The sequence below is a fragment of the Nyctibius grandis genome, chromosome 2 (genome assembly GCF_013368605.1).
Source record: "Nyctibius grandis isolate bNycGra1 chromosome 2, bNycGra1.pri, whole genome shotgun sequence".
NCBI classification, from domain to species: Eukaryota; Metazoa; Chordata; class Aves; order Nyctibiiformes; family Nyctibiidae; genus Nyctibius; species Nyctibius grandis.
This window is the reverse complement of record NC_090659.1, coordinates 90,897,987-91,042,165: the sequence shown is the minus strand read 5'-3', so window position 1 is coordinate 91,042,165 and position 144,179 is coordinate 90,897,987.

The window sequence follows — 144,179 nt, the reverse complement described above, 5'->3', positions numbered from 1 at the left end:
CACCAATAACATGTGAGCTAAATTTTATGCCGCTTTAGTAATGCAGAGGAAATTTGGGAGCAAAGTACTGAATTCACAAGGGAAATTCATTCCAAAAAAGTGCATATATCATGCTGTGTTCTTCTATTTACCTCTTTTTTCTTGCCATTTGAATCCTAATATTTACAGCAACTTTTGGGGAAGTGGGAGATGGAGGTTCAAATCCCCCCTCTCTCTGATTTTAAATATAGATTTTCTATCTCTGTAGCATGCCTATTGGTGCATTTCAGTCTCACTTGCTGAAGCTGTTCCCCTTTTTGTAAATAATTGAGTATTCATTTTGACAGACAGGGAAATAAATGTGAAAGCCTGGTTTTTAGCTTGCTGGTTATGATATTTTAGCTTAGAGGTATGAAAGTCTGTTGAAGTCCTTGCTTCAGTGATAGTTTAACCACTTCTGCTGGCTACAGGGGCTTTGAAAAGAGAGCTCATTACTAGAAATACTGGAATGCCTAATAGTAAGAGTACTTTTTGCTAATAAGGGAGACTCTGAGTTCAAGTTCTGATGCACACAGGGTAGAGGAGAAGTAGCAAGCAGCCTCCTGCCCTCCAGCTACAAGTGCCTTCATGAGGGGTGGTACCACTCTGCACTACGTAGTTCTCGTGGGGCTGCTGTAGTGTTTCTGTAAAGTTTATGAAATGTTATGTTGCTTTCTCTGACCAACAGTGTTTGTCTAAGCTGAGCTGAATCCACAGGTAGTTTCAGCTGCTACAAAATTAATCTATTGGTGAAAAGAGACATCAAAGCAATGTCTACCAGGGCTAATTCAGAGCTCTTCTTAGATTTAACTCGATAGAATTTTTTTGAGGTACTAGTGAGGTGAAGGAGAGACTATGTAAGGAAATTATCAGTGTGTGCAACTTGATGACGTTTTTTATATAAGTGAATAACTATGTGTAAATTAAAAATATTCCAGTTTCAGTCTTGTTAAACTTCGAGACAGTCGTATTTTATAAATAGAAATAATAAAAGTGATCAGAAAATGCTTATAAGCACTTTGAAGATATAAAGTGCTAAAAAACAAAGAAAAAAAATAGAAGTTCTAAGTTTGTTCAAAGGAAAAGTCTCCCAAATTTTGACAGTTTGACAGGCATTTTCCATTCTGGATGCTCCTGAAAGTGATATCCCAGACTTTCTTTGAAAGGTACACCAAGCAAATGCTGAGTATGTATACCAGTGAATTTATCTAAAATAAGGAAAGGATTTTAAAGATGACAGATAACAACCTCCTGAACAATTACTTTGCAGTAAATAACTGAATGCAAAATATTTTTAAGATAACACATGTTTAATGTCCAGAGGACTAAAAAAGATGATGTGGGTCACTGAGTCCACTCACTAGCCGTCATATCAAACCATGAAATTATGCTATTGAGAACAGGTGCAGAGAACACCTGCTTCACACACCCTCAACCTGTTATTCAAAAATGCCTCCCAACACCTCTATATTAATTAAAGGACCAGATTATAGGTATAACATTCCACAGGCCTTTACCACTGTTTTGCTTTTTAGGGACATCAGGACAACTATAGCTTGGCATTATGGCCCTTGCTTCAGAGGAAGGCAGAAGCACCAGTGGTCCTTATCAGTTTAAAAGGAGAAGAAAAAGCTATCTGAAATTTGATGGTTATTTTTTGCCTGAGAATATGATCTACAGATCTAGAAAGCACTATAAGCCACTTACCTACCTGAACCTGCTTTTATCGTACTTTATTTTAGACATCTACCATGTAAAAGCCTACATTTGAGCTAGTCATAAAGACTACTTTAAGAGAAAAATGTACAAAAATAAACATTTCTGTAAGACTTCTGGTGTTTTAATATTTAACATAGGTTGACATGGATTGTGCAGTGGAAGAGACTGTAAAGGAAATATTTTCTCTCAGCTCAAATGTAGGCAGCAGTACCACAGGTGTCCAGGTTTGGAGTGATGCACTGCACCTATTTTAATTTAGCTTAGTTATTACGTAAGAATGGCAGGACGCCCATCTAAGATGTTTCCCTGGCACAACTGAGTCATCGTTCTTAAAGTCTCTTTGTATCGTGTGTCCTCTCTTCACCAATTTTGTCTCCTTTATTTTTGCCAGGTCAAGGCATAGCAGGCTAGCAAGGCAATGGAAGAGTTTATTTTACAGGGTGTTGATTCTAAGAAAATCTAAGGTAATGTAAAAAGAAAAAATTAAGAGAAAGTGAAGAAAATAGAAAGGGCAATAAACAGTCAGCTCTGTAAAATATCCTATTATGTGATTTAAGATTATAAAGAAATAATAATCTTGAAGCACAAAATGTACCATTTTGCTTTATTGCTGAGAAACCCCAGATTTATCTGCTCCAGAGTTTAAAAAGTCAATTCTTTAATGAACAAGAAGCCCTGCTGGTGTTATATTCTCTCCCTTGTTTCCGTAGAGTTATATGCCAAGCTATTTTATTAAACTGAGTATGTAATACAACACTATTTAAAATTTTGGAACCTTATTTTATTAAAGCTAATATTCAGAGGTTATTGGGAGAATGAGAAGGCAATTGTTTCAATTGCATTAACATAATGGTAATGTTCATTTCAACTTCCTTTTTAATTCTTGCTTTACCAGAATCCTATGTCAATGAAGGAAAACTCATTAATCCAGTTAACAAGCATAACAACAGTTTTTCGTGTGGAATCAAGTAGGCAGAACTCCGCTGCATATTGTCCATTAGCCCAAAGTCTTCTGCCTTTTCTTGTGCAGAGCTTATAGGTCTGCTTGGTATAACATTTTGTTCAATTAATTTCATAAGCATTTTCTCAGGATCTGATCCTGTCCCATTGTACAACAGTGAAGAAAAGGGCCTTTGGAGTATTTCACATGGTGGCTCTGCATTCTGTGGGCACAGAGGGTATTCCTTCAATGTGACTTTCAAGAAGAGAAAAAACAACAAAACCTGTCAAAGGAACAAAGGATACAGAGAAGAGAAGCAATTATTCTGTCTCCTCAAATATCAGACAGCTATTCTGGCCAGCAGGGTGTGTTTGGGGATGGTGTATTTATTGGAGGGGTGACATTTTTTACACACCTTACAGGTACATGAGAGATGGGCCTCCACTACTGTGGACTCCTCATCATCCAGGTAAGGAGTTTCACCTTGAAAACATAACTGAAAAATAAGAACGAAGATTTTAAAGTACCTAAAGTTATATGACTTCAAGTCCCATTAGCTTTAAGACAGGTATAGGTTGCTTTATATAGAAGTCCCCTCTTAAAATTTTTCCTATGTGATTATTTCTGGCAAAATTGTATCCAGTCTTTCCAATTTATGCAGAAAATCTTCACAGATGTACTATCCATCATCTGCAAAATTTCTTTTATGGTGACAAGCAAGGACTTCTCAGACACACAAAATAAGTGTTCTCTAATATCCATCGTGACATGAAAACACTCTGCATTTTAACTAGAGAGGTCAGAAAATATGGCTGCAGAGGTTGGTACTAGTGATTTCCTCCTTCAATAACATAATAGTTGCTTAAAACTGTGTGCAAACTGTAAGTAAATTGTTGAAAATATTGGCTTAGCTTTTGATAGATTCACATATTCACATTTCCTTTAGTGGGTTTTTCCCCCAAAGACATTTGAATAATTGAGTTCTGCTGGCAGGAAAACAAATTCTGAAGTTGCAAAAACTATATTGAAATTCACATACACATGTACTCATGCCCAGAGCATATAAACATTCACCAAATTGGGAAAATTAAATAAAGTCACATGCTTTACCAGACCAATTGCAATGTACTGACACAGATCATATAGCAAGCACTGTATACCAAAGGCTCATAGGGAACTGTTCAGGCTCAATCCATAGTTAAAAATATTCACCAAAAGTGGTCAGATGATTTTGATTAATAAATAAGCTGGAAAGTAGATTTGCTAGAAGACATATCAGCAAGCAGAAAATGAGGTTACATTCAGCAGATGAATTATTCATTGTGAATTATTTGCTCAGTTATTATAATTGCAGCAGGGAAAAATTAATTAATGTTACAGCAAATACTTTAATTTTTATAATAAAAACATTGATCACTGAAATGAGTCTCAAAAAGAGATTTCTAAATGGAAGAAAGAATGAGACATGATCCAGAATAATATGAAGCTTCAATCTAAATAAAATTTACACCAGTGAGTAATTTTGCACAGACAGAATCTCATACAGATATAGTTTCAGTTAAGTGCTTGGACATTTAAATAGTTTCTTACTTACTTTCCTTTGCATTATGTTTATGAGAAAAGTCCTTTTCTTAACCATGTTTTACAGATGTATTCACAGGATAATATCTTAATTGTATTAAGTACAGGTTTAGTTCTGATTATTTTACTGATAAATTTATTACCATTTCTTTGCTTCTTGCAAAGTCCTGGAAGCTTTACTGAATGGAGGCGTTCTCAGCAATGAAGCAACCATGAAATTAGAGTTGAAACCACTAAAATGACAGCACGGATCTCAGTGGAGACTATCAAGAACCTAATGACAGGAAATCTTTGCACTGGCGTGGAAGGAACATGCTTATTCAATCTTAAAGGGAAATAATGGAAAACAACAACAGCAAAAGGTTCTTTATCTTAGCCACCCTCTTTACTGTTAAATCTTTTAAAAAAATAAATGGATTGCACTAGAGAAAGGAATGTCCATGTGGGAACAGTTTATAATAGGAGAAACAATATTTAAGGGAAAGACATTTTAATTATTATATCAACAGCCTTAGGGAAGGGTTATTCAGTTATAGAGACTAATTTATCATAAAACTAATGTGTTGAGGCATTCAGAATATTTATTGAACAAAAATCTGCCTTTTTATGAATGAAAATTTCCACAGGAAATTGTACCAATGAAATTTTTCATGTTTTCAGAAAAATAAAAGATTTTTTTTCAATGTTGACATCAAAAGGGGTTAAAAAACATTACACATTTTAGAAAAAGAGGTGAAACAATAATAAAATCTGTTTAGTTTGGGTTTTTTTGACTTTTTTATCAAGTGAAAAGCTTTTCCTGACAAAGTCTAATAGAATCCCCTGATAATTTCTGTAGGTTATTTTTTAAAACTTGAATATAAAATGCTTTTTATCTGTATAGGGCTGACTGAAAGGGATACATTTAATTCCTCTACTGTGTTGTTTAACTAACAGAAGTTCTGTGCCACAGTATGTTATTAAACTCATAATTTAAACTGGTGCTTCAAAAATGCTTTGCGAAAACATGGGTTACCATCAGCATCCAACTGCTTTAGAGCTGAGTATCTATTTTGTGGTTATGACTCAAAACAGTGAAAGGCAAGAGCAGCATCCATAAACATATGTGTGCTGAAAGGTGTCCCAACAACACAGTGGTAACAGTGGGATTAGAGATCCACTGTGCTGAGAAGCCCAACAATATATAGCAAGGGTGTCCCCGCCCCAAAGATTTTTCCACTATGATATAGCCCCAAACCACAGCATCATCACGAAATGGAGAGGCTCTGCAATGGAAGGCAGGGATAATAAGACCTTACAGGTGTAGTCACACATAATAATCACACGCGTAGTTTCATCAGCACATGTTTAAAAAGTGAAAATTGCATAAGAAACAAGGGACATTAAATACGTCAGTATCCTTACTGGCTACCTGCCTAAATGTTAGTCGAAGTGCTTATTAATGCAGCCTGAATTCAAAGAGAGGCAAAAAGCTTCTTGAAATCATAATTCAAACAAAGGCAAGGGAAAAGGCCTTTCTGCAGACTCCCTTTCCTTCTTCCCAGGGAAGATCTGGGCCTTGGGTCTGTTAAAATTTAGAATATGAGGAAGTAATAAAATTATTTTTTTCTTTTTTTTTTTTCTGTGTGTGTGTGTGTATTTCCTGGTTTCTGTCCCTTGTGAAGCAATTAGCCTCATCTGAGCCCTGATACGGTTTCCCATGGCAGGTCTCCACGGCAATCTCTGCAGTAGGTCAGGCATCTGCTGAAGTCACTCGCTTCTATGGTTTTCATTTAACCCTTTTCTTTGCTACATGAGGCAGTCATACAGCAGGGCACCAAGAGGAATCAGAAGCACGTGTGTTAATTCCACCCATCACAGTTCTTTGCAGAGCCTTAGATGTGGTATTTTAAACCTCTGCACCTCATTTACTGGGTTTGCCACATGGCAGTTCATGTTTTCAGCTTGAAGGCAGCGTTTGGGCTCGGCAGCTCTTTGAGCCCTTTGCCTTCCCCCATCTGCCAGCCTCCCCTGTCAGCAGCGTGTGCCCTGCTGGATTCCCTCTGTGCTCTTGTGAAGCATGTTGAAAGTATCTTTGCCTGTCTACTACATTTTTTCCTTTTCACATTTTCTTTTTTTTTAGTGTAATTTTACCTAGCCAGTGGCAGCTGTTATTAAATCTCTAATTGGCAGTGGAATACTTCTCAAATTATGAGAATATACCACATATAAAATAGCAGTGTCTCTGTAATACTGTGGCATGGTAACCAATACATTAACTCAGGAGGCTTTATGACATCAGGTACTATAATTCATCCTTCTAATTTTCCTTAAAAAATACATCTTGTGAGGGGAGAGTTTTCAATCACAAAGCTACACATTTCATTAGTATTCTCATTACAGTTCACACTATTTATTTATGGAGTGCTCAGAAGCGTGATAGATGCTATGTGGCTGTGCAGACCTTAGGAACAAGCTTTACATACGACAAGGCAAGCGAGACCTGAACAACAGGTGAATCAGTCAATTTCTTTTTATATTAATTGCATCTGGGAGGAAAACTGAAGGGGGGAAAAAACCCTCTGCTATTCAAGTACCTCTAGAACTTCCACCGACTTTAATGAAATTAGTATGGAAGCCTTAACTACAGCCTCTTTCTCTTTGAGGAGTGATGACAATAATTTCTCACTAAGACTCTGTAAAACTTCCTGCTTATTTTTCTTTTCTGCATCTTTTCCAGTAAGATTTCTATGTCAGCTTCCCAAGCGTGCCCAGTGGGGAAAGCCTGATTTTCACTTTCCTTGGATTGCTGATGCCTAACTAACAATAATAAAAGCATTTTGTGTACCCGAACCCTCCCAGGAACATTGCAGCCTGAACTGGGTGTTATGCATTGCAGCTCAGCCTTTCAGAAGCGCCTATGGAAACAGCACACTGACTTGTCAGCCGCTGCTCAATTCTTCAATTAAAATGTGAGCTGTCTCTTTTATAGTTCTGTGTTTTGTCTCCATTTCTTATTGCAGCACTTCTACCTGATGCAGGTTATTTTAACACTTGCTTTCTGGCAGTCAGTTATATATTGAGGATTTTTTGTCCTCTGGGAGGTGTGCTCTGTTGTTGTGATTGATTTTCACTCTTTTTATTACCTGCAAAATACTAGATTCTGAAAGTAATAGCAACCATCGTTAAACAGTATAGGAAATAAAAGATACTTTGGTTGTCTTAAGGCTGTTTCGATCTCCTTTTCCCTTTCTACAGAGGCACATAAGTTTGTCTTTGGCTTAGCAAAGAAAAAAGCCTTTTTTCAATGTAGAGATTTTTTTGTCCTTTAAAGGCAAGCTTGAAAGTCTATATATTTTTTGAAGAGAACAAGAAAAATAAGTTAAGCTCCAAGAGTCTGCTTTATTCTGCCCACTACATTTATTCCTGCTGTTAGCAGGATTAAAATTTACTACTAGAGAGAGGCATAAATAAAGACATGTTCTTGGAAAATATATGCAAATGCGAACACACCTTTCAAAACCTCATTTGGCAGTTCAGATGCCTAAGTGCCTGAGCTAGAAGCTACTGTAAAATTGACTGCAGGGTGGAGAAAATGCATACAGAGTAAGCCAGAGGCAGAACAAGGCTGCAATCCAGGTCTACAGAGTACCAGGACAGGACACCATCGTCTAGGCTACATGGCCATATATTTGCCTCGGTTATGTTTGTGAGAAGGGACTTGTCTTTTTGAGATGGTCAAAATATGCTGGTTGGGGAGCTGGATTTTAGGATATAGTCCCCCTCTTAGGATTTGCTCCCTGATGTCCTTCCAGTAGTGGTAAATAACCTTGCAGGATGTGCTATGAAAAAGTCAGATTGCTGCTGGGAGAGGAGGGAGACAAAGGGCTAAAGCTGCTTCTGGGAGGGGTGGGCAGCAGGTTGACAGAATCATTTTCCATGTCTGGTCCCAGGGGAGGAGGCTAACTGAGGGCGGGCTGTAGACTTTGAGTTTGGAGTCCTCCAAAATCAATAATGTACATCTGTATTCAGCACCAGGATTTTCACGGAAGGTGATTTAATATGGTTCTGAAATCTTCCTGTACAAATATCCCAGCTGTGATCGTTTGAAAACTGCCTGACCTGTCAGGCCTTTACACACAGCATTGTTGGGAGCCGATTCTCCAGGGACCACTTCAAATCACAACCAGATAATTAGCCCTTGGAGGGCTGGGTGTGCCTTTATCACACAGAAATGATGCTGGCACTCCACGCTACTCCAGAGTCCTGCTGCTGGCCTCACTGGTAAACAGAGATATGACTGAGGAAATGGTGTGGTGGCTGAGGTGCCCTGTTAAATGGGTGCTTGATCTCTTTTCTGGACACCCTGCGATATTAAAGACTAGTGTAATTTAAAATAGCCTGCGGACTGCTCAAACACAGGCCAAGGGAATGCCTTTCACAGAGTGACAGACCTTTTGCACAACAACCTCAACCAAGGCAATTTGATTGCACCTGAGGAACTGACGCTTTGAATGACAAGGGAAATGACCTGTACCTGACTTAAGATAGTCTGAAAGCTGGTTTTAATCCTTCCATTATTTCCTCTCAGAATGATTTCTAATCAGAGGGGCCAACCCGTGAAATGTGTAGCTAGCTAGTTAGCATATATTTCATTCTTCTTTATGTGTTTATTTGCATTGTTTTCCAGGCATGTGAATGAATGATGTGAATAATATGGTTTGAATGCTTCAGTGACTGGGTCTTTTAAATAAAACCAAGAGGGGATTGATCAGTGTCACAGAAGAGCCAAAGAATCCCTTAAGCAGCAGCTCACATAACTGCGGATTACATAATTCAAAGCTGTCCTGGGGCATCTTTAAATGATGCATAGATTTTGTTTTCTTACTTTACATTTTTGAGAGGAGAAAGTTAGATGAAAGTTTCACATTGGCCACAGTGTCACTGACAGATGTGCAGTGTTTTCCTTGAAGGAGAAGATGCCTTGCCTGCCTGCTTACTTAGAGTGAGGGGGGAAATTAGCTCAGCTGCCTTCAATGAGAGACACTGTGAGCAATGCTTTCTCCCTGGTTAATTAAGATACATGTTGAAAAGGTAATACAGCAAGACAAGTTCAAGCCTTTTAAAATCACTATTAGATATTGTTAGCGAGGACTGTGTGAGCAGTCCTGGTTTGCTGGGGAGGGGATTTGCAAACCAAATTGTGGTCTGGTGCAGGATGGCTGCCAGAGTCTCGCTGAACTCAGTGAATGCTGCTCCGTGCAGCAAAACCCGCAGTGCTGGGCATCAGATGGTGCGAGGCAGAAGGTACGGTGAAGAAAACCAAGATAATGATTTTATTTGTTCAGGACATTTAAGTTTTTTAAATTGGCAAATTAAGATAACGTAATTAACAACAAACCGTTATTTGCTTAGCCCGTGAGCCTGAGGAACTGGCATCATTAAAATAGCACCTGTGGGTTCTGTCTAATTACCGCATTTTCGAGGCAGAGGTATACATTTTAATTTTCTGCCTTTTAAAACTGAAGTCAAAGTTTAACAAGTTGATATTTATGAAAGAGGAGATTTTTTTAATTTAGAGCGCGAGCACCCCTCGCGAGCGAGCGGCGGGTTTCTCCCCCTATCAGCCGCTAGGTGTCGCTGCCCACCCACACTTGGGCGCCGGAGCCCGGACCGGGGCTGGGGCCGGGGCTCGAGCGGGGGCTGGGGCCGCCGCGGGGGGCGGAGCGGTGTGATAAAAACACGCAGGGGAAACGGCCAGCACGACAGATGATGATGGAGGCAAGAAGATCCTTCAGGTACAGAGCCGCATTCCTGACTCCCGCTGTCAAAGCGAGGTGGAGGCCTTGATGTAGAAGGGAAATAAATGGTTGTTTTAAGTGCCGGTGTTCGGTGAGCGGGTGGAGGGAGAAGGTGTCTGCGTGGTCTCGCACCACTGTCCTAAGATATTACATCTTGTGTGTGCCTGTGTGACGGGCCATGCAGTACGCAGTCACTGACTTGCTTTCAACCTGCAGTTCCCTTTGCAATGGGCTCAGAGATACTGAAGGGGTTGATAAGTCTCTGAGTAAGAAAGGTGGGGAAAACCCCCCGAGCTATTGTGCACAAAATACGTCTTTTTATTGGCATGCGACAGGACTGCAGCAAAGTGATACTGGTCATATACTGATCGGCTCTTGAATACCCTTTCTGTAATCATTTTGGGGCAGAGATTGTCTTTGTTTATGTTCAGGGCATGGGTAAGTGCACTGGCAGTGCTTAAACAGCATGTGACATTTCACAGCAGAGCCTAGTTTAAAGTACACTTCAGTGATACGCTGCCAATAAAGTAACATGGGGATCCCACAAAATTATACCCTGTAGCTTGTAATAAAATCCATTTTCCAAAGCAACATGCATTTGAAGAGAGGAAAGGATGGCAAATACAATTGTTTGTTTACCCATTTAAACAAAAAATACCCTTTCAAAGCATGGAAAGCAACTTGGCAAGCGAGCTAATCGGAAAGGCCTGTTTCCCTGATCTCTAAAGGAATTGCTGCCCTGTGAGTGGGGCTATGGATCCTCTGTGGAGCATCTCTTAGATGCAAGGAACCTCCAGTATCTCCTCAGATACAGGGGATTTCTAGACACCTCTGCATCTCTGTGCTGCCTTATGACAGTACAGAGGGTAGTCTGGGAGAAGGGAAGAATCGAGGCAAACTCCTCGTCTCTTGTAATGGCTGCCGTGTCCCTGGTGGGAGCTCACAACAGAAGCACCATGAAGGGGCTCTCAGGCAGTAGCTCTGAGAGAGTTTCTGTATAGCAAGTTGGGAGGATGACTGAGGCACTGATGAGCTGGTTGTCTCCCTGGGGGTTTGGGGCTTACTGCCAGATTGAACAGCCTAGGGTGAGCATATCTGTCTTTCCCAAAACAAGTAGTAGAGTATCATGCACTGTTGCTTAGTTCCAGAAAATACAGGATTTAATCCTGTATTTTCTAATCCTGAAGGCTGTACTGCAGGTGGGTTAGGTCATTTAGGTACAGACAGCAAGACAGAATCCTGAAACCAAGCTTTTTCTTCTTTCCCGGATACTCGGGGAAAAGATGAGCACAGAGCTTGTGTGCATCTAAAGTGCAGCTGCTGGCACAATCCCAACATCCCACAGCTATCAAATACTGGGGTGACTGGAGCACAAAGACTGAGCCTCATACATGTGCATCTACACACTGCACAAGCCTCCCATTTCCAGAGCATGAGGTACCCTGGACTGAGTTCAGTCTTTACTCGTGAAGCTGTGTTACTGGGCAGCTGAAGATTACAAGATCCCATGGGCCAGCAAAGACAAAAAAGATCACTGTGGTATGGCCCAGAGGCTAGGGTACACATGTGGGAGAGGCTGGTTTTGGACTTCAGACCTTCTTCAGGTTTTTGATGTTGTTTCTTTTTCTTATATAGTGACTGTTTCATGTAGAGTGTGTGTTAGATTTTTCATACTGTACCATGGACACTTATGGCAACATGCCAGGAGATCATCAGGCCATCCCTGGAAGGAGTAGTGCAGCAATGTTCAGATGGGGAGTGAATGCCATCAGAAGCTGAAAACCACCCCAAACCTTCCATCAGTGTAGGAGCAGGACTATAACCCATAGCTACTGGCAGAGCAAAGATCCCCATCATAAAATGCTCTTTGTAGCCTATGGTACTTGCTTTGCACTCTCTCCTGAGTGCTGATACTTTAAATGGTAAGACCTACTTAATCAAAATGCATGCAATCATAACCTGGGTTTTAAACAACTTTTGGAATTTGCACAATAAAATCAAAATCACATAAAGATTTTTTAACAGGAAGACTGGGGGTTAAAAAAATGACTGAGACAAAACAGAAAGAAACCCAAACATCAAACTGTATTACAATCAGTCATTTTAGTATAATTGAACTGAGAAAACATGCATTCTCTCACTTGTACATTGGAATTTTGTTTATAAAGATATCACATTCACTAAAAAGTAGTTGCATTTTACTGTGTATAGCTCCCTGGTTTCACAGCACAACTTACTGCATTGTAATTAAGGCTTTTTTTCCCCCTCTTTTTTTTTTGTTTTTTAACTGCCACACTAGTATTTTGTTCCTGTGAGTATAGGATTTCAGCCTGTATTTCTTGATCCTGAAGACAAACCATCCTGGGCAGTGTGAAGGGGTTAGGCATAGATCAGTCAGGAATTAACAGGTTAGTTAATTTCAAGTGATTGAGCTTTAAACAGCATTTGGATTATCCCATGCAAATGTACCTCAGGCTTTAAATTACAGTGGTAAAACACAGTGATTCCTGAGGGTATATCAATTGCAAACCTTTCCTAATGATTTTAAAATCTCCCAAATGAATAGGTATATTGACATAGCTCTGTCCACAGTGGGGAATGTTTGTAGTTCAACAGCTATAAATCCTATAACAGTTGAATAATCTTATACTAAAACCAACACTGTAAATGTTATACACATCCACAGTATGTTCTCCAACCATATTAGCTTACTTAATAGCTCTAACTAAGAAATGCTATCTATTACTGCTGTCTCTGCCGGCAGGCTCACAACAAGAGGACGTGCATCTTGGGAAGTTGCAGCCATCCCATCTCATTTACTGACCGGGTACCAGTCAGTTGTGCAGGCACCTGGCTGCACATGCAGGATGAAGGCGCTGGGAGGTTTCAGCTCTGATGAGGAGACCAGGCATCAGTTTTATATAAACTTATTGTTGATTCCCTGCCTCCTGACAATTCACCTTTTCTGTATGTTTGAGCTATTTCGTTTTTAACCCAGAGTCCTTGCTCTAAACATAATTTCGGAGGAAAATAAAAGAAATCCACCATATATTGGCAGCTGTTAATTTATACCATCTACAACAACTTGAGTGCAAAGGCATGCATCAGAAGTACTGCCGGTAAGAGCAAGTCCTGACTGATGGAAAGAGGGCAGATTTATGCTGGAGGTTGAGGTTCTCACAGTGCTGTATTCAGCTATGCTAGTGGCAAGTGTTGATAGATTTAAAAGCGGCATCTTTCATAGTGTAAGTAAATGTAACATGCTACATATGTCTGTAAGAGAACATTTCTTCTAATGAAATTACATACATAATTAATGCTATGGACCTCATTATGCATGAACAGTGGAATAGTTCTGAAATGTTTGAGACATCTGTCTAAACAAATCAATGAAAAGTCTTGGTGATCTTTACTAAAGAAACCTCTTACTGTCTGAATGCACGTTTTTCCTGTTACAAACAATGATCCTGTTGTTGCCTTTAACTTCTATAGAGAGTGAATTAATGCAGTAATGGCATCATCAAACTTCCCTGAATTGTAATTACAAAGATCTGGTAGGGTTATATCCTTTTTCTAAACAATGTCACATCATTTTATGCTGATCCCTGATCCCACTTTCAATATATCTAGGATTACGGTACTGAACAGTACATAAAGCAAACATTCCCTGCAATCAATACTATAAAGGCCTGTCTGAGTCAGCTGCAAGTGCACTTTAGAAACGGCCTCTTTTTAAATCATGGCATTGGACATCAGACAAAGCACTGAAGATGTTAGTCCCTGAATTTACCTCTCAGGGTTTCTCAAAAGGGCATTCACAGTGGAAGACCCAGCAAAAAACGCATATACACTGCACTGTAAGACAAAGTCTGTTTATTCATCTTTGTGCTCAAATGGCCTGATCCAAATCTCACTGAAGTTAATGAAGAGACTCTGAATCAGACTACAGTGGGTTTTGGATTAGACATTTATCAAAATAAGTGTAAATATTTCTATTTTGCTAATGTAATATTTCTCTCTAAGCAATTACAACTACCAAGTCCTCAGGATGTTGAAAGTTAAGGGTATAATCGAAGTTCATTAATTGTTTGTATATTCAGAGAAGGTAGTGGCTATCTGTGATTTTTTTACCACCTATCTGTGGTCCGTTTAAATAAAAGCCACATACACAGACACTTAGACATTCTCTACTATTTGCACATTACCATTAATAAATACAGAAGATATACTCTTTCCTCTCTTTCTCCAGATTCATTCTTCAGTGTCTTTCTTTACTATACAGGTAATGGTAAGTAATAAAATAAGATCTCTTGATTGTCTTCTTGGATTAAAAGACACAAATCTCAAAAATATTGCTAAACAAAAAGTAAAAACTGGGTAAACTTATATTAAACACATGCGAACAATCTCAAATTAAGTGTGCATATCTTCACTGAGGACATATGTCCCATTACAGGAGATGGTTCCTTACACTAAAACAATGAGGAGTGCATAAATTTCTCACATTATCTAGCCCTGGTCAAAATGTGGAGCTTTCATCTCACAGGAAATGTTCTAATTTCAAACTGTGCATTACAAAGTGGAAAACTGAACATTATTTTTGTTGATGGGAGTGCCGGAAAACATTTGGTAGAGTAACATAAGCTGGTCTCCCCCATCTTTCCCCTGAGAAGGGTTAATTTGGATGCCTAATATTCAGAGTGTAATTCCCTCCCCTGGGCTAGACCTCCCAATGCACTGAGACTGTTACTTTGAGTGGTGTCTTCTCCACTCCCTCTGCTCCTGGGGGGATAAAGCTTAGTGGAGAATTCCAGACCATAAAAGAAACAGGACATTGACACTAAACTCTCATGAGGGACAGCAGGAGCTCAGATAAATGCAGCTTTGTATGTATCACTGACAGAGAAATACTCCATTTAGCAGTGATAAACTGAAATATTTTTAGCCTTCTTTCTCAAGGAAACAGATCTTTTGTGACTCTGCTTATTGTCTGTCTACCCATTCATCTTTTAGTCATTTGCCCCAAAGCAATAGCTTTTGAACTCTTTTGGCAATGTCGATCTTAGCACTAAAAGTAAAACAACAAAAAAACCAATAAAAACTAAGTCCCTACATGTTTCTTGAACATAGGCAGCTATGTAGAGAAAGGAGGCCTATGTCAGTGACCCACAGAGGGAGCATGTTGCTGTGAGGTGAACAGTTTCACCATGAGGATGGCCATCACCAAAACTCATCAGTCAGAGCATGACATAAATAGGGACAAAACTCTGCAGACAGTTAAAGGTACTGTAATGAGAAAGTGGGTAAAAGTCAAAGAGAAAGGTAGGGTTACTATGGGAAAACACTGGTGGTATGGGATGTAGTTAAGGATTTTAAAAGAACACATGGATATTATATGAAGATGACTGGGGTTGTAAGAAATTTATGGAAATATATTTCAGTAGTCTGTTCACTTCTCTGTCATTGAATATTGCACTTGTTTGTTGTATATCCAAAGTGGTATACTTAAATCTGAATCTAAGTATGTATGTATTTGTTGGTTTGCATCAGATCAACCCCAAACATGTTTTTATTAACCCAAACTGAAAATGTCACTATAGATGAGACTTGTCTGACCAAGTATAAACACCTACTGTGTAGAATTCGCTATCAGCCCTAGCCCTCTGCACTCCCTTTTTAATCAGTGAAAGCTATAGACCCTTCTAAGGAGTGATTCATGTCTCAGACATTCATTTTCCTAATGGAAAACTGGAAAGCTTCAGCACTCTTGAAACTCTCTGTCAAGCATTTAAAAAACTCTCAATAAACTCCAGTTATTTCGGTGTCCAAGGTAATGGTTCTCTATATACTTCATTCTGAACTTGGGGTTTTTTAGAAAATGCTGAATTTCTGATGGCAACCACTTTATGTTCTGAGTGACATCCTTTAAAGTTCAGAGGAGAAAGATCTCAATTTTGCATAGCAAAGGACTAGTCATAATTGATTGGTGTCAGCAGAAACAGGTAGACAGGCAGCACAAATGTGGAAAATAACTGAACAATAAGAACAACGGCCAGAATTCCAGGAGAGACAATATCTCCAAAAAATTGATACAAGATGTATGAGGAGATGCACTCATCGAGCTCAGACATGAATCTATACAGACACTGCTGCTGTGTACCACTTTTACAAGAGCTTCAGTATGTTATCACTGCTGACCTATACCTGAAGAAGAAATAACACGTACCACATAAAGAATTGTTCCATATGAGAAGAACATAAGTTATCTTGGCATTTATGTCTACGTTTGTTGCCAGACCAGCTCAATTTGTTACCGGTTACAGATCCAGACAACCTGGATTTTAGTACCAGTCCAGGCACTGCAAAAACACTGGTCCCTCCCTAAAACAGCCATGCAGAAATCCTCTTTCTAGAGCAAATGTGTTTAAATAAGCCAATACAAAAGACAAACAGAAGAAGGGCAGCATACTCAGCTACAACTTTCTTATGAATTCCCTTCTTATGAGTTTTCTTTAAAAGAGAGGACAAAGAGTAAAAGAGATGTTTGCTCAAAACATAATACATACTAATACATAAGCTTTCATTAATACTAAGACAACCTCCAGTGACATACTTGTTTTTCTCTACTTTTTTTTTTAACTTAAAGTAATTGAACATTAAGAAAAGTGGGAAATACAGTAGATACAATCAGAATGAAAGTTTTCCTTTTCTTTAAAAGAGAAATTATTTTCTATGGTTTTAAAATATTATTGTATCATGAAGAAGTATCCTTTGGATTTCTTGTATTCCTTCAGCAATTATAGTAAATTCTATTAATCTGTTATGAGCTGCTTTTCTGATTTGATTCAATAGAATTGCACCAATTTGGTAGCATTTTCAGATTTCAGTTTCTAATTCCCACTTAAACGGCTAAGATTTCAGTGCCTAGTTTCTCATTGTCTTTGGTTTTCTTATGTGGGAGTGACCTCTTGTCTATCTGCAGAGAAATATTTCTGCGCTCTGTGAGCAGAAACAGTGTGGCTAGCATATGCTTTTGTGCATCAGATGAAACAAATCTCCCCATGCAACTAACTGAAGATGCCGGCCACATTTGCATTGCTTATCATAACTAATGCCAGCACCAAAGCCTTTATTGTCACCAACCACAGGCGAAAGTCTTAATAAATAAGGGAGTCAAAGGTCTGAATCATTTGCTCTGGATCTATCTGTATGCACACTCAGTCTTCATTCCTGTTTGCAGGGTCTTAATGAAGGTATAAGCTACACTCAGTCCAAGACACCTGCTATTGTCAGAGAACGTGGAGAAAAACACTTCCCACACATGCTTTAGTAGTATTTCCAGAGACCTAACTCCCATTTAGTCTTCCTGCTGCTCCCTGCTGTAACCACCTCAGAGAAAGGACACTGCACACTTCACAGTCTTTCCTGTGTAGGACTTAAGCTTTATAAAGATGTTTCATCTACCCTTCACTGACTTTAAACTGCCATTCGATCTGGAGAGGTTAGGACTGCAGAACCAAAAACATTCTGAAGGTTTACAGTTTTGTGTGGACTTAGAAATGAGGACTGCAAAAGATATTAAGACTTCGCCATGTCTCCCATTCAGAACATGTCAATGGTTTCCAGCATTACTGTAATTTCACTGCTAGTCTAAAGCTGGAAGACCAGAGTCCAGGTTTAATACCAGTTTTCATCCTCAAATTTTCATGTTGTCTGTCACCAATCATAGAATCATAGAATGGTTTCAGTTGGAAGGGAACTTAAAGATCATCTAGTTCCAACCCCCCTGCCACAGGCAGGGACACCTTTCCACTACAGCAGGTTGCTCAAAGCCTCATCCAATCTGGCCAATCACCTCCTTGTTTTCCATGTACCTTAGCATAGTTTCCAGGAGGATCTGCTCCATGATCTTGCTGGGCACTACTGGCCTGTAGTTTCCTGGGTCTTCCTTTTGTCCCTTTTTAAAAATGGGGGTTGTGTTTCCCCTTCTCCAGTTAGTGGGGACTTCACCAGACTGCCAGGACTTTTCAAAAATGATGGATAGCGGCTTAGCAACTTCATTAGCCAGTTCCCTCAGGATCCGTGGATGCACCTCATCAGGTCCCATGCACCTTCAGGTTCCTTATATGGTCTTGAATCTGATCTCCTACAGTGGGCGGTGTGGCTAGAGCACTTGCCGGTGAAGACTGAGGCAAAAGTCATTAAGTACTTCAGACTTCTCCATATCCTGATGTCATGGTTTAAAGCTGGGCTGGCTATTAACCAGGTGGCAGATGGTCTCTGTTAACCCTCTCCCCCCCGCCCCTAAGGGAAAGGGAAAGGGAAAAGGGAGAGAGACTTATGGGTTGAAAAGTTAAAACAGTTTTAATAAACTATAATAATGAAAAAGAGTATAATAACAATAATAATAGAAATAATCAAATATATACAAATATATACAAATATATACAAAGCCAAGACTGAGAGCTTGGAAATCCTCCTCAGGCAGAGTTGCTCCCCCAGCACAGGCAGAGGGGAAAATGCAGTACCTCCCCCCAGCACGGGCAGAGGGGAAAATGAAATAGCTCCCTGCCATCACACCTGCAGGCTTTTAACTGGAAACTGGCAAAGCTGGTACCAATCAGTGGGAGACAGGAGGGCCCCTCCCTCCTGGGCCCCACCTCCAGGAGGCAGTGGGTTAGTGATAAATAGGAAAGTGAGAATGACGTGTATGGGATGGAATACCTCGTTGGTCAATCTTGGGTCACCTGCCCTGTCTGCTCCTCCCTGCAGGTGCGAGCCCCCTTCGGCTCTTCACTCATAAGCAGTGAGAAATTTAGCAGTGACCTTGGTTTCTCTAAGACTAATTGGCCTGGTTTGGGCCAAACCAGGACATTCCCCCCTTATTCCATACCATTCACGTCATACTCAGATCACCACTACCTTTTCATTTTCAAATATATATACACATATCACTAGTTTATGATTCTTCTCTATACAAAAAGTTCATTAAGTTCATTTGGTTCAGGATTGTGGGTTTCCATCTGGCTAGCAGTCTCTCAGCAGTCTCTCTGGCTAGCAGTCTCTCTTTCGTCATGGTTCGTGCCCACGGGTTGCAGGTTAAAGATGTCAGACTCGAGGAGGTTACTGGACGCCACTTGATGAAGCTAGCTCCGGTCTCATCACCATTGTCTTAACCTGAAAGACACTTATGCAGCAACAACATACAGTTCAGACTTAAGTAGTCTCACCCAGAATCAGATCACCTTCAGGGACACATCGGACTTCACCATCTTGCAACATCACCCACCAAGTACATCCAGGTCCCTGAGCAAAAGCAATCCCACGAATGGGTTTACCTTTGCCCGTTACAGGAAGAATCCAGACAGTTTTTCCCAATAGATTCCTTTCATGCACCACAGGGACTTTATCTCCTTCTACTGTATGTAGAAGGTCTGACTGAGCAGGGCCAGCTCGATTGATAGATCCCCTGGTGTTAACTAACCAGGTAGCTTGTGCCAGATGTTTATCCCAGTTTTTAAAGGTTCCACCCCCCATTGCTTTCAGGGTAGTTTTTAACAGCCCATTATACTGTTCAATTTTCCCAGAGGCTGGTGCATGATAGGGGATGTGATATACCCATTCGATGCCATGCTCTTTGGCCCAGTTGTCTATGAGACTGTTTTTGAAATGAGTCCCATTGTCCGACTCAATTCTCTCTGGCGTGCCATGTCGCCACAAGATTTGCTTTTCAAGGCCCAGAATAGTGTTCCGGGCAGTGGCATGGGGCACAGAGTATGTTTCCAACCATCCGGTGGTCGCCTCCACCATGGTAAGCACATAGCGTTTACCCTGGCAGGTTTGAGGGAGTGTGATGTAGTCAATTTGCCAGGCCTCCCCATATTTATATTTCAACCACCGCCCCCCATACCACAAAGGTTTTAACCGTTTGGCTTGCTTAAGTGCGGCGCATGTTTCACAATCATGGATAACCTGTGCAATAGAGTCCATGGTTAAGTCCACCCCTCGGTCACGAGCCCATCTGTATGTTGCATCTCTTCCTTGATGACCTGAAGTGTCATGAGCCCACCGAGCTAAAAATAGTTCACCTTTGTGTTCCTAGTCCAAATCTATTTGGAACACTTTAGCAGCTTGATCCGCTTGTTGGTTGTTTAGATGTTCCTCAGTTGCCCGACTTTTAGGTACGTGAGCATCTACATGACGTACCTTCACGACTAGTTTCTCTAGCCGAGCAGCAATATCTTGCCACAATTCAGCAGCCCAAATAGGTTTCCCTTTGCGCTGCCAGTTGCTTCACTTCCACTGCTTTAACCACCCCCACAAGGCATTTGCTACCATCCATGAGTCAGTATAAAGATACAGCCTTGGCCACTTTTCTCGTTTAGCAATGTCTAAAGCCAGCTGGATGGCTTTTACTTCTGCAAATTGACTTGATTCACCTTGTCCTTCTGTGGCTTCTGTGACTCGTCGTATGGGACTCCATACAGCAGCTTTCCACTTCCGATGCTTTCCTACAAGACGGCAGGATCCATCAGTGAACAGGGCATACTGCTTCTCATCCTCTGGTAGTTCATTATATGGTGGGGCTTCTTCAGCACGTGTCACCTCCTTTTCTGGTGGCATCCCGAAGTCTTTGCCTTCTGGCCAGTCCATGATCACTTCTAAGATTCCTGGGCGATTAGGGTTTCCTATTCGAGCCCTCTGTGTAATTAATGCAATCCATTTACTCCACGTCGCATCAGTTGCATGATGGGTAGTGGGAACCTTACCCTTGAACATCCAGCCTAGTACTGGTAATCGAGGTGCCAGGAGAAGTTGTGCTTCAGTACCAATTACCTCTGAAGCAGCTCTAACTCCTTCATATGCTGCCAGTATCTCTTTTTCAGTTGGGGTGTAATTGGCCTCGGAGCCCTTGTATCCTCGACTCCAAAATCCTAGGGGTCGACCTCGAGTCTCCCCTGGTACTTTCTGCCAGAGGCTCCAGGTAGGACCATTGTCCCCAGCTGAGGTGTAGAGCACATTTTTAACATCTTGTCCCGTACGGACTGGTCCAAGGGCTACTGCATACACAATCTCTTGTTTAATCTGTTCAAAAGCCTGTCATTGTTCAGGGCCCCACTGAAAATCATTCTTCTTTCTGGTCACTTGATAAAGAGGGCGTACAATCTGGCTGTAACCTGGAATATGCATTCTCCAGAAACCCACAACGCCTAAGAAGGCTTGTGTTTCCTTTTTGTTAGTTGGTGGGGACATAGCTGTTATTTTGTTGATCACCTCTATCGGGATCTGGCGACGCCCATCTTGCCATTTAATCCCTAAAAACTGGATCTCCCGGGCAGGTCCCTTGACCTTGGTTCTTTTTATGGCAAAACCAGCTTTCAGAAGAATTTGGATTATTTTCTCCCCTTTGTCAAAAACTTCTGCTGCTGTATCTCCCCACACAATGATGTCATCAATGTTTTGCAAATGTTCTGGAGCTCCACCCTTTTCTAGTGCAGTCTGGATCAGTCCATGGCAAATAGTAGGACTGTGTTTCCACCCCTGGGGCAGTCGATTCCAGGTGTACTGGATACCTCTCCAGGTAAAAGCAAACTGTGGCCTGCACTTTGGTGCCAAAGGAATAGAGAAAAATGCATTAGCTATGTCTATGGTGGCATACCATTTGGCTGCCTTTGACTCCAGTTCATATTGAAGTTCTAGCATGTCTGGCACAGCAGCACTCAGCGGTGGCGTAACTTCATTTAGGCCACGATAGTCCACAGTTAATCTCCATTCTCCATCAGACTTTCGCACTGGCCCAATAGGACTATTAAAGGGTGAGCGAGTCTTGCCAATCACTCCTTGATTTTCTAATTGTCTAATCAGTTTATGAATGGGGATCAGGGAGTCTCGATTGGTGCGATATTGTCGCCGGTGCACCGTGGTAGTAGCAATTGGCACCTGTTGTTCTTCAACCTTCAGCAACCCCACAACAGAAGGATCTTCTGAGAGGCCAGGCAAGGTAGACAGCTGTTTAATGTCCTCAGTCTCTACAGCTGCTATACCAAAGGCCCATCTATACCCTTTTGGGTCCTTAAAATACCCTCTCTTGAGGTAGTCTATGCCAAGGATGCACGGAGCATCTGGGCCAGTCACAATGGGGTGCTTTTTCCATTCATTTTTAGTTAGGCTCATTTCAGCCTCCAATACAGATAACACTTGAGATCCTCCTGTTACTCCTGAAATGCTGATAGGTTCTGCCCCTTTATGATCCGATGGCATTAGGGTGCACTGTGCACCAGTGTCTACCAAGGCTCGATACCTTTGTGGTTTTGATGTGCCAGGCCATCGAATCCACACAGTCCAATAAACTCAGTTGTCCCTTTCCTCCACCTGGCTGGAGGCAGGGCCCCCCTAATTAAGAAATGGATTCGTGCTGCTCACAGGGACTGGACCTTCATTTCTCCTATTCACACTTGGGAAAAAGGAATTTGAGGCCCATCTACCCTGACTGGGGTCCTGCTCACTGGTAACTGGAGCAGCCATCCTTCTAGAAAAATTCTCTCTGGTATTTCTTTTAGCTTGCAACTCATGTACTCGTGCCTGTAGGGTACTGGTAGGTTGTCCATGCCATCTGCTCATGTCCTCCCCATAACCACGCAGGGCAAACCACAGGATACCTCGTGATGTGTTCCTTTTCCTTTGAGCTGGTCCTGTAGGAGAACGTTTTCTCTTAACAGCTGCAACGCGCGCCTGTGTAGGTAGAGAGTCAAGTTTATTCTCGATCATGGACAGTTTGTCTGACAGTTGTTTAAATGAGTCCTTGTTTTCCTTAGTCAGTTTTTCCACAGCCGAGATGCGTGCCTGCAGTGGGGAAGAAATACTATCTTCATACTCTCGCATACAGTTAGCCATTTCGCCCACACTAGATCGTGCCATAGCATCTTCTCCCCATACTAATATTGACAATGTATGGGTATATGTCAGCGGAGCATTCTTCACAACCTTCCGGAACATGGATCGGTTGCATTCCGCTTCATCAGGATCTACAGGATCTACAACTTCCCGTGGGTGTCTATAAATGATCTCTTGCACAGCCAGTTCTCTAAGGTAGTTAATACCTTTTTCTATAGTGGTCCATTTGCTTAGGTGACTCATAACATCATCTTTATAGGGATACCTGCTCTTTACAGCTGACAAGAGTCGTCTCCAGAGACTGACAGTGTTCGACTTTCTTGTGAGCGCCTTATCAATACCACCATCTCTGGACAGGGATCCCAACTGTCTGGCTTCTCTGCCATCTAATTGCATGCTGTCTGCCCCATTATCCCAGCATCGGAGCAGCCAGGTAATAATAGGTTCACCGTCATAACGGCTGAAGTCTTTCCTTATATTTCTCAGGTCCTTCAGGGATAAGGAGTGGTAGGTTATCTCTATGTCCGAGTCCTCCTCTTGTGATAGTTCTGCTTTAGAAGGACCTTTCTTCTGTGATGGGTCTGCTTTAAAAGGACGATCAAGGAAACCCCCATCTGTGTTGGGCCCTAATTCTGCCTGAGAAGGGCCCTCACCTGGGTCATATGATGGCTCTGCCTTAGAAGGCTCTGAGTCATCATCCTTCTCTTCATGAGCTGATTTCTTTTGGTATTTCTTCCTGGTTACAGGAGCAATTGGTACAGATTCGATAGATGCTGGAGTCTGAGTAGATGCAGTGGCTGTCGTGGGAGTGCTGAGAGTCTGAGTAGCTGCAGTGGCCATCTTGGGGGGTGTAGCAGTTGTGGTACAGGCTGCCAAGGTTTCAGTGGGTTTAGTGGCTGTAGCGGCAGTACACACTGTAGGATCTGAGGCTGTAGCGGCAGTACACACTGTAGGATCTGAGGTGGCTGCATAACACTTACAACTGTCCCTGCACCGATATTTAATCTTATCCCACATCAGAAACACATTCAGGACAACCAAAAATAAAAACATGCCACCTAGACAGCACCATCCTAATTTCGCAAAATCTAGTGGAATCAGCTTGGCAGAAAAGGAGAAGGTACTATTTCCCAAAGTAAAACTGGAAGTGTAATCATTAAGAGAATCAGCTAAAGGGCGCCTGGAGCGTGCAGATGAAGTTGCTGCTACTGATTCGCGATTAAAGCTGCCCATCATTGTGTCATAGAGATAAGAGATCGGAATATTAACTGCCCAGTTTATCACAGCATAAATCAGTATCAAAACCCATACTAAAACAATACATTTCGACCAGCGCCCACTGCTAAACTGCATGTAAACATTCATAAGAAGCAAGCAATAACACAGTGCCCACGGCAGGTAAGGCATCATTGCAATACTCAACTGTGAAAGAAACTCCATAAAAAGATGAGATAACACAGCATTCAAAAATGACATCACCATCTTCACTATCTGTTTTAACTTTCCAACCCCTCATAAATCTCAAAGGAAGAAATCTGATATTCTCTCAGCTGAGCTCTCTGGGTCTCCTCCCACCAGAGCCAGGATTCAACTTATCAGAGCAACCTGTTGGAGCTTCTCTCGTGCCCCACATTGGGCGCCAATAAATCTGTCACAGTTTAAAGCTGGGCTGGCTATTAACCAGGTGGCAGATGCTCTCTGTTAACCCTCTCCCCCCCGCCCCTAAGGGAAAGGGAAAGGGAAAAGGGAGAGAGACTTATGGGTTGAAAAGTTAAAACAGTTTTAATAAACTATAATAATGAAAAAGAGTATAATAACAATAATAATAGAAATAATCAAATATATACAAATATATACAAATATATACAAAGCCAAGACTGAGAGCTTGAAAATCCTCCTCAGGCAGAGTTGCTCCCCCAGCACAGGCAGAGGGGAAAATGCAGTACCTCCCCCCAGCACGGGCAGAGGGGAAAATGAAATAGCTCCCTGCCATCACACCTGCAGGCTTTTAACTGGAAACTGGCAAAGCTGGTACCAATCAGTGGGAGACAGGAGGGCCCCTCCCTCCTGGGCCCCACCTCCAGGAGGCAGTGGGTTAGTGATAAATAGGAAAGTGAGAATGACGTGTATGGGATGGAATACCTCGTTGGTCAATCTTGGGTCACCTGCCCTGTCTGCTCCTCCCTGCAGGTGCGAGCCCCCTTCGGCTCTTCACTCATAAGCAGTGAGGAATTTAGCAGTGACCTATAGGCTAACTATAGACCAGTCAGCCTCACCTCCATCCCTGGAAAGGTGACGGAGCAACTTGTTCTTGGTGCTGTCTCTAGGCACATCAAGGATAGGGGGATCATTAGGGGCACTCAGCATGGCTTCACCAACGGGAAGTCTTGCTCAACCAACTTGATAGCCTTTTATGAGGATGTTACCCGGTGGATAGATGATGGTAAAGCTGTGGATGTGGTCTATCTCGATTTCAGTAAAGCGTTTGACACAGTCTCCCACAGCATCCTCGCAGCTAAACGGGGGAAGTGTGGTCTGGATGATCGGGTAGTGAGGTGGATTGTGAACTGGCTGAAGGAAAGAAGCCAGAGAGTAGTGGTCAGTGGGACAGAGTCCAGTTGGAGGTCTGTGTCTAGCGGAGTTCCGCAAGGGTCGGTTCTGGGACCAGTTCTATTCAATATATTCATTAATGACTTGGATGAGGGATTAGAGTGTGCTGTCAGCAAGTTCGCTGATGACACAAAACTGGGAGGAGTGGCTGAGATGCCGGAAGGCTGTGCAGCCATTCAGAGAGACCTGGACAGGCTGGAGAGTTGGGCGGGGAGAAATTTAATGAAATATAACAAGGGCAAGTGTAGAGTCCTGCATCTGGGCAAGAACAACCCCATGTACCAGTACAAGTTGGGGACAGACCTGTTGGAGACCAGTGTAGGGGAAAGGGACCTGGGGGTCCTAGTGGACAACAGGATGACCATGAGCCAGCAGTGTGCCCTTGTGGCCAAGAAGGCCAATGGCATCCTGGGGTGGATTAGAAGGGGTGTGGTCAGCAGGTCAAGAGAGGTTCTCCTCCCCCTCTACTCTGCCCTGGTGAGGCCGCATCTGGAGTATTGTGTCCAGTTCTGGGCCCCTCAGTTCAAGAAGGACAGGGAACTGCTAGAGAGAGTCCAGCGCAGAGCCACAAAGATGATTAAGGGAGTGGAACATCTCCCTTATGAGGAGAGGCTGAGGGAGCTGGGTCTCTTTAGCTTAGAGAAGAGGAGACTGAGGGATGACCTCATTAATGTTTATAAATATGTAAAGGGCAAGTGTCAAGAGGATGGAGCCAGGCTCTTCTCAGTGACATCCCTTGACAGGACAAGGGGCAATGGGTGCAAGCTGGAGCACAGGAGGTTCCACTTAAATTTGAGGAAAAACTTCTTTACTGTAAGGGTGACTGAACACTGGAACAGGCTGCCCAGAGAGGTTGTGGAGTCTCCTTCTCTGGAGACATTCAAAACCCGCCTGGACGTGTTCCTGTGTGATATGGTCTAGGCAATCCTGCTGCGGCAGGGGGATTGGACTAGATGATCTTTCGAGGTCCCTTCCAATCCCTAACATTCTGTGATTCTGTGATTCTGTGACCTTGGTTTCTCTAAGACTAATTGGCCTGGTTTGGGCCAAACCAGGACACCTGAGTAACCAGGTCTCCCATTTCTTTCCGGAGAGGGCCCACATTTTCTCTAGTCTTCCTTTCATCACTGAAACACATATAGAATCTTTCCTTGTTGCCCTTGATGTCCCTGGCCAGATTTAATTCTATCAGGGCTTTAGCTTCCCTAACCTGATCCCTGGCTTCTTGGACAATTTCCCTGTATTCCTCCCAGGCTACCTGTCCTTGCTTCCACCCTCTGCAGGCTTCCTTTTTGTGTCTGAGTTTGTCCAGGAGCTCCTTGTTCATCCATGCAGGCCTCCTGGTGTTTTTGCCTGACTTCCTCTTTGTTGGGATGCATCACTCCTGAGCCTGGAGGAGGTGGTCCTTGAATATTAACCAGCTTTCTTGGGCCCTTTTTCCCTCGAGAGCTTTATTCCATGGTTAGGTCAGTTGGTCCCAGGAGGAGAATGTGTAGGGAACAGAAGCATCTGGGCAAGGGTAGGAGAAAACATAGACTGGGAGGTAGTCCTTGTGCTGTAACTTTCACACTAGCATACATTTCCTTCAGGACAGGTCTTGACTGCCTGATCAATACAGATTTACTGTGGGATGGTAGACCCTCACCCCATTCAGAGCCTTCGAACACCCTACAGATCTCTTTCCTTAAAGGTTTACTGTGATCCCTGACATTGTCAAGAGTCTTTTCAGGTATCGTTATCTGTAAAGACCTGAGTAATATTGCCCATCCCTTACAATTCTTTCATAATTATCAGATTGCATATTTGGTATTACCTTGGCCCCTGGACTACTACGCTTATTATGCCAAATGTCTCCTTTGTGAAAAGTTCGCTGTGGCATTCAGCTGCACTATCTGTTGTGGTCTGAAGGAATCTGGACTGTGTTACTTATCATCAGTAATGTATCCAGGTTTTTCTAGGATTTGAGAGAGTTCGAATTTGAGAATCAAGTTTCACCCATTAGAGTGATCCCTAGGTGCCAAAGGGAAAGTCTGAGTTTAAAACTGCTGCTCTTCAAAGTTTGGCAGCATTTAAAGTGGATGTTTCAGGCCTAACTCTGCTTGTTATATTTCCCAAAGCTTTCCTGCCATTGTACATTCTGTGCTATAATAACCAATGCTCTAGCACTCGACTGCACTACTTATGATGCTCCCAGTGCTACTTGACTCTGCTACTAAAAATGCACCTGATGATAATGCCACTTGCCCACTACTTCCTAATGCACCACTGGTTGGCTCATTACTGGATGCCTGGAGGCAAAGTGAACTCTCCCAGTCTTTCCCTCCACATTGGCAAAGATAAGGGTAGCATAATAAATACCACTCAGCCATTCGATTTCCCAGTTCCACTGAGTTCATGCATTTGGAATAGGTTGTAAATTCTCTCGAACACAATCACCCATAGATTATCACTGATGCGTATACACTGAACTTTGTGCTCTTTGTTTCAAAACAAGCACTGTCTTCAGCAAAGCAGCTCAGCTCAGCTGCTTTCCAGTCTTCATGTGCAATAGATTGTATCTTTAACAAATTATTAAAGTTCCTATTACAAACTGATTTGATTTATATTTTTGCTACTAGCAATGGTCTAATTATTTTCATATTACCGTGTGGTCATAATGATAATTGTCCTCAATTTACACACTGACTAAGAATTTACTTTCACAGATTTGGAGATTGTGAGATTACTGATGAGAAAAAGCAGAGAATGTAGAAGTTTAATATAATTAGTTGTAAGGGGAGTCTCTAATAAGGAACCATAAAAACTCAATTTTCATTGAAAGGATCATTTTACATTGTATGGGTTTTGTGTTTTTTTTTTTCCCCAGGAGCAAAACAAGCTGATCTTACTGTCACAGATATTTTATTTGATCAGTCTATTTATAGGTCCTTTGCAGGTTTTTGTTTTTTAACTTCTTATGGAGGACTATGACACGAGAGATAATTTGTAGAGGTTAATGGATTATATTAAGGATTGGGACCTAACTGTTCTGTACGTTTTATGATATTTAAGGGAGGACAAGAAATACTGGCACTGCCATCTTCAACAGAGCCAGGATTTTGCCTTTTGATTGGCAAGATACACATATGTGTATAAAGCACCCACCAGGGAGAAAAAGGGGAATAAGATAACTACAAAATAAACAAATTATCACACAAGAAGTCTGAGCTCGCTAACAGCTTGTCCATTGTCTGTAAGCCCTGTAGGTTTCACAGGGGAGGCACATTGTAAATAGTGATTTGACAGTAATTACGTAGATTTGGGAAGGAATGTTTGCCATGCATATTGAAGGTGGCAAATTAAAGCCTGAGCTCATCACCCTAAGGTCTTTTTATAGTTAATAGAGAGACACAAAGAGGAATTCATCTGGTCTTTGCTAGATTTCTGTCTGAGGTTGAGCACCTGCTGGGAGGTGTCTACTGCTCTCCATTAACTCTAAGGGAAGCACAAGAGAGTTAGACTGTACTTAGACAACTAAATTTTAGACGCCTGATTTAGGCACGATCAATCTCACCCATGGACGGATTATATTACTCATCTTCACTCATAAAATAGGGTAAAAGACACTGAAAGGAAGTTCCTTTTTGAATAGTTTCCAAGCAAAATGCAGTCATACTACAGGAGCTTTGAAAGTTTCAGCTCACTGTCCTGTCCCCATAAGATGGAATTACAAAAGAAAATATTGCTTTTATGGAAATCATTACTCATTCTGTACAAGAGTAGTGTTATTTCTACTATATTGATACCTACAGAAGAACCTGAAAACGTGTATGGTTGTGTACATTGTGTAGAAAAATACTCAAAACATTTGTATAGTAAACCCAGCATTTTGTGCTTATTCTAACAGGTTTTGAACATTTTTAATATATCCTCTTATGTTCACCTGTAAATTCACAAGGGTAGATTTTCAAAATTGCATATTTTCATCATGTGACATCAGAACCACAGTATTCAGGAAAACAACACAGTCTGTGAAGGAGCAAGCGGTTGTTGTAACACAAGTAACTCCATTAATTAGAAACCTAGTTTGACAAGTTATAACCCTTCCTAATTTTAATTCTACCTGGTGGATCTGTACGAATAAGTTATTAATGCTGATATTCTGAAATGCCACTTAGGTCTTGTGTAATCAAAGAACTGTATTCTCTCAGAACACAAAGGAACCCCTAGTGTGAATTTGTAATTAACATGCTGAAGGGGATGTTTCCACCCATGTACTGAACGCAGTTGTTGGGGCTAATAAACAAGCACAATGGATTCATCCTTTCAACATGATCAAAGAATACACAAAGATACAGGCACATGTAATTTTGGGAAGTGTGGAGACATTGCTTAGCATAAGCTTATATCAGAAGGAGGATGTTAAATCTGTGTTTTTGTATATGAATAATTTCCAGAAGAGACAGACTGGCAGCAAGATGCACTGTGTATCATTAGACAAAAGATAAGGCAGCACCTTTGGTACAAGCGAAACCCAGAACCACTCTATAGCCATGCCCCTATTAGAAAGATTGGGAAGCCTCCTGAACTAACAGGACTATTTATAGCTAACGCAAAGCTTTTAGGAAGAGAGAATTACTTTTATCAATCAGACCAACAAAACAGACAGCTTTTCTGGCACAACAGTTTTTCTTCAGGTCACTTCAGGCTCGTGAGTCTATCTGTTGTTTGGTGGATTTTTTTTTTAAAGTGTATCAGTTGGTAATAAAAGATATTGCCTCCATACAAGAATTGCTTTGCTTGTGCCCTTAGGACATCATGACTACTATATATGCCACCCTAATGGCTGCCTTAAGAAAACTGACCAAAGGCATAACTTTCCACCTCTTAGTTATGTTCCTGTGAAACTTAAGTCGAGCACAAATATCACTGGAGTTTTTATCAGGAGGAGAACCATGGCCAGGGAATGGCCTCATTTAGCTATCTCACAGAATACTGTAAAGATACAAGAGACTCATATTGCCTCTTATATTTGAGAGTAGGATGGCTACACTAGTTAGCAGATATCCTGCTGACAGAAATACCCACCATTTTTCACTTAAGATACAGCCCAAAAGTGCTGACGTGAAGCAACATCTATTCATAACAGCCTGTTGCATTGCTATAATCTCTACAAGAGGAAAAGCTCTTGTATTTACAGCAAATTTACTACAGGTTAGACTACTGTATAATAATCAGTGTTTAAGATTCAGTCTAGGAAAAAAATAATATGTAGGCATATTTAGATATGTATGAGTAACTATACTGTTGAGCTCTCTGGTTATTTTTAATCTTTCTCCTGTGCATACTTACCTACTGCCAATGTTTGTAGAAAAAGAATTTCCAGACTAAGAAAGTGCAGTTTCTCCCCTTACAATAACAAGCCAAAAATATTCCAGAAGTCATATTCATCACTTTAACTCTTGACCCTTGTGCCAGGGTCTAAGGATATGACCTCCCTTTAAAGTATCTACTAGTTATCAAAATAAGAAATCTATAACATAACACATACTGGAAATAGGGAAGGCTGAAAAATTCTGCTCTTAGCTGAACAGTCAGCAAAGGCCTGAAAAGTAAAAAAGTGCTTGAACAGAAACCTTATCTATCTATCTCCCAGCAGTCTAGCTAGATAGTGTTTTAGGTTTTTTCTTCAATGTGTAGAACCTGTTATCACAGAATCTAAACACCTAACACTCTAAATAACATGCAAACTGAAGAAGCTGACAAAATACTTGCCTGGAACATTGCAATTCTTGCTATTTTGTGCTATGTTTGCACAGATCATGCATGAATGCTTTCCCCATATTTCTGAGATTTTCTTTGTTAAGATAGTGAGGATAAATGAGGAAATATATATTTTGTGACTCGAACTGAAAGTGCAGAAATATTTCCAGTGTTGCACACTGCAATTTATTTTTTATTTTTTAACATAAAGGATTATGGTAATGAAGAGGAGTTCATGAGCATTGCTTTCTCTGTTTTCCAAATCTTATTTTATTTATTAATAATTCTAAAATATCACAAAGTCTCAGTTTGCTACATGTGACGTTACTTCTTCTGAAAAGAAAATCATGTGGATTGCTAAATTAGCAATTCAATTGGTTTATCTTTGAAACTAAAGAGACCAGAAAGCAAAGAGAAGCCTTGGGGAATTCATAGTAAATCTAATAAGATAAAAAAGCATTTGTAAATCTCTGTGCATTTTCATGTTATTTTTCTTTGTAGTAACCATATTTTCAGGAAAATGGTTGTGGTACACTGTTGCAAAACAAAGAGCAGTCATTCCTTATTCTCTAATAGGGAATACTATATATGTATATATACTCCCTATATATATTGTTCTCACTTTCTGAACAATATTCATTGCTTGTTTTGGAGGATCCATAATGGTCTGTCTTAATCAGAACTCACTCTGGAAGTCATGTTCAACTCCTGAAATGAAATGCAAAAGATGGAGCACAATACTATCAAGGCAACTATTCTAACTTTGAACATCTCCACATTCTGTATGTTTTCCGTTTGGGAATCTATACCCACTGCATAAACTCTGGCTGATGGGTGCTGCTGCATGCTGCCAGAAGTGCAGTGGTGCTTGGCTCCTCCATGCTTAGACTGTGAGGCTCAAATACCCACCACCTCTTTTTTTTTTTTTTTTTTTTTTTTTTTTTTAACTGCTCTCTGGCCCTCTTTCAGGCTTCAGCAGTTACAGACCTCAGAGTCAACTTCACACCAGTGGAGAAGAGGAATTTTCTTCAAACAGTTTTGCCATCTGTGAGATCCATTTATAAGTCATTTGCCTCTGCTGTTCTAAACCTATCAACAGTTATGCACGTGGATAATTTTATGGACTGGACTAGATCCTTGCATGGGTAGAGACACACTCTGACTGTTAGACTATGTAAGTGCCAAGCAATTTGCAGCAAGAAGGCTTTAGACTTTAAGATTTTCTGGCAAGGACTACGCATTACGGATGTTTTTTACAGCTCCTAGCACATGTCCTCCATTTTATTGAACACCCTTCTTGCCCCAGTTCATAAATGTTCACCTGACACAGGGAAGGATACATGTCACTCAGGAGCCAAGCGAGTCTAGCACCAGGAGTGTTTGGTGTTTGGATTACGCATCACCTAATGAGCAGAGGTGCAATTAGAACAAATTCAGAAATTGTTGGTCAACACACAGAAAGTGAAAGAGTTGGAGAATTCTCGTTTGGCCCTGCTGTTATTCATGGCGTGAGAGTAAAGATCTGTGTCTGTGACAATTGTATTGGTGTTTATCAGCAAGGCAAGAGTTTTTAAAATGAAGATTAAAAAAATGGCATCGCCTGTTCATAATATCATATCAATTCTATCTAGTTTTTTATGGTATATGTAAATTATGTTTTGGATTTGGTGTAATCTACAAAAATATGATTAAAATTCTTTTTTTCTGTTTATTTCATTCTATCATCCATTATAAGATGACATCTCTGAATTGAAAAGCCATATTCATTAATAAATAGTCCTGTATTTTCAATAAGTGCTTTGGAAAAGATGGGTTTTATCCAAACAGCAAAGTAAAAGCTTCAGCAGAGTTTCATTTCTCTGCAAATGGGAAAGAAATCTTTGGAGTCTGCAGTGTCCACTCAGTGCACACTATTTCCACATAGCTGTGTTACCTCCTACAGAGCTGCACTCTCAGGACCTGCCTTTCATCAGTTATTCTCTGCTCTGCATTTATCTTTCTTATCTGTATTGACAGCACAGGGCTAGATCACCCCCTCCAGAGGCAAACCCCACATCTATAAGATGAATCTCTAGCTGGGTCACCCTACACAGTGCTCCCAGCATCTCTTCAGGCAGCACAGTGCACACAAGGGTCTATATTATTGTGGCTGCCTGTTTGTGCCTGATTGTAGGACTGGAGGCAGGGCAGGCTCCAGGGGAAAGATAATGCAGCTTCAGTTTGCTGTTTCCTAGGAGATTCAGTCGAGAGCAATAAGGGTGGCTTGAGCCTGTCTGGAAATCCTGTCCCTCGTTGAACCATCAAGACCTGTTCACACACAGCTTGCCCTTTGAAAGCCCTGCACTGCTTGGGCTGCTTTTGTGGGAAATCTTGCTGCTCAGACCCGCGGTCTGAGACAACTGAGCTTCGTGGGCTTGGACCAGAGGACAACTCATAAGAAAGCATGGCACACGAAGTCTGGAAGAATCTGGAAGCAGTGCCTCTAGCTTTTGGTAGGGCTACAATGCACAGCTAGAGCAAAACTGTACTTGGTGTGTGTAAGAAAGGGATTAGAAATGGTCCAATAATACCCAGTTATCTTACATTAGTTGTATACGAAGCTTAAATACAACTCTTGAATGATATTTAAATATATGGAGATGAATGAAAAAGGAGGTACAATGGCCTGTGAATTAGCAAGTGGATTGTGTCTGACTGAACTTTGGTAACTGAGCTTGTCTGAAGAGATTAATTTAGCACTTAATCTACTTGGATTCAATGCACATGGAAAATTATTACATAGTTGGAATAAAAGGTGGATTAGCACAAGATCACAGTGTAGGAACTACAAAAATTTGTGCTGAAATAAAAATGAATAGTTGGCTGTAATTCCTCAAGAATCAGTATCAGACCCAATGCTATGGAAAATATCAGCGCTATCTTGAGCACAAAAAATAGGAACGCATTAATAAATTTTTTCAAGAAGTACAATTGCTATTACAAGTAATAGCAGACATTAACAATATGGAAGACGGTCAGAATATCACATGGGAAGAAATGGATAGGCCTGAGAACTGGGACAATGTATGTGATTTAATTAGTTTGAAATGCGAGGTAATGAACACAGGGAGCGATGTGAATTTCTTCAATCAGAAATTCTGCAATCATCCTAAGGCCCACTGGTTGAAACAGGAAGACCTAAGGGTATTAGTCAGTCAAAGAATTATTATGCACCACCTAGGTGCATGTAGCAGTAAAAAATGGAAATAAAATTCTCAGATGTATCCAGTGAGGCTTTTACAAAACGAAAGCATTAAGTATTAATTATAAGTTGCACTGGTGAGACATTATCTGTCATAGAGTTTAGAATTCCAGTCATAAAAACTCAACAAGTTAAACTCCTAATGGAGCAGATGGAGAGAGGAAAAGAGTTAATAGTACTGCTATAGGAACAGAAAACTTGTTTCGTGGCCAATGCTTATCCATTTGTTTAATGTAACAAAATAAAAACCAGGAGTATTTTTGGTCTATTTGTATAAAGATATGATAAAAGTAGATGGAAATGAAAAAGAAGTCCCATTAAAGAAAGCTAAGGGATAATTTTGACATAAATACAACATAATAAATGTGGCATAGAAATGGGGAAAAAAGATGTCCAATAAAAATCTTATAATAAAAGTAGTGGTGGCAAGAAACTGAATTGATTTCAATGCATAACATTTTCAGTGAAAGGGATTTGATAATGTGATTGATTATGATGAAGGAGAGCTGGAGTCAGTGATGCAGAAGTGTCCCAAAGCAAGGGACCTTGTGTTGGAGCAGGGAAAATAAGCCAAAAAAGACCAAGACCCCGATTTTAAAAAGACCTACATTGTCCTTATGCATATAGACCTAATCTGTTGAAATCAAAGTAATATTTAACTGAATTAACCAGCAAACAATGTGCAACAAAGAAACTGAAACTAGCAAAAGACTAAGCAATAGAAAGGAAAAAATGCTAAAGAAATTATCCAATGGAAAATAGTCACTCTATTTTGCTACAGGCATATCAGTGATACGTACAAATGTATACCTTTATATAGATATCTGTCTATATTGATCTATCTACCTAAGTTAATTGTCAGGGCCCCATGGGCATCACTCCTCATCCTGAGGACTGGCTGCCTGGGCTGAGGGCACTGTCTATCCATTTCCACTTAGGGAAATGTCTATCCATTTCCCTGCTTTGCTGGCCCGGCTGGGGCACTTCACGACTGCGCCCTTGCTGGGGAGGACACTGCCCCTGCCTGCCTCACCACCATGCAATCTCCTGGATCCCCTCCATCTGCGGAGCAGCCCTGACTTAAGCAGCCCTGTTACTAAACTACTTTCATGATCTGGTATTCTTTGAGAGGAAAGATTTTTCTCCTCTGGGGACCTGGGAAGCTTTTGCTGTTTTTCCTTTCTAACCCCTAAGTCTAGGTTTGCTCACAGTGTTGAGGAGCAGCAGGAGGGTAGTTGAGCAAGGAGTCTGGATCTAGGTGGGATGTGCAGAGAAGCCTGGCAGCTGGGAAGCACTCTGGAGCTCTCTCTTTGGCAGCTGCCTGCAAACTCAATACTTGATTTCTTCTGTCAATACCAACCTGAAAAATATCTAAGCAAATGAAATCCAGACAGTTCCTTCTGAGCATGCAACTGAACAGGTTAGGAACACCGAAGACACAAGCGCTTCACAGCACAATACACTAAAGCTCTCCCTGACATCCAGAAGTGCTGAAAACCTAGTCCTAGTACTGATGAAGTGCTGATGGATATAGAAGGGCTAGCAGAGAACACTGCAATTCCTCTACAGTCCCAGGAGCTGCAATGGCATGTGTCCTGGGTGTTTTAAGTTTTGTTTTGGATATTCCACATAGCTCTGTTTGGTGTGGACTCCCTGCAGTAGCACTCTCATTTCAGCAAAAGCAGTACAAAAATGATTCACATTCCTAGGTAATTTCCCTCTGCGCTGCTGCACAGAGGAAGGAAAAGGAGTTCATTTTCCTTTGCAGTTACCAACTCTTGAGACCAATCAACTTAAAACAAAGATATTTTTTCTTCTTCTTCTCTTTCTCTCTTTTCCCTCCTGGAGTGTAAAAAAGAAATTGTATTCGTGAAAATAAACAGCATGTTGCTACAACACTTCCTCAGTCCCAAACATTTTCTCAGACTGCTTTTTTTTCCTCTGAAGATCTACAGCACTGTTCCGGTGTATTAGAGAACCCCCCCTAGGATTCTTGTATGTGGACTACATTAACGAGTTCCATGTAGACCATTGAATATTCTAAGTGTGCAGGAAACATTTTAATGCATTCTCCAAAAAGCAAAGTTTCTTCTAAATAGAAAGTGACTGAGTTCTCAGTAAAGTAACTTTTACAGCTCAACATTTTTCATTTTTCTAAATTCACAGTTGTTAGCATCTGTGTGTTTTGTTGTTTTTACTTGAATGCACTGATCATATGTTAGTATTTGATTTATGCTAATGAAGATGGTAATTGGATGATAATGAAAGAGGGAAAGAGGAACCAACATAAAAATAAAATGCTGCAAGGGGAGCAAAAGACCAAGAGGATTGGATCCATTTCCTGTTAAGGTCTTCAGGAGTGTTTCCACTGATTTCACTGAGCTTTAGCTCTTGTCCTTAGTGAAAAAAAGAGAGTGAGGTTCATTAATAGCTGTTATTAAATAAAAATTACTGCAAAACCTAGTACAACTCCCACCTTCCAGAGAACTATGGGGAAAGAGAAAACAGGAATTATTTGAAGGTTGTTGGTGTGGTTTTTTAAATGCAAATACTTTGAAACTGAAGCGCTTTCCTCAGAATTGCAGGAATACATGTGTTGGAAAGGAATACATGTGTTGGAAAGGGTTTCTCGTTTTTTTTTTTAACTGGGTCAGAATAAGAGAGGACCCCATGAACTGAGGGAAGAACACAAAGTCCTTTCTTTGCCTCGTGCATCTAATTTTATAGTTAGCATGTTCCCTGACATGTTGCTTGGTTGAGACCGTGGGCCCAAGTGTGATCTGGATCGGACCTGAATGTACAGCACAGGTGAGGCATTGGGTTCAGAGAAAGAGAGGTTTGCTGCGGGGACACCAGCTTTCCCTTGCCACTTCCCTTTATGGCCAGAGAATGGACACTTTGACTCATTTTATACACTAGTATAGACATGCCCTGTAAGTCCTGAAAACTAAATGCTTTACCCTTGTGACGACTTTTCTGCATTCTTACTACCAAAACTCCTGCCTTTTTTTAAATTGGCATAACACTAATGAAGCCAACACAGCAAATGCTTTGCCAGGGCTGCTCAGAGTAGTCTCCCTTGACATAGCACTGATTTTTAAAACATTTTCAACATTGCTTCTTTTGTCTTTTGTTATGTCAGCACTTACAGAGTGTCATTTTTCTAATAAATTAATTTGTTGTTTTGAATTCACAGAAGTAGAATATGAATGGAGTAGAATGAAGCAGACAAACAAACAAAGAAGGATGAAAAATGTAGAAACCTGTTTGGGAATACATACTGAAGTAAATGGATTTTAAAATATCCTCTTGCTTGTAGTGTTACTTGAAAAGCAGTGACAACCCTAGCCTCTCAACAAATGTAGGGCAATTCATGCTATAAAATAACTGTGGACTTTTTATATCTTCTAGATCCATGGGTGAAGAGGGGCATCTGCATGATGTGGAGTTACAGGAGTGCGGAGAGAGGGACTCTGATCTGAGACCTCTCTCATATTACATGATGATACATCCTAATGTAGAGAAGGTAACTACCTGGCTTTTGGCTTGAGACTTACAACATGAAGACCGCAGAGCTAAGGATTCCTTCTGGCTTTACAGTAATTTTCCCTCTGTCTTGCTATATAGCATCCACATGCACCTTTGATTAAGTGAGAAGTGGACATCAAATGCAGGACAGAAAAAAGCACGCATTATCACACACCTTTGGGAGTTAATTCGCCATGCAAGAGCCTCTGCAACTCTGAACTCCAGCAGCTGTTCTATTTTGAGAATGTGAGTACATCCTGACCCGATGTTGGCCATTACCCCTAATTTAGATTGCAGATGTCAAGACAATATGTTTGTAGGTGGAGCAAGAATGTAAGAAAAAGAGGTGTGGGTGGGCTCTTAGATAGGTGATACCTGATTTATTTCTTAAATAAAGAAATAATTAATATTGCTGCTTCTATGTTAAGGTTGTTGCAGAAGTCTAGATTTTACAGGGTCCCCCAGAGGTAATGGGACTAATTCCATCGTCCCATTACTCTGTTGTACACTCTATATTTTAGAATTAAGCTGTGAGGATCGGTACCCCGATATCATAGCCAATTAGGTAGCATATTTTGTAGGACTTCTGAATGATGCTCACTAAGTCCACATTTCAGCAGTCTGCTCCTGTTCAACAGAGCTCTTAAGAAGGTGAAAGGTGCTAAGCACCTACTTTGGTCTCATTGACATAATCCTTATTCCTCAAAGCCTTGGCCTTAGGTAGATATGTATGTTCCATAGTTTTGTAAGGCAATGACCTTTTGTAAGGCACTGCTGGATGACCTTGGCTACCACTGGAGTCAGGGGTCCTGTACATACAGTAAGGCACTAATGCCCATGAGTAGTCTGATTACAGAGAAGTACATGCACTACAGGTTTAGCCAGATTGAGCCCCTTGACTCCACAGGGGTAGAGAGTACCAGGTCCCTTGGAGGACTCAGCCCTGAAGGCTTTGAGTTGTTGATATTCATGCCGACTTATACTGGTCATGGTAGGGAAGGAAAGAAGGCTAAGGGCTTCAGCACATCATGGTGCTAGAAGAAAGAACTGTCTATTGTCTGTTCCCAGCAAAGGGGATAATGCTGCAGAAAGGCTATCAAGCTGCCCTCCTCTTGCAGAAGTTTAAGTGACAGCCATTTAATCCAGCTCAGCCAAGTGTTCTCAGATTCCATTTCAAGGGAAACAGACAATGATAAATTGAACAAAGCAGATGGGCTGGTGAGAGAGAGCAATGGAAGAAACAACACACAACGGGGCAGAGCGGTCCTGCAGCTGTGTCTGCTTTGTCTCCTTTTTCCAGCAGTCCCACTTGAGGAAAGACATGACTTAGCACTCAGGAGAGGTGGTAAAGGCTGAGCATTGTTTTGCAGAATTTTTTTAAACTCCTTTCTCCATTTTTTCTTTTTTGTTGACCCCAGCCTCAAATTCTCAATGATCTTTTAATATATGAAGAAAATAAGCAAAGGATTTGCACTCATGTCAATCTAAATGAAAGTCATTTCTTTGGATTTTTTTTTTTAGCATTTTGCAAGTATTATTTTATCATTTTGTTTCTCTTTTAATCCCCCTTTGTTTCATTTGGCAGCCACAACAATAGTTTCTAGCCTCTGGCAAGGAAAAGAGATGAGCAAATATTCTCTGTCTTGGAAGTTAAATGCATCGCCCCAGCGGCAGGCCTCTCCAGCTTTCCAACTACCATGAATCCTGAGCTTACTCTTAAACTGGTAAGTCAGCAGCCATGCCAGCACAACGAGTTGCCAGAATTGTTCAATCAGGTCGGTCTATAATGATTTATTTTTAAATGTATTCAGCATCAGTTCCTCTGTTTTCTGTCAGTTAGCTATACTGTCACAGGTTTTGATTCACCACCCCTTCTACTGCAAATCCTATGAACACATTATCAAACAGCCATTGCACCTTGGATTTGAAGCTGACAGTACGGGATCAATGTCCCAGGGGTTCAACTCTGAATTTCAATAATTCAATTAAATTCCTTGAATACCGGATTCAGCCAGAACATCAATTCCGCATTGCTTGCACGTTCACGTACGAGGTATCCTCCACAGAGAACCTGAGTATAGTCCCCTTGTCGGTGTATAATGAAGGGAAAAGAGAAGATATTGAACTGGAGGAAAGATAGTCAAGCGTTGAACCTGCTGAGCCCATTATGTGAAAAACTGTTCAGGAGATTGCTGCAGCAGCTGAAGCCACTGGAGGATATTGTATGTAAAATTGGGGTTTTATTAAAAATGTATAAACATATCCAGGATTAGGTTTTAAAGCTATTGCTACAGGTATGAAATGAGCTTAACTGAGAACTCCTGGGTTCCCTCTAGACTCATTTACAACTAACTGAGGGAAAAAATAAACTCTTTTATTGCTTGAATAATTCTATTCTACCTATAAGCATAGTTAATAGTTAATAAGGATTTATGCCTCTCATAACTGAAAGGTGTATCTAGTTTCGGCAAGTGGGAAGGCTTATATTACAGATACTAGTAACTCGTCGTCCATTACTTTGTTCACAAACAATATAGCAAGAAAGAAGAAAGAGTCTGTGCAAGAAAGTTTATGTGAAATTGCAGTTTATTACTACATAGAAAGATTCTCTAAAGAATGCCCCAACTTCCAGGCCTAACACAAATGTCTCTGGAGCTGTTTCTTTGGATGTAGAAGTCTACAATTGCATGGTGCCTTCATTGAATAGTTATTCATGCCAGGTGTAAATGTAACCGCCTCCCTCCCATCCAACAGCAGCTGCAAATCTATAACTGCAGGATGTGCCGAGTAGTGATAAACACTTCTCCTTAGTTTGCAGCTGGAAGCTCCTTGGGACCCTCATTACCTCTTGGTGGGTGTTTGCACAACGCCCAGAATGAGAAGTTATGATTCTATTTTAAGAAATAGCTTCAGCCCTTGCTGCAATAGCAGAAGGTAAAATAGCAGTAATTGGTAGTAATAGCAACTGTGAAAGCAACCCCCCAGACAACAGAAAGATTGCCATGGCTAGAAGGTCCATGTGTTTAGAAGAGGCCATTTGTAATTATGGTCTAATTCACAGGTCATTTTTCATTGACTGCTAAGGGAGAAGTCATTCCCCTTTTAACAATTTCACTGAGACTCCTATTAAGAAAAATTCCAATTGTTTCTAATTAAGCATTGTGGTTATTGGACATTGAAGCAAAACATCAAATAAGGTTCTGCGACAAACGGTCCATATAGGACATAGCATAATATGACTCTGGAAAGTAAGCATTTATAGGCCTTTCAATATCAATGCTTGCCCTAGTATAGCCAGCAAGAGTGAAACAAAAGACCACTGTAATTTTAAAAGGCGACAACTTTTATTTTTTTTTTTAATAAACTACAGCAATTTCAATTCCACAGGTTAGATTCTTGTATGCCTGTTCTGGTTCTTATTCATTTATTTGTTATAGTAGCAGCCAGAGACCCATTCTGAATTGAAGTATTGTACAAACACTCAGAAAACCGCAAAAATTATTTTTACAAAACATGAATGAGCATCAATGAAAGTTGAAAAGTATAGAGCTTGTAGCAAATACCATTATGAGATGGGTAAAACCTTTTAGATGTACAACAAAAGAACACGTTGTGTAAGAACTGACTGGGCAATAGTCTCAGCTTAAAAATGATGGTATTAACATGGTGAAGGGATAAATAGATGACTATTGTGTCCTTTTCAAGAGAAAAACAATTTTGCATTTATTTAAAAAGGTGCAGTCTGCTTTCTACCTAGGGAAAGTAGTCACGTTTCTTTTAAAAAGCTTTATTCCTTTTTTTTGACATCTGCTCAAACCACAGTGAAATTGTCATTGACAACATCTACAGGGACACCATTTTAATATCTTTTGATGGTGAGGACCTGCCCTCTGACTAGCTGGGTTGTTGAGGGTAAGTCTCCCTTCTATACCATCATTCACCATACAGGTCGTCTTTATTTCAATCATTAGTTCACTGGTGCAGGGACTTTTTAAAATTTGCCCAGGTAAAGTTAGAACATGCATCTCTTTTCTTATTTGTATCCCACAAACTGAATTGTAATGTTAATGCTAATAGTGATACGTGCTTGAATAAGATTTCAGGATCAGTCCCCCAGTATACAAGTGCAGTGATGGTTCATTATACAAGTACGCTTGCGACACAGAGTGTTGTCCTTTGTGGCTGAAGCAGAGCTAATCCAATTAATTTGTTCATGAAAGACAAGCTGGTTTTAAAACAGGGTTTAGCACAGAGAGAAAAGGACAGTTTTTTATTAACTTTCTGCATTGTCTCAAGACATATTTATTGCTTTCTGCTCAAGCAGAAATAATAAAAGCCTAGGAGTATGACCACTTGCATGAAAAATCTTTCAGCTCTTGTGCATGTAAATAGATTGGACTTTTGATTGAAAATACTCTATGCATTTCTTAAGGCTGAAACTTTAAGGACTTATAAAATACCTAATTTGGAAAGATAACAGTATGAGCAAAAGAGTGACCTGCATAATACATGTCAGCAACATTATTAATTAAAGAGGAGGACACTGCAAGGATATGTCAAAGCAAAATAACCTTCAGCTAGCAGAAACAGACTGGTCTATAGGTCAGTTTTATTGTCTTATTTATAGAGACAGTCCTTGTTTTTCACATTGTGTTGCCAGAGATACTAGTGAGATACTCAAGACAGGTGTTTGCTAAAAAGAGAGCCCACATAGAAAGCCTCAGTAGTGACATATAGAAATTATGTGATGGAACAGGGATATTTTCTCTCCTCCATCTATAAAGACTCTTGCCAGTGGTGGCCTTTATGTATCTCTGAACTAAAAGTTGAACACAGCAAAATGGAGTAAATTCACCGTTTAAAAGGGTTAATGTGCATTTACTCAGGCACCCAGGGACAACCATGTATTGGCAATTGCTCTGCTGGGAGACCTGCAAGTTAAATTGCAGGCTGACAGTCATGGCAGCCACTCCCTTCTGGGTGCTGAACACGTACACCTACTGGGCTGAAAACCTCCAGGAGGATGCTGTTAGTGAAAGACTTTTCCTGGTTCTGAAAATAAAGACAGAGTTATCGGAGAGTCTGTCAGAAAGTTGTTGTCCTCCAGATTATGACACTAATAGTCATTAGTAGGTTTAAAAAGCTTTACATACTAGCAAGGTAGAATGTACCAGTCACTTTGGGATATACTGAGGCAGAAGTTGGGGCAGTATTCTCAAACTTATTATTGCATTGAGAGATGGGGTCATGCTCAGACAGTTTTATTGTCTGTCTAAAACACCTGCCTTGAGAAGTATTTGTCCAGTTATGATCAAACTGGTTTCTCTAAGAGTCATGGTCCTCCTTGACCTTTATATATTGCAGCTATAAACAGGACAAATCTTCACCTGGGTTTATTTGTCATGGGTACGCTGATGTTCAAATATTTTGAAAACTTTCACCAGGCAGCATCTGCACTTCTATTTAGAACACATTTCTTCTGCACAAACACGCTGTACTGAATTGTGCTGCAGTACTGACTAATAGCACAGTCCAGTCCGGAATAGTGCTAATTAGCGGCTGCTGAAAACATTGATTGGTCTATACATGGATTTCAGGGAAAGTTTATGCAAATCCACAATGCAGCCTGAAGTATGCAATGTTCTGCTGCATGGAATATGATCTGGAGTCAGGTCACTTTCTCTTTATGAGCTTTTGACCTGTATGTTAAGTAAATATCATCAAAGATAAAACAGAGAAACTGTCCGAGCAGCCAGGGATCAGGTTAGGAAAGCTAAAGCCCTGATAGAATTAAATCTGGCCAGGGATGTCAAGGGCAACAAGAAAAGCTTCTATAGGTACATCAGTGATAAAAGGAAGACTAGGGAAAATGTGGGTCCTCTCCGGAAGGAAATGGGAGACCTGGTTACCCAGGATATGAAGGCGGCTGAGGTACTCAACGGTTTTTTTGCCTCAGTCTTCACTGGAAAGTGCTCTAACCACAATGCCCAAGTTGCAGAAGGTAAAGGCAGGGACTGGGAGGATGAAGAACTGCCCACTACATAAGATAAGGTGCGAGACCATCTAAGGAATCTGAAGGTGCACAAGTTCATGGGACCTGATGAGGTGCTTCCATGGGTCCTGAGGGAACCGGTGGATGAAGTTGCTAAGACCCTATCCATCATTTCTGAAAAGTCCTGGCAGTCCGGTGAAGTCCCAACCGACTGGAAAAGGGGCAACATAACACCCATTTTCAAGAACGGAAAAAAGGAAGACCCGTGAAACTACAGGCCAGTCAATCTCACTTCTGCCCAGCAAGATCATGGAGCAGATCCTCCTGGCAACTATACTAAGGCATATGGTAAACAAGGAGGTGATTGATGACAGCCAACATGGCTTCACTAAGGGAAAATCATGCCTGAAAAATTTGGTGGCCTACTACGATGGGGTTACAGCGCTGGTGGATAGGGGAAGAGCAACAGATGTCATCTACCTGGACTTGTGCAAAGCATTTGATACTGTCCCGCATGACATCCTTGACTCTAAATTGGAGAGACATGGACTTGAGGGATGGGCCACTCAGCGGATAAGGAATTGGCTGGATGGTCATGCTCAAAGGGCGGTGGTCAATGGCTCAGTGTCCAAGTGGAGACCTGTGACGAGTGGCATTCCCCAGGGGTCGGTGTTGGAACCAACGTTGTTTAACATCTTTGTCGGCGACATGGACGATGGGATTGAGTGTGCCCTCAGCAAGTTTTCCAATGACACCAAGCTGTGTGGTGCAGTCAACACACTGTAGGGAAGGGATGCCACCCAGAGAGACCTTGACAGGCTTGAGAGGTGGGCCCGTGCGAACCGCATGAATTTCAACAAGGCCAAGTGCAAGGTCCTGCACATGGGTTGGGGCAATCCCATGCATAAATACAGGCTGGGCAGAGAATGCATTGAGAGCAGCCCTGAGGAGAAGGACTTGTGGGTAATGGTTGATGAGAAGCTCAACATGAGCCCACAATGTGCGCTTGCAGCCCAGAAGGCCAACCATATCCTGGGCTGCATCAAAAGCAGTGTGGCCAGCAGGTCAAGGGAGGTGATTCTCCCCCTCTACTCCACTCTCGTGAGACCCCACCTGGAGTACTGCATCCAGCTCTGGGGCCCCCAACATAAGAAGGACTGTTGGAGTGAGTCCAGAGGAGGGCGACAAAGACAATCAGAGGGCTGGAGCACCTCTCCTATGAAGAGCTGGGGCTGTTGCCTGGAGAAGGCTCCAGGGAGACCTTATAGCAGCCTTTCAGTACATGAAGGGGGCCTACAGGAAAGCTGGAGAGGGACTTTTTACAAGGGCGTGTAGTGATAGGAGAAGGGGGAATGGTTTTAAACTGAAAGAGGGTAGATTTAGATTAGGTATTAGGAAGAAATTCTTGACTGTGAGGGTGGTGAGACACTGAAACAGGTTGCCCAGAGAAGTTGTGGCTGCCCTCTACCTGGCAGTGTTTAAGGCCAGGTTGGATGATGCTTTGAGCAACCTGGTCTAGTGGAAGGGTGTCCCTGCCCATGGCAGGGGGTTTGGAACTAGATGATCTTTAAGGTCCCTTCCAACTCAAACCATTCTATGATTCTATGATTCTATAATAATCTATACTGGGATAAACTTGTAGACTATTATGTGAAATTCCACATTTTCAGTTGAGACTGGTAAGCTTTCAGAAAATGGTCTTCTTGACTTGGAGGTAATAATGGGGAAAAAAGCCCACTAGAGCTCATTAGAATGTCTATATCTGGGCATGATATTCTGATTTAAAAAACAAAAGGAAACAAAATAACATTCCCAGAAAAAGTAATGATTTAATCTGTTTTTGGCATATGAAAGTATTTACCTGTTTTCACAAGTTGGGATCAGAAACACAGTAGCAATACAGAAGCTGAGAAAAGCATCAGATATACAAGCCTCTCACTTGTCTCTTTGTGATGGTGCCACAGTTGTTTGATGATTGTCTACTGGTTGTCAAGACCCAGTCATCAGAAGCAGCTCGTCTTTTACGGGTGGGCATTTCTACATCTGTTGTGGGGCCACCTCAGCACCCATGCAAGTGTCTTCTGGCTTGGCTGAGGTCAGTATGATTTAGACAAAGCGCATGAAAGAGTAAATGCTGTACTTACTGTGCAAAATATTCATCCAACCCCCCTGTAGTGTGCTGTGCAGAATCAGTCCTGCATGTGATTTATTCCCTTTGTACTTTGATCTGTGCCACTGTTGTTTTTCACTTGCATTGCTGGCTGAGGTTCACCAGCCACAGGTGATTGTTGGACATTTATTTTCTCTGTGCCTTCCATAGCAGCAAAGTTTATCCAAAGCCTTACAGCAATGCATTTCTCAGCAAATGTGTCCCCTTCTCTCCTTCTGTGGCCAGGATGCACTTAAAAACAATCCCTCTGCTCTTAGCTTTGCTTAGCAGTGCAGAGATGAGTACAAAGGTTTAAAAAGTTTATAGATATTTAAATGGTTATCCTGGATGTGCCTCGTCAGTGTTAACATGGCAATCTATCTTATTTCACAAAAGGTACTTTCCTTTTACCTCTTTCTTGCTTTCTTGGTTCATTTTATGCATCTTTTTCTCTCTCTTTTTTCATCCATAACATCTTAGATCCTTCATGTAGAGATTTTTGTGAGCGTCTATTCTGACATCCTTCATGACATATAACAAAGGATGTAAGTACTCATGCCTGCATCTACAGGCTTTGGTGGATTGAAGAACATCTTTTACAAAATGTATGGCCTTCAAGAACCAGAGGCAAAATAAATTCTTCTAGTGATTGATTGCTTTCATTGTTAAAAATCACTTATTACTAGTCTAAATTTCTCTAGTTTCATTTTCCTATCCAGTGGAAGGTGTTTTGTCATTGTTTGCTAGTCAGAAATCTTTCCCTGACAAACACAGTGATCAAACCAGCTCATAACCTTTCCCATGTACATTAACAGGGCTGAGCACTAGGCTTCTAGAAAAAGTCTAGTTCCCAGGTGTCAGGTAGCTCTTTCGGGTCTTCATTGAACATTTCCAATTCGTAAACATCCTCTTTTGCAGATGATGGACTTTTGTTACTATTTTATTAACATTATTAATGGGTATATACAGTGGAATAAACAGTTTGTGCTTACTCTCAGTTTAATTTTTTATTTCTGAATATGACTACTTCTTGGCTTTTTATTTATTCCATCATACCGGGAGCTCATGTTTGGAACATCATCTATTTATCACTTCAGAAACAGTACTTTTTCAAATACCATTCCCCCTTCCTGCTACTCTGACCTAAATTCCATTTTCACAGATGCTTGTCCTTAAATATGTTTTTTTTTAAAAAGGCTGATGCTCAGATGGTCTCATCTTGCTAAGTGAACTTGATTACTCTGTAGAACTGACCTGTCCTTATCCTAATTTACCACTTCACTGATTTTGTGTAATCTACAGACCTTACCAGCAATGATATTTTCTTCCAGAACATTGATAACAATATTGACTAGTGTGGAGCCAAGAATAGATTGTGGTGGGATCTGACTAAAAATGTTCCTATTAGATGATGATTACCAGCTAAAAATTAGCTTTGCTATCAAGCAGTTTTGATCCATTGAATATAACCCACATTGATTTATTTTTTCAATAGAGCCAATTTATTAATCAGAATGTGATGAACTACTCGGTCAAAGTATGTACTCATAGATAACTTTGTCAGCCATATTTGTAATCTCAACAAGACATGGTTCCTATCGATGAGATCTGTTTCCCATTAAGCCCTACTGACTAGCGTTAATGTTATTGTGATTTGTTTTTTCATCCTGTGTGTACAATGAACCTGAAACTCCACCCTTTTATTAATGTTCCCAAGGACCCCTTAGTGGGGGATAATGTCTGCTCCAAGAAGCTGGTTCTAGATTGGGATCACATCCCCCCTTGAGTGAGTTTGCAGTGATTGGATTGTAACACGGAATACAACTTCAGAGGGGAAACAGAGTGTGAGGGGAAGCAAAGACTGGGGAAAAGGGTTACATGACAGTGTAGCCAGCACTCTGTCTTGCAATTTTATGTTCATTTTACTCCTTGGTGAGTTTTGGTTTGTGATTCTTTTTTTTTTTTGTTTTGGGTTTGGTTGGTTTTTTTTTCCCTGTTAAACATTTTGTGGTTCTCAATGTTCTAAAACTGGGACATCCATGAATCTTCACGATCTTTTTCATTGCTTTTTCTATTTCTTAATAGCTCATGAGAGTAAGTACATCAGCACATGTGAATAGCAACTAACTTGTACAGAATTATCTTTTTCTTGCTTTTTCTTGAGCTATTGTCAGCTATATCATAGAGGTTTCATAGCTACTGTGCGGACCTTGTGAAAATATTCAATGCCTCTGCATTGTTTTAACACCTCATCACCCTCCAACCCCCCAATTAGCACTGGTTATTACAGAATCCAATAGCTTTTTTTGAGTAAACAATCTACAGGAACACTGAATTACAGTAGTACCTTAGAAATTTAGCATAGATGCTTTACAGTGGGCTCAGTACAAACATTCCATTTTAAAGACTTATGGCTTCCCCCAAACTCTTAATAGCCTGTCCCCAAATACCACCTCAAAATGACATTTCTGGCTCAGGAAATCTGAGAGCCACAGATTGCTGGAGGCTGAGAAAGCATCATTGTATGCTTGACCTATTTTACTCCTTCCTATTGGCATCTGTTGCTGGCCTTTGTTGGAGATGAACTGTTGGGTATTTGGTTTAACCCAGTTTGTCATTCTTGTGGTGTCCATTTCTCTGATAATTCATATATATTCTTTAGGGGTACCAGCATATTAGCTTTCTTCAGCTTTGCTGCGTAAGTTTTCAAACCTTGATCATTCAGACTAAGCCCAGCATCTATATTGCTATAGCAAATGGTCACATGATGCATTTTCTCTTTTTCTGGTGCTACAAATGCAGTGTTCATTAAACACAAGAATATTCTGTTTATATTTTATGTTTGGGAAATCAGTCTAGCCTCAAATATACTTAATTCTCTTCGTATTTCTGCTACAGAGAATAGCTACCATTTGTTCCATATGTATATTTCCACTGAACAGCAATTTTTTTTGGGGAAAAAAGAACAACATAAAAGCTAGAAGGTAGTGGAAGTGGTAGATGATATTAATTTATATTAATGGAAGGTATCGTTAGTCATCAGGCATGTTAGAGTGCAACCTGAATAAAACACATGCTATGGAGTTAAAAAGGAGTAGTACTTACTATATTGCTTTTACTGTCTTTCAAAGTCTATGATTTTGTCCAGCCCAAACTACTTGCTGATGGATGCTTATATGAGCACAGTGATACCCCTAGATGCAAGGCTTGAGGGTACTTCCACATGATGCCTATTGAGACAATTTTCATGAAATTCAAGTCACCAAATGACAGACTTTGATAAATTCAGATGAAGAAAGGCTTCAGTTTTCTTTTTTTTTGCAGCAGTAGTAGACCCATCTGGTCCCTTTCACTGTTCTTGTGCTATAGGCAGCTGAAAACTGGAGCAAATTCAGTATAAGTTATATAGATTTATATTTGAATAAGATATATAATCTATCTTCTGGATTCTCTGTCACTTGATTGGAGATATCCAAGACCTCAAGATATAAACACACTTAGCAGTACAAACCACAAAATCAAAAGAGCGTACTTTAAAGGAAATATAGCATAGCCACTATCTCATGAGTCCTTTGCAGTCCATACTACTGGCTTGCAATCACACCTTTAGTACTCAGACATACTGAGGTAAGAGTGTAACATTACAATAAATCGGTAGCTACCCAGGTGTAGACTGGGATGCAAAGAGATGCCCTATGACAGTGGCAAAAGTCAGAGTAATGAGTTGAAATTGCTTTGTCAGTGATTTTGATTGTTCCCCTTAGAGAAAGGAATATGTTATACTAATTCTTTCCACAATTTCTCAAAATATTTGTCAGCATGCTGCTTAAGAGTCACAACTTTTCCACTTTCTACACTTTGCATTCAAAAGCCGGAGTGGAGAACACAGCTGGATATTCAAACCTGCCTCTCAAGCACACTGAAGGCAGCAGCAGTGATTTCTCCACAATATAAGGATGTGATTTGTGTCTCTGTTCTGCTTCCTTGCACCAGTGCCCAGGCTGTGCCATGCTTTGCTCTCATGAAAACTGTAATCTATATAAAAGTCTCTATTCTCATTTATTAACTGATCTACCAGTTTACTTCTAGTTTGGATGGAAGCAAATTAAACAATAGAAGCCCATGAATGCAAAAGATGATTGTACATGGGTCTGTTTTCCTTCCTAGAAGCCTCATACAGAGTTAAAAGTGTGGCAGCCTGGCAGGTTGACAAGAATTTTTGGCACTACTTAATGAAATTAAAGCTGGTCAGACATAAACATGAGGTGGCTGTCCTGCAAATTGTTATGCACAACAATAATTACATAATTGTATATGAGTATATGTCTGTCTGTGTATCAACCACACAAGTTACTTCACTGAAGCCAATGTGGATCTACTTGTGTGGCTAAAGTTCGGCTCTGCAGGTCCAGGGAGAAAGAACTATGCTGTATCTTTTATTGATGGGAACTAAGAGACATCTTTGTGATCTCAAAATAGCCTTTGGAAGAAAAGCAGGATGAATCACTAGCCAACAATGGATTTCTCTTTTACCTTCCTTTTTTTTTTTTCCTTCCCATCTCTCCCTCATCTCCAAAGCAGTACGAGTAATCTTAAGTTGGTGCACTACAAGAAAGAATGTTTATAACCTGGACGTAGAGGTCCTTGCCTGCTAATGGCAAGACAGGTGCTGTAAGGAGTTCCTATTCATGATTGTGAAAAGAAAGAAATATTTTTTATAGAAAAAAGTTAGTTTGAAGTCCAATATAGAAGATCAAAAGATTCTGGTTATGCTGCAAAAGGGAACTTGACTTCCTCTTACTGATAGGGCAGCGTGTGCTTCTCCCAAAAGTATGGTTTCTTTTACAATAAGCAATAATTTGGTCAAAAAACTACAGTAAATCAAAAAGTTAAGAATTAATACTCCTCAGAGTTAAGCACGCTGGCTGTAAGACTCAGGTCAGAGTCTTTCTTGACATCTCTCTTTTTTTTTTGCCTTCAGAGCATTGCTTCCTTGCATTCATAGTAGCTCAACTTTGTCTCCAAGAGGGCTAAAAACTAGTTATTTATGCAAAATACCCTATAGCCTTGGACATGCATGTCATGCAGTGTTTCAAAACTCTTGGATCAAAATCTTAAATAAACCTGTCACACTTTTAGGGCAAGTTCTGTAGTGAAAAACACTGCTGTCTTATGGAGGTGTCTAAGTGTTTCTACTTTCCTTTTCGTTGTCAGTGTTTGCTTTGTTCTCAAAAATATAAGGACATTACACTTGTTTTGTGATCACCTATAAAAGTATATTATTACTGAACAGAAAGAACAATTCCTGAAATGAGAATTTTAAACTGTAAGCGGTAATGTTTGCTTTGAATTACAGTAATTCACTCATGGAAAAGTATTAGCATCTGAGCTACATGTCAAATTCTGACATTCCCATTGAGTAAACTAAGTATTTTCCAGAAACAGCTGTAAAATCACATAAAAGTACAAGTTAATTCTTATAAATTATAATTTTTTTGGTTACTAATCCAAAGATTTTATAATGTGTATCTAATAGTCATTTAGGGGGCTGGTCACTGACCATGTAATGCTATATTGTGTTTTACATTTAATAATCAGGATTGCAATCAAATCCACCAATTTAGCTTATGTTTCAAACAAGAACCGAAGTTTCTTAATGGTCAAATGCAACATTTTAGGTGTTGTCAGTTCAAATACTTCTTGCTGAAAGAGTTGATCTAATATGTGACTAGAATAAAGGTTAGACAGATATTGCTCTCAGGTTTTCAGAAAAAGAAAGAAAATTGCAGAAGAAAACAGAGCATCTATATTGTTCAAGAAGGACAGGGAACTGCTAGAGAGAGTCCAGCGCAGAGCCACAAAGATGATTAAGGGAGTGGAACATCTCCCTTATGAGGAGAGGCTGAGGGAGCTGGGTCTCTTTAGCTTGGAGGAGACTGAGGGGTGACCTCATTAATGTTTATAAATATGTAAAGGGCAAGTGTCATGAGGATGGAGCCAGGCTCTTCTCAGTGACAGCCCTTGACAGGACAAGGGGCAATGGGTGCAAGCTGGAACACAGGAGGTTCCACATAAATATGAGAAAAACCTTCCTTACAGTGAGGGTAACTGAACACTGGAACAGGCTGCCCGGAGAGGTTGTGGAGTCTCCTTCTCTGGAGACGTTCAAAACCCGCCTGGACGAGTTCCTGTGTGACATGATCTAGGTAATCCTGCTCTGGCAGGGGGATTGGACTAGATGATCTTTTGAGGTCCCTTCCAATCCCTAACATTCTGTGATTCTGTGATTCTGTAAATGCTTAACTGAGAAATCCAAATAAACATACAAAACATCTGGGCTTATGTTGTTTTCAGAGGCAATTCTAGGACTTCAATAATTCCATGTGTTCAGTTTGTTATTCTCGTACTCTGAAGAATGGTATAACTAGTAAATGGTACCACTATTTACACAAAAGGCTTCTTGGGGAATCAGGATTTGTCCTTTTCCTAGTAAGTATTTGAAAAAAGTAATAATACTGAAGTTTTCAGTATTTTGATGGAGGTGCGGTCACCACTGAGCTTAACTGAAAACAAAGAAACAAAGCACCTCTGAAAATGTGGTTTTACAATCAAGTTGGAAGCAAATCCTGAGGTATCCAAATTTCTTGAACATTTCTGACAGTTTTAGCATATTGTTTGAACACTGATAACATAATATAAAAGAAAGAGGGGTTTTGTGTTGGTTTGTGTGTTTTTTTTAAATCTCCATTTATCAGCAATACTGAAAGATTTAGAAATAAGCAAGCAAGCAAGTAAAGTGCCTGAAGATAGACTCCAAAGTAGTTTCCACTAACTTCAAGGGGATTTGGTGGAGTTTAGCACTTCTGAAAGTCAGACTATTTCCTTAGTACAATACCATGGTTTTGTGAACGTAACTTTAGCCTTGTACTTACAAAAATCTTGTTGCAGATATTAAGTTTGCATTTTAAGATATTTCTGTAGGATGAGAAAAAAAATAAGAAAATTATCCAACGTGTATCTCTCATCAGGCAGCTGGGTTAAGCGATTTTTAAGGTAATGATGCCCTCAGAGGCAATGTTTTGTCTACAAGGAAAATGTTATTTTCCTTCACAAAGGGTCAAATATGAGAATTTAGCAAACTGAAGATTTACCAACAGTTTTAGACCTTTTTGTCTTTCTGTCTTCTTAGTGCAACACATTTTAGTTAACTCAAAAGGAGAATTAGGAGGCAATGATGTTGCAAGCTTGAGATGCAGTTTAATTTCCACCATATGGTGCTTTTGTTTTTATCAACATCTTTGGAACAAAGGGTAGAACTTCCTAACTTGTTTGGTTTTATGCTAATTTTGCTTTTTTTTTTAGAAGATCTAAATGATTGACTTAAATCCCATAAGTTTCATTACTTTTTTCCCCTTAATTTTTTCTTTTTTTGAGCAGCTTTCAAATATTCAACATTGCATAAAATACCCATTTGTAATTATGTTTAACCTTTGTAAAGCCTCTGGGTAAAGTCTACTTATTAATCTTTAACCTGACAAGCCTTGAGGGTGGTGGAATTGGCACAGCCATGTATTAAAGGCTCAGAGAACACAGGCTAGATGTACAAAAGGGGTAATTAAGAGGTAGTATGAAAGGAAATGGAACAAAGCTGAAGGGATAGGATCATATTGTGGTACATGTCAAACAGTAGTAAGGACAATGGAATGCAAATTCCTATAGACATATCAAAAAATAAATGAGGCAGTGCATTTCTCAAAACAAATTTAATGATCTCCTTTCTTAGTCAAGCACAGAGAACCTTCACTAAATTAGATCTCACACATTGTAATAATCATACATCATGGGCACATGGTTAGTTTTTAATAGTGTGCCCCTATTTATCTTTTGTTTGTTCTTAACAAACATGCTGCCTCACAGTAACCGTAAAAGGCACAAGTTAGTATATCTCAATATGTCTCAGCAGAAAACAACATCACCTGGACAAGTGTCATCCTGGAACTAAGGGACAAATCCTGCCCCTGGCCACCAGGCTGTGAGGAACGCCTGGCTGCTGGGCAGCTGCTCTGTGCTGATCCCAGCTCTCTGTGCGCTCACAGCACAGATGATCATCAAGATGGCTTGCAGGGTCTGAGATGTGTGGCATCTGTGGGAAAGGAGTCAGGGACAGGATTCAAAACACTGTCTCTGATGAGGCTTTATGGCTTTTCCAACACCTCAGTAGTGAGTACTTTGAAATTGTGGAAGCTACTCTCTTTGCTGTTCCTACAGGACAAGGTCCTGTCATCTTTTTGACTGCACACTGAGACAGGTGTCTAATTTTAAGTTCAGGAATTATTTCATTGACAACAGTTAGATTCTTCATTTGATTAGACAATTTGCCTTAACACCTTTCTCAGTCTGATCTCCTCTGACCAATCTCTAAACTGGTGGTATTAAGTGGTGATTTTCCCCCAGTCCTCTGCAAAAATCCTCATCATTCAGTTGTGATATTTAGACTTGGCTCCAGTGGCTGGGTTTCCTTTAAAGAAAATTTCATTTTATGCTTCTGTAAGCCTTCAGTGTATTACTGAATAAAACAAGACTGTCATTCATTCATATGCTGGTAACATTATAATCAGTAAGTCCCACAGCAAGGAAGGATGGGGTAAGTTACAAAACCCAGCATTACTAACTTTTGGGTTTTTATATCCACTTTCACAACAAGTCATGATTACTTTCCCGATAGGTAAAACTGCTTTTATCAAGAGGTTGCATGAGAATCTTAGTTTTCATCAGAAACAAAAATAAATTCTAAAAAGTGCTATCTCTGGCCTTTCTGTTTTCATGGAAGTGCAGCAGCTGTTCAGAAGATGCAGCATGGTCTTCTGTACCTTTGCCCCTGTGCATGGAACGAAAAGTCCCCATGGTCTCCAGCATACTGGAGTTGCAGTTTTGACAGTCCTTGCTCAAGGAAGGTCCTCACCTACGTTCAGTGAGGTAGAGGCCTATTAGAAACCAATCCTATATCTGAATACTTATCGAAGTGACTTATGAACATTACAAAGTGAATGTATCAGATGAATTTTATTTTAAATCACCAAGGAAGATAAAATACTTGTACTCTGAAGAGGAAAAAGTCTTAAAGGGAGTATGTCCATGCTGTACATTTCAATCTAGCTAATCACGGGGGTATGGGAAAGTACAAAAAGGTGGGGGGAAAAAAAGAAGGGAAAAATTGTAATGGTGAAAAGAATGCATCTTAATTTGTCTTTCTCAAAGGCAAATACTAGACTTGCAAATATAATTAAAGCTCCTTTTAAAAAATGCAACAGAAACATGAATAAACTGGCAGAAGGAGACTTCATCAGTTTTGGAAGGGGTGGCATGACACACAATGTGGAAGTGGTCAGTTTTGCACATAGAGTGTATAGAAAATCTAATAAATCAGACACTCTGTTTTGAAAATGGTGGCAAAAAATAAAGGCTTAATGTTTTGGATTAATTTCTTTCTGCTTTACTGCTTGCAAGAAGCATGGCTAACTATAGTAACTGGACAGAGGGACAAATACTACCTTTTTTGTTAGCGGTCAAAGTCATAGCTCTGTTCCTTATATTAAGGTACAGACTTTTTTAAGGTCAGATCTTAATATTTTGAAGATCCAGATCTGAAATGTACATTAGTGAGGCACTCTTATTACAGCCAATTAATGTGAAAAAATAGAATTATAGAAAAAAAGTGAGGAGATCCTGTACAGTCATTATTTTAAATTTCGTTAAGGGTTTAAACCTCATATACTGAGAAGTATCCAATTCTCTTGGTTTGTATGAACTCCCAAGTTTGTTGAGTTTAGTTACATTTAAAGAGTTAAACCAGAATGAAAGCAATTTAACAACATAGAGGGTTCTTCTCTATTCCCTTAACCCTGTACTTTTCATTCCTTAATGAGACAGAGAACATGTGTAGATCCTACTTGCAGGATTTGCTTATTTTTCTCAGTCCTTCAGGGCTCCCAAGAGGAGCTAAATCAAATTTAATCAAACAAATTCTTACTAAATTTAACAAATAACTAGGAGATACTGAAGCCAGAAAAATGGATGCAACCAATACATGAACTCAGGATATAACTGTAAGACAATTATGGGACAGAAAAATAGGTCAGAAAAAATAAGGCAGAAAATGCTGTGTTTTTAATGCTGTATTTATTAGCTGTCTGGGTCAGCTACTTTATCTCGTTCTAATCATTTGTATAAATAAGGCTAGGAATGTCATATTCTTTCATTCCTGCACTAGACTTACAATTTTCATCGCTTAATGAGATCGAATGTTTCTAGGTTCTACATATGTATACTCATTTTCTTCAGCCCTTCGGGGCATCTTCCTTCCCATGATGAAAAAAATCCTCAAAGAATAATAAACAGTTTGTAGTGAATTCAGCAAATAAGTAGGATATGCATACAATGCTTTAAATTTTCGATTATAATAAAATCACACTCAAAAACCACAACATAAATCTCTGCTTGAGGTACAGTACGTCATGAATCAGTGCACTGCTAATTTCCTCTGGAGTCTACAGTATTGGCTATTGTTGGGTACAGAATATTGGATTTAATAAACATGTCTTGATTAACACAGTGATAAATACTGTGTTACCTTAAACATGAGTAGTCTTTTTAGACAATCCCATTGTTTATATTGATAAAGCTTATAGTGATGACTTTTTAAATGGATAATATGACGCAAAATATATCAGTACTCTTTCCCTTCTGGCCTTTTTTCCACATTCAGGCAAAGCAATTTTCACATAACTTCCTTATGTTTGATTCTCTTGCCCTCCTTAAAGTAGTGATCCCACAGATAGAGCAGCTCCTCTGAATCTCAACCCAAAGAACTGGTAAAAACATAAAATGTCAGCCTAAACCAAGAATCTTTTCAAGACTCTAGGATAATGTCCCCAGAATAAGCTTAATGTCAAGCCAACACATTATCTGTTTGGGGTGGAAGAGAAACAGAAGGGGAAAAATTGAGACCCAAAGGCAGACTAAACTAACAGAGAAACCAGCCAAAAATCCAGGAATAGTGAGACTGGGACCATTTGGAGTTAAATATTCATTTGTGGACAGGCATAATCCTAAAGAGAAAGGAGGTTTGAAAAAATTTGCAAAGAACCCACTGTCCACAAGATATGAATATCAGCATCCTGGAAATGCTGATATTGGGAGCAGAGGGAGAAGCAAGTGCTGTCTATGTTGGTCTTAGTCTAGCAGAGTAAACAAAATCTCTTACGAATCACAGAAAATATGAATAATAGATTCACCTTTTCACTTCTAAATATCAACTCCTGGAAAGTCTCTGTAACACTGTTAAATGAATCTTGGGCGTTTTTGTCAGGAACAAATACTTCCTACCATTGTGTTACCCATTGTAACTTCCATACTGTTACATTTTTAGGTTTCTTAAATGCTGTCACGAAAGGGTGACTGGGTAATTTGAAATCTGTCTACAACATGAATGCCTTTTTGCTGTCCTTAGTCTACCTTTTTAATTTTTCTTTTCAATCATTTTTTATTCACATGGATCAGTTAAATACATGAAAAGGGAATGATTTTTCTCTGATGATCCTGATTAAGTTAATGCATATTTCATTATCACATTTTATACGTACCTTTTAAAGTGGTTTTACCCACTCACATGCTTAATGACTGTGACTCCTAGATCTTGACCTAACTTCTTACACTGGGTTTGCCTCCCTCTGCTTGGTTTAGCAAGGTGACGTGGAGTTCTGACATCTCCTCATTAGATTGCTGTCAATTTCAGCTTTACATGGCCATGTGTGATCTACTGTCCTGCCCTGTTACTGCTTTCACCCCTCCTCTTTTTCTTCTGTCACTGTTAACTCCATTATCACACTCCTGATCACTCAGCTCCATAAATAACCCATTCATTCCCTTTAATCCTTCCTTATCTGTGTAGGCACACTACTTCCAAGTCCTCTGTCTTCCTCATTCATAATATTTCCAGAATGTGGACTCTTATTATTTCTGCCTTTAGGAATTTAAGAGCTGGGCATCTAAGCCTGACCTAGTCACCGTAAGATCTTTTTATAATCACTGAGAGAAAAAGGCATATGCAGAAATTGATTCACCTCATCTATCTTAAACATCTATTTTAGATTGAGATGAATTAACCCCCAATAGTATCTATTTCTCTCCATACACTTACAGGGAGTGTTAGGTGATCTGTTCAGACTTGGAAGTCTCAAATGTCTACATTTAGAGCATATGACTCCTAATCCTGTTGAATTTATTGCTCAGTAAATTGTTGGCCAACTTTGTCTACTACTATGCTAAGTCAGAGATTGCCTCGCTACAAGTAAAGGTAAATATGTTTGTTCTGTGTTAGTAATATGGTTACTGTCCCATCTCAGCCCAACAGTCCACTTTCTGTAACCATGGCAGGATCTTCTTGCTGTTAGATTTTTTTCTACAACACACCCTCTGATTTTAGCTCCTTGATTGTAATTGAACCAGAATTATGTGTTGCCATGGCTGTGGGTGACAACATGAGTTCAGGTACGTGGAATTCATAACCAGTCAATAATATCTTTCATCTCCTGGACATACTTGACAGCTATGCTTTGTCAGAGCAGACTCTATATGGTTGCCATCAGGCAAATTGTTTTGCTGCTTAGTATTGATAAATTAGAGCAAGTTATAATGTGTATTAATATTAGCATAACCTATTAAAATTATAGACAGTTATGGGCAGTGGGGTGGCTAGGAACGTGGAGTGAAAACTGGCAGAACTATCTGGTTCAAAGATCACTGACATGAAGTCCAGCTGGCTGCCAGTCATCAGCATTGTGTCGCAGGGGTCAATACTGATTCTGATAATGTTTAACATTTTGGTTAATGACCTGGATGATGGGACCAAGTACACTGTCAGCAACTTTTCAGAGGGCACAAAGCTGGGAGGAGTGACTGGTAGACAATATGGTTGTGCTGCTATTCAGAGGGACCTCCACAGGCTGGAGAAACGGGTAAATGGGAACCTTATGGAGTTCAACAAAGGGAAGAGGAAAGTCCTGCATCTGGGGAGGACAAATTCCATGCACCAATATATGCTGTGGGCCCATAAACTGGAGAACAGTTTTGCAGAAGAGAGCCTGGGGGTCCTGGTTAGCAACAAGTCGACCATGAACCAACAACGTGCTCTTGCAGCAAAGGTGACCAATAGCCAGAAGATCAACAGCTACATTAGGAGTGTTGCCAGCAGAGCAAGGGTGGTGAGTCTTCCCCTCTGTTCAGCCCTGGTGAGACATATCTGGAGTGATGGGTCCAATTTGGGGCTCCCCAGTACCAGAGAGATAAGGACATACTGTGGAGGGTCTAGGGAAGGGCTACTGAGGTGATTAAGGGACTGGAACGTCTGCTATAAGAGGAGAGGCTGAGAGAGGTGCAATTGAGCAGCCTGGAGATGAGAAGGCTAAGGGTGATCTTATACATGCGTATAAATACCTGATGTGAGGAAATGAAGAAGGCAGAGCCAGACTTTTCTCAGTGGTGCACACTGACAGAACAAGAGGCAGTGAGCATAAATCAAAACACATGAAATTCCTTCTCAACACAAGAAAACACTTTTTTTTTACTGTGACAGTGCTAAAGCACTGGCACATGTTGCCCAGAGTGGTTGTATAGTCTTCATCTTTGGAGATGTTCAAAACCTTATTAGACACGGTGCTGGGCTACCTGCTCTAGCTGACCCTTCTTTGAATGTGGTGGGGGCTGGACTAGATGATATGCAGAGATCCCTGCCAACCTCAACCATCCTGTCATTCTGCAGAATCACAATTGGATTTATTAAGTGTAAAAGGTGTAATATCTCAGTTGCCATGGTGGAATAGGCCATAAGTTATCATAAACCAGTCTTATTCGGACATTTGATTTTTATTGCAATTCAGATAATTACAAAGTGTCTAAAGTGGTGGTGTTACAGTAAGTGTCACAGATAACAGGATGGTTTGTGCAATACTACTTAGAATACTTTCATTATTTTATTTTTTTGATACTTAAGATATTAACAGTGTTATTGATCCACATACTGTTTTGAGTTGAGGCTTATATCTTGTCTGCTGTTACAAGATAAATGGGCATATGGGATTTATAGCTTTTATTAATGGTGTGGAAATAGATCTGTTTCTTTAAGGTGTGCATGTCTTATTCAGAACATGTTACTGTGGGGAGGCATAGGTGATAGTCTGGACAAAACTCTGTCAGCTTCATTTCTAGTAAAGCAGAACTGCATTTTTTACTGAGTTTGCTTGTTATTTATAAGATGGGAAAATAAAATTTGGCATCATAGCATATGCAAGTTCATGACCGGTACTGTTAACAGAGGCCTGCCTCTGCTCTGGCACAGGATTTTTTTACTGGCATGCTGATGGGTATGTAAACTCCTAGGATCATACCTAAGGATTGGGTTTTGATTGTACTCTTGAATTTATTATCCTTCCCTTCTTTTTATTTGTAACGCAGATATAGATACAATAATGAAGAAAGGATTGTCCTTTCTGGAGTAAAGCACAGAGACTGTTGCAAAATCATTCAAATCCCTCATGACAGGCTTGATGTTTATGATTAATAATGACCTAAGAAAATATATGCTTAAGTACAAAGTCACTTTGAAATCGGATCTATACATACTACTAGTCTGTGACTTAATGCTTCTGGCCCTATGACCCTCACCTTCCCTCTTTTTGCTCTCCGACTACTTGCATAGTTTCACAAATTAGATCCTGACTCCTTGGCTGACTCTTCCTCTGTCCTTGGACAATGTCACTGTTTAGTGCTACTAAGTACTGTTATTCTGAAATTAATAGAAATGAGAATATCAGATGTATATGGCCTATGATGTGCAGCTGAAGAGTTCAGATTCTGTCTGGTAGAGGGTTCATGAGCTTTCTCTTTCTTTATGCTCTTTTGGCCTGGTCTATAAATCTTTATTCATGTCTTAAGTGGCCTTACCTGTGCAAGAATGGGGTTGTAGCACACAAAGTTATGAATGAAGTGATTTAAGAGAATCTGCTGCAAATCAACAGTTTTATGTTATTTAAATGTGAAATGCAATTAAACTAAAGATGTACCTTTGAATCTTCAGTTCTCATTTTTCCGATGGTGGGTGATGAGACTTAATAGGATTTCTCCTTCTCATCCATCAAATTGACCTCTTTGCTAATTAATGAGAGTCTGAGAATCTACAGAACTTGTGGCTAATGAGGATGTTTCATTTATTGGTGTATGTGAAAGCATTCACAGCATTAAAGCATCATTCCAGGTGAACTTAGGTGAATGTTTGGCAGAAAAATTCCTCCTAAATGAACAGATGAGAACAGTACCATTAAATCACATTCCCACTTCAACACTCATCTGCAGCCTCATACCTCAGTGCATTTTAAGAACTTCATGTTGTTGCACTCTTGGACTTGACTGAGGACAGTACATAGGCCAGATTCATCCTATGCGCTTCAGATAGATAACCAAGGCAACTAAGTCAGGACAGTGTTGTCTTATGCTCTGTCTGTGGACAACAGACAGAGGCAGGCACTTCTAGAAGTCAATCCAGACCTTAGATGTACTAAATCACCCTCTGGCATGGCCTGTTCTTTTTATCTAATAAAAGTCAAGGTGAGGGTGATGATGAAGGGCCTGCTTCAACTTTACATGGATGCCATAAGAGCTGTATAGTATAGCTGTATAGTATAGCTGTATAGTCCAGTGGAGCTCATCCTCAGCTCCTTTTAACACCCCACCTGCTGCATAGTTGCAAATGTTGGGAACATTGTCCATCTAACAATGTTAACTTGCAAGGGGGAGCACGCCGTGCTGTCCTAATGGAGATAATGCATCCTAATGTGACAGTGGCTAGCCATGAAGGAACAGCTCCCACAGCTGATTATATCTTCTCATGATATTTCCCAATTCTTAGTGCAAAACTGCTTCATCTTGTACAGTCAATTTATATAACAAGAAAACAAAAGATGTAGTTTGAATTCTCACTCACAGAACTTTCTCAAGACAAATGGTGTTTTTAGTTCTCAGGTCTTTCCTCTTGTTGGTTTGCCTTCTCCATATCCTCTACACCTAGCTCCATTGTACATTATCTACACTCACCATCTACTTCAAATCTGTAACCTAGACAGGCAGAATTCTGGCTATCATAGGGCTTTCCATTTGGCAAATATTATTCATTGGTTTCTGTTCAGGAAGGCTTTTTTTTTAGAAAAAAAAAACATAGTCAAATATGTAAGTTATATTGGTTGGGAGATATTTCTTATTTTTTTTGCTATTCCCTGAGAACAATCCATACTCCAAATTGCAGAAGGCCTGAGTAGGTATCCAGAAATGCCTCCATCTCTTCTCCTTTCAATTCTGTGTTTTTTCTTTTTTAAAATGAGTACAGGCTTTGAGTTAAAATTTTCAGACAAATCATCCTGATGGGAGAAGATATTAGTGCTTTAGTAGGTGAGAGCAGACAGTTATGTATTTTGCTGCTGTTACTACAAAAGTCACCAGAGGTCAACGTTCATCATACATACAGGAACAAATTGGGTCATTTGGGGTACGTCTACCCTGCTGGGTGCAGGTAAGTGCAAGAACCTTTGTTCACACCCTGAGATGCAAGTCAAGAAGACCTTGAACTGTGGTCTTCTGGTTGAATCAGTAAAACTCACCTCTCCAAAGGACTTACTATAACAAGGTTATATGGCTTCCAAAGTGGGGCTGAGGTAAGTAGAGTTACACATGGTCATCAGTATTTGATGGAGTAATGTCCTTAGGTACCACCAGTTATTGCCATATGCTGAGTTTTTGATACTACATACAGTAGTTCTGTGTACCTCAGCACAATTTATCAGAAAGTTACAGAAGAAAGAAAGAAAGAAAGAAAGAAAGAAAGAAAGAAAGAAAGAAAGAAAGAAAGAAAAGAAAGAGAGAGAGGGAGGGAGGAGGGAAGAAAAGAAAGAGAGAAAAAAGAAAGAAAGAAAGAAAAGACATTTAGAGGAATATTAGTACAGATTATTTAAAAGTTATGTATGTGAGGTGACATACATGCCCTGTATTTCAATCATATAAAACACTGATACTTTTGTGAGCTAGAAATAACTCCATGAAAATCTACCTCATAAACTACCAGAAAGTTTTTGGCACTTACCTCTGAAACAGCTGCTACTAGAGACTATTGGAGATGATCTACTGGTTTAAATAAACTGTCAGTCTGGTCTTTTATTGAAGTGTTTAAGATCAACTACTTAAGAACAGCTACTTCATTTAGTTTTCAACTGCTGTGACAAAAAAGACATATAAAGTAAAACAAGACTGTAGTTCCAAGAGAACCTTTTAACACTGCTAGCTTTCTCCTTGACAGTCAAACCTGAGTGGGAAAAGCCCCCATCAGCCAGCAGGTGCTCACAGACAGATGTGAGTGCACAAAGCATTGTGTCGTGCTTATACTCCTTTCAGTTAATTGGAGGGATTGCAAACTGTTTAAGTTTCATAACTAGCTGCATCAGCTTGGCATTTTTCCCCTTTCAGTCATGCCTCAGTAGGGAAAAAAAGTTGGAAAAAATGTAAGAAGGAAGTAAAACATGCTAAATGTTTAGTAAGACGGGGCACACAGCTGTTTACAATTCTGCCACCACAAAATTTCCGAAGTACAGCATAAGTAATATTTTTTATTGGAGTTAGACACAAAATATTTCTTGTGCACACTGAAGTGGCAGTTGGTGTTTTGATTTTGGCTATGTGCTGTTAGTAGCATGGCCAGCATATTTGTCAGGAAAAAACAAAAAAGTTTTATCCTACACATTCCTATAATTAGTGTGGACTTTCTTGAAGAAAGAGAAATGAATGCTTCAAAGAACAAAGAGAAATGTTTAAAATAATGGATAGCAGCAAATGCTTCTACCAAAAAGTACTGCCACAGTACATACAGGCATCAGATGTTTCTTATCTCATACCTCTTTCTGTGTGGCTCAGCATTTAAGTCTGCCCCACAACCTTTTCCACTCTCATTACCTTTAAAGGAGTGCAGGAAGTAGATTTAAAAAGTAGCACACACTGCCGTGGATCTTGACCCACTAAATGTTGAAAAATGAGGGTGAACTTCAGGACTGGCCCAACAAAGGTCATAGAGTCCTAAAGTTTCTTGACTTCTGACTTCCCCTGACCTTAGGAATTAGGTGATTAAATGCATAGTTAGATTCAAACTGACTTCAGGTTATACCACCTAGAGTCCATGTACTCTGGTTCTAGACTAATAAAATAATCCCAGATGTGAAGTTCAGATTTATTACAGTTATTTGTAAATGGTTTAGCAGAAGTACCTAAGTTAGAACAGTTTTCTTCATTGCATATCAAGACATACCACCAAAGAATGACTGAGGTCTTAGGTAACTGAAGGTCTCCAATAACCATGCAGGCAACCTGCACACTTATACTAACTTAAATGTCCAGTCTGAAGGTCTAAAACTGATTGGTTTGAATGTCCTCCTTTGTCACTGGAAATATGTTTTTCATTAAAACTTACTTCCAAAATAGAAATACAGAAAAATCTATGCTGATTCTATCTACCCACATGCTTTATTTTCAGTGCCTTCTTTATTGTACTGACAATATATTACTAAGGCGTATAACTAAATAATACAAACTAAAATTTGGTAAAAAGATTGAAAACTCTAAAAAGACAGGTGAAAATCCATTGCAGTATTTCCTTAAAAAATCTGTATTACTTGCTAATAAAGGGAAAAATTTATCTTTTGAATGATTTAAATAAATAATAAAATTCTCCCTCTTATATTCAACTAAGTTACAAAGTTGGAACATGCTGCTGAGGAGTTGTTAATCATGTAGCTTATAAAAGCTTACACAGAAATAAAATAAAAATCACATGTAATTATTCCCAAATATTCCTACTAATTACAGTACACCTGTGAAGTCTGTAGACAGAGCTGTAAGATTTTTGTTGTTTTGCGTTGGTCATGATGAATTTGAATTTTGGTTTGAATTTTCATCTCACAAAGCTCTTAAAAAGTAGGAGGAAATTTCTGGAATTCAGTAGTACACAAGGCTGGAATATGTAGGCCAGTCAAGTACAATCACCTACTTCAGAGAATAACCTTCAGCAATATTTCAAGTGCCTTCTAGTCGCATTGTATGCTCCCATTCAGCATGAACAACTGAAATGTAGTGGCAGGTCATGGCTAAATAACTTGTGGACATGCTTGCCAATATAGTCCGTCTCAGAAAATTGACATAAGATTGATGTTAAGAGAGAGACTCATTAGCTCATGTACTCCCAACCAGGACTTTAGTTTTCAACTATTGGTTTGTTTTCACTAAGGACATCAATTTTTCAAATCGTCCTTGGTGTTGGGTGATAAAATGAGTATGAGAAGACATACTGGCCAAGTTTTTTTATGTTAGTCCTTAGTCCATATATTTTGCATATTTAAGAATGTGATTCCAAGATTGCTGGTGACCCACCATTTACAACTAATTATCATGTCAAGGGACTCAACAGAAAAATACACTGATGAAGAGATGGAAAAGATGGATTGTGAAGAAAGAGTAAAAAATAAAGAGTGTGTGCCACTGGCTAGACAGTGGCTACTAGAGGATGCACTATCTGTCTGCAAGTATTTGAATGTGTAAACACCTAGCTGGCATAGGATTTGTTTAGAGTGGTCCAAGGGAGCATAACTAGGAATAATGGAATAAAAATGAGCTCAGAAAAATTCAGACTTCACATCAGAAAAACTTCCTGTGAGGTATATTAGTCTGTAGTAATCTCCCTGAGGAAGTGTTGGAAGCCCATCACTTGAATAATTTAATACTAGACTGAATAAAGCACTCGAGAATATACTGTAAGGAACAATCCTGTACTGACTCATTACAGCTTATAGACGGATAAACTACATTCCCACATTGCACAGTTCCCATGGATTTGAGGGTCAGTCTGTTCAATGTATGACAGGACAACAGTCTAGAAGACTACAGCAGCTTTTCACCCTGCAACAAAAGACTCTCTGGGTCTCAACATGCATCTACCTGCTGTTTTCCCCTTCAGTATAGTCCATGGCAGGAGAAATGTTATCCTTTTTGGATAAACTTGCTTCTTTTTTCTCTCGATGCCTAAAATGTTAGATGAGTGAAATTTAGTGTGGTGTCAGGCTATTCATACTGTTGACATGCTAACCGTTCTATGTCAGTTATGAACTACTGATCCTCCAGAGTTCAGTAAGATCCAGGAAGAGCTGTATTTAAAAGGTTTTTATAAAACTTTGATAAAGTCCCAAGCTTGTGTCCTGGATCTGCCAGGGCAAAACTAACTATGTTTCTAATATTGCCAGCTCTATGTGCTCATTGTGAAAATTTTCATTTTGCATGTTCTTATCATGTGGTATTTATTTTTATCGTTGTACTAAAAAGACATAGAATAAATGTAGTTTGCAGTCATTGTTTTCTATAGGCAGTACATATTTATAAAGTTATTTTAATTTTACTGTCCGTTAGCAATGATGTGTTTGGCCTTCAATGGTCTAACTTAAACTGTAAGCACATTTATAAAATCTCAGTCTGCCTTTTAGCAGAATTAAGAGTGCAACGTATTTGACTTTGGAATATACAGTTCCAACAAAGAAATATTACAGTGTTAGAGAGTAACAGGATTAAAAATCATATTCTTGTCCTCTTTTTTTTTTTGATTGTGGAGAGTACATCCAGAACTCCAGATGCAATTTGCCTCTTTGGTAGTACTATCTGTGAGGAGACTAACCTAAATCCTTCCCAGTCCTCAAGGAAAATTCTATCATTCTTTTATGGGCTGTTTTGTCTGGCTGTACTTTGCAAAGGAAAGTAGTAGGGATTACAGAAAGAATGGATGAATGGTTGCTTTCTGGCCTATGGCAAGAGAGGTTTTCAGTTCTGTACAGGGTCATAGACTTGCTTGGTGATGTTCAACAGGTCTGCTTGCTCTGTTTGCTCTAATTCCCCATCTATTAAATAAAGTTGATAATTCACAGAGTGGTGTCATGGTTTAACTCTGGTGTGCAGCTCGGCCCCACACAGCCACTTGCTCACTCCCCACCAGTGGGGTGGGGGAGGGAATCAGAAGGCAAAAGCATGAAAAAATGTGGTTTGAGATAAAGACAGATTAAAAAGTAAAGCAAAGCTGCCCATGCAAGCAAAGCAAAATAAGGAATTTATTCAGTACTTCCTATTGGCAGGCAGGTGTTTATCCGTCTCCAGGAAAGCAGGGCTCCATCTAAAGTAATGGTTACTTGGCAAGACAATCACCATCACTCCGAATGTCATCCTCTTCCTTTGTACATTGCTGAGCATGACATCATACAGTATGGGATATCCCTTCGGTCGGCTGGGGTCAGCTGTCCTGGCTGTGTCCCCTCCCAACTTCTTGCGTATCCCAGCCTGTTTCCTGTCAGGGAAGGCTGAGAAACCAAAAAGGCCTTGATGCTGTGTAAGCACTGCTCAGCAATGGTTAAAACATCCCTATCTTATCAATGCTGTTTTCAACACAAATCCCAAAAATAGCACGGTATAAGCTTCTGTGAAGAAAATTATCCCAGCTGAAATAATACATTATTATGTCAAATACTTTAACAGTTGTGAAGTACTTGGGCATTGCTGTAATGGTAGCTATAGCAAGAGATGGAGTCTTTTTCATAGTCTATGAGAATTACAGGAGCTAATTCTTCCGGAAAGTACTCTATACAGATTATGATTCATCTTCTCAGCCTTCATCTTGTCCTACAAACCTGTGGTAGCTTTGATTAGATTTTACCATGACCTTCAGGTCTGTTTGTAGCATGTTCAGAATATTCAGTAAACCATGAAAAAGTTTCCACAAGAAGGGTGATTTCTTTGTTTTTATCAGAGCTTGGCAAAACCAGTAAATTTCAATAAACAGTACAGTTCTCCAACTGCTGACAAATTTGGAAATTCAATGATATTCTCACTCAGGGTGTTTAATTTTCTATTATACAGGAAAACAGGGCACAAAGTTGAGTGAGATGAACAAAACTGAAACTGCCTATGTTTTAAAAAACTTTCTCTTTTTTTGTGGAAACATTTATTGGATTTATTTTCTTGGTAGATTAAAAAAGTTTTAGAAACTGAGATAGGCATTTCTTTGCCCTAGTTTCTTAAGTGTTCTCTAATGGTTACATATCTACTTGTAAAACTCCTTCCTCATATGGCAAGAAAACTCTATTTCTATGAACAAGAGTTTGCAGGGTCAAGGCTTATAGTGGTAATAGAATACTCAGGCAGAACTAAATAACAAAGAATAAAGTGAAAAACACCAGTAAATTAAAATAAAGCTGGAATGCACTCAATTAGCTAAATTACTATTGATATCTGTCATTATAAAGTACCCAGGGCTGTATAATTTTGTTCTAATCCCCTAAATGCGCAACTAAGCAAGTGAGAGAACATATATTCCTACAACCCCCACTGGAGACATTGAGATTATGCATGCTCTCACTAATTTAAAGAGGGACTTTCACACTGGGATACATTTTAAAAAGAGAACATTTAAATAAAAAGCAATTTGGTCTGCCTGTAATTGTATTCCCCTTGCTGTTATTGCTAATTATTGAAGATATTTGTGCTTGAATGGGTGAACTCCTTTTTTTCTTTTTCTTTTTAAAAAGCTCAGTTTTTGCTTCCACTCAATCCTGCTGAAATCGCAGGGTCAGGGTCTTTTCTTCATATTCCAGTTTACCAGTGTCAGTCAAGAGGCAAAGTCAGTACGTTCAAATGGAGGGAGTCATAAAAATGCTTGGCTGAAATCTGAAGCCAGTCTAGAGCCAGCCATATTCAAACTAGAAATAAGATTAAAAACTCAAAAGTTTGAACAGTAAGAGTGATGAGCTTCTGGAACAAAGTCCTCAGAGAACTAGAAAATCCTTTCTCTCTCTGTACGCTCCCATATAAAGACTGGATGATTTTTGTATCTCGACCTTTTAAATCAAGCTATGTATCAGCCACATACATGCTATTGGGCTCAACAGAGAGGTGATGTGATTATTCTTAATGTATAGGAAGTTAATTATCTATTGGTCCTTTCTGGCCTTAGAACAGCTAGTGTAAACTTTGACCTTACTCTAATGGAACTGAGAGGTGATGAGAAGTGCAGTAAAGATGATTATACTTAGAGACATTCATCCTTATTTAATTCTATGATTAATGTCTAATAAAAAATACCATCCCTTCTTTCCACACAGAGTAGAACAGAAGAAGGAAAGCCCTGTGATGAGTGTAGCCCTGTGATAGGAGCGTGGATTTGTTAACATTGTCATCCAAACTATGGACAGGCTTTTTGTAGTCATTTTATATAATGTGGAGGTGTGAATTTTGAGCATGGTGGGCAACTGGTGTCTCCTCATCAGTTCAAGCAAAATTCCCATGCTGAGGGTGCATTGCATAACTATCAACAGAGAGGTCTTGGCTCAAAGCTTCTGAATGAATCAAAGTCTCAGCTGTGGAAGAGTGTGGGATGCTAAGAGTTGATCAGGCCAAAGTTACTAGGCTACCTCTGTCCCGTGACATATGCTGGTACAGTGATAGAAGACTATATAATACTTTGATGGTGAATTACTCACATAGTTCCCTTATTATTATTCAGAAATGTGGTATGGATCTTACGTTTTTTCAGCCATATGAGGGTTTTCAAATGTGGTTAATAGGATCAGAGAGCCTGGCTGTCCTCCAAATTAATATATCTGAAGGCTGAATTTCAGAAAGCATATTTGTCCCAAATATTTCCTAACTGAATTACCAGATCTAGCAATGTGCTAGCAGGCTTTTAAAGACACTCTCTGCTTTGCAGGCAATTACAATGTCTTTTAATAAATTTCATTGTTTATCATAGCATTATAGAATCATAGAATGGTTTGGGTAGGAAGGGACCTTAAAGATCATCCAGTTCCAAACCCCCTCCCATTGGCAAGGACACCTTTCCACTAGACCAGGTTGCTCAAAGCCCCATCCAACCTGGCCTTAAACACTGCCAGGGAGGGGGCAGCCACAACTTCTCTGGGCAACCTGTGCCAGTGTCTCACCACCCTCACAGTCAAGAATTTCTTCCTAATATCTAATCTAAATCTACCCTCTTTCAGTTTAAAACCATTCCCCCTCGTCCTGTCACTACTTGTCCTTATAAAAAGTCCCTCTCCAGCTTTCCTGTAGGCCCCCTTCATGTACTGGAAGGATGCTAGAAAGTCTCCCCGGAGTCTTCACTTCTCCAGGCTGAAGAGCCCCAACTCTCTCAGCCTGTCTTCACGGGAGAGGTGCTCCAGCCCTCTGATCATCTTCGTGGCCCTCCTCTGGACTTACTCTAACAGCTCCATGTCCTTTTTATGTTGGGGGCCCCAGAGCTGGATGCTGTACTCCAGGTGGGGTCTCACAAGAGCGGAGTAGAAGGGCAGAATCACCTCCCTCAACCTGCTGGCCACACTGCTTTTGATGCAGCCCAGGATACGGTTGGCCTTCTGGGCTGCAAGTGCACATTGCTGGCTCATGTTGAGCTTCTCGTCAACCATCACCCCCAAGTCCTTCTCCTCAGGGCTGCTCTCAATCCATTCTCCACCCAGCCTGTATTTGTGCTTGAGTTTGCCCTGACCCACATGCAGGACCTTGCACTTGGCCTTGTTGAACTTCACGCAGTTCACATGGGCCCACATCTCAAGCCTGTCAAGGTCTCTCTGGATGGCATCCCTTCCCTCCAGCGTGTCGACCACACCACACAGCTTGGTGTCATTGGCAAACTTGCTGAGGGCACACTCAATCCCATCGTCCATGTCACCGACAAAGATGTTAAACAGCGTCGGTTCCAATACCGACCCCTGTGGAACACCACTCATCACTGGTCTCCATTTGGACATTGAGCCGTTGACCACAACTCTTTGAGTGCGACCATTCAGCCAATTCCTTATCCACTGAGTGGCCCATCCCTCAAGTCCATGTCTCTCCAATTTAGAGACAAGGATGTCATGCGGGACAGTATCAAATGCTTTACACAAGTCCAGGTAGATGACATCGCTCTTCCCCTATCCACCAGTGCTGTAACCCCATCGTAGTAGGCCACCAATATTTTTCAGGCATGATTTTCCCTTAGTGAAGCCATGTTGGCTGTCACCAATCACTTCCTTGTTTACCGTGTGCCTTAGTATAGTTTCCAGGAGGATCAGAAGTGAGACTGACTGGCCTGTAGTTCCCTGTGTCTTCCTTTTTTCCCCTTCTTGAAAATGGGGGTTATGCTTCCCCTTTTCCAGTTAGAGGGAACTTTACCAGACTGCCATAACTTCTCAAAAATGATGGATAGCAGCTTAGCAACTTCATCCACCCGTTCCCTCGGGACCGATGGATACACCTCATCTGGTGCCATGAACTTGTGCATCTTCAGTTTCCTTAGATGGTCTGGAACCTGATCTTCTCTTGCAATGGGCAATTCTTTATTCTCCCAGTCCCTTCCTTTACCTTCTGTGACTTGGGTGGTGTGGCTTGAGCATATGCCGGTGAAGACTGAGGCAAAAAAGTCATTGCGTACCTCAGCCTTCTCCATATCCTGGGTAACCAGGTCTCCCGTTTCCTTCTGGAGAGGGCCCACACTTTCTCTAGCCTTCCTTTTACCACTGGTGTACCTATAGAAGCTTTCCTTGTTGCCCTTGACATCCCTGGCCAAATTTAATTCTATCATCAGGGCCGTTAGCTTTCCTAACCTAATCCCTGGCTGCTTGGACAATTTCTCTGTATTCCTCCCAGGCTACCTGTGCTTGCTTCCACCTTCTGTAGACTTCCTTTTTGTGTCTTAGTTTATCTAGGAGATCCTTGTTCATCCATGCAGGCCTCCTGGTGTTTTTGCCTGCCTTCCTCTTTGTTGGGGTGCATCGCTCCTGAGCCTGGAATACATATGCTTGTTATACATATGCTTATATGCTACACATCTGAACACTTTCTCAATACATTTTTGCTAACAATAATAATTTAGTAAATCACCTTGTTCAAGTAAGGATACCTCATCTGGCTTTAGTTTTCTGCTACATTAACCTCGGATCTGGCCATTAGGTTGTTTCTTAATACTGCAGCTATTTTATACTTCTGGTTATGTGGCTTAGCAATTACATGAACAAGGTAAATAAACAAGAATTAGGGAATGTGAAATGGAAAAAATATTTGGTAGGAGATTTGGAACAGTCTGTAAAACTGTTTTTAGTACACGTCAAGAGTAAACTGTAGAATTCCTTGCTATGTTAAGATGCTCAGACTAGATATGCTAGATATAGATATATTTAGACCATCATTTTCTGGCAGTGAGGCTGATGGCAAGGAACACCTAGTATTTGCACTAAACTCTTGTAGCCTCCAAAACAGAATAACTGCTTCCAAACTACCTATTGGGAATGGTCCTAACTTGTGCCTAACTCCCAAATTGTGCCTGGGAATTATTTGAAAGAGTTCTAATTGGTACAAGCCAAAACTGTGCTAGGGACTGTTATAACAGCTTAACAGATGATCTAGTTCCAGTTTTGGGAATATTTCCTGGCTCTGTTTAATTTCATACCACTGACATAGCCTACAGATGCTAAAAATGTAAACAGTTCAAAAAAATGATTCAATAAATATTAAAAAAAAATCTATTAAATAAAAAGATACATGTGAAGTAAAGATTACATATTATCTACAAAACCAAGAAGGTAGTCTCTTTAAGCCACACACAGCTGAAGACCAGAAGAGTATCACTAAATCCTTACTTTAGTCTTACATTTGTCCCTTAGGTTCTGTTCTTGGCTATTGCCAAGAACAGAATATTAGGGTGCACTAGGAAAGGTAAATCTTTGGTTTTATGCTCAACAAATGCAGAGGCAGATACAAAAAGTGATTGGATTGAAGGTGGTTGCATGAAAGGGGACTTTCCCAATAAGAAGGCATATGTTAGGTAGGAGGACAACATGGAGTTTAACTTTGAAAAAAACAATCTGTCCTAGACTCCTGGGAAGAAATTCTGCTTGTTGCTGATTTATTGCACCAGCACATAAAATTGTGGAGCCAGGCAGATGTTGCCATACAATGCTGGGAAAATGAATTGTGCCTATGCCATAGGAACAGAGCAGGAGATAAGATGTAGTAGGTGGTGTATGAGAGGGGATTAAAGGTTCATGGTAAATCTATGCCTGGAGCTCTAGAAAAGCAGTTATAGAGGTGAGCTGATCACTTCTCATTACAGATGAACTGCTATAGCACATAACCCTGCCACTCTAACACTTTTAAGGAGCAGCTGTATGGAAAATATGAGATAACAAGAATATCTTGTGACTAAAGATATACAAAAAGTACTTAGATTTTTAAAATACTGACATTTATCACTCAGTCCTTTGAAAATGTAACAACTTTGGAAAGTGCACTCTCCCTCTGTCTGTATACACACACATACATGTATGTATGTATACTTAGGTGTATATTTGTATGTATATAGGTACCTGTCTGTCTCTATATAAAATGTGCAGCCAAAAGCAAAAAAGACAATTGATGTCATATAATATTGTGTGATGGAAGGATGAGATATTGTGCATCCTTCAGAATTGCAAAGACAACTCCAGATAGCATTCTTAAACAGAACAGTTAACCTCCATACCTTTTCGGTAAATGTTACTTTTTTTCATGTTAGATATCTATTTGCTTTCAGATAGAGTACTGTTTATTTTCATACTGATGTTCTCTTCTTTGTTCAGCCAGTTAGTTTTCTGATGAGAGTATACTTGTTTTGCAGCAATGAGCACATGCATATTTTTGTGTCAAAAAGATATTGCACGTAACAAAAACATCTTAGTAAACAATTGAAACTGCAGACTAGTCCATGCCACTGATGTAACACCCTCAAAGCTCATTACAGATGCACTAACTTAAAATCTGTGCACTTGTCATCACAACTAGTCTCAAACAAAAACTGCATCACTTTATGAATTGTTGTAATTTCAAAGGGATCTTTATTAGCTTCCTTGGTAAACAGTCAATGTATTTACCGCTGATACAATGTAGAGGAGCAGTAACACTCAGCAGAAGCAGACTTAGCAAGTGCAGACATTTTGCAAATTCCACAGTTATATCCTGTGTTATATCCTACATATCCAGTTATATCCTGTGTGTTCTCTACCACATGGAAATTGTTTGCTACTCCAGTTGTATCATCTCCCTTTTCAACAATGACTGAAAATTGTGCCTGTGTTTACCTTTACTTTTTAAAATAACAGGTATGAACGGATAATATGTTGTTGCTCAGGGACTGACAGGTGTGACTAACCAACCAGAGGAAAAAAAATACATTGCTTTTAGACTGATCAATATTAGTCTTCATCCTAATTGCGTGATCTTGGACGTTGCAAGAATGCATCTGTAACCACTTTCAAAGGGGACACTGCACATCTATTAAATATGAGACAGCATCATTACAATCAACTAAAACTCAAAATCTGCTGAACACTTGAAACTATAATTTCCAAATATCTTTATTTTCTTTAATTGAGGTTTGTTCTTCTGACAGACGGGTACACCCTCAGCTGAATTTAAATAGAACTACTGCAATAAGCAGTGACTCTACTTGAATGAAAAAACACATAGCCTAGCTCTCTACATAGTTATGTCTAGGAATGTCTCTCAGACAGACCTGACTCCTACTTTTCCTAATTAAAAGTGGTAATAACTGTTTTATTGGATCTAAATTACACTTTTATTTGACAAACTTAATTTGAAGTGTGACCTATCAACTTAATTACATTTTGAGGCTGGGCACAACTATACATAAATTAGAAGAGAGTGAGATGCTTTGCAATAAAGAGGTAAAGTGAAGAGAGAAAAAAAAAACAAAATACAGATGAAGGATAAAAACACATCAAAACATTGTAGTTAACAAGGTTTGCAGTTTGGAGTGGAATCACAGCTAACTCTGCAGAATATTACTTATCAGGCTAATGGCTAAAATCAAATATATGGAACTTTGAAGTTTCTGATAGGTGTGATTTTATTTCTGTAATATAAATGCAGGAGTTTTTAAAATTAAATTTGCAAATAAAGAATAAAAAGCTTGCCTTAGTTGTTTGAATTCTAGTAAGGGTATCTCCCTTTCTCATGTGCTTGTCATCCATAAGTCTTTAAGCACTTTAAACAGACTGTTGAACACCTCGTCCATGTGGTCCAGATGAGGGAGCTACTGAGATTGTACTACAAACTTGACGATTATTTCACGTGACACCTAAGGTCCTGATAATGTTGCATCCCATGAGGGATAGAGAAACTTTGTAGGGAGTGGTATCCATCACAGCTTCTCAGGAGCAGAGGACAAGGCCATTGTCTGCCCTTGAGAGTTAAATCTGTGATAGGGATTCTTCTTACTGGAGTCAAAATATTCCTGATAGTACAAAGCCCCTCCACAGATGAAATGAAGACATGAGATGGTAACAAATGTTTGGAGAAATTGTTGGGAAAATTAAGGTTGCAGCTATGTCAAAGTCCTAGGCTGAGTTTTTTTCAGGAACTGCAGAATCACTGGAAGTAGTCATGGAAACATTTCAATACATTCTCTGTTTCAAAGCAATTTTTTTGAAAAAAAAATGTTGAAAATTATACTGCTGTGACATTTCAATGTATTTTTTAAGTTTGAAGGAAAAATGAAGTTGTTTTCTATTTCTTCTGCAAAATATACCTTCATGTAAGATTAAAGAAATACAGGAAATTAGAAATGATCTAAATTAAATTTTTCAAGTACTTTAGCTGAAATTTTGGATGTGGTTGGATTCAGTTCATTAAAAGTTTCTAGATTTTTATTTACTGCTTTGAAATGGGAAAAGAAAAATGCTTACATTTCTAAATCACTGAGATGTGACAGCCAATGTCAAACTGTAAGGCTAAGTTGACATGATAGTATGCAATAGAATTGCTGTGTACTGACACTCTTTTTACTTGAAGTGATTCCAACAAGTATATTGTGCATTGCCTTTGCCATAAACAATGGCACCTTTGGAAGTATAGAGACACATCTTGAGGAGCATTGGAAGAAAATATCAGGTTTTTATTTCTCCAGAAGTAAATTTTCCAGCTACACATTGATACAGTGACACAGTTAGTGAATCTCTGAAGATTTTCACAGAATCACAGAACAGCTGAGGTTGGAAGGCACCTCTGGAAATCATCTAGTCCAATTCTCCAGCTCAGGCAGGGTCATCTGGAGCAGGCTGCTCAGGACCGTTTCCAGTAGGGTTTGGAATGTCTCCAAGAGGACTCTACAAACTCTCTGTGCCAGTGCTCAGTCACCCTCACTGTAAAAGGGCGTTTTCTTGTGTTCAGATGTAATTTAATGTCTTTCAATTTGTGCTCATTGCCTCTTGTCCTGAAGCAATAGCCTTTTAGTGGCCTTTTAGTGGCCTTTTAACAGTACAGTAATAACAGATTGGTGCAATGTACATATCTCACTGGGAAGAATGAACTTTCTATAGTTTCTGTCAGTGGTTAAGTTAACCATATTTTTCTGGTAGGTTGAAACTGTACAGTCACCAATAGTCACTGAGGGAAAATATTCTGGAAAGTATTTGTCAACAGACAAGAGAAAAGTTTCATATCACTTTCTGATGCAAATGGTAGATGAGCCAACTAGGAGAGCAGCGTTGCTGGATCTTATCCTCACTAACAAGGAGGGTCTGGTTGAAGCGGTGAAGGTTGAGGGCAGCCTTGGTTGTAGTGACCATGAGATGGTGGAGTTCAGGATCTCATGTGGCAGGAACAGAATATCTAGCAGAATCACAACCCTGGACTTCAGGAGGGCCAACTTTGGCCTTTTCAAGCAATTGCTAGGGGAAATCCCATGGGACAGGGTACTAGAAGGTAAGGGGGCTCAAGACAGTTGGTTCGCATTCAAGGACTGCTTCTTCCGAGCTCAAGATCAGAGCATCCCAACAGGTAGGAAGTCAAGGAAGGGTACCAGGAGACCTGCATGGTTAAACAGGGAACTGCTGGGCAAACTCAAGTGGAAGAAGAGAGTGTACAGATCATGGAAGGAGGGGCTGGCCACTTGGGAGGAATAGAAGTCTGTTGTCAGAGGATGTAGGGAGGCAACTAGGAAAGCTAAGGCCTCCTTGGAATTAAACCTTGCAAGAGAGGTCAAGGACAACAGAAAGGGCTTCTTCAAATACATTGCAGGTAAAGCCAACACAAGAGGCAATGCAGGCCCACTGATGAATGAGGTGGGGGCCCTGGAGACAGAGGATAAAAAGAAGGTGGAGTTACTGAACGCCTTCTTTGCCTCTGTCTATACTGTTGGAGGCTGTCCTGAGGAGCTCCGGACCCCTGAGGCCCCAGAGGAAGTCAGCATACAGAGACTATGCTGAGACGACTCAGCATAGAGGAGTCGTCTGTCTTGGTTGATGAGGGCTGGGTCAGGGACCAATTAAGCAACCTGGACGTCCATAAATCCATGGGCCCTGATGGGATGCACCTGCAGGTGCTGAGGGAGCTGGCGGAAGTCATTGCTAGGCCACTCTCCATCATCTTTGCTAAGTCGTGGGCAACGGGAGAGGTGCCTGAGGACTGGAGGAAAGCGAATGTCACTCCAGTCTTCAAAAAGGGCAAGAAGGAGGACCCGGGGAACTATAGACCGGTCAGCCTCACCTCCATCCCTGGAAAGGTGATGGAACAACTTGTTCTTGATGCTGTCTCTAGGCACATCAAGGACAGGAGAATCATTAGGGGCAGTCAACATGGCTTCACCAAGGGGAAGTCATGCTTGACCAACCTGATAGCCTTTTATGAGGACATAACCCGGTGGATAGATGAAGGTAAAGCTGTGGATGTGGTCTATCTTGGTTTCAGTAAAGTGTTTGACAGTCTCCCACAGCATCCTCGCAGCTAAACTGAGGAAGTGTGGTCTGGATGATTGGGTAGTGAGGTGGATTGTGAAGTGGCTGAAGGAAAGAAGCCAGAGAGTGGTGGTCAATGGGACAGAGTCCAGTTGGAGGTCTGTATCTAGTGGAGTCCCTCAAGGGTCGGTACTAGGACCACTACTATTCAATATATTCATTAATGACTTGGATGAGGGAATAGAGTGCACTGTCAGCAAGTTCACTGATGACACAAAACTGGGAGGAGTGGCTGACACACCGGAAGGCTGTGCTGCCATTCAGAGAGACCGAGACAGGCTGGAGAGTTGGGTGGGGAGAAATTTAATGAAATATAACAAGGGCAAGTGTAGAGTCCTGCATCTGGGCAAGAACAACCCCATGTATGAGTACAAGTTGGGGACAGACCTGTTGGAGAGCAGCGTAGGGGAAAGGGACCTGGGGGTCCTAGTGGATAGCAGAATGACCATGAGCCAGCAATGTGCCCTTGTGGCCAAGAAGGCCAATGGCATCCTGGGGTGTATTAGAAGGGGTGTGGTTAGTAGGTCAAGAGAGGTTCTCCTCCCACAGAATCACAGAATCACAGAATCAACCAGGTTGGAAGAGACCTCTGGGATCATCGAGTCCAACCGTTGCCCTGACACCACCCTGTCAAATAGACCATGGCACTAAGTGCCATGTCCAGTCTTTTCTTAAACACATCCAGAGATGGTGACTCCACCACCTCCCTGGGCAGCCCATTCCAATGTCTAATAACCCTTTCTGTAAAGAAATTCTTCCTAATGTCCAACCTGAACCTCCCCTGGCGAAGCTTGAGGCTGTGTCCTCTTGTCCTATCGCTAGTTGCCCAGGAGAAGAGGCCGACTCCCACTTCACTACAACCTCCCTTCAAGTAGTTGTAGACTGCAATAAGGTCACCTCTGAGCCTCCTCTTCTCCAGGCTAAACAACCCCAGCTCCCTCAGCTGTTCCTCGTAGGTCATACCCTCCAGACCCTTCACGAGCTTGGTCGCCCTCCTCTGGACTCGCTCCAACACCTCAACATCTTTCTTGAAGTGCGGGGACCAGAACTGGACACAGTATTCAAGATGTGGCCTCACCAGTGCCAAGTACAGAGGGACGATCACTTCCCTAGATCCGCTGGCTACACTATTCCTAATAGAGGCCAGGATGCCATTGGCCTTCTTGGCCACCTGGGGACACTGCTGGCTCATGTTTAGCTGGCTGTCGATCAGCACCCCCAGGTCTCTTTCCACCGGGCCGCTTTCTAACCACTCTTCCCCCAGCCTGTAGCGCTGCATGGGGTTGTTGTGGCCGAAGTGTAAGACCTGGCACTTGTTCTTGTTGAACCTCATGCCATTGGTCTCGGCTCATCTATCCAACCTGTTCAGATCCCTCTGTAAGGCATTCATACCCTCCAGCAGATCGACACTCCCACCCAGCTTGGTGTCATCTGCAAATTTGCTGAGGGTGCACTCAATCCCTACGTCTAGATCATCTATAAAGATATTGAACAGCACTGGCCCCAGAACTGAGCCCTGGGGAACACTGCTAGTGACTGGCCGCCAGTTGGACTTTGCCCCATTCACCACCACTCTCTACTATGCCCTGGTGAGGCCGCATCTGGAATATTGTGTCCAGTTCTGGGCCCCTCAGTTCAAAAAGGACAGGGAACTGCTAGAGAGAGTCTAGCGCAGAGCCACAAAGATGATTAAGGGAGTGGAACATCTCCCTTATGAGGAGAGGCTGAGGGAGCTGGGTTTCTTTAGCTTAGAGAAGAGGAGACTGAGGGGGGACCTCATTAATGTTTATAAATATGTAAAGGGCAAGTGTCATGAGGATGGAGCCAGGCTCTTCTCAGTGACATCCCTTGACAGGACAAGGGGCAATGGGTGCAAGCTGGAACACAGGAGGTTCCACTTAAATATGAGGAAAAACTTCTTTACAGTGAGGGTGACCAAACACTGGAACAGGCTGCCCAGAGAGGTTGTGGAGTCTCCTTCTCTGGAGACATTCAAAACCCTCCTGGACGTGTTCCTGTGTGATGTGATCTAGGTAATCCTGCTCCGGCAGGGGGACTGGACTAGATGATCTTTCGAGGTCCCTTCCAATCCCTAACATTCTGTGATCCTGTGATTCTGTAATCACCATCTTAAACTTTGAGCCTATGTGGGAAGGACTTGCAAATTCAGACAAGCAAAAGAATTGTATTCCTGCTATGATCTGGGAGTAGTAATTAAGACATTTAGAAAAAAAAAAGGGAACTAGTCACTAAAAGTGACACATGGAGCTTTGCAAAAGTTGTCACCTCTTACAGGGCTTGAGGTTTTTTCTCCTTTAATCAGAATATTTGTTTTCAGTCAATTGTATAAAAATAGTAAGCAAAAAAAAAGACAAAATACTTGGTGTATTTATAGTGTATTTATGGCGTGCACTGTATGACTTGTCTATTTAATTTGTAATATCTTTTTCTGAAGCTTGGAAAATATTTTTTTGGTATTCTCTTTAGTCTGAGACACACACAAACACACATGTTCCCATTCAATGAATATACAAGGAATAATCTTGCAGAAGAATACATACTTATATTTGTTTCCTCTTAATATTACCACATATTGAATTCCTGATGACCAGCTGAGCTTATCTGGAGGGTACAGCTGTAAACTCTGGGATCAGTGATTACCTATATGAATGAAACCCTAAAAACTGCAATGAATTATGACTGCGGCAATCTCACAGCTCAGTCCACGCACATTGACTGAAATATCTCACCCATGACCTCTGTTTTTGCTGGTCTTGAACAAGTTCCTCATGGAAACACCATCCAGTTCAAGTTCTCTAGGCTCGTTTCCAAAGCTCTGCTATCTAAATCCCCTTTTAATAACAACTGTGTGTACCAGCCATCTTGGGTTGACTTAGGGAGAAACACAGTGAGAGATTCAAGAAGTTGCTACTAGTATTATTATTACCCAAATTCAACACGAAAAGAAAGTCATTAGAAACATTCAAAGGGCAACTGAGGAGTGGGAAGTAAAAGAAGGGTGACTTCACAACAGAAACAGAATAGGTAAAATGAGGAGAGAGACTATAATGGATTAAATTTGTAGCTAGTAATGTGTTGCTACTTCCTGTTTTAGCTCCCTTAACGCAAGGTCTAGTTGTCTCACAATCATAAATCTGTATTTTCAAGATTCCTCTATGAAGAAAATAAATTCTTCCCTTTATTTTATAATGGGCAACTAAAGCACAAAAGTTGTATATATACTGTTTACACGAACAACACCTAACCCGGGCTTGAAGGCAAATGCACTGATTGTTGGTGTTCTCTGCAGGGAAATTCTATGGAGAGTAGGCTGCTGGCCATTATGGAGGGAAAAAAACCCAGGTCTGTTTTCTAGTTTAAACACACCCTCTTTACCTAGATTCCTGGGTTCCTTTCCAAGAAATGCAGAATGCTAAGTACTTCTGAAAAGCAATTAGAAAAGCTAAAACTACAAAGGAAAGCCTAGACTTCATGATTTAAGACTTCTGAGCCAGGAGGGCAGTGCCTACAGCACTAATGTGGATTGATTCAAAGGTCTGCCAAATCAATGAAAAACACTTTCCTTACACCAGAAGAAAGTCACTAGTTGAAATAACACTAGCTTTTTGATGCTTCTCTAGTCAGTCATATAAATATTTGTTTATTACCTACATTTCAGTGATTGTCTGTTTTGTTTTATTATTTGTTTTCTTTTATTTCATTTCCAAAAGAAAAAAGCCAGACAACCCACAATATTTCATGGAAAAGATACACATTTTCACCATATTGACCAGCCTGCAGAAATAACAAATTATGAGTAATCTGGATTGTGTGGATTAGTAGGGCCTCAGCACTATTGCACATAATATTTGAAGATTTCTTTGCAAAATATAGGTTTATTTTTATTTTTACTGGCTGCAGTAGTCTTTTGAACACCTTTTATGCAAGTATAGGAAAGTAGGTAAATCCTTGCATACTAAAATTATTTTAGCCATGACCCCAATAAACCAAAAAATGAGCATGTTCAAACATCATGAAATGATTTTACAGTGCTAGCAAATGAAAGTTCATTTCCTCCCATACATAATATGACAGCCCTAACAGCAGGATGTTTGAACACATCAGTTAATCAGGAAACAGGGAAGTTTTACCATAGGAAGACTATCAGTATGAAGTAGGATTTCTATTACTGTTCACTACATAAACAGGAATCCCAGCTACCCAGCTGAGGAAAAGATTGAAAATAAAATGAAATGCAATAGAGACTTTTTTCCCCTGGAAAGCTTCAAAGACAAGCAAATGGGAACTAAATATGTATCTCTGTCTCTTTCTTTATATCCTTCTTGTTGATATGTTTGCATGTGTAGACAGAAAGAGATAGAAAGAAAAAGAACGAGATAGTGTGGATAATATCACACTTTTATTAGTATACTTTGAGGAGGGCAAAGCTGGGTTTTGGTAGAAGCAGATAATTATGCTCCTTCTTCCCATACGCAGTCTTTGGCAATAGTTGCAGCATCTTGGAAACACAGTTTGTACTTTTGTGTGTCTCGAATCAGACCAAAATTAAACAAAGCTACAGCTATGGTGACAGACTGAAATAATAGTTCTGAAATAATAGGCTATTCTATTTCAATGCACTTAGTTAAGTAAGAGGACTCTTACTAAGTAAGACTCTCTATAACCTGCGGGTTTGCAGTAAGGGTCCAGTGGATTAGTCTTTCCTAGTTTATTGGTATATCCAATTTGTAAGCACCTTCTGCTATTCAGGCTGCTCTGGCAGAAAGAGGCACTTCATTTCTGTCTTATCAAGGAGGCAAATCATATTTCTTTAAGCATGTATGTGTGTATATATTCCTATTAATTACATACATGAATGTGTTGTATACTGGGAAGTAATTTTGACATTTTTTACTTTGTTCCTTTCTTACGTTCACAATCCAGCCCAATTTCTACAAAATTTGTGACTGGAATTACCATATATATGTGTGTGTGTGTGTATGCACGTATATGTGCATATATATTTAAAGTGTTTAATGGTACTAATAGGTACATAGTAGGATTGATTAGATCAATAAGCATTAGTTTCCAGTAGAAACCATGTTTCCTATTTACCTTCTTGAGTACTTTGTAATATCTGTCCTGCAGAGCTTTGCAGTAATTCATTCAGTCCTGTGTTCTTTGTTCCTTCTCTCACCATAATAGCAATACGAAAATTCCTACCATGATGCAATATTTGCTCTGAAGATGCAAGTAGCATTTTGCTAGCATAGACAGATTTGGTCAGTGGCAATTTCTTCACACTTGTCCATTCTTAAGTATGACCTTGCATTTGCTATTCTTCCGTAGTCTGGGATGGATGCTCTGATGTTTCTACTCAGCTGCTTCTAGTTTAAGAGTACTAAGATAAGAACAGATATTCATACTGTTAGTACTGAAGTATGTGACCTTGTATTTGGTAAAACCTTGCTTAAAGCTTTTTGTGATTCAATCCTTAAAGTCTTGGCATCTCCCCAAACCAACAGACAAAAATGCTTATTTTGCATTTCTTTATCAAGAAGTTACTTTAACACATTTGTTGAGGGGCTTTTCTTAACCTTCTTACACTGCTCATTTCTCCTGCAAATCCAAGCTGTCTTGGTGTCATGCATTCTTTTGTAGATGTAGACGTCAAGAAAAGAAAAATAACAACTACCATATTTTTAATCACATAAAATCTGCAAGTTACCTATACAAAAAAACAGAGGGAAAAAAACCCCACCTTACCAAACTGAGGATTCATCAGCGAGGTAGCCCATGCAGCTACAGCTAATACAAATGGAAGTATCTTGCAGAGCTCACTCTGTCTCACAATCTTTCACAGAATCACAGAATCACTGAGATTGGAAGAGACCTCTGGAGGTCATCTGGTCCAACCTCCCTGCTCTAGCTGGGCCACTGAGAACCAGATGCGCAGGACCATATCCAAAAAGCTTTTGAATCTCCAAGGATGAAGAGTCCACAACTTCCCTGTGCCACTGCTCAGCCACCCTCACAGGAAAAAATGTTTCCTGATGTTCAGAGCGTCCTGTGTTTCAGTTTGTACCCATTGGCTCTGGTCCTGTCACTGGACATGACTGAAAAAAGCCTGGCTCCATCTTCTTTCATCCATTCAGGTATTTATGTACATTGATAAGATCCCCCTTGAGCCTTCTCCAGGCTGAACAGTCCCAACTCTCTCAGCCTTTCCTCACAGAAGAGACGCTCTAGCGCCTTCATCATCTTCATGACCCTTTGGATTGAACTGTCTCCAACATGTCCGTGTCTCTTTTGTACTGAGGAGTCCAGAACTAGACACAGTACTCCAGGTGTGGTCTCACTAGTGTTGAGCAGAGGGGAAGGATCATCTCCCTCCACCTGCTGGCAATGCTTTGCCTAATGCAGTCCAGGATACCAAATACAGCCTACGATACCTAATGCAGCCCAGGATACCATAACCTGTTCTTTATCCCCAAGTAGCTCTAACATCTGCTTCCCTTATGGTTTCCTTCTTCTCCTTAATATCTGGGATCTCCTACAAAACCTCAGAAAACTGTTGGATCAACAGTTACTTCAGCAGGCAGAAAAGCCTGGGTTAACTGAATATATTGATTATCAAGAAATGCTATTTACAGTGACATGGGGAGATAAGTCTATGAAAGTACTGTCATCCTTGCCTATGTTTTGTTGTGAATAGTGCTGGTGTGAGTGGAGAAGTAAGGAAAATACAGGGTTTTAGTTATTTTTTGAGGTTTTTACACAGTTTTTTACATGGGAGAAAGTGGTTGGGGTCATGAAAGTGAAAGCATCTGGTTATAGAGGGACATATAAATAATTCCAAAGACAGATTAAAAAAGATCCTAATGCCTATCTAAAATAGACTTATGTGAGGTATTGACAACTGCAGAATTTCTTATTAGTGGGAAGTTATTTACAAGACCTTGCTTAGGGCAGTATACATACCTAATGCATGGCTGCCAGTCATAAAAGGATCACAAATTTTCCATGTAGTATTATTTCAGGACTTGGGGGGAGTCATACCTGAGGAGTCACACCTGAAAGATCAGCTGGAAGTCTGCCTTTTCCTTGGGCTAAATATTACTGCAGGATTTCAGAGGGAAGATTTTCTAAAATATGAATTTTTATCCTATACAGAAAAGGTTGTCAGACTAAGTAGGATTTATGATTTACAGAATCATAGAATTACAGAATAATTTAGGTTGGAAAGGACCTCCAGAGTTTGTCTAGACTCACCACTGATTCAAAACAGGTTCAACTGGACTTGGTTGATCAGGGACTTTTCTGGTCAAGTTTTGTGTATGTCTGAGGAAAGAGCTCCTACAACCAGCCTTTCTGGGCAGCTTGTTCCAGTGTTTGATCAGACTTACAGTGATATTTTTTCCCCACTTATATGTACTCCTTGAGTTTCAAATGATCCAAATGTATAGATTTGTGTGTCTGTGTGGTGCGTGTCTGTGTGGTGTATATATGTGTGTACACAAGGGAGCAGTATATTAGAAAGAATATTTAATTCTTCTTCTGTCTGTTCTCAAACAACAGCTTAATGACAGCCACCAAAGCAAAATGGTGAAGTTCTATACTTACCTTGTATAAGGTAATTGCTTCTATAAAATGCCAGCTGAAATTCCATAAAAAGCTGTTTCTACATCAAGATTAAGGGTCAATATTCAGGTGGTGCATTTGACCTTCATTGTGAGAAACTATCTGTGTGCAATTTAAGGTTTTCTTTCATGAACTTGAAAGTCATTTTCCCTCAAAGTCAAGTTCATTTAGAACTGAGGGAAATGAGGTTAAACTTCACACAAATTAAGATCAGTGTAAGTGTTCATGTAGTTTTCTCTGGTGGTGTCTTTTTTAAATAGCTGACACATACAGACTGACTGAAGCTAAAGATTAAACAGTTATATGATGATATTAAAAACATTTTCAAATATTCTCTTCAAAGAAGTAAATACTCACTGAAAATTGAGGACAGCTTCTAAGGTACTCTTCAATCTCCTAAGGTAAAAAAAAATATATACATATATGAACGTAAGTTATTGTACCATGACAGAGGAAGTATCTTGTAATTTCAGTGTAGCATTTGAAATGCTCTGTGATAAGCGTGCAGTGAAACTAAGTTGATAGACTCGCCGCATGTATTGCAGATGTATTTTGCAGGTTAAACTATCTGACTGTTGTATTATAATAGAGGCAGCATAACTACATATATGTTCCTGTGTTTGTTGTGTTTTACTTCAGAAGTCTCGTCCAACCCAAATCATTCTATGATTCTGTGAACCCCAAATCTACCCACATCAATTTATGTAAACTAATATTCTCTAAAATAGGTTTTTAGAAGTCCTAAGAAGACTTTTGCAACATGATGAAATTATCTTGTGTATATAGTGTCTCTAAATAGCTTGATTACCACCTCAACTGAGTCTCTACCTCAGTTAGAAATGTCTGCCAGTCGCTTTTGAGATTCATGAGAGTTTATTAAAGCTTGCTACAAGTTACTTCTAGCAAAAACGTCAATGGTTAGTATATAACTATGTTAGGATAATTTACAGCAAGCTTGAAGCAATTTATGGCTTTTGTGTGAGAGGGTGATATAGAATCTTATTATGTAAATTTGTTAAACCGTATTTCACTTGGAAGATTTTCCCTTCTCCCACGACCAGCAGACTGAGCTAGAGAAAGCAATACGCCCCTTCCTGAAACACTTGAACGTGATGATCATATTGAACATTCAGTTATTTCAATGTGCTCTTTTAATTTCCACAAATAAGTGAAGTATTAAATCCAAGAAGTGCAATGTGTGGAGAAAGAAAACATTTGAATGTGCAAGGCACAGAAGAAAGACCTTTAGCATACCTCATTTTCTTGGTTCTTTTTTACTCTTTTTTTTTTTTTTTTTTCCTATGCTTGATTATTTTAGAGTTTTATGCTTGCCATAACTCATCTGTAATATTTAATTGATTCCTCCAGTTGTGTCTTACTGCTGTGGGCATTCTAATCAATTACGGATCTTCGTTGAACTGTGGCCTCCTATTTTCCTTCCTCCACCTTTCTTCCATTAAGTCTCTTGAGCGTGACCACATGCCTACTTATGTTTACGTATGGATATGCTTGTTTGTTCTTTGAACTTAAATCAGGTTCTTTCATTTTCTTTATCTTAACATTGCTTATCTCTGACTGAATTTCCTAAAGATCCTGTATTTTGTGGGTCTCACTTTAATTTTCAGCTAACCAAAAAGCTGCTTGCACAGCATCCAGCAGCATAAACAGTATTTCTGAAGTGTTTATCAGGCAATCTTGTGATATTATTGCATCGATATATCTATAATGATTCAGTGTCATAACCAATGTTATCATCAGGCAGCAAGCACCTAAATAATCCTCTAAGATCCTGTAAAGCCTTTCAGTTTATTTAATTCTTTCTACATCTCTAAAATTCAACTGGATAGCTAAACTTCACAGGTTTTCTTCCTTCCTTACAGAATGCTGTTTCTTTTTCTCATCCAATATATTTGAGAAACTATCTTTTGATTTAATCTCTGTGTACTCCAGGGCTGTACATTCTAATTGTTAGTGCCTTTACTGATGGATTATTGTTGTCCTTGACATCTGGTGTGCTGAATATTTAAAGTTGAGGAGTCAAATTCCCAGACATGCCTAACCTTTGGCCTCCACATTTGAAAAATGCTGCACTTCAATAATTATGAACCAGAATATGTTGCTGTAATACAATGGGCTTTTTATAACCAAGGAAGAGAAACAGTCTTTGAGGATTAAGCAATTTGATCTTCTGCTGTGAGGTAATACAGTTGTTCATCTACCATTAAAACCTCTCTGGCAATAATCTTAGCATTTTTCCTTGCACTAGGGAAATATATGCAGCATAATTGTTCCTTGGTATTTTCATAATATAAGTACCACGTATTAAGGGGCAGTTTGCATACAGGTACATCTCCTTTGGCCCTAAAGGTTGCGTACATTTTTTCAAAGGCAGCACAGAGCACTGGCCAACACATACCAGAAAGCATGTTGCACTCTCCTAAGAAATGGCTCATACTGTTTCCTTCCTCCTTTAACACCTGGAGTCAGAGGAGAGGCTCAGCTTCTGGAAACACAAGGACTTCCTAAAGCTCCTGATGGGGCAAGATTTTTCTGTGTCATGTATTGTGCTACATTTTAGTCTTGCACACCTAAATTCAGGAAATTTCTAGGCTGAAAGTATCTGAAGGGGTTTAAATAGTTAACTTGGGCTGGAATTTGCATTGGATCAAAGTCTAGACATTCCTTACCACCACCACCACCATTACAGCCATTTTCTTTTCTTTAGCATCACCAGGGAATCCTTTAAAAAGTATTGTAACATCAACCTGCTGACTCAGGCTTTTTCCCTCTTGGAGGGATGGCATTAAAATCCTTTCCCCAGGGATTTCTGCAACTGTTAGCAATAAGAAAATTTATCTGATGATACTCTTTTTTTCTTCCTTTGCTTTATAATTGCTAAGCTGGTAAGCAATGATTTTCTTCTTTTCCTCTGAGTTATTTTTTCCCTCTGTTCTTTTGATAAAGTTATGGAGAACTCATGGGAGATAAGAAAAGACTTGAGTTATTTGACTGGAAAATGTGCTGCCTTTTTATTACTTCACCGTCTCAAGGAAAAAGTATTCATTTTACTTCTATGGAAGATAGCACGACACTTACTGGATTAGGATACTTTTCAGTTAAGTACACTTGTGTCATTAATTGAATGAAAATCAAATTTATTTGTCAAGAGCAGATAAAATGCTCATTTAAAATTTAGGATTTTATACAATAGTTATTTCCTTCAAATTTAACCAACTGCAGAATCCAAGCTCTCTGCACATACACGGCAACTGAGAACAGACTTTGGCTACACATGACTACAGTGGACAGTTATGGTGATTGTAAACACTGTACTTACAGACAGTTTCAGAACTTCTCGGTTTCTATTTTGAGGAGACTGGTTATGATGAAAGAGACTTCATGATAGCTGCGTATATCCTGATATTCTTCTTGTATTAAGGCACTGCTTTAGTGTTTGGTGCAAACCAGTTATTAGAGTGTTTTGATGCCAACTCAGCCCTGATACAGTCCAGTATCTAGCCTCATGTTTCTTTAATTTGTCAGTGTTTGCTTTGTCCTTCAAATGGCTTCAGAAGCATTAGAACAAAGCAGTCATTCACATGTAAAGCTCACACATATACCTATACAGGTAGGATTTAAGTGTGCTCCCCTGCTGATTTTAAACCAGGATAAAAAAACAAAAACAAAACCCCAAAAACTCAGCTAGGGCACTCGAATATTAACACTTTCTGCCTGGAAACAAGGCAAGAAGATATGTCCCATCTTTAGTTATGTATCATGTATTATAAAAGGAAAGATAAAGAATGAATCCCTGCTTACATTAGTTTAAGATGGGACTTATCTAAATTTGTCTGCCTAAAAGTTAGGCAGCCACTTGTAAGCTAGCCATCCAGAATCATTCCGTACGCAACAGACGAATATCGCTATTTCCAAGAGTCCTGCATACCCAGTCTGAGTAATGGCATGACTAATTGTCCCATGGAGGCACCTGTCTCTTCCATTAACATTAGAAGAAATCTTGAAAATTAACTTGGGCTTGATGCCCAACTTTTAGGCAGTCAAATTTAGATGAGATGAATCCTACTGTTGGCTATTATTTCAAGTTGAAGTCAACTTCAGATATTGTGTATCTAATCCCAAATTGTCATTTAAATGGTCTTTGTTCTATGATTCTATGATTCATGCACAGATCATGATATGCTGTTGATAAAAGAAAAATCAATTCTTTGGCCATACCAATTCTTTTAAGACAGTTGAGTCACCCCAGAGCATATTACTCTACATTGGCAAATTAAGCTCTCCTGTTCCTCATTGCCTCTGGGAAAATATCAAACTCAGGAAATCTTAGAACTAAATCAGAAAATAGGAGACTATGAAAAGTCTGCTTAAACCAAACATAACAACTATGTCAAATTAAAAAAAAAAAGATGTATCTCTGTTGCACCATGTATCAGATCTAATGTGAATATCCAACAGGGTTAAGACACTAGTCTTAGTACATATGTGATGCGCCATTGGTCTGTGCAGTCATTCCAGGAAAAAAAAAACCTCAGAGTGACAGAATAGCGTATACAAAAAGACAGAGGTGAGAGATTTGTAATTTTACCAGTCATCAACAGTCCTTCAGTTGCAGAAGAAAAAGCATTGACAGGTTTTGTGTTAAATTTAGGGTTCTCTCTAATAAGGAATACAGTTGTGCATACTTTCCCTTTGCTTGGCAGAAACTTCAAGCCTGCCTTGTAAAGCTGCTATAGTGTGAGATCTGAAAACAGGAAAGTAATAGAGTATGTTTTCAGTGGTCAGGTTTAAATGCTGAAAAGCAAAAAAATTACTTCAATTATAAAAAGAAAATAAAAATATAACTCAACTCAAATAACTTTCATACAATTTTTTTTGATAACATGTGTAAGACTTGTGTTTAAATACTGGCCCTTTACACAGAAATCCGTATATAAGCAAAAGTGAGACAAAGTGATGGGGAGGATTAATATCTTTTCACTGAACAGTTTATTTTTTTACAAAAAAAAAAAGGCAAGGTTCAACACACAAATATTTTGATGTCTTCTACATGGAGAAAATCTCTTATTTTGCTTTTTGTTAAGATCTGTTGTGAAAAGAATGTTTTTTTCCAGTGCATGACCAGATGGCACAATTTCCTTTGAGAATATCTTACTTACATAGAGATTTTAAAGAACTGTGATTGATCTAAATGAAAGTACAAACCACCTTATTGTAACAGAAACTCCTTGAAATTTAGTCTGGTTTCTGAAAACAAAACTGTATTTTCATTTTTGTCATTTATCAAATAATTTTGGAGAGTGGAAGAGTGAAATACCTTGATTGCTTTAACCTAAGATAAGAATTGTTGGGTCTGGGTATTAAAAAGCCCCCAAAACCAAAGATTGAAGGCTACCCTTAAAGAAAACAGGAAATTAACTCTAGGACTTAAACATCCCAAATACATGTTTGGACTGTTGTCCTCACAGGGCAGGAGAGTGAGAGCCTGTGCATGACTTCTCCTTTTCCCTCTCCCCCTCTCTCTCCCTCTCCCTCTCTCCTCTCCTCTCCTCTCCTCTCCTCTCCTCTCCTCTCCTCTCCTCTCCTCTCCTCTCCTCTCCTCTCCTCTCCTCTCCTCTCCTCTCCTCTCCTCTCCTCTCCTCTCCTCTCCTCTCCTCTCCTCTCCTCTCCTCTCCTCTCCACCATAATTTCCCTTATTTGAATAGCAATTGCGTCACTTATATTTGTTGGAAAATTTCTTTCAGCTGGTAACAAACTTCTGGTCCCATAGATTACATCTCTGTTTGGCTAAAAATAAGCAATCTCCAAAAGAATATTTTCTAAAAGATGGTATGTATGCATAAGAGACTTGATTGCAGTATTTTGATACACAAACTGTACTGAACTTCTTAGATTGGTATATAATTTCGCTTTGTAGGTATGGAGAGCAAATGGTTGGTGAGACCAAGGTGGTATGCTACTGTTTTTTTTAAGCTGGAAACATCAGCAACCATTACATTTTACTATTTGATATATAACTTTTTTATTGTAATATAGGAGCATGCCACAGTTCCCTTTATGATTTGTCAGACTACAGACAGTTGACTCTCTCCATTTATATACATTGGTTAGCTTGCAAATCTAGTTAGTTGTTTGGAGTTGCTGCGTGAGGAATTGATGCTGCTATGAAAGAAGAGCCTCAGCTGTAAATACGTAAGATTAGAAATAACATTGCTGTAACTTGCAGAAATCAGCAGACCTGGAGTTTTTGTTTGAGCCCAGGAATACAGCAAATCTGGGACATCCATACAGAAAGGAAATTCCTTTGATATATTTAAAAAAAAAGATTTCTGGACCGTTTAATTAACAATCTATAAAAATATATACCCAAGACTGAATTAGGTGATAAAATGCCACCTTTGTTCTAGAAAAATACTTTGCTACTAGGAAAATGATTTTAAAAAGAGTACTCAGCACCTGAACGAAATTATCTGATGAAGACTTGGACTCCTGAGCTTCTGAAGTTAATAGCCGGGAAGGGCAAAACTTACCCACCTTACATCCATCAAAAATATAGTGGGTTTTATTTGTTATTGATTCTTGAGGTACAGTGAAGTGCTGCCTCTGGAGTGTGCTTGCTGACGTGGCAGATGGTCTTTATTACACCTAAAGGTCTGTTTGGTTAATGGCACTCTAATTCTTTAGTATCTCCATCTATCTACCCTTCCCTTCCAATTAAACATTAGTGACACATTTTTATGGCCTCTAAAGCAGCATAAATTAGCATCAACTATGGATACAGTAAAGTAATCCACTAATTGCAATCTGATGACTAACTTGAAGGTACTTAGAAGACATACAGAAGTTTTAAGATTGGAGAACTCCTGTGGAAGTTATTCCCATGTGAAAAACATTTTAAGTCTAAACATTTCAACTGTTTTAAATCCTTCCATATAGGTAGTTAAAAGAAATACTGGAACACTAGTTTAACATACATCTATTGTTCAAATTTTACCAGAAGTCTGTATGTCAGTGGTCATACTGTAGAGGTCCATTATAAACAGGTATGTACAGAAAAACTCTCTTCAGGTCAAAGTCTTTCGTTTCAAAGTATTTATGCAGAGTGTCAATCATTTACTCTTTGCCAGTTCACATGCATAGTCATCTAGGCATACCTTTAAGGGATGGATACCTCTGAATTTTCATCAAAAATTCCTTCTTTCCCTATCTCATCTAGTGGGTCTTAATGACTGGAACTCAAAAAGAGGGAAATAACAACATATGTGAAAGGAAGACCTGAACAGCTATAGTGGTTTTTTTACCATTGCTCACCACCTCCTAAATTTATCGTGCAATTTGACTCTTTTCCCCTCTCTACTTTTTAAATAAATAGGATTTCCTTGCTTTTTCAACAGAGAGTCTCCTTAGCCTTTTAAGTTCAAAATAAAGAACATCACTGAAGATCTAACAGAAGATGCAGCACAAGGGAGAGTCATGGCAAGACATTATTTTAATAGCATCCTACAGAAAACATGTAATCAACAGGAAGGATGAAACTAACTTTACGTGTAGTACTTAAGATGATACTTAGAAAGTAACTTGGAATGAAAAATCAGTTTCTTTCTTTGTTTCAGCAATGCCTATGACTAGTTCAAATAGTCAAATGATGTTTATCTTTTCAAGTGCCCTTTTTTCTGATGGTATTCTCATGTTTGTTTGAAGTGTGAAATGCGTAATGAAGGATCCAGTAAATCATGCAATATATGTTTCAGTGCAGAAACTTACCACTGTTTTCTGAATGTCTGTGCCTTTGAAAGAGATTTTTCCAGGAAAATTTAATTCCTTGAGTATTCCATTGGCACAAAAGGCAAAGAAACATGCTTATTTTTAATTCACTACCACATTCAAATGAGTATTTATAATGCATCTTGTCATTAGTGAAACATCTGTATTAGTTAAGGACTGAACAGTAAGGTTTGCAAAAGTCTGCATTTAGTCAAAAAGTAATTCAGAAGTCTTCAACACGTTACATAAGCTTCTGATGAACTTACACCTTTTTATACAATAATTTTTCAGCATAACTTCTTTACGTTGATATTTTTTGTTCATCTTTAGCAGGTGAGATCCACCAGCAAAGAGCTGACATAGTAACTCTGGGTAGCGGTTTTCTAAAGTGCTTAGTGTTTACCCTACTTTGCTTCCACTGAAAGCATTGGAACTTACAGAACAGTGAATTTACTGGAACTGGTGCTCTATGCTCTAGAAAATCCCATGACAATGAAGATTCTGATCACTTAAGGTTTTGTTGCACTTTAAGGAAGTTTCTATTATAATTTCAGTTGACATGGGACTGAGCAAAAATAGTACTTCAAGATGGAACAGAGGTTCCAGAAGTCTCAAAATAAAAAGTATTTCTCCATTAGTTTTGTATGTCTTAAATTACTTGTATTAAAGTCTGCATGATTCACATTTTATGACATTTCTCCATCATGCCCTTATGCATTTACCCTTGTGAAAGTCTTATTTCTGGCCAAGAATTTAGAATCAACTTTCATATTACGTGTCACGAACAGTAGCTAGAATTTAATATTACAGAGTGACATTATTGCATACCATTAAATAGTAATTTAAATCTACTTGGAGAAAGGCAAGTCTCTTCCTGCTTTTCATTCACATACTTCATTTAGTGCCTTTATGGAAATTAGGGTGTTCCTAGAATCATTCTAGTGCGCTGGTCTTATTGCACAGACACTGATGCTCACAAGGAATGTTATTTATATGAGTATTTCTGCCTAAGTCTGTGGGACAACTCCCTGCTGTAAAGTTGCTTACAAAGGGGAAGGTGGAATTGGGCCTACAGACTTTAATGAGTGGAATTGGGCCTACAGACTTTAATGATTACGAAGCACCCTAACTTAGAAAGCAGATAACTTAATTATGCAAATCAACAGGAGATTGACCCTGCAGTGAATTTTTAATAATACACTAATTGTCTGATGGAGAAATCAAATTAGACATTAGTGGCAAATCTTCATCTCTACATGCAGAGAGTTACATACCCAAATCTTGTTACTAGTAGAAGAACTGCACATAATTCTTGAGGCAGTACGAGAACAATTTAGGTTGGATTTTTTCCCTCTTTTTCCCGCTATGAAAAGAGTTAATATTGAGCTTAAGTCTGTCTTGGCTCTTTTATATTGATCTTGAGAATGACTCTCAGCTGCCCTTAAGTATTATCTACTGTAGTCTCCTACTGCTTGTAAATTGGTTGTGGGATGAAATAGTCAAGACCTTTTTCACAAGATGATAGTTTTCCAGCAGAAGAAAAAGCTGTTTTCACAGAGGAGAAATTCTGGGAAACCAATGGAGAAAATTAATCTTGAGAATAAATAACTATTCTAAAATTCCATAAAAATTCTCCTAAAAGTTTCAAAATTACATTTCATGTTCTCATTTTACAATTTGTTTTTAGTTATAACAGACATTTAAAATAATACTGCTACTGCTATGTCACAATAATGAAATGTGCTATTTGTATAATCATTTTTTTGTAGCTACTACTGATAGAAGCATCATCTGAAGATCAAAGTGTCTTTTGTTCTGTTCTGAAAAAAGTTTCAAACTGCTGCTTGAAACTTTTCAAAAATAACTTTTTGTAGACATTGGCTTTCATATACAATCTCAAAAATATCTGTCTCTTTATCTGAAACCCAGAAATTTTTATCAGCATAGATATTCTGATTTTCAACCTGCTAGTTCCTAATATCAGTAGCTGGTAATTCATGATTGAAATAATAATAATATTACCAAACATAATATTCTTAAAAACATTAACTGGATGCAAAAAGATCTTAAGATATGTTTATCATCAAAAAGTGTTTAAATAATAATTTTGGAAATCAGCTGTTCTGCAGACCTTTAGGGTTTTTTTGGTTTCAGTGTCTTCTTCTCAAATACAAAGATTAGAAATGTATTTTCTTATTATCTGAAAGCTGAATTTTTATGTGACTCCAGGAGCTGGAGCTTTAATTAATTAAAAAAATCAAATACCATGTGAACTATACTAAAAAATTAATGGCAGTTACACTGAAGCTGGGAAAAAAACCTACTCTGAATTAGTTTTTATTCACCAGCTATCTCTGTTTAGCACTATTCTACCAGCTAGGCATCAATTATTATTGATCTCAATAATACTACCTGTTAAAAAAGAACTCCAAGAGGAGACAATGATTAGAGTTTAGTTCCAAGATATTTGTAAAACTTAAATTATACACGATCATAAACATCTCCCTGATTCACTGTAGGGAGATTTATAAATAAGGTTAGCAGAGACTCATCACACTGTTTTAAAATTTGGATTAAAATGTAGTATTTGATTCTGTAAACTTCTCTCTTTTCGTTCTGCCTTGATTCATTTTTACAAAAAATATGGCAAGATCTATTATGATCAGTGTTAATTTACCTATACCCTCAATTCTCAAAAGAAACCTGCGATTACTATGCAGTGGAATCATCAGTTTATAAAAGTCCTTTCCTTACAGAAAGATTTAAATTACACCTTCTTTCCTTCCATGGGATTAAAATACTTTGTTTACAACTGTTATCCTGAAGTAGTTTTATGATTTAAACAATTAATTAGTAAACTGTCTCCCTGTCACAGAATTTGATTTAACCAACTCAGATTATGTATAAAATGGTGGCTGCAATATTTATCTGTATTGAACTGTAAATGTTAATATCTATTCCAAAATTAAATCCACTTGATAATTCCCCTGTTTTCACTGAGCAACCACACTCCCAGTCAGAGTCCATACAAAATAATCAGTGTGGACTTCTGGCAGTTTCTGCTGCCTTTAATACAAGAAGTGGAGCAAGATTCTTTTCCCAGGAGCATCAGCAATGAGGACTTGCGGCTCTTTCACTCCTTTTTCTTGCATTTGTTGTATGATCTGGAGCTTTAGGCAATCTCCAAGGAGTATAGGAGTCGTGACTTACAAATTAAACAATTATTTTGACTTGTAAAGTCCATTGACAAATATTCAGATGGCAGTTATGGATCAGCTGGCAAATGAAGTCTTAGACATGTTTTAAGTGCACAAGATAATAGACCTGAACTATGCTTGTCTCCATTGGTTTCTCATGCATTGGCATCCAAAAATCTGTCTCTTCTCATGCTTTGAGTGGTAGCTGACAGCATTACTGAAAGGCTCTCTTAAAGCACCTCTAGATGAGCTCCAATATTGCCCTGCTTTATCCTTTTGTGTCTTCTCAATCCCACAATTTTGGGTCTTTTGGCATTCTTAGGTGATGCTTCTCAGTATGTGTCTGTCTCCATTTCATGTCCACAGAGCACCTCCATCAGTTGCATCTAATCAGTTACCTTGTTGGATCCTCATCTGAATTTCCTTTCCTCTTCCTGTGAAGCTTGGAACATTTCTTTTAAAAAACCCTAATTCATTTGAGATCTGAGTTCTTCAGTTGTTTCTTTGTTTGTTTTGCTTTTTGTTGTTGTTTTTATTCAGGACTTTTGAAAGATACTTTTTTTGCAATAGAACTGAAATATCCTGTGGTTCAGCTTTGTATTGGAATATGAATGGCAGCATGCAATGTTTTACATCATTATTCATTTTGTTTACATTTTTGACATCTTTTCTTCTCAGTTAAACTCCTTTGTTAGCATAGAGCTTTCCAGCATGACTTTATTGCTGTAATATACACATTGTTTGCTCCACTGTAGTTTTTTCCTCTTCTTTGCATAGCAATGGTTCTTATTTAAAGCCAATAGGTTTTTTTTTATTTATTTCAATATAGATTGTATCATTGCTGCTCAAAATCTTAGAACAAATTATATTCTTGTGTATAATAAGGAAAACTACATTTCTCCCATGCCTTATTTAGTCAGAAACAAGATTCTTTCCCGCTTCTCTTCTGCTTGAAATTAACATGTTGAAAGCATCTTCATGAAAGCATGGACTAGCCACTGAGGAAAACTTCTCAGATCTGCAAAGGGCCTGCCCCTGCAGGATGCTAAAAAATTCTAAAACCTTTCACAGGAGTTCCTTATGAGATAGATATAGTCCTGGTTTCATATCCACAAAATCTTAGGAACTCTGCTAGCATACCTAAATATGAAATGTTCTTGACCAGACTTGATTTAACCTAATCCGACTTTGAAGTTAGTCCTATTTTCAACAGAAGTCTCGTGCTTCTGCAGATACCCTCCAGAGGTCCCTTCCAGCTCTAAATTATTCTGTGATTCTACGACTGATGCTCAAGCATGTAGGTAACTAGGGTAACACACAAGGATAACATTTTCAGCATTTCCCCTCTGACATTTGCCTTGACAGTTTGCTCTTACTGTAAATGAAAACTGGAGTTTTCGTTGTATTATTTGCATTCAAAAGATTGGCCTCTAAGAAGGAAAGGAGAGATTTTTAAAGAGAAAACAACAGAAATTTCCTGAGAAATCACAAGGTGACTACTCAGCAGTAAATCGAATATAACTTGATGACCTGCTTTTACATTTCAAGGTAATGTTTTGCACTCATTTGAGTCTTAGGAGAGAACTACATCTGATGGCATACATACTCTTGGATTTGTATCTCTTCCTAGCTTGTAGGAGCCAGACCGGAGGATCTGTTGACTTGCAACAGGTTTGAAGTTTCCTTACACAGAGTAAGTTGTGTTTAGAGAAACTGTGCTGCCTCCACCAGGTTTTTGTTGGGTTTTTTTTGTTTGTGGCCCAGCACCCTGTCTAGCCGCATCTTAAAAGTGTCCAATGTTGGGGAACCCACCACTTCCCTGGGGAGATTATTCCAATGGCTGATTGTTCTCATTGTGAAAAACTTTCCTCTTGCATCCAATCAGAATCTCCTCAGGAGTAACTTGTACCCATTACTCCTCATCTTATCCATGTGACTCCTTGTAAAAAGGGCGTCTCCATCTTCTTTGTAGTGACCCTTTAAATACTGGAACATGGTGATAAGGTCTCCTCTAAGCCTTCTTTACTTAAGGCTGAACAAACCGAGTTCTCTCAGCCTTTCCTCACATGGCAGGCTTCCCAGTCCTTTGATCGTCTTTGTGTCCCTTCTCTGGACCCTCTCCCGCCTGTCCACACCTTTTTTGCATAGCAGGGACCAAAACTGGATATTGTATTCCAGGTGTGGCCTGACAAGTGCTGAGTAGAGTGGGATAATGACTTCTTTATGTCTGCTAGTGATGCCCTTGTTGATGCAACCCAGCATCCTGTTGGCTTTCTTTGCCGCAGCAGCACACTGTTCACTCATATTGAGCTGCTTGTCCACCAGGACCCTCAGATCCCTTTCCACAGAGCTGCTTCTCAGCTGGGTAGATCCCAGCCTGTGCTGCACTCCTAGGTTATGTTTTCCCAGTTGCAAAACTTTTCACTTGTCCTTGTTGAACTTCATAAGGTTCTTGTTAGCCCACTCTTTCAGCCTATCCAGGTATTTCTGCAGGGTGCCTCTCCCTTCTGAAGTGTCCACTTCCCCACTCAGTTTGGTATCATCAGCAGACTTCATGAGGGTATGCTTGATCCCATCCTTCAGATCACTTATGAAGGTATTAAGCAGCGTTGGACCCAATATCGATCCCTGGAGGACCTGACATGTGACAGGTTGCCAGTTTGAAAAGCAGGTGTTTACTACCACACTCTGGGTGCGGCCTGTCAGCCAGTTCCCCACCCTCTGCACAGACCACTTGTCTAGACTGTAACATATCAGTTTCTTTAGGAGGAGACTGTGAGGAACCTTATCGAAAGCCTGGGAGAAATCCAGGTAGACAATGTCCACTGATCGCCCCACATGAACAGAGCAGGTTACTTTATTGTAGAAGGCAATCATCAGGTTTGTCAAGCATGATTTGCCCTTAGTGAATCCATGCTGGCTTTTCCCAGTCACGTGCTTCATTTGACTTGTTATAGCTCCCAGGAGGATTCATTCCATAACTTTCCCAGGGACTGAAGTAAGATTGTACATACATAATATGCATATTATGTACCAAAAATGAAGAGGCCAAAGCTGGCAAGGAGCCATCTATCCTCTCATAAATCAAAGGAGTAAACCTGAAGGTATAAATATATACACATATATAGGTGTGTATGTATGTATATACACATATATGTGTATGTAGGTATATATGCACACAGACGTGCACAAATATGTAGACATACCAGCATATGCATATTTATATACAGGCCATATATATGGCTTAACCTTAAAGAAAACAGATGAATAACTATATTAATTCTGCTCTTAGCTAAGGATTTGTGTCTTATTAGAGTAATACAACAGAGTAATAGAACATATTCTAACAAAAAAGCATAGACTATAGATATATGAAATAATTCTGAAAATGGCTGAAGTTCCATTCCCTTTTTATTATATTTCATTTCACGTATCTGAGCTTGGCACAGTTCTGCAAAATTTTGCAATTCTTACATTTTGAAAGTATAGCATTCCAATAACTAAACCCATGATTTCAGATTGCATTTCTCTAATACATATCCGCAATCATGATGAGTCATAAGAAACAAGAGAGAACAGACTCTTCAGTGTTTTCTCTGTAGCTTGCAGAAAGAACACATATGTCAAAACAACTGAACTACAAAATAACCTGATGCTTCAAAATTACAAAACGAGACACCTAAGAATAGGCATATGAGTATATATGGGCAATACTTGCAAATGCTCCTGTACTTGTTTGTGTTAGAACATTTGTATTTTTCAGAAAGTGCTGACTCACTAAACAACTAATCTGACAAAAAGAATAATTTTACATTCTACCCATTATACAACCAAGCTATTTCTGGACAGATACATATCAGACAGCAATAATTAACTCCCCCACCATTGCCTTCAACAGCATCACTAACAAGAATGCAGAACATTCGTGTTACTTATAGCAGTTGAAGATACATTGAATGTTTCTGAATTAATTAGTGTTGCTTTGCAGTACTTATGTTTGATGTGCACGGACAAGATGAGCACTAACAAGCTGTGTCTTGTTGCTGTTCACAAGTATTCATTTTGCAGCTTTGCCGTATGCATATATTACGTGTAACTGTTCTGAAAACTTCCTTTCACAGATCTTAATGATATTGTGTGCCTCATGGAAACTGAAGTGAAAGAGGAAAGAAAAACACAAAATGAATCAGATAAGCTTCTTTTGTATTCTTCTTGAATTCCCACTTTAAATCTTTTCACTGTGATGCTTATAAAATACCAGCTGCAGTACTGAAATTCCATCTATCATGCTGCCAAACATACTCTTTGTATTCCTTCTATGGCTCTTTATCTGTATACCTGATACAGATTATCTGGTTATAAACTGTATAAAATGAGGACGACCATTCAGTTCTGTGCTTGAACACTGTCTGCTTTTAGGGTCTTGATCCACAATTAAGGATTATGGTAAAACAAATACCTACTAATAAAAGATGTGATATAATATCAAATTGGATTTTGAGAAGCGCATAAGATATTTACAGAGATATAAGAACATGATTTCTTTAACATCAACATATAAAGCAAGGACAGTTTGGGTGAAAGAAGCTATACAGCTAATCTAATTCATGCAGATATGCCTTCTCATGGACTACTGCTTAGGGAAGTCATTGGCTTTTGTTCAAAATTCTTGTTAAATAAGTATTTATTGTCTGAACCAGCAAAATTTTTTATACCTGTTGTCGAAGATATAATGAACATTTTTTTGGATGTATTTTTTATTCAAAATATGAGGCGTCAGCATGGATAATGTTGTCTCAGTGCAGAAAGTGTGATCCTATGTTGTTTATGTACCGAGTAGCAGTCTAGTTGCTTCTAGTTGCTACTATGGAAAATGTATCACTCAGACATCATGTTAAGAACATGAGAGAAAGTACAAGCTTTTGAACTGGAGCCAGAAGTCTCAGTGTTTTGCAGTTTCTGCCGAGGAAAGAGAGATGTTCCACACTTAATGCCTGAACATTTTTAACTAGTGCATAACATACGTTATTTGTATCCAGATGCATATGTTTGTACATATAACTGTACTGCCACTACATTGCTAGTTATAGGACAAGCTAATCATTTAAACCTCTTCAAAAAAGTAATGTAAAAAAATGTCCAAACTGAATGACTAACTATAAGAGGCATATTTATTTTCTTCACTATAATTTCTTTCCAATACTTTTCTACCTTCTTTTCCAAACTGCGTTTTTTATATTTTACTACTCTGTAGGGCATATAGAATTTTTTTTGTTATTGTTTTTAAAAGACCTTCAGAATTTTCTGCTCCTTTTTCAGTGATTCTTTCTCCTTTGTTCTCATGTTTGCTAAAAGCTCCAAGTTGTTACAAATTTATGAGGCCAGCCTCTAGGTAGCTTAAAATACTTTTACCAGGCTCCTTAGATAGGAGATCTGTCTGTGCCTCTTTATTTCAGCACAATCTCTCTATACGTCATCAGCCTTCACTGCTGTATCCCATAGGGCTTTATTCAGCCTTTAACTCAGTTCTACCAGATTTCCATTTGATAATACCTTTTTTCCATGTTATCTTTTTTTTTTTTCCCCACTACAGAACATGCCAGTTCACTAATCTGGGACCTGCTTCTTTGTCTTTTACTCAAGTGTGTACCTCTTATTACAGACATAACTGGGAATATTATTTGCACAAACAACTCCAATAAAAGAACCTGATTAAGAGACTGGAAAAAAAATTAAGTCTTCTGTTGTGCTGCAGACAGGACTGCACTGAATATAAGAGATATCAGTATTTGCGAATGATAAAACATATGACCTCCTTGTCCCTGCTCTCCCAGATAATGCACTGAAATAATCTCCATAAAAGCAAGATTTATTTTTGCAGTAATTTTTGTATTGATCATGGCTACTAGTAACTGATCCACATGTGGAGAAATTATTAGAAACCCAGTTAACTCAAAGAGGTGTTCTGTATTTTGAAGAGCTTGTAGGATTGCATTAGAGAAACCTTTAGCTATTCTTCCAGCTTGCCTATTTCAAAATCAATACCTTTTGTGATTATAAAGTAAATGTCTTTTTTTAAATGTAGTACTTCAAACAGTTGAATAACAACCTTCTAAAAAATATTTATCCCAAGGACATTTATAGATCTTCAACCTGAATTACTGTACCAGCACAAAGGTTTGTTTAAGAAGAAATGGCATGCATTCACACATTTAAAACGTGTGACTTTATGGAAAGACTTCACAGAATTTACTCTGTTTTCCCAGAAATCTGTCCACTGCTTCCCGAACATGCACGTTCGGCATGAAAATTACTCTTTTGGCCAGTGCACAGGTTTCCTGTGTGACAGAAGTGGCGAACATAGAACACAAAGCTGGATATGCACAGTCTGTGGACTGCAAGCTTGATATTAGCCAGAGAACACTGAACATCTCATGGATACCATTGACCAAAGTAGCAGCAGGTAAATTACATATAAACCCTCCGGGTTACAGACAGTGAATCTAAAGTAGCACATGGCAGCAGCCAGCTACAAATCCTACTGTTCAGGACTTGGAACCCTAAGTGTGGCATCTGGGCCCTGCAATTGCCAGCTCTACTCTCAGATAGCTTCAAAGGTTGAGTCATCTGCAAAAATAGGCAGAGGAAAATGAAGGCCAAGGGGCCCATGTACAGCCTGCTCCTGCCAGCTACACGAGGAGGGAGTGCCAAATACATTTTTGGAGTGTTTTAGTCACAATGATGTTGATGAGGTCTAAGGATTTAAAAATACATTAGTGTCAGATGAAACCTGGGTTGTATGTAATGGTTTTATTAAAACCGTATTAGGGATTACATTTTCAAAACACAGTATGTTTGAAATAATTTTAAAGGCTAACTTTTCTATCTATCTATCCTTGGCCAACTTTGTGATCAATCATTTCACTGCTTAGAATAGATGTCAAGCAAGTCAGGAGAGATTCATGTCAAAAGATCAATAAAGGACTGAAGATAGAGTCAAAGCAGTTGTGAATATAAAAAGGAAATTCACATAAATTCTGATCCCAGCTCCACTATCCTTCTCAGAAACATATACATCGTGCTGACATGAAAGATTTTAAAAACAGAAAAAAAAATCCAAACTAAAACCAAACCAACCTTCTCCCTTTGCCCAAACCACACAAGAAAACAAGCAAAAGCAGCATTCTAGAAACATGCCCCTTGAATTATGTCACAACGCATAGGATCTTCTCTCTACCCAAGTGTTAGATCACACAACAGAAAGCACCTTTTATATGGAACTGCATGAACTGGGATGACTGACTCCATCCATATTTTTGTAATGTCTCTGCAACTGGAGACATTTTCTAGAACACAATTTGAGAGGGAGAAGGTGGAAAAGTTTTGTATTCTTGACTAAAATCTTATAACACTGTTGCCTTTGTCCATGCTAATAAAATAAAAATACATGAGGAAATAAAAAAGACTTTCTGTGGGATGCTAGAACAGAGAATCCCAAGCCTACCACTGAGAAACACAGACATGGTCACTCGTAATGAAGTAGTTAGTCAATGATTAAAGAGTGGATTAGAATTCAAAGTATTTGGATCAAATTACTCTATTTGACCTGGAGAAAAGCAGTTAATCTTTTTTTCTGCCTCTTTCTAAAATCAGAATCAGAATTCTCTCCTTGTCATTACACATTAAAAACTATCTTTAGGTAAATGATTCCCATAATATGGACAGATCCATTGTCCAGAATATAAAGCCATGACTTTATTTGTTCCTCTAGCTGTCCTTGATATTTAGATAGTTAACTCAAAAATTTATCTGAATAAAACATCTGGATACACTTCAGATTTTAATTGAATAAAGTGGGAGTGCTCTTATTAAGCCTTGAGATTTAGGCTAGTCATCTAATAAGTGCAGAGATGGGCCGCTCTGTAGGAAACTCAACTTTTTTGTACAAATGTCTCAGTACAGAATAAAACATGTTTTCAGGATACCTTTGCGCTGAGTATATAAATCTAGACTATTGACTTAATCTAAAGGTCTTCCTTCCAGTCAGCCAACAAGAGTTGAGATTCGTTATAATCTCATAATGGACAAGGATGGTCTGGAAAGTACTGCAATACTCAAAATTTCCATGTAGAAATAGTACAGGGGAACAAAGCCTCTGTCCAAAAGCATATCTGAATTCAGAGTTCTGCACTGAGCTTTGCATCTCATATCCTCAGGAGTATTCTTTCAATCAATGTGAAAAATCTGAGCTTTTTCCAGAAGGAAATAATTCATAAAACAGGGCTGTTACCTCCAGCTATGCATCGATCTCTCTATGTAGTATGCAGTCACCAAACAGTTTGACCTAAAAATTTCAGTTTGCCAACTGTTGATGAGCTACCTAACTCAACATCAAATATCAAGTAAAGATGCTCAACAAAATTATTAGAAATTCTGATGAAAAATGGCCCCTTTCTAAAACAATATTTCCCTGGTAATTTCTGCCAATTGAAAAAGAATCTAGTCCTTAACTCTCATTATTATTCTCTTTTCTTTATCTGTCACATTTTGTCAATGTCCAGTACAGAAAGGGCTGTGGAAGAAGAGGAACACAAAGTACTAATATTGTGTGTTTCATTTAAATATGCAAAAACTAAAACCACAATTATTTCTAAATGCTCAGGAACAAAGTTATAAACTGATGCAAAAGTGTATTGCTATGGCAAAGTGTATGGCAAGTGTAGATAAAAATCCAGTCTAAATAGGGCTTCTGTGCTGTTCTGGTATAGAATCACAGCTCATGGCAGAGAATGACATAAATCTAGTATCAGGGAGACTTCAGGCTCCTGAAGATGTCACTAAAACCCTTCTAGACCCTATGGCAAGTCCATGCTATTATTTGGGTTGAGTTTTTTTTTATTCACAAATAACCTGTGCCCAAGATGCCAGTAACTTTACTATCAGCTGATTGATAGATTTTGTCATTGTGATATTCTGATCATTCTGAGGACTTGGGTGAAATTAGTAGATCTATTATCCAAGTAATTTCCTGCTCAATATAAACATAAAAACACTGGTTCTCAGTGATTTTCAGATCACATGTCTCTGGGTTTAAAAATCTTTCTACCTACCCCTTTTGTACACCTCCGCACAATTAATTAAGTACATACTGTGGTCAAAGGTTTTACCATCTCCTGAAGTATTAAGCATCAGATGCTACTGCACACAGGAAGTGTGTAAAACTTATGTTCTGATCTGGTATGTCAGTGTCTGAACTCCTAGCTGCAATGCTACAACATCAGCACTCAGCTTTAAATTCCATATTTGCTAGAAAATGCTTAAGATTTTCATTGTAAAACCGCATTTTGTCATGCACCAGCACTGCAAATCATTCTTACATTGCATCTGACTATCCTTTAAAAGTGATGTCAAAGGAAGGAAATACAGTTAAAGATAGAGGAAATAAAAAGATAGGGAAAAGCTAGCGAAACTCAGTATATTCCAAAGAGACTTTATAATGATGAACAGTCACCTGTTATAAAGTCAAATATTTTGGTTTTGAAAGTATTTTTCCTCAGATAATGGTGATGACTAAAATGATGATTATCCCCTTTGACTAAGTCCACTTTCTAAATCCTCACTTTCAGGTAATGTTCAGTTTTCACAGATTCTTTTTACAGACTGTATCTAAGAAGTGGCTTTTGCTATCTATCTGCACAGCTGAAATATCTCACGTCTCAGCTACTGCAACACCCTTTTTTCTCTGACTTTGACAAATGCAATCTTGCTCAGCTGCCACAAAGATCATTTTCCTGGCCTGTCATTTTGACCATTTCACCTCTCTCTACACCTCCTTCCACTAGCTACTGCTTTTCTGCTACTTCAAACACAAGCTGCTTGCCTTCACCTTGAAAATCCTTTCACAACCCCTCCCCACCCCACAAATGATACTTACATTCAGTAAAGAGTAGTTGACACTTGCTACCGATTGGCACACAAAACCAGTCTCTTAACAGATGTTTAATAAAGTGCCCTTCTGATTTCTCTTACTGTCTTTAAGATTGGGATGAATTTCCTGAAAATATTCCCCACATTTCATGTCTGTCTGTGCAATCCTGTCATTAAAATTTGCTTTGCCATGATGTCCAGAGAGAACTAAGGACAGAGAAGTGTCAGAAGTATGGTCCTTTATGCCTCAATATCACATTATTGTCTCCTCATTTTTGTCTGTCTGAGTGCATGTTCTTTGCAAGAGCGATTGTATGAGGTTCGTGTTTCTCCTACAATAGCATCTTAGTCAATTATTGAGATTCTTATATTCGAAAGAATAAAAAGAGAGATCTCCTGTGAGCTTCTTAAGTGCTTTTCTACACTTTTTGCATTCAGAGTAATTTGAACAATACTTCACAGAATCACAGAATCACAGAATCACAGAATGTTAGGGATTGGAAGGGACCTCGAAAGATCATCTAGTCCAATCCCCCTGCCGGAGCAGGATTGCGAAGACCACATCACACACGAACGCGTCCAGGCGGGTTTTGAATGTCTCCAGAGAAGGAGACTCCACAACCTCTCTGGGCAGCCTGTTCCACTGTTCGGTCACCCTCACCATAAAGAAGTTTTTCCTCATATTTAAGTGGAACCTCCTGTGTTCCAGCTTGCACCCATTGCCCCTTGTCCTGTCAAGGGATGTCACTGAGAAGAGCCTGGCTCCATCCTCATGACACTTGCCCTTTACATATTTATAAACATTCATGAGGTCACCCCTCAGTCTCCTCCTCTCCAAGCTAAAGAAACCCAGCTCCCTCAGCCTCTCCTCAGAAGGGAGATGTTCCACTCCCTTAATCATCTTCGTGGCTCTGCGCTGGACTCTCTCCAGCAGCTCCCTGTCCTTCTTGAACTGAGGGGCCCAGAACTGGACACAATATTCCAGATGCGGCCTCACCAGGGCAGAGTAGAGGGGGAGGAGAACCTCTCTCGACCTGCTGACCACACCCCTTCTAATACACCCCAGGATGCCATTGGCCTTCTTGGCCACAAGGGCACATTGCTGGCTCATAGTCATCCTGCTGTCCACTAGGACCCCCAGGTCCCTTTCCCCTACGCTGCTCTCCAACAGGTCTGTGCCCAACTTGTACTCATACATGGGGTTGTTCTTGCCCAGATGCAGGACTCTACACTTGCCCTTGTTATATTTCATTAAATTTTTCCCCACCCAACTCTCCAGCCTCTCCAGGTCTCTCTGAATGGCTGCGCAGCCTTCCAGCACGTCAGCCACTCCTCCCAGTTTTGTGTCATCAGCGAACTTGCTGACAGCGCACTCTAATCCCTCATCCAAGTCATTAATGAATATATTGAATAGTACTGGTCCCAGTACCGACCCTTGAGGGACTCCGCTAGACACAGGCCTCCAACTGGACTCTGTCCCATTGACCACCACTCTCTGGCTTCTTTCCTTCAGCCACTTCACAATCCACCTCACTACCCAATCATCCAGACCACACTTCCTCAGTTTAGCTGCGAGGATGCTGTGGGAGACCGTGTCAAACGCTTTACTGAAATCGAGATAGACCACATCCACAGCTTTACCATCATCTATCCACCGGGTAACATCCTCATAAAAGGCTATCAAGTTGGTTGAGCATGACTTCCCTTTGGTGAAGCCATGCTGAGTGCCCCTAATGATCCCCCTATCCTTGATGTGCCTAGAGACAGCATCAAGAACAAGTTGTTCCATCACCTTTCCAGGGATGGAGGTGAGGCTGACCGGTCTATAGTTACCCGGGTTCTCCTTCTTGCCCTTTTTGAAGACTGGAGTGACATTCGCTTTCCTCCAGTCATCAGGCACCTCTCCCGTTGCCCACGACTTAGCAAAGATGATGGAGAGTGACCTAGCAATGACTTCCGCCAGCTCCCTCAGCATCCGCGGGTGCATCCCATCAGGGCCCATGGATTTATGGACGTCCAGGTTGCTTAATTGGTCCCTGACCCAGCCCTCATCAACCAAGACAGATTCCTCCTCTATCCTGACTTCTTCTGGGGCCTCAGGGGTCCGGGGCTCCTCAGGACAGCCTCCAATAGTATGGACAGAGGCAAAGAAGGCATTCAGTAACTCCGTCTTCTTTTTATCCTCTGTCTCCAGGGCCCCCACCTCATTCATCAGTGGGCCTACATTGCCTCTAGTGTTGGCTTTACCTGCAATGTATTTGAAGAAGCCCTTTCTGTTGTCCTTGACCTCTCTTGCAAGGTTTAATTCCAAGGAGGCCTTAGCTTTCCTAGTTGCCTGCCTACATCCTCTGACAACAGACTTCTATTCCTCCCAAGTGGCCAGCCCCTCCTTCCATGATCTGTACACCCTCTTCTTCCACTTGAGTTTGCCCAGCAGTTCCCTGTTTAACCATGCAGGTCTCCTGGTACCCTTCCTTGACTTCCTACTTGTTGGGATGCTCTGATCTTGAGCTCGGAAGAAGCAGTCCTTGAATGCTAACCAACTATCTTGCGCCCCCTTACCTTCTAGTATCCTGTCCCATGGGATTTCCCCTAGCAATTGCTTGAAAAGGCCAAAGTTGGCCCTCCTGAAGTCCAGGGTTGTGATTCTGCTAGCTATTCTGTTCCTGCCACATGAGATCCTGAACTCTACCATCTCATGGTCACTACAACCAAGGCTGCCCTCAACCTTCACCGCTTCAACCAGACCCTCCTTGTTAGTGAGGATAAGATCCAGCAGCGCTCTTCTCCTAGTTGGCTCATCCACCATTTGCATCAGAAAGTTATCATCAATGCACTGGAGGAACCTCCTGGACTGAGGATGGCTGGCTGAGTAGGCCTCCCAGCAAATATCAGGGTAGTTGAAATCCCCTATGACAACCAGGCCCTGTAATTGCGAGACTGCTCTCAGCTGCCTGTAGAAGGCCTCATCACCCTCCTCATCCTGATCCTGTGGCCTGTACTAGACACCCACAACAGTATCACCCCTGCCAGCCTGCCCCTTAATTCGCACCCACAAACTCTCAACTTGCTCCTGATCCGCCCCTGGACAGAACTCAATAAATTCTAGCTAATACTTCTACATTTCCCAGACCTTCTGATCCTTGAATGTTGTTATTGTTAGCTTTGGTCTTCATCTTCCACACTAAATAGTCATCAAATTCTTTTGGGCCATCCTAAAACTTCAGTCTCATCTCTGTGTAACAATAATGGCCAGAGCTGAGCCTGTCATCAACATTTACACAGAATGGCTGGGTGCTTAAGTGTAGAATCTTAGGGTTAATGATGGCACCTGAAATAGAGATTTCCTTAGAAGTGATACCATGTGTAGCGTAACTGGCCGACTCCTTCTGTCCTGCATCATCACTGAGATAAAAGTGAAGTAGATGAGGCATTTTATAGGAAGGACATGACGGCTATAAAATTTATTTCCATCTTCACAAGGTGAGAATACACCCCAGGGTATACCAGAGAACAAACTTGCCCAGATCATAAGCAACATAGCACATTGGATGCAGGCCATTAAATTAGTGCTTCCTAAAGTATCTAATCTGACGCAGCAGGCAGCTTCAGCTGTTGCAAATACTAGATATTAACATGTGTTTCTACTTATTTCCCCTTTCCTCTTACTTGTGTTTTTTAATCATAACCTTAAAGCAATTTCTAAGCACAGGTGCTGCCACATTGATGGGCCCTTTTCTATGAGTATGAGTAGAGCACACAGTAGTATACTGCAGAAAAAGAACAAAGTGCTGTGGCTGACTTGACTGTCATCCAGGATGTTCAGATCCATAATGTTGTAATAATTGTCACTTAAGGTCTATCGCTGAGGAAAATCAAATCTTTCTTTAGCTAATATGAAATAGAAGATTGAACTGAAAAAAAACACCAAGAACCAAAAACCACAAAACCAAAACAAAAAGCCCCACTCAAACCACCAACACATCCAGTTTTCATGTAATAGTCTGAAGCCACTAGATGGATACACATGTGTTAACATGAATTTAATCTTAGATCTGATTCTAACTCACATAAAGGTTTTACGTGAATCATTGATAGTGGTATTTGAAAACTGGTACATACTGAGGAGTATCCATATTCATAGACTTCTATCAGTGGTTTGATTTTTTTTACTCCCGGAGCTACTGAGATGAGTAAGAAGGTGAATGTTGACCTTTCAGCACACATAAGCGAAAATTTTGGGTTGGATCTGAAGTTCGTTATAAAAAATGGAAGTTTTTCAAACTGTGTTAATATCTTTTGTTGCCTCATGCAGCACATCTTGGTGTTCTGAGCTTCTGATCTTACAGATAAATGACCTCTTATTTTCAGCTTCAGTATTTCTTTCAGTGGAAAAAGGAGCAAGGCACAAAAAGGATGTTATGTGTATATATTTATATCTGTATAAAGTCAGGGCACAGCCTAGGAAGAGACTAGACTCAAGAAATAGGAAGCCCTTCTGATGTCTTTAACATAGACGTAACTTCAGTTCAGTAATGATGTCTGGCCCATTCATCTAGAGTATATTGACACGGAAGGTGAAGCAAGCATTACTCGTCGCAAACATTTTAAAAATTAGTGTCATATTGCAGTGTTCTGACTGTGGGAACAAGATAACTTTTTACAAAAAAAAAAGTGCTTACTTTGTACTTAAAATCACAGAATCACAGAATCACAGAATCACAGAATGTTAGGGATTGGAAGGGACCTCGAAAGATCATCTAGTCCAGTCCCCCTGCCGGAGCAGGATTACCTAGATCATATCACACAGGAACATGTCCAGGCGGGTTTTGAATGTTTCTAGAGAAGGAGACTCCACAACCTCTCTGGGCAGCCTGTTCCAGTGTGTTCGGTTACCCTCACTGTAAAGAAGTTTTTCCTCATATTTAAGTGGAACCTCCTGTGTACCAGCTTGCACCCATTGCCCCTTGTCCTGTCAATGGATGTCACTGAGAAGAGCCTGGCTCCATCCTCATGACACTTGCCCTTTACATATTTATAAACATTCATGAGGTCCCCCCTCAGTCTCCTCTTCTCTAAGCTAAAGAAACCCAGCTCCCTCAGCCTCTCCTCATAAGGGAGATGTTCCACCCCCTTAACATCTCCCTCTACTCCTTTCTATTTACTACATTAAAAAATGATCTTTTTTTAAACAAGTAGTTTTTGGTAGTATGGTAGGGTCAAGACAGCTGTGAGAAAGTGAGTTCGATTATATTTTTGTTCATGCATCTGTTGCATTCAGTCAACACCATGTCCAGAATCTTTTCTCCTGTTGGTGATGTGCACTCAGAGTACAGAACAACTTTCACATCTTGAGTGATTTATTCCTGGAAGTCATCTTAATTATAAATTCATTGAGTCACTGAAAGATAGGAAAGATGAGACTTATGGATGAATATGTCAATATTTTCCAGAGAACATTTACAAAGGGAAAAAAAAAGTGAGAATGAGGTGTTCAATTGCTGGAACTATGCTTAAAGCTGCACAGATTTCCATTCAACTCCTGTTTCAGAAGGATAGTGAAATTATATTTTGACACGCAAAATTACAAGTAAATGTAGGGGGTAAGATGTAGAATTCCCATCTAAGATTAGGAGTTTAGGACTGAAGTATCATTGAATTGCTGGGAAAATAAGACACAGAGAAAGTTCTAAGAAATGTTTGGATTCACTACATATGCTATAAACCATACTTTTCTGTATAAAAAGATCTCATGAGATATAAACAAAAAGATAAGTAGAAAGAGGATGCTTTTTCATCATTCCAGTGAGATAGTGTTCTCTAACACATAGAGATCATCCTTCAGCTACTCCTATTATCTACTCCATGTTTGAAGTTATCACAGACACTAGTATAATAAGGAGTGTATCAGTGAGTGAGTGAAATTCACATTATCCAGCTAAAGCTGAAGTAAAAGCCTGTGTGAAAAAGGTCTTCTATCTGCTGGAAATGCAACTGAAGTTTTGATGAGGTGAAAACCAGCCTTCGATGTAGATCCAAAGTCTGGGCTCCAGCTCAGCCTGCTTCTTCTCTATGGTCTGAACCGTATACAACACACCATAATGTGTGCCAGTGCTTGGCATAATTAGTAGTGACCAGAGATGACCGAACTGATTTTCATACATGTATAACTTGAGGATGTTATTGTATTTTGTTAATTTGTTCCTCACTGGTCAATTACAAACAGATTCTGGTTTTTGCTATGGCATTTGTGGTTTAGTGCATGTGTGAAATACTTGGGAAAGAAGTCAGGAAACTTTTCACTTGAACTGCCTGTTGTTTGTTCTTGGTGGCTGGTTTCCTATACTAAACGGTTCTGCCTTTGAACCTTGGTCTGGAGGCTGAAGCTTCAGCCCAGAGACATTGGTTCAGACCAAAATGCAAGCAGCTCCATGTACATTTGTGCTGCAAACATGGTAGAATTTCTGTTCAAGACAAATAAATAGCTGTTAGTTGGCTTTTCTGTCTGCTCCTAGCCATAGTAATTACCTACACATACTTTGACAGAAATCTTTTTCATGTTTAGAATAGAAATAGTTTCCTGATATATTTTTTTTCATGAGAGAAAAGTATCTCTCTATATATGGTATACAAACTAGTATGTCAGAGATGGGAATGTGTCTGGAGCTCTAGAAAATAAAGGAGATGCTTTGACATTCAGAGAGAGCACAAAGTGATCTTTTGACCACCTAACTAAGCATACTCAGTTTTTTTATTTTGTTTAGTTTCCTGTGCAGTTTGTGAGTTTGACTTTACAGCTGGCCAAGGTGGATGGCATGACACAGCTTGACAAACTGTGTCAGAAGAGTAAGCATATTTCTGAGTCATTGCATAGCACAAAAACATGGAGTGCTGTGGAGACAGCAACAGTATTTGTAAAAATATTGGCATAAGTCTCCTTTTAAAGACAATTTGTACAGGTCACAGATGATAACAGCTATAGAATAATTAAAACCTCATCTTGAGGTTTGTACCAGGATCAAAAGTATTATACTTTTCTTTCTTAGGAAAACACAGATACAGATCATGAGAAGTATCCTGCCTACTCTCTGCTGCGCTCATTCCTTCAACATACTGAAGCATATTTGTGGGACAGTCTGACTGGATGCTAAATGTACTGACAAATGTTGAATACTCCTTTTTAAGGTGATTTTTATTCTTTTTCTGTAAACTGTTATATAGAAATAAAAAAAGATATTTCTACAGTTATACTCAGATTAAAAACCATCAGTATCTGCAGCATGAAAACCAGAATCTATAAAATGAGTTATTTAATTTTGAGATTTTTTTTTGTGAAACTAAAAGAAACTGCACACACAAATGTGTTGTCTAGAGATATTGTAGTTTTCTTGATTCAATGTAAAACCTGGAGCATATAATAGTTGTTGGAGGACACAGTTACAACAAAAGCTGGTTGAAGCATTTTTATGGAAATTTTGGAGGATTTTTTTCCAACCCTTTCTGATTTCCATCTAAAATATCTAAAATGCAAACCATATGATATGGGGAAATGCCACTGCAGTGTTTCACATGAGCTGTAATAGAAGTGTCTCAATTTTCTTCCTCTTCTCTATGGCAGATTTGACGAATGGCAGAAATCTGACATGGTTCCCACCAGCTTCTGTACCTTTGTGATTCTTTATATTGACACAAAATGGTAGGAATCTAAAAGAGCCCTGCTTGGACTCACACTTGGAATGAGTACATCCAATATATGTCAGAAGTCACTCTGGTGGCATTTCTGAATTAGGAAAGCACTTTGCTGCTCAAAAAGTGGATTTATTTTTTCATGGGAGCAAATTACAACATATTCAAATAGCTCTTGTTCCATTCATTCATGTAGTCATGCCCACAGATGTTTTAACATTACCCCATTTTCAAAATGTTTTCTCAATGAAAAAGGAAACTAAATGAGATTTAAAGGGAAAAGCATGTACAAAAACATGGACTTGAGTCCAGTCCATATGCATGCATCTTTTTGAGACTGCAACAAAGATCCATAGTGCAATCAATTTCATTGTAGAAATGAAGACTGTTGTGCATTAACACTATCTACATCCCAAAGGATTTAGTCCACTAAACATTTATATTGCTATTTTTTGGCAGGGAGGAAAAGAATGGGAAGGACGAGGTTTGTCTTGAGCACATTGTAGCTATCCTCTTTCCTTTAGTAACTAGAGTTCCAATGTAATTGTAAAAGACTAGTTTAACAACACCCATTTTCTAAAGATCTGTTAGCTAGTGTTAATTATGCCTTCTATTAGTTACTACCTGAGTCGTGCAACAGCTGTTCCACCATTTCACCCACAAACTGTCATGCCCATAATTACTTATATTGTCCTGTTTAGTCTTTTACAATGTTATAACATTAACTTTGCTCAGCCAGTGAACACGATGAAAGATCATGTCTCCTCAAACCGTTTTTGAAAAGGTTATACAAGTCAGGCCTTTGTGGTTGTGAAGGAGGAAGCTATACGACCAATGAACGCTACATCTATTACTCTCTGAATATTCCTTTGGTGAATTTTCTTTGTTAATATATATCTTACACTTTATGAATGGAATAGTTGCAGAGTATACTGTGATGAATTCTTGAGTATCAAAACTAATCTGGTGATGAAAAATCCTATCCTATATCCCTTTTGCACCCACTGACTTGAAAAGCAATTGACTGAATTTAAGGTGCACATATCCCAGGAAAACATGGCTGAGTCCTCAGAAGTAATTTGCTAAGCTGAAAATAAGTTGCTAGTGAAACACTGGAGAAAAGAACTAAGTGCAGAGAAACCCTACATTAGAAGCTGCTTAGAATGGATATGAATTATCTTTACACACTGTTTTCCAGGCTTGATTATCTAGAGGCAAGTTTCACTGCTTTAGCATTCTTCCCAAATTCATCTCCAGGGTTAACCATCCATGTTTAATCATTGCTGATAATGAGATTTGTAAACTTTCAAAAATCCTTTAACTAGAACTCTGTGAATAGGTTATGCATAAAGCAGACTGGGAACAATTTGCTGCCTTTTTTAAAAAAAAAATCTAAAGAGTTAGTTAGAAAAAGTTGATTGACTTTTTTTTAACATGGCGTACTTCTGAAAATTTCATTACGCAAAGACTAAGCTTGATATGCCACCGTGAAAGCAATAGAAAAGAAAGACAAAGAAGCTATTCAGTTTGTTTCAGTATCTGAATATTCTTTACATAGCACTGATTTCTGCTGTGCAGGTAGTCAGAGCACACATCCATAAGAGGGTTTCTCAGATTGGAGGTCCATGTAACACATGAAGTACATTAAATCCCCAAACCCTGCAAACTGGCATTTCCAGATAGATACCCCCTGGCCATCTTACCAGGAAGATCCTAACAGATTACATTTCTAAGATTTCTCCTGTTACAGTGATTCCCAAATTGCCTTAAAAAAGGTCTCCAAAGCAAGCAAACTGAAATAATAAAGGGAGGAATCCAAAACACCATTTAAAAAGTAACTAGCAGGAAAAATTACAGTAATAAAGGGAAGGAGTCATGAAAGTGGCTGGAGCTGCATAGGAAAAGTTTGAAATGGATGTGGAAAATGAACCAAAGCACTGCAAACACTAGAATGAGGAAATGCCAAGAAATGAGGAGCTGGAAAGAGATATGAATTAATGGAGCCATTGAACTCATAGCATTTCTTTCCTGGTGCTCTAAGAAAGATACAATCAAAATGGATATCCTGCACCCTGGCTCATATACTTATTTAAGGTTGCATCCACATGACTCCCAGATGAAAGAAACAAAGACGACCTTCCCCCAAACCCTCCCAAAAACCCAGCCACAAACTTTGAAAGATTACCTGAGGCAACAAAGTGAACAACACTTGAACTTTAACATAAAAAAAACAATGTTTGGAGATTCTCTTCCATAGTTTTTCTATGCTTCTTAATGTACTCAGCTAAACCCAGTTATCTTGAGTAATTTCTAATTATTTTTCAGTAGCACTAGATCTAGATCAAATAATACCAGTTACTAGAAATAGCTCTACACTTCTGCAGATCTTCTGTAGCAAGTTATTCTACGGTCATGTAGATGGAATAAAACCATGTGTGGAAGAATACAACCAAATCACTCAAACTTGCTCCATTTCAATCATCATTTCTCCTCTTCTCTTTGAGTTTTCAAACTATAGAAAAAAATACTTCTGAGTTTGAATTCACCTGGATCTTGTCAATTCAAAATGTAAGGGTACGTGGAAGCAGAGTGTCTGGACAAGGTATCTGGACAAAGAAGTCATAAACAAGAACAGAGACAAACCTGACCGACACATGGTAAGGGAGGTTGTGATAAGAACAAACCTGGTCATTAACACTAATTGGTATGAATACCTGGAGCATGAGGATGTTTATTTTTGGGGGAGGAAAGTGAAAGGAAAGGGAAGAAGACAAACACACAGAGACATAAAACCTGACCAACTAGTGTTAACAGACAATAGGCAGAAACAAACCTGGTCAGTCAAGGTAACTGATGGGCTATCGAGAAGCTGCAGGCAAACCAGGACTTCACAACTGATAAGGATGAAAACCTGAGGGTCCTGGGTTTTGAAGGGGATCGGTGGGACTATGCCAAGTGCTGAGGCAATGTGCAGAGGAGGGGGGGAGCAGGGAGGAGCAAAGAGGGGTAGACAGAAAGGGGTATAAAAGGGGCCGGTCATGTGTAAAATGGGGCTGGTCAGTATGCTTGTCTGGCTGAGCCCTGTGCCTGATCAACCCAGTCTGTCCTGTCTTCTTATGCCTTCTTATTGAATGTTTTCTGAACTATCTCTCTACGTAATCTCACTCTCTATGCCATGTGTACTTGTGCTGCAAGGGCTAACTGCCTGCTACTGGTGAGATCCGTATGTGTGTGAGTGAAATTTTGTGTTTGCTCTTGGAGTCATACCTGGGAGGTGTTGATGAACATCTGTATGTTCCCAAAACTGCATGTGTGTGTGGGGTGGGGGTGTGCTTGTGTGTATGTGTCTCTGGGAAATGTGCTTAGCTCCACTACTGGTTGAACATGCAAACAGGAAAGTGGCAGCGTGGGCAGGAGGGAGTCCTGGGCTTGGGCAGGTGGAGAAGGCGGACACTTTTAGCATCCCTTAACACTAAGCTGCACATGTATATATATATGTATAAAATATTATAGGCACACATCCAAACTCGTGATATATAAGCAGTTGATTGGTTGAAAGTATGGAGGCACACAGTTAATTCTGTGCTCACTTTCTGAAGCATAGAAATGTCATTGTTAATCTGAATGCATTGCTCAGCTGGGGACTCTGAAAGCACAGTCTAGCTCAAACACTACTTACCTAAAGGAAATACTGACATCAAATTAATGAAATTTTGAATCACGTGTTAAACAATTAATTTTCTATACCTTTATTAATCATTGTTGTGAAGGAAGAGTGACACAATGCATACCTTTCAAAAGGATAATCATAGAAAGAAACAAATTTATAAATTCTTCTGGTAAATCAAAATGGTCAATGCAGTAAGCACATACACCCATTCTCCTCATTATTCAGGAAGTCTGTTCTGACAAAGAAATTAGCTTTATTTTGTCACCTCATTTATCACAGAACGAGACTTTAAAAAAAAAAAAAAAGAGAAATACCATACCTTGCCCTAAGCCTTTTTCAACTAACTACAAATTGTCATTAGAGTTCTACTTTGGTGTCGCTCAGTTTAGTGATCTGTTTCTCCTTTGCAGTTTCTAAACTTAATTACTACAGCTATATCTAAGACATAGAATTCTGCCAGAACAAAAGTCTTCCTTGGTGCGTTTGTTCGGTAGCATCGCCCTGTCTGTGCCGTAAAATGCCAGTTGCTAGAAGCTTGTGACATGTGTGTTTTCTCAAGTCAAATTCTTTTCTCAAGCTAAAGTTTTAGAATATAAAGGACATGATTGCAGAATTTCTAAGCTCTGTTCTTAAGTTCTTCGAGCAGAGTCCTTTATCAGAATAGTTGCAAAACTCTATTACCAATGTCTCATGCTTTAGCCCGAATTGTTAGATCTGATGCCACTTGTATAATATGACAAGACAGGCAAGGCTACCTTTTCTTTTACTTTGTAAAAGACTTTGGTTTTCCCTTAACTTCCCATGACAATTGTCATTGCAAGCCGCAATCACGTTCTCTCACGTCCTCATCAATGACAAAAAGAATATTTCTGACTCTAAGGAGATCTTACACTCTCCTTCTGAGGCTCCCCATTATCCCTCTCCTTGCAAAGGTCCTGGGCAAGGCAGTCAGCCCTGTCACGGGAGATGCTGCTCACGCCCAGCTGCGGGCCTAGCGCTTGAAGCTATTGTCATGGCCATATTTCAAAGCCAATTTCTGTTTTCCAGCAGGAATACGCAACCAGAATGCATTCTAGGGGATGTATAGGAGGCGAGGGCTACATTTAATCCTTTTGGGTTGGTATTTATTCACTCAGGGAAGACAAAGAGGCCCACTGCGGGCAGCAGTGCTGGCTCTGGCCCCGCCACCTCCCCTGGCCTCCAGGTGGTGGCGTTGAGGCCCTGAACAATCCCATCTCTTGGTTCCAGCTCCTGACCAATCCCCTGCTGCCAGGTGTCCCTGCGGGGTGGGGCCCTGCTGGGGCCCTGTGCTGCGGCAGTGCTGGGGTCCAGGCTGAGCAGTGCAGGCTCTACTGTGCTCCAACATGTTGCAAAGATATCAGCAGGCAGAGCTAATATAACTCTTTTTTTTTCTTTCTTTTTCCTTATTTGAGTTGTTCTGGTTTACAATTTGTCCCCCCTGATACACGCCCAGCATCTGTCCTGCCACGTCTGTCAGCGGTAGGTCAGAAGAGGAGGCATCACTGCACAGGCTGGGTGGAGGGCACGTAAATGCCATCAGCTCTGTCTTCCCGCATCTTGGGACACTCCTCAGAGTCCCAGTCTATTTCTCTGTGCTCTTCTTGCAAGGTGTTTTACGTCCTCCCACTCTGTAATCCATCATTGTATGTGCATAGCCTGTGGCTGATTCATTTAAAATGTCACTGGGTAGCACTGCAGCTTGTATAACAATGTGAGTGATAAATTGGAAGTTTATCCCCAGTGTCTTTTCTTTTAGAGTTGTAGGCACCTTACACCTAGAATGTAGGGGCCGACTCCCACCCCTCCATGGTGCTTCCTTCTCCACCTTCCTCCCCAGGTCTCGTGGCTCTGGGAACAGCAGATAGTGGAGGGCAGGTGGGAGGGAAGGGCCTGTGTGGCAGTGGTGGCTGCTGCCACATAGGAGCAGGTGTGACTGACTGTCTCCCCTTCAGCCAGTTTTCTCTCAGACCTAGGGAGGGACAGGGTTTTACACTGTGGAGAGGATGACTGGCCCATTCTAGTAGAGTGATGAGGAACAAGGAGACTTAGATGTAGAGTCTTGAGTCTATCAATTGCAAGACATAGGGAATGGCACACAGCAGGGGTAGGAGGGTAGTGAGGAGCAAGGAGGGAGTCTGCTGTTGCAACAGTCTGATTGCTGCCCTGAGTGTTGTTTTCATATCCAGCGCCTGCACACCTAGATAATCCATGGCTTATTTGAATTCATTTGCATAGAACAGTGTTTTTACAGGTGCTGTTTAAGGGCCAGGCTATACCTATGAACATACAGTTGCTGGGTCTGCTTTAATGCAATTAATCCTTTGAAGAATGGTTCCACAGTGATTTCTGCTTGCAGTCTAGCTGCTTCTACCTCTTGAATTAATCCAACTCATTTGATCATTTGTTGCTGCCATTTTGGTCTGTTCTTGTTATCTGCACTGTTTATTCTCATCTCTTTTGTGCTTCTACAAACTTTTTCCCAATCCCAAAGTGGATTTTAAGTATACTTTTCTTCTAACTCATCATGTTACTTTTTCTCTTAATCACATCCTTCTATTCCTTCTTTCATGTCCTTCCATCTTTCTCATCCTTTTACCTTTCCTTTCTTTTCTGCTGCTAAAAACTCTACTTTCTCTAAATTCTCTCTCCTGCTCACTCTTCTGACACATAGAAACCTTCCTCTGCTTTTCCTGCTGCCAGTGATACTTACCTGTCTTGATCTCCTCTTGTTCCTCCCCAAACTTTTCTCACCTGCCAGTTACTATCCTCTGTTTCAGAATTAAGTAACCCCTGCAACTTCTTCCTGCTCTCTTGCACCTCAGGAATGTCTGCTCACTCTCAAAATGTCATAAACATACATTTATCTTGGTCTCTTCCTCTCTACTTTCTGCAGCCTATCCTTTGTGCACATCCTAGTCTTTCCCTACTCTGCTTCTCCTAGACTCTCCCATATGTCTTTATTTTAAAATTGTAGCTGCTGAAAACTTGTATGTTTTTTTTCCCCTCATATATAATTAACTAGGCAAATGTCATGTTTTCTGCTTGTCATGCAATTGTATTCATAATGAGTAGATAGAGTAGAATTGCTTAGAATTAGCACCTCTACAGGATCCTAACAGAAATGTCATGGTCTCTGCACTGGCTTTCTAATTCAAATTTAATCATTCCTTTATAGAGCCTTGAATAGAATGAGTCCAGGCTTCCTTTCCTTTACAGTTGTTTATCTTCCCAGCAACTAAGATTACCTAAAGCAAGATTGCATTGACTTTGATACTTTTATACAGTGTGATACTGGGGGGGCAAAAGTAATGAGTTTCTTAGTCTGCTAGCGGTAGACATCCTAGGCAGGGTAGAAGGCCCATCTGTTTATCCAGACCTTTATTTTACTAAGGGTTTAGGTAGAGTATTTTGAGTCTTTTTTTTTTTAACTTTTGCAGCTAGGACTGACTTTCTAAAATATTTTGGCATTACATCAGTATAAAATTATGTAAATTATGTCCCCCTGTATCCACATGACAGTATAAGGTGTTTTTTTTAAGAAGCTGAGAACGGGGAAGGGAATTACTGGGATGACAATTGTTCTGGATATTGTATTTTATTCCTTATGTATGACATCAAATAAATTAAAATTTAATTATAAATTACGTGTGTCAACACTTTAATGTTAGTAAAATGTTTTATTAAAATGTATGCATTGAAACATGAGCTTCTCAATATTTTTATGTTTGGTAACATCATGTACTATAGATTTTTGTATATGATTTTTGTATTTTTGTATATGTATTTGTGCACACAAATAAAAGTAGGTTAGATTTCATTACATGGGTGGATGTATGTATATTTACATATGTGTCTTTTTGTACTTTTGGGTTGAATTTCTCTCATGGAGAGGACAGAAAAACAGTCCTGTGCTCCTGATTTCTCTTCTTTGGTATTAGTAGAATTTTATGTTTCATTTGTTCCCTCCATTCTCTCCTAGCACTATCAAATAATGACATCCATTGATCACCCTATGGGTGGATTCAAAGTTCCATTTCTCTATTTGGGTACTGGAAAATAATATTTTCTAGAGCAAACAGCTTTTGCTTTGCAGTTACCTCTTTTGATATTTTAAATTTATAGGGATAAAATATTAATATTTTCAATGATTCTGTTTTTTTTTTTTTCAGGTGGCATTCATAACTATATGGCCAAATCTAATTCCTGCCTTACATTTTTGGAATCTCTGTAAGAGAAATAACTCCTGCAACCCTGACTAAGTTCGTTTAAGATTCACCATCCTTAGAGTAATCCAACAAGTCATTGATAGTCTCTCTGCCAAAGCTCGTTAGGTGGACAGCATTTTAATTCTTATTACTGGGATATTAGTCAAATTCTCTTAATAACATCAAAGTATCTTGAAAAAAATGTAAATTAACTACAGGTTTCACAGAAGTCTTGGAGAAAAAAAACTGCTTTACAGACTGAAAGCTATTCAGTTTTTCAAAAAGGAGCTTAAAAGGGTGGGTTTAGTACCTTGTGCATTGGAAAGAGATTTCTCATGACAGATTGTTCTTCATTCTATGCAAAAGACATACTGAGATCCGACAGTTGGATGAGGGAGCTAACCAAATGCAGACTAGAAATAAGGGACATATTTTTTTAAGAAATACTGCATGTTAATTATTCATTGGAAGAATTCAGCTACATGTAGGGTAACTTTTCTGTCAACTGTTGTTTAAATAAAAAAAATTGTGTCACCTCTGAAGGTTCATCTCTCTCTTTCTATTGACTGAAGAGACAGCAAGGCTCCTAAGTGTCTCTAAGTGTCCTAAGTTAGGCAAAATAAATCACAAACTATGAATATACAGTTAAAGAATAATATATTATTCAAGTGTTGTACTCAATACCAAATTTAGTGCCTTACATGCATCATCCACTAGATGTAAAACAGAAAGTAATTTATGGTCTGGATTTTAGAGGTATTCATTGTGTAGAAGAACACCTATACAAATTCTCAGACCCAATTCCATGGGTCTATTCTAGTGGTTAGTACTTCACCAATATGATTAAGGGCTTTGTGGTCTACCTTAAAGTTATTTAAAACATCTAAAACTTGACTCCTTATGTTATCAGTATAATCTGTAAGTAATATTTCTTGCTGCTCCATGGTGCTTTTTTTAACCAAGATCATAATTCAAATTCTTATGGCTAAATAGATAGCAATCTGAAGAAGGGCTTAGCAATTTTGTCTAAATTCCGTAGCAGTGTACGGAGGATTTGCAGAGGCTCTAGAGAGAGCCTCTTATCTTTCTCCACTATCGTTAAACTTCAAATTTGCATGATAAAAAATATAAGTAAAGGAAAAATAAAAGCCCCTTTAGTCTCAATGAAAAAGCAACACTGATGGAAAAAACATAGTCACACACAAAAAAGGAAAAAAGTACTAAAGAAAGATATTACATACAAATAAATGCATAAATCTAAGAAGCTGATGGAATATACTAACAAACAAAAACTACTTTACAATGGCACCATATCCCACAAAGGAAATAAAACATTAACTGTTTTCATTTGGTGTTCAATGAGGAAACAATTCACTTGCAGAACCATTTCTAATCAGATAACCTCTAACAAAACCTTTCCTCTTCTTTCACATATTTGGTGTACAAAGATTGACCCGTTCTGCATTCTGAAACTGATCCTGGACAGAAATTATTTTCAACACTGTCTGGCACTGAGCCATGTTGAAAATGATTTGGGAGCAAATTCTGACTAATGAAAGGATAATTATTTAGAAGTCATCATGATAATCCGTAAGTGACTCAAAAAAAGTGGAAACAAGTTATAAAACAGAAGTAATAAAGACAAATCTGACAAGCAATGGAGAAAATGGCTGGAGCACCTCTCCTGTGAAGATAGGCTGAGAGAGTTGGGGTTGTTCAGCCTGAAGAAGAGAAGGCTCCAGGGAGACCTCATAGCAGCCTTCCAGTATCTGAAGGGGGCCTACAGGAAAGCGGGAGAGGGGTTTTTTACAAGGACAAGTAGTGACAGGACGAGGGGGAATGGTTTTAAACTGAAAGAGGGTAGATTTAGATTAGGTATTAGGAAGAAATTCTTGACTGTGAGGGTGGTGAGACACTGGCACAGGTTGCCCAGAGAAGTTGTGGCTGCCCCCTCCCTGGCAGTGTTCAAGGCCAGGCTGGATGGGGCTTTGAGCAACCTGGTCTAGAGGAAAGGTGTCCCTGCCTGTGGCAGGGGGGTTGGAACTAGATGATCTTTAAGGTCCCTTCCAATCCAAACCATTCTATGATTCTATGATTCTAAAACAGCTAATCTGTGTTGTGAGTGTGCTGCATCCCTTGTTCTCTTTGTTTTACTTCCCTTTCAAGTTTCAGCATATCAAAATGCTAAGGATAGGTTAGAATTACAAATCCTTTCATATCAGTTAAAATTTTTGGATACTATAATAAGAGGTTGGGTAGACATATTTCTTGTTCCCTCCCCCACCTGCCTGCCCCCAATCTGTTCTGTGTGTGATACCAGAAGTTCATTCAAGGAACAGAAAAGAAGTTTCTCAAAATTTTTGTAGTCTGTTCTTTTTCTTTACTCAGTGGTAATAAGTAAAACACAGGGACAGATAGATACTTATTTCTGGATGGAATTTCAACCAAGAGGAGGGCTCATGGCCCTTGCCCCTAAGGTTTTATGACATAATTATACACATGGCACAACACAGCTGGAATCAAGCAACAAGGCAGGAAAGATGTGGAAACATGTCCTGGTTTGGCCCAAACCAGGCCAATTAGTCTTAAAGAAACCAAACTCACTGCTAAATTTCTCACTGCTTATGAGTGAAGAGCCAAAGGGGGGTCGCAGCTGCAGGGGGGAGCAGACAGGGCAGGTGACCCAAGATTGACCAACGAGGTATTCCATCCCACACACGTCATTCTCACTTTCCTATTTATCACTAATCCACTGCCTCCTGGAGGTGGGGCCCAGGAGGGAGGGGCCCTCCTGTCTCCCACTGATTGGTACCAGCTTTGCCAGTTTCCAGTTAAAAGCCTGCAGGTGTGATGGCAGTGGGAGCTATTGCATTTTGCCCTCTGCCCGTGCTGGGTGGAGCTACTGCCTTTTCCCCTCTGCCTGTACTGGGGGGAGCAACTCTGCCTGAGGAGGATTTCCAAGCTCTTGATCTTGGTTTTGTACATATTTGTATAGATTTGGTTATTTCTATTATTATTGTTATTATATTCTTTTTCATTATTATAGTTTATTAAAACTGTTTTAACTTTCCAACCCATAAGTCTCTCTCCCTTTTCCCTTTCCCTTTCCCTTGGGGGGGGGGGGAGAGGGTTAACAGAGAGCATCTGCCACCTGGTTAATAGCTGGCCCAGCTTTAAACCGTGACAGATTTAATTGGCGCCCAATGTGGGGCTCCAGAGAAGCTCCAACAGGTTGCTCTGATAAGTTGAACCCTGGCTCTGGTGGGAGGAGACCCAGAGAGCTCAGCTGAGAGAATATCAGATTTCTTCCTTTGAGATTTATGAGGGGTTGGAAAGTTAAAACAGATAGTGAAGATGGTGATGTCATTTTTGAATGGTGTGTTATCTCATCTTTTTATGGAGTTTCTTTCACAGTTGAGTATTGCAATGATGCCTTACCTGCCGTGGGCACTGTGTTATTGCTTGCTTCTTATGAATGTTTACATGCAGTTTAGCAGTGGGCGCTGGTCAAAATGTATTGTTTTAGTATGGGTTTTGATACTGATTTATGCTGTGATAAACTGGGCAGTTAATATTCCGATCTCTTATCTCTATGACACAATGATGGGCAGCTTTAATCGCGAATCAGTAGCAGCGACTTCATCTGCACGCTCCAGGCGTCCTTTAACTGATTCTGTTAATGATTACACTTCCAGTTTTACTTTGGGAAATAGTACCTTCTTCTTTTCTGCCAAGCTGATTCCACTAGATTTTGCGAAATTAGGGTGGTGCTGTCTAGGTGGCATGTTTTTATTTTCGGTTGTCCTGAATGTGTTTCTGATGTGGGATAAGATCAAATATCGGTGCAGGGACAGTTGTAGGTGTTATGCAGCCACCTCAGATCCTACAGTGTGTACTGCCGCTACAGCCACTAAACCCACTGAAACCTTGGCAGCCTGTACCACAACTGCTACACCCCCCAAGATGGCCACTGCAGCTACTCAGACTCTCAGCACTCCCACGACAGCCACTGCATCTACTCAGACCCCAGCATCTATCGAATCTGTACCAATTGCTCCTGTAACCAGGAAGAAATACCAAAAGAAATCAGCTTGTGAAGAGAAGGATGATGACTCAGAGCCTTCTAAGGCAGAGCCATCATATGACCCAGGTGAGGGCCCTTCTCAGGCAGAGTTAGGGCCTGACACAGATGGGGGTTTCCTCGATCGTCCTTTTAAAGCAGACTCATCACAGAAGAAAGGTCCTTCTAAAGCAGAACTATTACAAGAGGAGGACTCGGATGTAGAGATAACCTACCACTCCTTATCCCTGAAAGACCTGAGAAATATAAGGAAAGACTTCAGCCGTTATGACGGTGAACCTATTATTACCTGGTTGCTCCGATGCTGGGATAATGGGGCAGACAGCATGCAATTAGATGGCAGAGAAGCCAGACAGTTGGGATCCCTGTCCAGAGATGGTGGTATTGATAAGGCGCTCGCAAGAAAGTCAAACACTGTCAGTCTCTGGAAGCGACTCTTGTCAGCTGTAAAGAGCAGGTATCCCTATAAAGATGTTATGAGTCACCTAAGCAAATGGACCACTATAGAAAAAGGTATTAACTACCTTAGAGAACTGGCTGTGCAAGAGATCATTTATAGACACCCACGTGACATTGTAGATCCTGTAGATCCTGATGAAGTGGAATGCAACCGATCCATGTTCCAGAAGGTGGTGAAGAATGCTCCACCGACATATACCCATACATTGTCAATATTAGTATGGGGAGAAGATGCTATGGCACGATCTAGTGTGGGCGAAATGGCTAACTGTATGCGAGAGTATGAAGATAGTATTTCTTCCCCACTGCAGGCACGCATCTCGGCTGTGGAAAAACTGACTAAGGAAAACAAGGACTCATTTAAACAACTGTCAGACAAACTGTCCATGATCGAGAATAAACTTGACTCTCTACCTACACAGGCGCGCGTTGCAGCTGTTAAGAGAAAACGTTCTCCTACAGGACCAGCTCAAAGGAAAAGGAACACATCACGAGGTATCCTGTGGTTTGCCCTGCGTGGTTATGGGGAGGACATGAGCAGATGGCATGGACAACCTACCAGTACCCTACAGGCACGAGTACGTGAGTTGCAAGCTAAAAGAAATACCAGAGAGAATTTTTCTAGGAGGATGGCTGCTCCAGTTACCAGTGAGCAGGACCACAGTCAGGGGAGATGGGCCTCAAATTCCTTTTTCCCAAGTGTGAATAGGAGAAATGAAGGTCCAGTCCCTGTGAGCAGCACGAATCCATTTCTTAATTAGGGGGGCCCTGCCTCCAGCCAGGTGGAGGAGAGGGACAACCGAGTTTATTGGACTGTGTGGATTCGATGGCCTGGCACATTAAAACCACAAAGGTATCGAGCCCTGGTAGACACTGGTGCACAGTGCACCCTAATGCCATCGGATCATAAAGGGGCAGAATCTATCAGCATTTCAGGAGTAACAGGAGGATCTCAAGTGTTATCTGTATTGGAGGCTGAAGTGAGCCTAACTAAAAATGAATGGAAAAAGCACCCCATTGTGACTGGCCCAGATGCTCCGTGCATCCTTGGCATAGACTACCTCAAGAGAGGGTATTTTAAGGACCCAAAAGGGTATAGATGGGCCTTTGGTATAGCAGCTGTAGAGACTGAGGACATTAAACAGCTGTCTACCTTGCCTGGCCTCTCAGAAGATCCTTCTGTTGTGGGGTTGCTGAAGGTTGAAGAACAACAGGTGCCAATTGCTACTGCCATGGTGCACCGACGACAATATCGTACCAATCGAGACTCCCTGATCCCCATTCATAAACTGATTAGACAATTAGAAAATCAAGGAGTGATTGGCAAGACTCGCTCACCCTTTAATAGTCCTATATGGCCAGTGCGAAAGTCTGATGGAGAATGGAGATTAACTGTGGACTATCGTGGCCTAAATGAAGTTACGCCACCGCTGAGTGCTGCTGTGCCAGACATGCTAGAACTTCAATACGAACTGGAGTCAAAGGCAGCCAAATGGTATGCCACCATAGACATTGCTAATGCATTTTTCTCTATTCCCTTGGCACCAAAGTGCAGGCCACAGTTTGCTTTTACCTGGAGAGGTATCCAGTACACCTGGAATCGACTGCCCCAGGGGTGGAAACACAGTCCTACTATTTGCCATGGACTGATCCAGACTGCACTAGAAAAGGGTGGAGCTCCAGAACATTTGCAATATATTGATGACATCATTGTGTGGGGAGATACAGCAGCAGAAGTTTTTGACAAAGGGGAGAAAATAATTCAAATTCTTCTGAAAGCTGGTTTTGCCATAAAAAGAAGCAAGGTCAAGGGACCTGCCCGGGAGATCCAGTTTTTAGGGATTAAATGGCAAGATGGGCGTCGCCAGATCCCGATAGAGGTGATCAACAAAATAACAGCCATGTCCCCACCAACTAACAAAAAGGAAACACAAGCCTTCTTAGGCGTTGTGGGTTTCTGGAGAATGCATATTCCAGATTACAGCCAGATTGTACGCCCTCTTTACCAAGTGACCAGAAAGAAGAATGATTTTCAGTGGGGCCCTGAACAACGACAGGCTTTTGAACAGATTAAACAAGAGATTGTGCATGCAGTAGCCCTTGGACCAGTCCGTACGGGACAAGATGTTAAAAATGTGCTCTACACCGCAGCTGGGGACAATGGTCCTACCTGGAGCCTCTGGCAGAAAGTGCCAGGGGAGACTCGAGGTCGACCCCTAGGATTTTGGAGTCGAGGATACAAGGGCTCCGAGGCCAATTACACCCCAACTGAAAAAGAGATACTGGCAGCATATGAAGGAGTTAGAGCTGCTTCAGAGGTAATTGGTACTGAAGCACAACTTCTCCTGGCACCTCGATTACCAGTACTAGGCTGGATGTTCAAGGGTAAGGTTCCCACTACCCATCATGCAACTGATGCGACGTGGAGTAAATGGATTGCATTAATTACACAGAGGGCTCGAATAGGAAACCCTAATCGCCCAGGAATCTTAGAAGTGATCATGGACTGGCCAGACGGCAAAGACTTCGGAATGCCACCAGAAAAGGAGGTGACACGTGCTGAAGAAGCCCCACCATATAATGAGCTACCAGAGGATGAGAAGCAGTATGCCCTGTTCACCGATGGATCCTGCCGTCTTGTAGGAAAGCATCGGAAGTGGAAAGCTGCTGTATGGAGTCCTATACGACGAGTCACAGAAGCCACAGAAGGACAAGGTGAATCAAGTCAATTTGCAGAAGTAAAAGCCATCCAGCTGGCTTTAGACATTACTGAACGATAAAAGTGGCCAAGGCTGTATCTTTATACTGACTCATGGATGGTAGCAAATGCCTTGTGGGGGTGGTTAAAGCAGTGGAAGCGAAGCAACTGGCAGCGCAAAGGTAAACCTATTTGGGCTGCTGAATTGTGGCAAGATATTGCTGCTCAGCTAGAGGAACTAGTCGTGAAGGTACGTCATGTAGATGCTCACGTACCTAAAATTCGGGCAACTGAGGAACATTGAAACAACCAACAAGCAGATCAAGCTGCTAAAGTGTTCCAAATAGATTTGGACTGGGAACATAAAGGTGAACTATTTTTAGCTCGGTGGGCTCATGACACTTCAGGTCATCAAGGGAGAGATGCAACATACAGATGGGCTCGTGACCGAGGGGTGGACTTAACCATGGACTCTATTGCACAGGTTATCCATGATTGTGAAACATGCGCCGCAATTAAGCAAGCCAAACGGTTAAAACCTTTGTGGTATGGGGGACGGTGGTTGAAATATAAATATGGGGAGGCCTGGCAAATTGACTATATCACACTCCCTCAAACCCGCCAGGGTAAACGCTGTGTGCTTACCATGGTGGAGGCGACCACCGGATGGTTGGAAACATACTCTGTGCCCCATGCCACTGCCCGGAACACTATTCTGGGCCTCGAAAAGCAAATCTTGTGGCGACATGGCATGCCAGAGAGAATTGAGTCGGACAATGGGACTCATTTCAAAAACAGTCTCATAGACAACTGGGCCAAAGAGCATGGCATTGAATGGGTATATCACATCCCCTATCATGCACCAGCCTCTGGGAAAATTGAACGGTATAATGGGCTGTTAAAAACTACCCTGAAAGCAATGGGGGGTGGAACCTTTAAAAACTGGGATAAGCATCTGGCACAAGGTACCTGGTTAGTTAACACCAGGGGATCTATCAATCGAGCTGGCCCTGCTCAGTCAGACCTTCTACATACAGTAGAAGGAGATAAAGTCCCTGTGGTGCATGAAAGGAATCTATTGGGAAAAACTGTCTGGATTCTTCCTGTAACGGGCAAAGGTAAACCCATTCGTGGGATTGCTTTTGCTCAGGGACCTGGATGTACTTGGTGGGTGATGTTGCAAGATGGTGAAGTCCGATGTGTCCCTGAAGGTGATCTGATTCTGGGTGAGACTACTTAAGTCTGAACTGTATGTTGTTGCTGCATAAGTGTCTTTCAGGTTAAGACAGTGGTGATGAGACCGGAACTAGCTTCATCAAGTGGCGTCCAGTAACCTCCTCGAGTCTGACATCTTTAACCTGCAACCCGTGGGCACGAACCATGACGAAAGAGAGACTGCTAGCCAGAGAGACTGCTGAGAGACTGCTAGCCAGATGGAAACCCACAATCCTGAACCAAATGAACTTAATGAACTTTTTGTATAGAGATGAATCATAAACTAGTGATATGTGTATATATATTTGAAAATGAAAAGGTAGTGGTGATCTGAGTATGACGTGAATGGTATGGAATAAGGGGTGGAATGTCCTGGTTTGGCCCAAACCAGGCCAATTAGTCTTAAAGAAACCAAACTCACTGCTAAATTTCTCACTGCTTATGAGTGAAGAGCCAAAGGGGGGTCGCAGCTGCAGGGGGGAGCAGACAGGGCAGGTGACCCAAGATTGACCAATGAGGTATTCCATCCCACACACGTCATTCTCACTTTCCTATTTATCACTAACCCACTGCCTCCTGGAGGTGGGGCCCAGGAGGGAGGGGCCCTCCTGTCTCCCACTGATTGGTACCAGCTTTGCCAGTTTCCAGTTAAAAGCCTGCAGGTGTGATGGCAGTGGGAGCTATTGCATTTTCCCCTCTGCCCGTGCTGGGGGGAGCTACTGCATTTTCCCCTCTGCCTGTGCTGGGGGAAGCTACTGCCTTTTCCCCTCTGCTTGTGCTGGGGGGAGGTACTGCCTTTTCCCCTCTGCCTGTACTGGGGGGAGCAACTCTGCCTGAGGAGGATTTCCAAGCTCTTGATCTTGGTTTTGTACATATTTGTATATATTTGGTTATTTCTATTATTATTGTTATTATATTCTTTTTCATTATTATAGTTTATTAAAACTGTTTTAACTTTCCAACCCATAAGTCTCTCTCCCTTTTCCCTTTCCCTTTCCCTTGGTGGGGGGGAGAGGGTTAACAGAGAGCATCTGCCACCTGGTTAATAGCCAGCCCAGCTTTAAACCGTGACAAAACATCAATACCATAGAAAGCTGAGAATTCGCAGCGTTATCCTTCTTCAGACATCCAAATGTGGCATGTCTTTGAAGTGTGTTGAAATTCCTATTTGGACAACTTATCTGGTGGGAGGTGTTTGTACCCAGAACACAGATCTATATTTGATACTGAACTGGGATGCAGCAGAAGTACATAACCAGATTCAGGAACTTGGAAGCTCTATTGTGATGCATACCTAGCCATAGACAATGCTATCTGAGGGCAGCACAGCAGAAGTGAATCCTGTGGATGTGATGACGAAATAAACACAGGTGGTTTTACAGAGTAGCAAGGCCATAGCAGGTTGTGTGAAGGAAAACAAGAAAGCACATTTGAGCCAAGTAACCAACAAAAGCTGAGGCTGCTGCTGTTGGCAGAACGTGTGTGCAGCAGAAGTGGTGGGAAAGACATGTTAAAACACAAGAGCAAATTAAGAGGGACTACACAGGTAATTTTTTCTTCTTGTCCCTGTTGTCTTTGTTGTTTCTGCTGAGAAGGACGAGACCTAAACCACCTAAGTTTGGATTTAGGCTTCTCTTCACATGACTCCCCAGCATATTAGACATCATCAGAATATGCTTAATCCATGCCAAAAATATTTAGCCTTTGTCACTTTCATTCACAAATGTATCTGGAGATAGTGGTGCCCATTTTTGCATGATACCTTAGTGTATACATCAGTCACTCGGGACCTGATTCAAGTGCCATCTTAGGAGACAGTGGGTTGAATTTCTGACATTCACCTGGTGTTTAGCATCCTTTACGAGCAGATAAGAGCAGGGAGCTCAAAAACCCTCAGGATAAGAAGGGCCTAGATTTGGGGCTGGCCTTTTTTTGATAGGTGATCTAACTACTGGGAAATTGTATAAGTGAAACAGATTGCTGTTATACTCAAGACAAAACAGAAAACCAAGATCCTCCCGCAGGAGTATTATTCCTATTTAAATTTTCATGCTAATTTCAGTAAGGCTTGCATTGTGTATTGTTAAACAACAACTGTGTCCCGCTGAAGAGACGGCTGCAGTTCAGTAATGCATGAAGGCATTCCTGGGTATTGTTTGCTGTTTGAATGACCCATATAGCATGCTAAGAAAGTGTATTGAAATCCATTTCCATGACAGGTGCTAGACAAAAGAATAACTTCTGTAATGCAATTAGAGTTTCTTCCAGATTAAATGTGCTGTAGGAAAGTAAACCCTGATTTTGGTGATTTTATTCAGATTATTAGTGTTTCATGTAGTACTTAATGAGGCTTCTGATTGAATAGCAAAGATATTCATGCATAGTTTACTGAAAGGTAAAATTGATATTTATCAAATTGCTTTATGAGACAGCGAGGAAGGAAAACTGATTACTTTTTAACAGTATTTATGTCTAAAAATGTTGCATTCAGATGTGAAGACCCCCTGTGGCCAAATAATTTAAATGCTACACATCCCATTTTTAGGACAGGCCCCTACCTTTTCAGTGCCATCTCAAATAAAACTGCGACAGGTGGCCATGCAATTCAAAAAAAAAACAGTGGTAGTTCTGAGCCCTGGTATTACAGAGTTCACTTAGTTTTTCCTCCCAGGTTTTCCCTTTACACAGATGGTGTAATTTTACCCCTCAAAGTTTTACCTCTGGAAGCTATTTTTTTTATTTTCTACAAGTGCACCTTCAGGCAATAACAGCAGGGGGCCAAATCCTTTATTTTACACTGTCAAAACTGGTATGCCATGAGTTATTCACATCACTTTCTGAAGTGCCAGTCAACAGCTTTGTGTTTGGAACAGTGTGAACCATTAACAGACTCAGAAAAAGCAGTCTCTGAACTGGTAGCACCAGAGTAGGCGTTAGTATGGAAAGAAAAGGAAAAAAAAAATGAAAAAAAAAAGATTATTTTTTCGTTGCTGCTGTTGAAAGTTTTCTAATGAAAGGAGATGAATCAGGAACTTTGTAATAACATGTGCCTGGCCACTTAGCTGTAGCAGCAGATCTGGAATGAAGCTTACTCAGCACAAGCTTTAGACCTTTCAGACCTTATGTATCATTTCTCATCTACTGAGCTTCTCACATTTGTACAAAATAAAAGTGGGAATAAAAAATCAATTTTTTTTTAACAATTTGAGTCCAAAAAGAATACACATATTTACCCCTTAGACTTTTAGAAAAAAAGTTGGCACATAGTCTGACTTTTTGCAGACAAAGACAAAGTATTTGTCTTCAGAGCCATCAATTTTAGAGACTGATACTCTGTCCTTTTTTTTTAAAAGGAGTTCAGCTCAAAGCAGCAAACAAGAGAAAATGAAAGAGCAAACATTAAATAATGAGCCTGTAAGGGCAATATCTGCTAAATTCTTCCACTGCATGCTGGGAGGCTGCTGAAACCTGAAACTGCCATTATATTCCAGGCAGAGAAGCAACTCTTCAGGTCTTCTGACAATGCAGAGACCTCAAGACAGCATTTCTGGAACTGCTACAGCAAAGTCTTGTAACCATAATAAATGTGTTCAATTTTTATTTTTCTTTAAGGGCTGAAAAAAACCAGCTTGGTTTACTAGAAGGGAGTACTGATAGGTGCTGAAAAACCTCTTCGAACTGCCTGTTTGCTGAGAAATGTAACCTTCCTAAATCCTACCTTCAGGTTGAAGCTGACAGGCAAATCAGTGGAAAATTTACCATTTTATCAAGGGAGCTGCAGCAGTTCAGTGGAATATAATAGTTTTCTATATGAATTTACAGCACACCAGCTGGTTACGTTTCTCAGCACACCAGTCATCAGAGATAGATAACTTGGTAGAAGTCCAGCAAGCTTGATTATTCAGAGTATCTGAAGTACGAGAGGACGACAAGCAAGACAAGCACAGATGTTGTTCTTTAAGTGACTTATGCCAACATGGTTTGCTTTCTTACTTTGAGTGTAGAATCAGGGAGACAACTTCCAGGTCCCAGCTGTAGGAGTTTTAGCAGGTGGATTAACAGAAGAGTTCACGTCTCACAGTTACAGCCTATTAGCCTGAGGCTGAAAGATTTTCCTTGGTCAAACCAGCAATAAATGGATACCTATTTGCAAAAGCAGGAGAAAAAAAAGCAACTGCATGAGACAAAAAGTAGGGAGTTTTTTTATATTGTGTTACAGAAATTGGAGTGGCCACTGTGATACTATCTGGATAAAGTATTTGGGATGAGGTGAAGTGCTGATTCTCTATAAGTTTTCTTTGCAGTTTAAACCATGTTGTGGCTGAGATCTCCTTGGCTTAGATATAAGCTGTAAAAGTCTGCTTTTATAAAGCAATCTATAGGATTTGATCCTTTCTCTGCTATTGCGAGAGTCAAAACAATTCAGTTTTAATATTTTTCAGTCAAATCTTGGCTACTATTATGCATAAGAATGATGGAATTTTTTTTAAGTAGTAACACAAAGCAAGATCAGAAGGAACTACAGAAATAGAACAGAAGCTACTTTTATATGGAATAGCAGAAGCTTTACTGCAAAGACATTAAACAGTTTTCACTTCTTTACATTTCTAGACTGCTGTGTGCTTAGTAAAAAACGTAGAAATCTTCTCTGGTCATAATTTTCTGGGTAAGGAAGTGCTGGGATGCTCTAATATGAAACTTTGGCAGTGAGATCAGAAGTGATATTTTGATAATGTTTTACAAATGACTGATCAAAACAGTCATTCTAGACTTCCATCAAATTAGCCTTTCTCTTCTAGTTCATTTGGTGTTAAATAACATTAAAATAGATTTTGAACTTAAATGTTTGTGCTAACAGAAATAGACCTTTATATGACTTAGAAAGGTGTAAAAGACACGTCTAGTATGAAAACATTCCAAATCCACAAATGACTTCAGTTTGAGTTGCCCCAAAAATTCCAGGTTAATTATTTTGTTTCTAGGAAAGAATTCATATTACAGAAAAATAATCAGCTCTTTATAGACAGTGTTCTTACTCACCAAAAGCCCTGCTGAAATTAGTTTATACCACATTCAGGAAAAACGGTGTTCCCATTGTTGTGACTTTAACAAAAATCAGACACACTAGCACCAACAGAATCAATCGTCATTATTCAGGAAAACATTTAACCAATACATTTCAAACCTGTTGGAGAAAATGGTCCTTAAGCACATGGTTATCACAGAATCACAGAATGGTTAAGGTTGGAAGGGACCTCTGGAGATCAAGTCCAGTCCCCCCAGCTAAAGCAGGTTCCTCTAGAGCATGTTGAACAGTGTCACGTCCAGGCAGGTTTTGAATATCATCTCCACAGTAGGAGACTCCGCAACCTCCCTGGGCAGCCGGTTCCAGTGCTCTGGCACCCTCAAAGTAAAGAAGTTTTTCCTCGTACTCAGATGGAACTTCCCATGTTTCAGTTTGTGCCCGTTGCCCCTTGTCCTCTTGCTGGGCACCCGTGAGAAGAGTCTGGCCACATCCTGTTGACACCCACCCCTAAGGTATTTGTAAGCATTGATAAAATCCCCTCTCAGTTTTCTCTTCTCCAGGCTAAACAGACGCAGCTCTCTCAGCCTCTCCTCTTAAGAGAGATGCTCCAGTCCTCTGATCATCTTCGTAGTCCTCCGCTGGACTGTCCAGTAGTTCCTTGTCTTTCTTGAACTGGAGGGCCCAGAACTGCACACAGTACTCCAGGTGTGGCCTCACTAGGGCAGTGTAGAGGGGGAAGGATAACCTTCCTTGACCTGATGGCTACACTATTCCTAATGCCCCCCATGATACCATTGGCCTTCTTGGCCACAAGGACACATTGTTGGCTCATGGTGAACTTGTCCACCAGGACTCCCAGGACCTTCTCTGCAGAGCTGCTTTCCAGCAGGTCAACCCCCAGCCTGTACAGGTGCATGGGATTATTCCTCCCTAGGTGCAGGATCCTAGACTTGCCTTTGTTGAACTTTGTTATATTCCTCTCCACCCAACTCTCTAGTCTGTCCAGGTCTCGCTGAATGGCAGTTATATTCTTTCCTACTAGAGATCTGTGTCACATCCTCATTTATTCTTTGATTACAATTTTATCATACTCTCAGGAAAAAAAATAGTAGTTAAAAATAAGAATTCCTCCTAATGTGAGTATAGTTCTCACTCAATATATGTTATTTCTTTGTCAGTAATTTTAAAGGATGAGAATGAAACAGGTTGAAAAATGGGATTACAGAAGATAAGAGTAGCAGGTTATAGAGGAATCATTTGAAATTATCGTACTTGAAGGTGCTGTGATAATGGTAATAAGAAGGAAGATTTGTTTGGATAAAAATTCTGATATCGTCTGTAAGTGGAGATGCCTTGCCATTTGGTACTTTTGGCCTGGAGTGGAAATGTGAATATCAGAAGCAAATCCACATTGTCCACAGGTTGAATTGAAGTTCTTACTTTACTCCCAATTTTTATTTAGCTTGTTAGAGTTAAGAATGATTCTTCAAGAATTCCTCAAGAATGATTTACTAGAAGAACTAATAAATATGGATAAACATCCTTACTTTAATTAAGGGAGATGGGGAAATATTTTACTACACCCATTTTACAGTTGCATAACTGAAGAACTGAGGCCAACTCACTTATCCCTTGTTCTGAAGTAAGTAGCATTCTTAATTTTCAACGTTTCTGAGCTTTTTGGGTCAGAAAACCACAAAATATTTTCTAGCTTCAAAACGAAATCCTCTGGGGACTTGCATGTGTAATGATTAATTGCAGGGGAAATACAGGTCTGTACATTGCCTACAGATAGGACGTTTGTTTCTAAATATCTAAAAATGCTAAAATCCATATAGTTTCAATAAGGTCATCTGTCATGCAGTGATCCAATGCTAAAGTGTCCCATCCTTTATTTGAACATTTGATTGAACTGTTCTTCCTAAATTAGAGTCCTTGATTATAATAATTGATTGTGATAATACAGATACTAAGTGAACCAACCCCAGTCATTGTTCTGTTTAACCATCTTTGAATGCCAGGTGTGCAAGTCATCTAGTTAAGTGGAAGTTTGATAACCTAATGTAACATCTTTGACATCAGAGATCAGATAAAGTCTTTTATGTGTCATTGGCACACAAGAGTCTGCCTGGGCAGATGGTGTTGGTTTTATAAGACAGACATACTTTGCCTGGAGAGTTTCAGAGAAATATGAGCATTATTTTCAAACTCCAGTAAAGGAGAAAGGTGTCTTTTCACCGACAGCCCCAGAGAATATTTCCCTGTTACTGCATGCTTGACAGATGCCAGGAACAGATTGATGTGTAGAGAAAGGCAAGGTACAAGGAAACTGTACATTAAAACTCATTAACTTTAGATAGGAAAACTCTGTTGGGAGCAACTCTAGAGCAATTTTTGATGTACAGTGAATGTTTAACATTCTAAATATATGTGCTTTTTTAATGTGCTGGGACTACATTTACATATTTGGTGTAAATCTGAATGAAAATGAAAACACTGACAAGATAAACACAAGAGAAAATGCAGCAGTAAAATGAATCATTAACAATCTGAAGGAAAATACAAGAGGTATTTTTCATCCTCCTAATTCTTGATCAGAAGCTATAGGTGTGGTATTTGGAGTGGATCACTTCGATTTCCAGTATTAATTTTCTCAGAAGGAAACATTCACTCTTGTTTATAATGTAACTCTTATTTAAAAAAATCAGATCTGCTTCTCAGTCCAGCCAAACTCATGCATAGCCATAACATTTACAAAGGACAAAAGGAGATGGAACCTTATTATCTGACTTACCACAGAAGCTAGTTCTCTGGCCAACTGGTCCATACATGTTGCCTCTTATCCCATTGACTTCTTCTCACAGGTACAGCAAATTCCCACATTAAAGCTTATGATTTACTTGATTTTTTTTAATTAGGTGCAAGAATAGTACTATAAGACAAATCAAGAACTGGATGATGAACATAGAAGCACTGCATTTTTAATATCAAATTGAAATTACAATATTACATGTACACAAATATAATTACTTTATTGTTAGAATCACTATTCCTGACCATTGAATGGGCCATGGATTTGAGAAGGTGTTTTTAGAGGATCTTGTGTTTAGAAACAGCACAGATTCACAACGGAAGGAAGATGTATGTGCATGTGAAGTACATAGGCATCCTTAATTTTGGTAGTTTTTCATTTGAACACTTGACTTTTCAACCTTAACATTCTTTTGAGGTAGATCTTGTTAGGAATTTAATTTATATAATTTCTGTTTCGATGTAAACAAATTTGATGGTAATTTTGTAGATTAAAACAATTTTTAAAACCTAAACAGTATAGCTGAAAGGAATGTTTGTAAGAAATTCTGTTTTCAATACAAATGGGACAGTGTTTGTTGAACTGAAAGTGGTAAATACAAATAAACAATGTCATGCTCTTAGTGTGTGAATATCTACTTATTCTACCTCTTCATGTTAAGTTTGAAAAGGCTTCTTTTAGACAGGTAGAACTTAATTGTTTTATTAGAGATACATAAGCACTAAATAATTGAAATAGTCATTCATAATTCAAATAATTGCTTCCAGTAGATACATAGTCTGATAAATATCTGACAGAAATGCAGATTGAATACTTTTCCCTGATATAAGCATTTTTTTATTTTAAATTCATGGAACGTTGTGTTAATTTGTGTAATGGCGTAACTGTCACAGCAGGTTACAGGTGATGACTTAGACTCTGATGCTACCTGATGCAAAATGACCCACATCTTTCTTCAGCTTGCAGGCTGCAGCTAATGGAATTCAAACCTATATATATTGTGCAATTGTAAAGATGAAAAGAAACTAGCTTGAAATTTAGTAGCCAATTAATACTCATTTTTCATTGTAACGAATGGAAATGCCTGGGTTAGATACAGTGAATGTCTGTGCTGCAGAAGATTACCAAGAGCTACTTTCTGTTTCTGAGTAAGACCATGTATGGCCATGAAAAGAACAGTGTTTGAGTAACTTCTTGGAGTGCATTGAACAACATTGGCAATATCTGTAACACGTGGTTTGTTTTCTCGCTTTCTCACACACATCCTCTCCCCACAAGGAGGAACTGAACAGCCAGGATAAAAATGCATTTTTAAGATATACTGTTCTGTCTTAAAAACATTCACTGTATTTATAATAGAAAAGGCAAGATCCTGCATTTGAAATAGTATGTTATTGAGTTTAAGGAGGCTCCAGTTCTTGTGACAGTTCAGTCTTGGACTGCCACCCTTCCCTCAGAAAGATCCTTCTCCCATGTGGTAAATCTTTACCTTATGGTAAAAGTTTTTCCATGTTTAGGGTTTAGAACTGAAACACAGTCTTTAAGATACACAGGACAGATGACGTTAGAGCATCTTGGATAAGAAGATTCCAGGTTTTTTATGGCTGACAAATGCTTAAAAAGAAACACTTCTATCTTCCTGTGGTTCTGCATCTCTACCACCTAATGCTGGTCCTTATCCAGTTTCATCAGTCTGCAAGGCCCTCTTTTCCATAGACATACTTTTAAAACACCATCCCTACCCTCTTGGTGACCTTGCTTTTTAATGTCTCAGACTGAGAGATACCTTTTTCTTCTTCCTAACATACAGAGACACAGCTAGAAAAATAAGGTTCATTATTTCTGAAGTTTCTTATTTTTAGTCCCGAATGAGGAGGGGAAGGCAGAGGAGAGAAAGACGAGGAAGCTGAGGAAGGGGTAGAAAATGTTTTTTTTTCAGAATGGAAAGCCCTGATGATAGAATTTTGTGAAATTGCCTGTGGGGTTATTTCAAGATATAGAGAAGAACTGACGAGTGGGATAAATAGCGGGCTAGATATCCAACAGAAGAGTTTAGGATATATGAAGATTTGCATTTCCTTGGTGCATTATTGATAAGGATGTCTATTTATTGTCTATGTGTGGATGTGAGCATGTGACCACAAATCCTGAAAGTTCACAGGCCATGTGAAAATTCTACCATGGCTTTGCAGATCCAAGTATTCTAGACAGAATCGGAATCATCAGCTAAATTTGGATTGCTTAAATGATTGAGGCAGGGTTTCAGTGACTTTTGGAACCTGTTCATCCCAACATTTTTGAAACTGAAGAAGTAAACATGAACCAGAGGTGCTGAAGCAATTTCTTCTATACTCTGTTCAGTTCACACTACATTATCCATATCTCTTGCCTAGGCATGTAGATACTATTATTTTCTAGGAAATCCTGAGAACTACATTAGGTTTTGGATGCAGTTATTGTGAGGAAACTTAGAGAAGATGGCAACTAATTTGTAGCAATCCACTCTCCTACAACATTGCTGGACAGAGTGGGAAGCAGCTGTGGAGCAAACGAAATTCAGAAGGTTCTTAAGGTCTCTGTACAAAGTATTTATTTTTTCAAACATAATTGCCGTTGTATTTAATGAAGTAGCAGAACTGTAAAGCTGTCAGGAAATGCTGTGGCAACAACATTTCTGAAGGAGCATATTAAATAGTAATGATGTCAAACATCTGAAAGAGTGAGCAGACCTTGCATGCATAGTTTTCTAGTCCTAGGAAATTAGAAAGGGGCTGGAATGTTGCCAGTTGACTGGCTATAGGGAAAAAAAGAGACCCATAATAAGCAACAGTTGTAGTTACAATATTTGCTGAAACCAACACACATTAAATAATAATGAAAGCAACTATCCAAAAATGCTGGCAGACTATATGGAACAGCTGAGCTGAAGAATCTTCAAAAAGGATTTTTAAAAAAAGGAACTAGTATATAGCCAATGTGCTGTCAAAGAATAAAAAGCTCAATTGGACATTAAATGGCAAGATCAGTTTCAGACAAGTATTTACAAAACAAAAAGTATGAAAGGAAAAGAGTTAATTCTTAGGTTGTATAAATGACAAAATCTTCACAGGTAAAGTGATCTCTTCAAAGAATAACTTATTTAAGTAGAGTTCTAAAGCTTTTTATTTTCTTGCAATTATTTAATCAGGAAACAATGTGGGCAAGGAAGACATTTGTTAACACATTGAAATACAGCATGGTGATGGTTTTGTACAAGAATCTTACATGAAATTATTTTTAAAATTTATGGAAGACTTTAGATTGTCTTCTAGTTAAGAAGACCTTATTATCTTTACACTAAAGAACTTAAACCTAATAACCAACCACACTGGGATCTTGTGCTTGCTTGTAGGAATTAAAAGGGAAATTCAAGAAATAGGATTAGCTGAGGATTTTTTAAAAGATTCCATATGAGTATTAGCAATGGAGGTGTTGAATAGGTGTTATGTCTTTTTGGTTTTTATCCTATATATATTCTAGCAAAGTATTAGGCTATCATAGCCACTGGGGGAAAAAAAAAGTCTCATTTTCAGTGCCATAAAAAGGCCAAATAAATCTATTAAAGTCATTGGGATTTGACTGATAACAACACAACTCAGATCATTATTAGCCCTTATGATTGCATGCAGAATATACACTTCTATTAAAGAAAATATATGTTCACTGCTAAAATGGAAATGAGGATTTGAAATGGACATTGAAGTGCAAAATGTAGATCCTCTCAATCCCTGCTCTGCCATTGTATAGTAATGAAAATGCCTAAACTTAGACAGTGCTTTGAAAGCAATTGACTGTTCCCCAGAAGCTTCACATTCTGCTCTGGACACATCTCCATCTTGGTACATTCCTCAGTCTCACGATTCAGTCCATTGGCACCTGTACACTCAGCTTTCCTCCATAGGTGTTGCCTGGGGAGTCCAATGTACTAATTCCTAGAGAGTTGAGGAATGTTTCTGACCCTGGGAGAGACCTGGCTTCCACTAAGACATCTGTCAGTGGTAGCACTTGCATGTCCCTATCTACAGGTAATATTTAAATATTTTTGGACTAGAAAGAGAATAAAACAAAAGGGGCCACTCACCTCAGCTGCTGTCGTGGTTTAACCCCAGCTAGCAACTAAGCACCACACAGCCACTCACTCACTCCTCCTATAGTGGGATGGGAGGAAAAGAATTGGAAGGGTAAAAGTGAGAAAACTCATGGGTTGAGACAAGAACAGTTTAATAACTGAAATACAATATAATTATAATGATAATTATTTTAATGAAAAGGAAAATAACAAAGAGAGAGAAATAAACCCCAAGAAAAACAAGTGATGCAAATCAAAACAATTGCACACCACCAACTGACCGATGCCCAGCCAGTCCCCCCACCAACCTTCCTCCTAGTTTTATTACTGAGCATGACGTCATGTAGTATGGAATAACCCTTTGGTCAGTTAGGGCCAGCTGTCCCAGCTGTGTCCCCTCCCAACTTCTTGTGTACCCCGAGCCTACTCACTGGTGGGGTGGAGTGAGAAGCAGAAAAGGCCTTGGCTCTGTGTAAGCACTGCTCAGCAATAATGAAAACATCTCTGTGTTATCAACACTGTTTCCAGCACAAACCCAAAACATAGCCCCACACTAGCTGCTATGAAGAAAATTAACTTTATCCCAGCCAAAAACAGTACAGCTATGAAGACATTTATCTCCCAAGCTCAGGTCTGGCAAAAACCTAAACCAAAATGTTCTCTGGATATGTGCAGGAACTTGTTCTTAACCTTGTCACCCTGGACTTTGAGCAACCCAGCCTTAGTCACTTCTATTATAGGTATTGCAGAGTGAGCCTTAGGATTTGGGGTGCTCTGATGCTCAAACCTGTGATATGTAAGTTTCCTTTGCAATTTAGTCTTTGCAATTAATACTTACATTTATATTGCTTGATCTGAAGGTACTATAAAACGTTTAGATCTCTCTACCCTGCCTGTATACTGGTTGTATGTATATGTGTAAATAAACACACACATACACATAGACCAAACTCCCCTATGAACTGAATTCCTTAGAAAGGACCCAAGGGGCAATAATACAATCTGAATAGGTAGGGGACCTAGTTTGAGAGACTCTGCATTACATGGCCCAGAATATCAGCCTGAAGTCACTGAACATGACTTAGGGGAGGTCCCCAGTATTCCTTGGATGATCTAACCTCTCTGTCTTTGCAGGCAGTCAAACCTGATATCCTTTAAATGCTTAACTTTCATGAAAAGATGTTTTATACACTTTTTCCCCATTTATTAGGTTTTATGATGCATGAAGCAAAGAACATGAAAAATATTTCCATGTTTGAGTCCTCTGCTGGCAGTCAAACTGCTGAAAACCTTATCTGAAGGTTATGACAAACCTGCTTCTTTGTTCTTCTTGGTGGTGTTAAAAGCTGGACTCATGCCCAGTGCAGGCAACATAGTGTAAATAGCGTTGCTGCAGATTGCTATTGGATTGTTCAAAACATCAGATGGCTAGAATATGTTATTATCAGCAAGCTGTTTATCGGCCAATCAATTACAGACTCTGATGGAGCACGAGGCATTTT